This window comes from Cupressus sempervirens, chromosome 1, assembly GCF_028749045.1.
Source record: "Cupressus sempervirens isolate cs-2001-9-10 chromosome 1, ASM2874904v1, whole genome shotgun sequence".
NCBI classification, from domain to species: Eukaryota; Viridiplantae; Streptophyta; class Pinopsida; order Cupressales; family Cupressaceae; genus Cupressus; species Cupressus sempervirens.
Window position 1 is genome coordinate 668,870,484 of NC_143118.1, and position 144,179 is coordinate 669,014,662.

Consider the following 144,179-nt stretch of genomic DNA (forward strand, 5'->3'; position numbering starts at 1 on the left):
ACAAGTGTAGAGTCTTTTCTCAGGATGAGAAAATGGAGAGAGGGTAGGGTGTTATGGGCCCCTACCTGTCAGCACAAACTTTGTATGAGTTTAGCATGTTAAAACAGAAGAATGGAAGTTCTTGGGTTATAGCCCCGATTGGGCATCTATTTTGGTGTTGTGTTTGAATTCTCTTCTGGAAGAATCCACCTTTCCCTAGTTTTGATTCATTGTGAATCTTGTCATGAAAACCTAGTATGAATATGCATGTTTGATTTTGTCTCTTGGTCATGCTTGTTTGACACCTGATCAGATTCTGTTCCCTTCACAATTTTAGAAATGTAATGCAGAAAATGATATGGATCCCTTGATAAGGGACATGAAGGAAATTATTGGATTGTTCAAATTCAGTTATTTTTGGGATTGAAATCCTATGTAAATTGTATTTAAACATTTTGTTTTAGTGGCAATCATGTCGAGTTTTCTTCCTATTTGTTTCTTGGTAGAGCCTTTGAATCAAGTGGTTCCAGCTCTTAGCTTCGAAGTGCTAGGGTTTGTCGGGCAATAATATAGATAGGCTCCAGTGCTAGCTGGCTGAACAACTCCACCTGTAGCCTCAATAACTGTAGCTTGATGCTCAGTCTGGTGGTTATCAACCGCTACAAAAACTCTGTGGGATCTGCCCATGTCTCCAACTGTTGACTCTAAAAAAAACCCTCTTTGTCCACTAGATGAGTGTCCCTGTGGACACTCTCTAGCTATGTGACCCATGCCACCACAAGTGTAGCATGGTCCTCAAGTATAAGATCATGCATCCTGTGATCTAGACTGTTGTGGGCCTCCTAACCTACTAGACCCACTGTATCCACCCTTAGAAGATTGCTGAGTCTACATTGACTGTGACTGTGGGGTATGTACTTTTTGATTCTGCTGTGACTGCCACTGCCTAGCCTTAGAGCCCTAATAACCTTGTGAGGGTTTTTTCTACTACTGCTAAGACTGTTGGCCCTTAGAGGACCCTACTGTATAGTTCTAATTCCCTTTCCAAGGGGGTTTCTACTGGGAGGAGTTTCGGTTCTGAGATCGATCTTGTGACTCCTGCCTACCTCGAGTATCCTCAGCAACTACTGCTGTATCCACTACCTATCTAAAGGTGTTAGGGACGACCATCCCAACTAGGCCCTAAAGTGAGAAATTCAGATCCATGATAAAGTGATGCACCCATAGTTTCTTCTCCTTCATGTATTCCACATAAGGAAGGAGCTCGAGAAACTTGCTCTCGTACTGAGCCACTATAAGACCTCTCTGATAAAGAGAATGAAACTCCTCTATCTATTTTTGCCAAAAATATGCTGACAAGTACCTCTCTCAAAATCTTTCTAGGAATGATTCCCATGTGAGGGTGTCCATCCTCACTCCACCTATGATCTCCTCCTGATGCCACCAATTGGAGGCATCTCCTCTCAACTGATGAATTGCTAGGCGTGCCTTTAGATTACTCCCATAAGGGCATAACCCAAAGCACCACTGTAGGCTCTGTAACCATGCCTCTGCTACTATTTCCTCAGTGGAACCGGTATATAATGGTGGTCCGAGTCGGATCAATTCCCTAATGTCATCTCTTATATGTCTAGGAGGTCTATCAAGTGGGGGTCCTTGCTGGTGTATTAACTCTTCCTCATGCTTACCCTGACCCTCAATCTGTCTTAGTGGCAGACTCCTAGTCCTCTCTCTAATGCCAGGTCTGCCTCCTTCGGGTCCCTTGGCTTCCATTACTGGAATTTGCTAAACTGGTGGAACTATAGGTACTACTCTCTACTAAACTACACCGATCAAAGTCTGAAGTGCATCTATAATGTCACGATTTCATGGAAGGATGCAGCATGGATGCAATCTCAATACCCTTATCTTTTAATGAACTCCAGGAGGAAGTTCATGCCTAGTGGGGGAGGATGTGAGGCCTCGCCCCGACCCTTCGTAGCCTTAGTTGTTACATTATCATTTTGATACTCACGACTCGAGATGTCGAGACATTATCAGATACTTGAACATATCATATTATTTCATGTTGTGTGATGTTATTTTTAGATATTTGATGTCCATCATTTAATGTTTTATGTATATGTATGTTGATGAATTAAGTCAAAGGTAGGATTAACATTTTGGTTTAAGATATTTTAAATGGTTAAGAATTGAATAGGATGAGAGGAACCTTGATTTTGTTATAGATGGATGTTTTAATTTATGTGATTCCTGATACGTATATATACATATGTACATGTGATTTTTGGGACTACTAATGTGTGCAATGAGTGTGCAGATATTTTAGCCGAGAAACCCGATGGAGGAACATAACTAATCCCTATGTGCTCATTGTGAAAACCTTATTTTTTGTAATTCAAGTATTTTATTGTGAGATGTGTGAATGTGTCTTTTTGTGATCAGTGAATGTAAATGTTCGTAACTATGTTCTTTTAGTGTCGCTTGACACTTGTAAATTGTTTGTGATCTTCAGCATGCTTATCAGGGTTAGCTGTGTAACCTTTGGACCTAATATATTATATTATGTGTTGTAGTTGTAGTTACCTTTTGTTATTTATTAATTATTTTATTAGTTAATTTTTAATATAAATTAATTTGTTAGTATATTTTCATAATTTAAATAAGTTTAGATTGTGTTAGGTTAGTTTATTTTAGTAGTTAGTGATGTTAGAATTAAGATTTAGTTTTAAATTTGGGGGAGCTACTATTTTTTAGTAATAAAGTTAGAATGTAGTTAGTTTATTTTAAGTTTTAGTTAATTTATATTAAAGTTAGTTAGTTTTAAGTTTTAAGTTAGTTATTAATATTGTTATTTGTTTAAAGTTTTGTTTTAAAATTTAATATATTTTTAGTGGTATTAGTTTATTAGTATGATTTAGTTAGTTTTTTTATTTATTAAGTTTTAAAGTTGTGTTGGATTAGTATGTGTTAGAGTTAAGTTTTATTTAAATTTTAGTCAATTATTTTGTATGTGTGGGCCTCTTGACCTGCTAGATCCACTGTATCCACCCCTAGAAGACTGCTGAGTCTGTACTGACTGTGGTTGTGGGGTATGTACTTTCTAATTCTACTGTAACTGCCACTACTTGGGCTCGGAGCCCTGGTAACCCTGTGAGAGTTCTTGCTGCTACTGCTGAGACTGTTGGCCCTTAGAGGACCCTGGTGTATAGTTTTGATTCCCTTTCCAAGGGGGTTTCTGTTAGGTAGAGTTTCAATTCTGAGATCAATCCCATGATTCCTGTCTACCCTGAGTATCCTCTGCCACTAGTGCTATCTCCACTACCTATCTAAAGGTGGTAGGGAAGGCCATCCCAATTGGGCCCTAAAGTGAGAAATTCAGACCCATGATAAAACAATGCACCCATAGTTTCTTGTCCTTCATGTATTCCACATAAGGAAGGAGGTCAAGAAACCTGCTCTCATACTGAGCCACTGTAAGACCTCTCTAATAAAGAGAATGAAACTCCTCTATTTGTTTCTATTGGAAATGCTCTAACAAGTACCTCTGTCAAAATCTTTCTAGGAATGATTCCCATATGAGGGTGTCCATCCTCACTCCTCCTATGGTCTCCTCCTGCTGCCACCAAGTGGAGGCATCCCCTCTCAATTGATGAACTGCTAGGCATGCCTTTAGATTACTCCCATAAGGGCATAACCCAAATCACTGTTGTAGGCTTGGTAACCATGCCTCTGCTACTATTCCCTCAGTGGAACCGATATATAATGGTGGCCCGAGTCGAATCAATTCCCTGATATCATCTCCTAGATGTCTAAGAGGTCTGTCAAGTGGGGGTCCTCTCTGGTGTATTGAATCACCTTCATGCTCATCTTGCCCCTCTAACTGTCTCAGTGGGGGAATCCTAGTCCTCTCTCTACCTCCGAGCCTGCCTCCTCCGGGTCCCTCTACTTCCACTACTGGAATCTGCTGACCTCACTGAACTATAGGTACTACCCTCTACTGAACTACACTGATCAATGTCTAAAGTGCATCCAAAATGTCCTGATTCGGGTTAGGCAGTGGTGGAGGTGGTGGTGGAGGTGGAGATGGTGGTGGTGGAGGTGGTCCATCCTTATTGAATTTCATCAATCTTTTAATCTCTATATATTATGATAAATCTTAATCTAATAACGAAAGTTTTAAAATCTTAAGGATGTATTCCTCCACAAGAGTTTTGAAACTTAAGATGAGATGTAGAGAAACTTACTTAAACTGTGATTGCAAACTTATCAAACTTAGAGCATTTTAATTATTACTTAAAAAAAATTTACTGTGTTTTTGCCTCGTAGTTTGGGCATGAAATTTTCATAGTATCATAGACCTCCACCTTCAAACTCTTGATCATACACCAATCATAGAATCAGAGAACCTTACCTCGGCTTAATATCAGGGCTCCCAACTTTACCTCTCATGATCTCATGACAAACTTCCCTCTTCATAGCATCAGGCATATCTTGCATTTAACTCTATGATCTTACAAAATTTAATAGTATTGTAGGTCTTTGAATTTTCATTCTCGATCACATGACACACCTGATGTTATGATGAAATTGTAACATCTCACATCCTTAATTTATGGCTCCCAATCCTACAATTAGACTCCACCTTGTAACATCATAACACCTTCAGTCACCCCTCAAACTTCTATGACATTATGGTAAATCGTTAACCCTTTGTACTGTAGCATTGTGGTCTTTTCATTTTTCACTTACAATCTTACGATCACGACCTTATTCATAACATCATAGCATATCATTTATTACCTTGAGATCTTATGATGAACCATATATTGTAAGATCATAGATAGCCATATACCACACAAAAATAATATAAAATTCCTTTTTGGTCCCACTGATTCTGACTAAGCATCCAACCGATGTAAGCTTTAGGATTTGATTAATCAATGATGTACACTTGTCACTTGTCTCACAATGTACTATTACATTTTCTTGTCTTTTACCACCTTACAATCTTATGACCATAGGTATCCAATAACATCATAGCATCCTAATATTTCCTTCATGATCCTATGATACTCCTTGCTTCATAACATTGTAACACCTCTTTTACATTGTCTTTGATGCCACAATTACCTCCTTTTTCGTAATATTGGAGATAGCCAAAAAGCAAGCCAATAAAACTATCATACGATCATATGATACAAAGGAAATCATAAGATCAGGAAGACCAACTTTCGCATCCATGATACTATGATACAACACTGTATCTTAAGATCAGGACACTAAAAACTCTTCATCATGATACTCTGCCAACCCTCTTGTTGTAACATTGTAGGAGATGATGTGAACCACAAAATGAAATCCTACTCAATTATAAAACCTAGGGTATGGACCTAAGTTCAAATTTTATGAAGATTTTTCAATGTGGGATAAATTTAAAACCCTAGGGCACTAAACTTTACACTTGGGATAATTAATGAAAAATAATTGTATCAGGGAAAAACATGCTAGGGTTTCCTTTGCAAATGAAAACAAAATATAAAACCCTAATAGTTACAACATCAATTTAGTATTTTCACCATAAATTTTGAAAATTAAGCTTAGTGAAAATAGGAGCTATTACTTTTCAAATCCTTTTCATCAATTAATGTCTCCATTAGGAACATCTCTCCCCCAAAGGATACGATCCTTTGGATCTTCTTCCCTCATTGACATCAATAAAGGATATTTCATGTGTTACTCTCCCCCATAAGATATCTCAAAACATTCATATCAAAAGATATTTTTCATGTGTTATTCTTTCCCTTATTGACATCAATGATAAAGGTATTATTATGTCAATTCTCTAAGTAAGATTTGCAGTAAGCTCAAGTGTCCAAAGAAACTATTAAGTACTAGTTACTAAGAGTCCTTAATGAATCATCTAAATCATAGACACTCCCCCATAGAGGAAGCATCAATCATTCAGTCCAAATGAATAAATGATGCTCTATTAACATTGGACTGATGCAATCTCTGCATCAACTACTCAGAAGTAGGTTGAGACATAACCCCAAGCATACCTTTCAAGTACTTAAATGTTTCCTTTACCAAAAGTTTTGTGAATATGTATACTATCTTCTCCTTTGTGCTAACATACTCCAATATGAACTTTTTCTCTGTAAATTTTTCTCTCAAAAAGTAATACTTAATAGATATACACTTTGTCTTTGAATGTAATACTAGATTCTTTGACATATTAATATTACTTTTATTATCACAATGTATGATAACATACTTTGTCAACTCAATCCCAATATCTTTTAATATTTACTTCATCCAAATAATATGATTAAAACTGTTTGATGATACTACATACTCTACTTCTATCATACTTTGTGAAATACAATATTATTTCTTTCTCATCCAAGAAACTAATCTTCCTCCCAAGAATAATTCTATACCGCCAGTGCTCTTTCTATCATCTACACTTCCTTCCCAATCCACATTACTATATGCACATAAAGTAAAACTGTTTGATCTCTCATACCATAATCCATAATTAGGTGCACCCTTCAAATATCTAAAAATTCTCTTTACAGATGCTAAACATGACTCCATAGGATTTTCCTAAAATCTTGCCACAATTTCAACTATATTAGCTATATCTAGTCTAATATGATTCAAATATTATAATCCACCAATCATAGATCTATACTTTTTCTTCTCAATAGTAGGGGATTAATCTTAGCTAGACAATTTATGTTCAGTTACCATAGGTGTTCCAATAGGTTTACAACTTTGTAAACCAAATATTTTCAACAAGTCTTTAAGGCAGTTAGCTTGTAATATAAAAATGTAGGATTTGAGCAAATATACAAATCAAATCCACGAAGCCCAAGAATACCTCCATGTAGAAAACTTGTCCCAAAGAAGAAAAAGGAGAGAAGAGGCAAGGGTTTGATCTAAAAACACAAAAAATTTATATTTAGAAGAAGAATAGATTGAAGAGATAATTATTACAAAGAGATCAATCCTTATAAAAGAAGATCGAAACTCGAAAAGGGTAACTTAATAAGTTACTAAAGGTAACCTAAAGGGGAAAAATATTTAATAATTACTAATTAATTATTAAATAGAGAACACTAAAAAATGCATAAAGTGAAATCTTAAGAAGGGGGAAAAGGTAATTTAATAAATGAAATGAGATTAGCCTTTTTCTCTAACAACACCACCCCCCCCGCTTTAAGATAAGCAACAATGCAGCTATAAACAATGCAAAAAGAAAACTTGGGTCCTAGTAATAAGACCTAATGAGGTACCCAATCACAACAAAATCTCTATGAAATGGAGAAATAGAAAAAACCCAGTGAGAAAAATTCTACTCCAAAAAGAGAGAGCAGGAAATCTAGTGAAGGACTACAGAAGCCTCCAACTAGAGGAATGTTCCAGAAAATAGGAAGAAAGAGTGATCATGAAGAAAACCACTAAAGCATGAAGGAGCCACAAAATCTATCAAAAGGAAACTACTGATTTGTAGAATTTCCTCTGAAATAGAATGAAAAGAAGAGTGTCAATATGGTAGATGATCAATCTCATTGAAATGCATAGGTATCCAGCCACTGCAATCGCCTAGTACATAGGATCAAATACTAAATACATAGCTCACTCCAACAAACCAAGGAAGAATTAGGAACAATAGAAGAACCCCCCCTTAATGAAAATCAGGGTGAGGTGATAGACAACTGAGAAAATGGGCCAAAAATCTCCTACAAACCAAAAAGAACCAAGAACATCGAGAGTGAGGAAGAGGTATAGACACCTATAAAGGCACATGTCACCGACACATCATGGGGCTAATGTTATTGAAGGGACACTCACTTGACAAAGGAAGAGGGCCTAAATGACAACAACTATCCCCCCATGACACTTTATAATATAGTGCGTGTACAATAAGTCACAGTGATGAAAAAGATCTCGAAAAGCAAGGAGTGGCACTTTATCTCAGTGCATTTACATAAAAATTCTTACAAATGATATCAACAATGATTAGGAAGGGCAAAGAATTGATACAACAAAAAGTACAACTCAAAAGAAGAGATCCCATGCCATGAAAATGATCCCCATACCTGAAACACCCAAGATATCCACCATAGAGAAAAAAATCCAAAAACATGATGGAAAGAGCATGGAGCAAAATCTAGAAGAAATTACATCATTTTTGAAAAGTAGATAGAACTAGCTTTCGAAAAATATACCATTTTCAAAAAACAAAGATGGGATGCTCAAGATATGCCTTCCGGAGTGAAAAACTAAACAACCAAATTTGACTGCCAAAAAAGGAAACCAAACTACATCAAAATCAATAAACACCTACATCAATGTCTCTATCTTGGAACCAGCTTTTGGGCACATTTTTTGGATCAAAAAAATATGTTTGTATGCTCAAGTTACAGAGAAAAAATAAATAGGGCCTCTAGAAATGCATAAAAATTATTATAAAAAAATCATAGAAAAAAGTGCCACCAAGGGTGGAGGTGGAGTGAAGGTTGGGCGGTAGAGCCATTGGTGATGGTGGCAGGTGGGTGGCACCACTAGTGGCAGCCACTCGTGGGAGGTGGCAGTGGAGCTGTAGCGGCCACCGAGCTACAACGGTAATTGTCAGCGGTTTACCACAGCCACAAGCAGTTTCGGTGACTGCCAATAGTTTCTATTGATCGTAGTGGCCTAAAACAACCAAAAATTATTATTATTATTTTTTAAAAAAAATTCTACCTCGAATTGCATTTAGAGGTCGTACAAATTTTGCCTCTCGGATCAACATTTTCCAAATTGGACAAACTAGATATATGGAAATGGGGGTTTTGACACCTTCTGAATCCATCCATGAGGTTTGTTTGTTCTCAAACTACTCCAAAAATTAGTGACCCGCTTGTTTTCTCAGGAAATACCTGAAAAACACCAGATCTAATCCATTAAATCCTTCTTCTCCCTTTTTCTCCAAATACTGAACAAGCTAAAATATATCTAGCTATGATACCATGTAGGATTTGAGAAAATATGCAAATCAAATCTATGAAGCCCAAGGATACCTACATGTAGAAAACCTGTCATGGAGAAGAAAAAGACAAGAAGAGGGTTTGATTTGAAAACACAAAAAATGTATATTCAAAAGAAGAATAGATTGAAGAGATAATTATTACAAAGAGATCAATCCTTATAAAAGGAGATCGAAACTCAAAAAGGGTAACCTAATAAGTTACTAAAGGTAACCTAAAGGGGAAAACTATTTAATAATTACTAATTAATTATTAAATAGAGAAAGCTTAAAAATGCATAAAGCGAAATCTTAAGAAGGGAGAAAAGGTAATTTAATAAATGAAATTAAATTAGCCTTTTTCTCTAACAAAAAATACCATCCCTTTTTTTGAAAAATCTGTAATCCTAAGAAATAGTTCATCTCACCAATTATACTCATCTCAAACCATTTCTTCATTTCTTTTGTAAATGCCTTACTTGCTTCATCATTTCCTCCAAAAATTATGTCATCCACAAATACCTCAACAATCAATAAGTTAGTGTCAATCTTTTTCAAATATAAGTTAGACACTTATTGAATCTTGCATATTAGGATCTAGGTGCTTGTTTCAATCCATACAATGCCTTTTTCAATCTGCAAACCATATCTTCTTTTCTATCAAAGGAAAAAATTAGATTTTTGAATGTATACCTATTCTTCTAGTTCACCATTTAGAAAAAGTTGATTTGACATCCATTTGATAAATTGTAAAATTCTTGTTAGCTGCATATGCCAAAAATATTCTTACTTCTTCTATTCTAGCAATAGGTGCAAACATTTCCTCAAAATCAATTCCTTCTTGTTTTGAATAGCCTTTACATACCAATCTTTCTTTATTTCTTAAAACCTCACCTTGTTCATTCATCTTATTTCTGAATACCAATTTAGTTCTAATAACATTCTTATCCTTATGTCTAAGAACCAATTCCCATGTATTGTTCTTCTCAATCTTCTCTAGTTATTCTTTCATAGCTTTAATCTAATAATCATCTTTACTAGCTTCATCAACATTTTTTGGTTCAACACGAGAAATTAAACATAGTTCTTCTTGTGTTGGAAATGGGCTAGCATCCCTCATAGGGTTTGTGACATGTCTTAACTGCCACTTGTGGTTCTATAAGACTATTGGTTGTATCAGGCATTAATAGGTCAATATTTTGGTGCAATGACAACTCTAACCTTTCTAACAATTGATATCAGAGCTTTGTCATAGGTTCAAATCCTACATGCCAAAATGAGTGAAACTGGGAGGGGGATTGTTGGAAGTGGGCCAGTGTCCCTCACAGGGTTCACAACATGGCTTATTAACCACTTCATGTGGTTATATAAGACTATTGGCTATATCGGGCATTGACAAGTTGATCTTTTGGTGTAATGACAACCCTGGCCTTTCTAACATCTTGTACCTTTTTTCTCTTCATAACTCCTCTATCTTTGCTTCCAATGATATGTTCAACAAGGTGATTCTTTATTAGGTTTCTATTAGGTGTCACTACTTTAACTTTGATTTCAGCTCTAGGTTCTTCTCTTTGTACTTCTCTTTGAATTTCATTATCCAAATTAGTGTCAGTCTCATAAAATAGTTCCTATTCAACAACATTTCTCTTAGGCCTTGGATTAGTTTCTTCATTGGAATTGTAATAAAAAATCCTATTACAATCAGTAATCTTTCTTTGGTTGTATTTATTAAATGGGGTAAACCAATGTATCACTTATGTATTCTGTTCTCTTGTCCATGTGTGAGGACAAGTCATTTTTGTAATTCCTTTATTAAAAAAAATAGTTATTCCCCCTTAAGAGGATTATGACACTTGTTATGCACACACTTATGAATGTGGCAATCATTCACATAGGAGTTACTAAATAACTCCTCTTCTCATCTCTATATAAGAGATGCTCCTCTCTCATTCTATACACCACAAACTCAATATGTAGTCTTTGTAATGAGCCAATGATTCCATCTCTCTTTTCCTTTCTCTTTTATTCTTTAGGATTTTGCCTCATTGATATTATTCACAAAGGGGTTTTCTTTGCTTTACCTTGTCAAAATTTTTGTCTTCTCTTGTTGATTCATTGGTGGTTTTTCTCTGCATTTTTCTTATTCCAGTTGGAAATATAAGAGAAGTAACTGCGAGGGGAGGGGTGAATCAATTAACACAAAATTAAATTCAAAATCCCTTATATGTCAATACAAATCAAAATTAAAACTCTATTGAAAGTGAAATATTGTTGTAACTTGTTTAGCACTAAATCACTCAATTAACACTATGAATTACTATTACTCAGAAAACACTGAAGTAATCTCTTCTTAAGATGTTTAATGTGATTAAACTTAATTAATATAGTTGCAGAATCATAAAGAAAATAATATGAACACAAGAGACACTAGGATTTGACATAGAAACCTAATTTGGGAAAACCACCAATTGCAACTACTTACTATTTTTCACTCTTCTGAAGTGAGTCCTATTGGGAGACAACCCTATTAAAGGTTACAAAACACATTGTTAGGTGTGCCCCTATTAAGGATTTAGATCACCCGGTTAGGAGTGGCCTTGTTAGAGGTCTTGAGACACTTCAATCTAGAAATGCCACCTTGTTAGAGGATTTAAAATATAGTTGTTAAGCAACTCTGTTAAGAGATTTGATTCACTACTACAATTGTTAGAGAGTAAAAATGATATGACCTGATTGATGATGCAAACTTATCTTTTTTGATTTTAGATCTCTATTCTAGCTTGAATACTTGATCCTCCTTGATCATATAAAACTTTGCATCTTGGTCAACTCAAGATGCTCTATTATCCTTCCAATTCACTTCCTTCATTCATATTCCTTTATTTCACATATTCTCTTTTCAATCCTCAACTTGACCTTATAAGAATTACTTTGTCAAGTCAGCTTGAATACATTAATAAACATTTAATAATCAACCCTTGAGTCAGCTAGAATTAACAAAATAATACAAAAGACTCAATATTTTGATACAAGAAAATCCTTTGTTAGCCAACCAAACTTGGTCAACACTACCTCAGAAATGATTTTCCTTCAAACTTCCTTTGGTAATCGAGTGAGCTCAATATACACCAATTTCTCGATATATACTTAAAATTTGTGTAACATCAAAGACAACATACAATTAAATGATTGTTTTCAGCAATCTCCCTCTTTGGCATTGATGGCAATACAACATGTCATGATACATAGAAATTTTAGAGCAAAATAGAAGCAAGGATAATATCTTTAGTTTCATTCTGATTCTCATCCATGAGAACTTTCTTTATCAGTGTGAAATCCCTCTGTCATCAATCTCTGATTGTAATGACTACAATATCAAATTCTCCTTCTTTAATATTAACCAAATTCATTCTCCTTATTTGACATCTCTGATATATGACAACAAACTTTTCATATCAGACATAAAATTTCTTTGTTGATGTATGACAACAAACTCTCCCTCTTTGACATCTCATGCCAAAGACAATAATCAATGTAGTTTCCATGTACCTTGATGTACATATTCATATGTAATCTACTCTGACAATATTGCATCAACTTGTTTGATCTTTAGCATTCTTGGTTGATGCATCACTAAAATTTGATTAGTAAGCTTTAGATAGGGGAATCACCCCTAGCTTACGTCTTAGATACAAAAATGCATCCTTAGGTAATGGCTTGGTGAATATGTCTACAATCTATTCTTTTGCATTCACATATTCCAATCTTACTTCCTTGTCTTGCACCAATTCTCTCAAGAAATGATACTTTATTGCAATGTGCTTGGTTTTGGGCATTACAAGATTCTTGGAAATGTTACTTGCACTTGTGTTATCATAGAAGATAACAACTAGGTCCTTGGTCTCCTCCTTCATCTCTGACAATAGTTGCTTGAACTACACAATGTTGAAACAATTGATTGTTATAGCAAAATATTATGCTTCTGCTATAGACTGAGAGATACAATTATGCTTCTTTCTTTTCAAGGACACTAGGCCTTTTTTCAAGAAAAAGTGCTCCTCCACTAGTGCTCTTTCTGTCATCAACACTTCCTACCCAATCTGCATCAGTGAATGCTTTCAATTCAAAATTGCCTCATTTCTTATTACACAAACGATAATATTCATTACCCTTTAGATACCTCATGATTCTTTTGATTGCCATCAAATGATTTTCTTTTGGATTAGCAAAGAATCCTGTCACCATACCAACTGCTAACGCTACATTAGGTCTTGTGTGTACCACATACTAAAGTTTTTCAATCATTGATCTATAAGTAGTCTAATCTACCTCTTTGGAATCATCATCTTTGGAAAGCTTATGTCCAGTATGTTGGATATAATTGTTCAATTGTGTGTTGTCTTTGATGTCACACAAATATCATATTAGTCATCAGTTAGTGTCTACCAAGCTCAGAAGGTTAGTTAGACAAAGGATAGTGTCTAACAAGCTTAGAAGGTCAGCTAGACAAAGGATAGAGTCTACCGAGCTCAGAAGGTCAGCAAAGCAAAGAAGCAGTTCTTATCGAGCTCACTTGATCATCAAAGGTAATTTGGAAGAAGCAGTTCTTACTGAGTTCTCATGAAGGGATTCAATTCTTACTAAGTAAACTCGGTAGCCAAAGGATTTTAAGGATATTGCAATGTTAACCGAGTCAAGAAGGTTAACACAGGAAATTTTTGGAAGCAATATTTATTGAGCAGGGTCAACCAGTAAAGGATTTCATTATTTTATAAAGTAATGTTTATTTGTTCAGAGTAATATTTGTAGCTGACTAATGTATGGTTTATTGGTAAATGTAACATGTGAATGAGTCGACCTGACAATCTGAATGGTATAAGTAAGAGGTCAAGTTGTAAATTCTAAAAAAGGTGTAAGATGGAAGTAAGGAATTAATGACATATGAGGACTGATTATTGTGGAAGCAAATTTTAAGGATGATCAGAGACCATTGAGGAGAAACAAAGCCATATTTGATCAAGAAGGATCTAATGAAGCAAAACAGAGACCTGTAATTAGCAAATTTAGTTGCATCTTATTCAGGTTAATTCATTGTTGCTTTCTAACCATTGTAGCAGTGATTCCAAGTCTCTTAATAGAGTTGGTTTAACAACCATTTTGTAAATCCTCTAACAAGGTAACTGTTCAGTTGAATTGTTCTAAAGACCTCTAGCAAGGCCACTCCTAACAGGGTGATTAAATCCTCTAATAGAGTCACACCTAACAATGTGTATTGTAACCTTTAATAGGCTCCTAACAGGGCTCACTTTAGAAGAGTGAAACATTGGTGACTAGTTACTTGGTGGTTTTTCCCATATTGGGTTTCCATGTTAAATCTAGTGTATCTGGTGTTCATTTTGTTTTCAGTTACATGCATGAATGCTTGAAGATAAGTAATAATTTAATTTACCAAGTCACAACATTTTTTTACTGAGTATCAGCAGTAACTAAATCTTTAAGACATCTAAGGATCTGCAGATTAATTTTTGTTAGTAACTGATTCACCCCCCTCTTAGTAATTCTATCTTTAATCCCAACAATTGGTATAAGAGCTATTGGTGCTTACAGGAAAAGATTTCAAGGATCTAAGCTAAAGATCAGGATTTCTTACAAAAGGGAAATTCCAAGACTTAATCGAGACAACTTCTTAGCATGGAAAGGATTGAAGAGGCTTCATCTGGCTTCTATTGGTGATACAGGGCTAAAGTACCTTGATGAAAAATATGAAGAGCCTTCTGGTACATTATCTGTCAATGATATTGCTGAAAAGAAGACTCACAATAACATGATGATATATATAGAATCTGCTCTGAGTTATGAAGAATTTGATGACATCAAGGATTGCAAAACTGCTTTTGAAATGTGGAACAAGCTAAAAGCGATCTATGGAGGAGATGATAATGTGAGAAGAGCCAAAGAAAAAAGTTTGAGAGGGAAATTTGATCAAATGAAGATGAGAGAGGATGAAAACATTGCAAAGTATGTTGAAAGAGTTAAAGCATGTGTTAGTGCAATCAAAGCATCTGGAGGAGATATCAGTGAGGAGATGGTTATAAGTAAAGTTCTTAGAACTCTACTTCCCATTTATGCGATCAGAGTCTCTGCAATTCAAGAAAGGCGATATGAGGCAAATCATAAAATAATTTAGAGGCCATAGTTGGAAGATTGACTACATTTGAGCTAGACAACTATGACAATTATGTTCTAGCTGCTAAGAATGTTGAATCAACATTTGAAGCCAAGCTTTCACTTAAAGAAAAAGGGAAAAAGATAAAGGTTCCACAATTAGACAGTGATGAAGAATCAGAACAAAGTTCAGACAGTGATCTTGAAGTGGTTGAAACTATACTAGCAAGAAAATATTCAAGAGGCAAAGGGAAATACAAAGGTAAGGTTCCTCTAATCTGTTTCTCTTGTGAAAAAATTGGACATATTACTGCTAGGTGCTCAAATAAGGAAAACAAAGATGAGAAGAAAGGTCACAAGTACAATGGCAAGAAAGACTTCAAATCATTCAAGGATAAAGGTAAGAAAACATATTTTATGGCAAAAGATTCTAATGATTCTGATGATGAAGAAGAAGATGAAATTATCTACATTGATGTGAAAGATGAGTCTGATACTAATGAGGAAATAGCACTCATTTCTCATATGAGTAGAAATGATACATGGATCATAGATAGTGATTGTTCTCATCATATGACCGGTGATAAAACTAAGTTTGAATATTTTGAAGACTATGATGGTGGCTGTGTAAGATTTGGTAACAATGAACCTTGTTGTATAAGGGGAAAAGGAAGAATTTCACTATCCAAGGAACTTGTATGTGATAATGCATATTGGGTAGAAGGACTAAAGCATAATTTTTTGAGTGTGGCACAACTACTCAATAATGGATTCAAAGTAGAATTTATGCATGGAAAACCAAGATTGCTAGATGGCAAAGGAAAGCTGATTGGATCATGCACTCAAACAAAAGGTAACTTATTTTATCTTGAACTTGGTGAATGTTCATGTTTCATTGCTCAAATTGAAGAAAGTTGGTTATGGCATAGGAGGTTGTGTCATGTAAACTTTGACAACTTAATAAAAATCAATAAATTCAAGAAAGTAAGAGGTATTCCTTACATAAAGAAACCTGAGGTTGGTCTATGCAAGAATTGTCAAATTGGTAAAATGGGAAAGACTAGTTTTAAGAGCAAGAACTATTAGACTGAAGAAGTTCTAGAAATTGTGTATATTGATTTGTGTGGACCTATTGGCATTGAAAGTTATACGGGTGAAAAATTTTTCATTCTGTTTGTTGATGATTATTCAAGAATGATGACTGTCATGTACCTAAGAGAGAAATCAAAAGCATTTGAAAAATTTAAATGGTATTTGGCCAGAGTAGAAAAGGAAACAGGCAAAAGACTAAAATGCTTAAGGTCTGACAGAGGTGGTGAATTCGTTTCACATGAGTTCAATAACTTTTGCATTGAAAGGGGAATCAAAAGATAGGTTTCAGCACCTAGAACTCCTAAAAATAATGGAATAGCAGAAAGAAGGAATAGATCTATAATGGATTGTGCAAGAACTTTAATGATTGAGAAAGACATTTCTATCAAATACCGGAAGGAAGCTATCAGCACTATTGTTCATACCTTGAACCAAGTACAGCTAACAAAGGACTCATTCAAAACACCCTATGAGTTGTGGTATGGCTACAAACCCAATGTAAGTTATCTAAAAATATTTGGAAGCAAATGTTACATTTTGAAAGAATCTAGAAAAGGTAAATTTGATGTAAAAAGTGATGAAGGAATATTTTTGGGATACTCTTGCAAAAGCAAAGCATATAGATGTTTGAACTTATCTGCTCACAAAGTCATAGAAAGTGCACATGTGAAAGTTGATGAGTTTGCAGAAAGAACATAAGAAGAAAGCAAAAAGGAACCTGAAGACTACATAAGATTTGTTTACATTGAACCTGTTACAATGCCAAGTATACCTATTAATCAGGAATCCTCAACTCTACACTAATACATTTGGTACCAAATTGCAACGGCAGTGCCGTTGCAATTTTTTCATCATAACCTTGTCGTCATCGTAATTGTGACGATCGCAATTGCGACAACGAAAAGGTTGTGACAGAAAAATTGCAACGGCACTGCTGTTGCAATTTGGTACCAAATGTATTAGTGCTAGAATATTCATTAATCGAGTCACAAGAAGTTCAAATTGAGTTAGTATCTACTGAGCTGCAAGAACTTGAGTTGCAAACAGAAGCTATCGAGTTAGCATCTACCAAGCGTGAGCAACTAGAATCAAAACTAGAAGTTGAGACATAGAAGGATAACAATGCAAGTCATTCAAAAGGCAAGGAGCCCGTATTAGCCAAGTATGTCAGAAAGCATCATGCACCAGATCAGATCATTGGTGATAAATCAAAAGAAACAATGACAAGAAGTAAGTTGAAAGGCACTTGTTTACTTGTTGATTTTGAACATAGAAATGTCAAAGATGCACTAGAAAATGAAAGTTGGATTGAAGCTATGAATGAAGAGATAGAGCAGATAGAGAAAAAAAAGAAGGACTCTTTTACCTAGACCCAAAGACAAGAATGTGATTGGAACAAAGTGAGTATTCAGAAACAAACTAAATGAAGATGGTAAGGTATCAAGGAACAAAACTAGATTGGTATGCAAAGGATATTCACAAGAAGAAGGTGTAGACTATGGAGAAACTTTTTCTCCTGTTGCAAGATTGGAAGGTGTCAGGACCTTACTTGCATATGCTCCATTCAAAGGATACAAAGATTATCAGATGGATGTCAAGTTAACATTTCTCAATGACATATTGGAGGAAGAGGTTTACATTGAGTAGCTTGAAGGTTTTGTTGATCCAGACAAGAAGGACATGGTTTGCAAATTGCATAAAGCATTATATGGTCTAAAACAAGCCCCTAGAGTATGGTATGAAAGATTGCATAACTATCTTATTCAAATTGGTTTTCAAAGAACTAATGACAACAATAGTTTGTACATAAAGGAAGGACCAGACAATAAGATTGTTTTGGCAAAAATATTTGTAGATGATACTATGTTTACAATAAATGATGATCTTTGCAAAAAATTTTCAGAAAAAATGAACAAGGAATTTGAAATGTCAATGTTTGGTGAAATCAAATTCTTTGTTGGCCTTCAAATTCAATAGAATAAGAATGAAATCTACATCACTCAATCTAAATACATCAAAGAGATACTAAAAAAGTTTGGGATGGAAGACTGCAAACCAGGTGGGACTCCTATGTGTACTGGATTAAAACTTACCAAGGATGATGAATCAAAGGAAGTAGATCAGACATTGTATAGATCTATGATTGGAAAGTTGCAATATGTAGTGCACACAAGACTAGACATTGCCCTTGTAGTAAGAATTGTAGCAATATTCTCAGCAAAACCAAAAAAAAATCACATGATGGCAATCAAAAGGATCATGAGATACTTAAAAGAAACTAAAGATTATGGATTATGGTATAAACTTGGAGGAAAACTAGATTTAAAGGTGTTCACTGATATAGATTGGGCAAGAAATATTGATGACAGAAAGAGCACAAGTGGAGGAGCTTTCTTTCTTGAAAAAATGTTGGTTTCTTGGACATGCAAAAAGTAGAATTGTACATCAATGCACAACAGAGGTTGAATATGTTGCAGCAACAGTAAATTGCTCAAACATTGTGTGGTTTAAACAATTATTGGAAGGTATGAAGCAAGAAATCAAAGAACCAGTTGTTACGTTTTGTGATAACAAAAGTGCAATTAACATCTCCAAGAATCCAGTGATGCATTAAAAAACCAAGCATATTGCCATAAAATATCACTTTGTTAGAGAATTGGTGCAAGAAAAGGAAATAAGATTGGAATATGTGCATACAAAGGAACAAATTGTTGACATATTCACAAAGCCTTTACCTAAGGATGCATTCTTGTATCTAAGAGGTAAGTTAAGGGTCATTCCCCTATTTGAATCTCACTAAAATATAGTTTTAGTGATGCATCAACAAGAACAAAATTGAAGATCTATTAGTTGATGCAGCAAACCAATGAAGACATTGCATATGAATCAGTACATCAGGTACAATGCTATTCAACTTTTTTGAGTTGTCTTTGGCATGTGTTGTCAAAGAGGGAGAATATACTGCTGTCATATATTTTTGAAATATTCTTGCAAAATAATAAGAGTTTGTGTAAAAAGGAGAGATTATTATGAATTACAGAGTTTGCTATATTTGAAGAAAGAAAGTAAAGTATTCTATCAGTAAAAGACATGTTTTCAAATTTCATTCTGCTATTACATGTTGTGTTTCCATCAATGCCAAAGAGGGAGATTGTTGGATACAATTGTTTAATTGTGTGTTGTCTTTGATGTCACACAAATATCATATCAGTCATCAGTTAGTGTCTACCGAGCTCAGAAGGTCAGCTAGATAAAGGATAGTGTCTACCGAGCTTAGAAGGTTAGCTAGACAAAGGAAAGAGTCTACTGAGCTCAAAAGGTCAGCAAAGCAAAGAAGCAGTTGTTACCGAGCTCACTCAATCATCAAAAGGTAATTTGGAAGAAGCAGTTCTTACCGAGCTCACTCGGTCATCAAAGGTAATTTGGAAGAAGCAGTTCTTACCGAGCTCTCATGAAGGGATTTAGTTCTTACTGAGTAAACTCGATAGCCAAAGGATTTTAAGGATATTGCAATGTTAACCGAGTCAAGAAGGTTAACACAGGAAATTTTTGGAAGCAATATTTATTGAGCAGGGTCAGCCAGTAAATGATTTCATTGTTTTATGAAGTAACATTTATTTGTTCAGAGTAATATCTATAACTGACTGATGTATGGTTTATTGGTAAATGTATCATGTGAATGAGCCGACCTGACAATTTGAATGGTATAAGTGAGAGGTCAAGTTATGAATTCTAAAAAAAGTGTAAGATGGAAGTGTGAAATTAATGAGATATGAGGACTGATTATTGTGGAAGAAAATTTGAAAGATGATCAGAGACCATTGAGGAGCAACAGAGCGATATTTGATCAAGAAGGATCTAATGAAGCAAAATAGAGACCTTTAATTAGCAAATTCAGTTGCATCTTGTTCAGGTTAATTCATTGTTTCTTTCTAACCATTGTAGCAGTGATTCCAAATCTCTTAACAGATTTGGTTTAACAGCCATTTTGTAAATCCTCTAACAAGGTAATAGTTCAATTGAATTGTTTTAAAGACCTCTAGCAAGGCCACTCCTAACAAGGTGATTAAATCCTCTAACAGGGTCACACCTAACAGTGTGTATTATAACCTTTAACAGGGTTGGCTCCTAACAAGGCTCACTTCAGAAGAGTGAAAAATTAGTGACTAGTTACTTGGTGGTTTTTCCCATATTGGGTTTCCATATTAAATCTGGTGTATCTTGTGTTCACTTTGTTTTTAGTTACATGCATGAATGCTTGAAGATAAGTAATAATTTAATTTACCAAATTACAACATTTGTTTACCGAGTATCAGCAGTAACTAAATCTTTAAGACATCTAAGGGATCTACATATTAAGTTTTGTTAGTAACTAATTCAACCCCCTCTTAGTTACTCTATCTTTAATCCCAACAAAGTAGACATAGGTGTTCCAATTGGTATAGAATCCTCCATTCCAAATTTCTTCAGTATCTCCTTGATGTATTTTGACCCAATAATATAGATACCATCCTTCATCTATTGAATTTGTTATCCAGCAAAGAATTTGATCTCTCTAAATATTGACATTTCAAATTCCTTACTCATTTCATCACAAAAAGATTTATACAAGTCATCATTTATAGTAAATAATGTATCATCCACAAATATTTCTGCCAACACAATCTTCTTATTTGGTCCTTCTTTGATGTATAGGCCGTTGTTATCATTATTTCTTTGAAAACCAATCTTTATGAGATAATTGTGTAACCTTTCATACCATGCTCTGGGGTCTTGTTTAAGACCATACAAAGCTTTTTGTAATCTGCAAACCATGTCCCTTTTTCTAGGATCAAAAAACCTTATGGTTGCTCAATGTAAACTTCCTCTTATAAGATTCCATTGAGTAATGCTGATTTCACATCCATATGATATACTTTGAATCCTTTGTGTGTTTCATATGCAGGGAGTGTTTTAACACCTTCAAGTATAGCAACATGAGCAAAAGTTTCTCTATAATTAGTACCGTCCTCTTGAGCATAACCCTTGCAAGCTAGCCTTTCCTTGTTTCTTGAAACTTCTCCATTTTCATTCAACTTATTTTTGAATACCCATTTTGTGCCAATTACATTCTTATCCTTGGGTCTGGGAACAAGATTCCAAGTTTTGTTCCTTTCTATCTGATCAATTTCTTCATTCATTGCTTCTATCTAGCTTTCATTCTCTGATGCATCTTTGAAAGATCTAGGTTTAGATTTAGTAAGAAAACATGTACCTTTTAATTTGTTCCTTGTTATTGCACCAACTAACTAATCTATAATGATTTACTCAAGTGCATGATGCCTTCTAACATATCCAACAAGTTTGGGCTCCTTATTTTTGAATTCACTAAGATTGCCATGATCTTCTAAATTATGCTCAGGTCTCATTATCTATGACTCGAGTCCATCAGATGACTCAGTTTACACTTGCTAAAACTCAAGTCCTTTTGATTGCGGCTCAGGTCCTTTAGACTATGACTCAGGTTGCACTAGCTACAACTCAGGTTGAGCTAGGGATTTTGGGGACTTGGGTGGTGAAGATTGTTGACTGCCACTTGTTTGATTTTTAGGTAAATTATTAGGCTCCTAGTGAATAAAGGTTTCGTAGTCTTTAGGTTCCTTACTGCTTTGTTCTTCACTCATTTTTGTAAACATATCAATCTTTACATGTGCACTCTCTATAACTTTATGAGTATATAGATTCAAACATTTGTATGCTTTACTCTTATTGGAATATCCCAAGAATATGCCTTCATCACTTTTAACATCAAATTTTCCTTTTCTTGACTCCTTTAGTATATAGCATTTTCTTCAAAATACTTTGAAATAATACACTTTGGGTTTATAGTGATACAATAATTCGAAAGGTGTTTGATTTGAATCCTTCTTCAACTGAACTTAGTTCAAGGTATGAGTTGTAGTGTTGATTGCTTCTTTCCAGCATTTCATAACAATGTTCTTCTCTATCATTAGGGTCCTTGTAGAATCCATGATTGATCTATTCCTTCTTTCAATAATACCATTCTGTTGAGGTGTACTAGGTGCAGATACCTATCTTTTAATTCCTCTTTCATTGTAGAATTCATTGGATTCATTAGAAATGAATTCTTCTCCTCTATTTGATCTTAAACATTTCAACTTCTTTCCTATTTCTTTCTCTACTCTAGCCAGATACCATTTTAAATTTTGAAAAGCTTCTAATTTTTTCTTCAAATACATAATTGTCATCATCCTATAATAATCATAAAAAAAAAAAGGGTACTTATCTCCAGCATAGCTTTGTATGCCAATGGGACCACAAAGGTTTGTATAAACCAACTCCAATACTTCTTCTGAATGATAGTTTTTCTTTTAAAACTTGTCTTTCCCATCTTTCCAATTTGACAGTTCTTGCACATGCCCATATCAGGTTTCTTCAAGCTTGGAATGCCTCTAACCCTTTTGTTCTTGCTTATTTTGACTAGGTTATCAAAGTTTACATGACACAACCTTTTATGCCACAACCAAATTTCTTCTACTTGATCTATGAAACATGAATTGACAGTTAGATTTAGGTAGAATGGATTACCTTTAGTTTTCTTGCTATCCCCAACCAAATTTCCTTTCCCATCTAACAGATTGGCCTTTCCATTTATAAATTCTACCTTGAATCCAATATTATTCAATTGAGCCACACTAAGTAGAGAATGATATAGTCCTTCAACCCAATAAGCATTATCCCATCTAAGATCATTGGTTAGTGCAATACAACCTATACCTTTCACATAACATAGTTCATCATTGTCAAATCTAACACTTCCACCATCATAGTGTACCGAGTTCTCAAATTTAGATTTGTCACCAATCATATGGTGAGAACAACCACTATCAATAATCCATGTATCCTTTTTACTAACATGTGAGATAAGGGCCATCTTATCATTCTCATCATCTAATTCATCTTTAATAGAAATGTACACCATTTCATCTTCTTCACTACTATTAGAATCTTTAAAAATGTGACAAGATTTCTTACCTTTGTCCTTTTAGCTTTTGTGATCCTTCTTGCCTTTGTACTTTTCATTCTTCTTTCTTCTTTGCTTTCTCTGTTTGGACATCTTGCAACAATGTGACCAAATTCTTCACAAGAAAAGTAGATCAAAGTAATTTTCCCTTTGTACGTTCCTTTTCCCTTGGGAAATCTTCTTGCAAGCAATGCTTCAATGACTTCAAGATCACTATCACAACCATCTTCATCTTCACTATCAAACTTCTTTCTTTTAGACTTTTTAGCTTTCTTCTTGAGTGATATCTTGGCTTGGAATGTAGACTCAAGGTTATTGGAGTTAGGAACATAATTATCAAAATTATCTAACTCAAATGCAGTTAACCTTCCTACTAATGCATCCAAGGTTATATCAGTCTTAGGATCACATCTCATTTCTTGAATAATAGACACTTTGATTACATAGATTTGAAGAAGGGTTCTAAGTACCTTGCTTACCACTGTAACATCATCAATTTTCCCACCCGAGGCTCTGATTGCATACACACTAGATTTGATTCTTTCACTATATTGTGCAATGTTATCATCTTCTCTCATCTTCATTTGATCACATTAACCTCTAAGACTTTCTTCCTTGGCTCTCCAAACATTATCATTACTTCCATATATAGCTTTTAGTTTGATCCGCATCTCATAAGTAGTAGCATAATCTTTTACTTCATTAAATTCAACATAGTTGAGAGCTGAAACAATATTAATCATCATAATGTTATGATTCTTCTTTTTTATAATTTCTTCCATAGTCATAATTCTAGTAGGTGCCACATACTTGGTGTTTAGATACTTTAGACCCGAGTCTCCAATTTTTTCCAAATGCAACTTCATAAGTCCCTACCATGCTTGGAAGTTATCTTTGTTTAGCTTAGGGATCTCCCTTCTGTAAGACATCTTTATCTTTAGCTAAGGTTCTTGAAACTTTCTCTGCAAGCACCAAAAGCTCTAATACCAATTGTTGGAAATATAAGAGGAGTAACTAAGACGGGAGGGGTGAATTAGTTATCACAAAAATAAATCCTAGATCCCTTAGATGTCAATACAAATCAAAATCAAAACTCTACTAAAAGTGAATTATTTTTATAACTCAGTTATCACTCAATCACTTAGTTAACACTAAGAATTATTGTTACTTAGAAAACACTAAAGTAATCTCTTCTTTAGATGTTTAGTGTGATTAACTTAAATTAACTTAGTTGCAAAATCATAAAGCAAATAATATAAATACAAGAGACACCAAGATTTAACTTAGAAACCCAGTTTGGCAAAAACCACTAATTGCAACTAGTTACTATTTTTTTCATTCTTATGAAGTGAGTCCTATTAGGAACCAACCCTATTAAAGGTTAAAAAACACACTAATAGGTGTGACCATATTAAAGAATTTATATCACCTTGTTAGGAGTGGCCTTGTTAGAGGTCTTTAAACTCTTCAATCTAGAAATGCTACCTTGTTAGATGATTTACAAAATAACTATTAAGCCAACTCTGTTAAGAGATTTGATTCACTACTACAATTGTTAGAGAGTAACAATGATACAATTTGATTGCTGATGCAAAATTATCTTTGCTGATTTTAGATCTCAATTCTAGCTTGAATACTTGATCCTCCTTGATCATATAAAACTTTGCAACTTGGTCAACTTAGGATACTCTTTTATCCTTCCAATTCGCTTCCTTTATTTCAGATATTCTCTTTTCAATCCTCAACTTGACCTTATACTTATATGAATTACCTTGTCAAGTTGGCTTGAATACATTAATAAACATTTAATAATCAACCCTTGAGTCAACTAGAATTAACAATATAATCCAAAAGATTCAATATGCTGATACAAGACAATCCTTCGTTAGTGACCCAACTCGGTCAACACTAACTTAGAAACAACTTTTCTTCAATCTTCCTTTGGTAACTGAGTGACCTTAGTTAACACTCGCTCTAAACTTGGTTAACACTGAGATGCTCATAATACACTGCAACATCTTTTGACTCCTGAGTGAGATCATTGTTAAAAGTAAAATTCAGTGAATGAAATAATGATCAAATGAGACATCAATCTTACTATTTTTAGATAGTGAAGGAAGAAAGAGTTAATATATGCAAGAAAAATAGAATCAAGGATATTGTGAGAGGAGCAGGCATAAAGGAAACTTTAAAAGTCAGGCTCGAGCTCCACGTTCATATTTGAATTAAGCTCCATGTTGGTGTGATTTTTGTAATATTATAATTACAAAAATGCAGCAGCTCCACGCTCATATGAGATGAGAGTAATAAATGAGAATGCACACAAGGGAGAGGAAATAAAATAATATAGATGAAGAGGAAAGGAAACGAGTTAAGGGAGAGAAAAAGAAGAGAAGATCCAAATGTAGAGGGGAGGGTGCTTGGTATATACTTGACATTTGTGTAACATCAAAGACAACATACAATTAAATGATTGTATCCAACAATTCCATGCTCTCTTTGGATTAGAATTTATGGTAACTATTTTCATATCAATCTCTCTTAGATTTATTTCATTTTATTTTTTTATTAATATTCTTTCATGGTATCGGAGGCTTCCAATCCTTGTTTTGAGTTTGTGTGAAGGTTATGACATTGGAGACTAATTGTTGAGAGGAGAAGAGAAGAATTAGCTTCATTACTTTTTTGGCTGCAAATTTTATAAGTCTATTTTCTTTTGTACTAACCCTCTTTGGAAGGTTCAGTGCCAAAGAGTTCTTATTTTTTCATCTAACTCTCTCTCTCTCTCTCGAAGGCTTGCCGCCGAAGCAAAGAGAAAAATTGCTCTCTTTTTTTTTTCCTTCTAAAAATCATTCTTATCAATGCTCATATATTTCAAAAAAATGTTCTTATTAATACTCATATATTCTAATCTATTTGTTTATGGTGATTATTTCATTTAAAAGGAGAATTTTTTTTCACTATATTCAAACTCAAAAGTATTACAAATATTTCATACATTGTTGTAAGATTACTTTCTAAGAAATAATCTTCTGATTTCTAGAATATCATTTTTGGGATTTGCAATGTAAGATTACTTTCTAAGAAATAATCTTCTGATTTCTACAATATCATTTTTGGGATTTGCATTTTTTTAATCTAGTTGTGTTTATTGATTTCCATGAATCCTATCTCTGCCCTCCTCCCTTCTCTTCTTTTCTCTATCAACATTTTCCCCCTTATACAGTCTCACAAACTATGTGCACCCTCCTCTCTACATTTGGATCTTCTCTTCTTTTCTCTCCCTTAACTCATTTCCTTTCCTCTTCATCTATATTATTTTATTTCCTCTCCCTTGTGTGCATTCTCATTTATTACTCTCATCTCATATGAACGTGGAGCTGCTGCATTTTTGTAATTATAATATTACAAAAATCACACCAACATGGAGCTTGATTCAAATATGAATGTGGAGCTTGAGCCCGACTTTTAAAGTGTCCTTTATGCTTGCTCCTCTCACAATATCCTTGATTCTATTTTTCTTGCATATATTAACTCTGTCTTCCTGCTATCATGGCTATCATGATAATGTTCTTTTGACTGCACGTATATAATTCTTTGCACTGATGCATGTTTTCACTGCACCTGCCTCAATCTTGTTGGCCGTATGATAGTTTTTTTAAGCCTTCCTTTACCACCTACACATATGCTTCTTCCTTGATTACTTCATTGTCAATAACTCTTGTCTTTTCAGTTTCAGTTTAGTCTCTATTCTGGTTACGTCTATCTTCACTATTTAGCCTTGCTGGTTTGATTATCATAGCCATTTTAAAAAAAATATTTTATTTATGTTTTATTTCAATTATTGACTTCTTACATTTTGTTCCTATGATTTCTACTATTATTATTAGAACCTTTTCTAATTAATTTGACAATATCTTTCATTTAAATAGCTTTCTATCAACATTAATAACCAATTTTATCCTCATTGTTATTATTATTATTATCTATTATTGTTTTTAGATTTTTAAAAATCATTCTCTACCAACATTTTTTCACCCCTCAATTTATATTAAATACTCATATTTATCCGCTTGGCACTTTTTATATTGAAGTTTTAGTTGTATTTCTATTTGAAATTTTTGTACGTATGTTTTAATTAAGTTTGATTATATTAAATAAGTAAATTGTATAACTAATTAAGAGGTCTAAAGTTTCTTTAATTTTTAATTATTTCTTAATAAAAGTTATTATTAATTTATGAATAGTAGTTTATCTAATTACAATATTTATTATTTTAATATCTCAGCTTTAAAATTATGTCTATATTAATTCCAAAGTCAATATCACAATCTTTAAATAAAATATTAATGGCCTAAATTTTTAGCCGCATTTAAAGTCTATTAAATGTTCTATTAAAAAAACATTTTCCTTATCATTGAGATTGAAAAATTATTTCAAGAACCTTTTATTGCTATTAAGTTTTTAATAGAATTTGGAATCTATATCCTACTTTTGTTTAAAAAAAAGATTTTTGATATTTAGTATAATTTATATATATATTTCTAATCATGCCGCCAACATAACATAATGTCACTTTGTGCATTTTATAAAGTTGACATATTTCATTTGTCATAGAATATTGTTATTGTACCCTAGACAACTTTTTTCCACTTATTGCAATTTATAATTATTTAAAACCTTACAAAGGAAATCTTAGTCTCACCTTATTTATTTATTTAATATTAAAAAAATCAAGTCAACTCTATTTCTCTTAAATCTATCTTTTGTCCCAAAAGCGGGGTGATCTTTCCATTCATGCTCTTGAGAAGCAAATGTATGTGGAAAATTGGGGTGATATTTTCTAGCTCCTTAGTCCATTTTTACTTATTAAGCATCAAGTCATTATGTTCTATAAATAATTTGACTTTCATGTGTGTTAGATATGTGTTACCATGAATGTTGATGATATTCCTTTAGAGGAGTATCCTAAGCATTGGAGAGTATGTGGTAGTATTGACATGTTGCATTCATGACTATGTTTGTCATTGATGTCAACATAGCAATAATTATGTGAAAATTGGCAGAGTAGCAAACCTAGATCATGGTTGTACGGACATAGTTTTAATGATCAAGTGATGCACGGTCAAGGACATGTTCCACACCGTGTCTTGATGATGAGGTTAAGTGCACATAACATAAGTCAAAGAGATACAAAAGATATATGTGATTTACAACGAGTAGTGCATAAACATAGTACTTGAGAAGTAGTTTTTGATGATTGTATTCCATCTCTTAACAAAGGTATAATTAGGGTACACAAAGTTATACATTGATAGAGGATAACCTAATGATGACATCATCAAGTGTGCAAGTCCTGAAGTCATACGTGCGAGAAGTTTTATAGACTATGAGACGACAGTGTTATATGATTGTTAAATAATTAATTATCTTATTGTGGTCCTATTATAATTAATTGGGAAAGCCTTAAGGCCAACTCAAGGAATTATTTTGAGCACTTGGTATAAAGGAAAGTATTTTCCTTGATTAGAAAGTGTATGTGGAATGTGAAGTGTTCAAGGAAGTGCGAACAAGAGTAGAGTGTTTGGTAAATGTGAGTAAGTGATCCAAGGGATTATTGGATGCGAAGTTTGTGATCTGGTATCAAGATCAAAAGGAGCAGAAGTCTAAGTAACAGGGCAGAGAAAGAGGAAGGAGTAGTATAATTCAATTCTATTATTCTGAAAGGAATAAGAAAGAGATCATTTGGGTAGTGGGTTCATTGGTCTTGCCCTTGAAGTTGTTTGGACAATGGATCCATCTGCCTTCTACAACTCCTAATAGGGTTGGAATCTCCTAACATGGATTCAAAGTCTCCTAAAAGGGATTGATATGTACTAAATGTTTTCATAGACTCCTAACAAGGTCCATCCTCTAACAAGGAATATTTATATTAGTACATCATCTTGTGGGTACCATCCCCACCAGGGTTTTCCCTCTGATCAAGAGCTTTCCTAGTTAACATATCTGGTGTTATTATGCATGAGTATCTTGGTGTGGTTTCTGATTATATTTCTCATATGTTTAATATTTAATAAGGTTGATAACTGTGTTAATAGTTCGATAACTGATTCACCTCCCCTCTTAGTTATATTAATGGACTATATATTCTAACAATTGGTATCAGAGTATCAAGTTCTTGAAGAGAAAGCTTAACAACTTTGGGAGATCAATGGCGAGTCATTTCAGAAAGGATAGTCCTAAGTTTGATGGAGTCAACTATGAAAATTGGAAAGAAAAGATGAAGACTCATCTACTATGTATGGGTCCAGGATATTGGCTTTTGACAAAAGTCAATAAAAATATTGTTGAAGAAACCATGCTTGCAGAATGTAGTGAAGCAGAAAGAGATCTGTTAATGTGCAATATGAGAGCTAGAGAAGCCTTACTATTAGCTCTTCTTGAGAATGAATATAGTCAAGTAAAGTCACTAGATACATCTCATCAAAATTGGAAAGCTTTAGAATCTACTTTTGAAGATGATACACATACAAAATGGATAAGATTGCATAATTGGATATGCTTATTTCAAGATTCTAAAATGATAGAATATGAATATGTAAGAAGATAAGTTGGTTGGATATCTAATATTGTTACAGGAATCAAGTCAGATGGTGGATCCAAGGAAGAAGATGAAGTTGTATGGAAGATCTTGAAGACTTTAACACTGCCATTCAAGCAAGTAGCACATATAATTGAAATTTTGATACCCTGTACTGATAAGTTCACCAAAGGAACTTTTCTTGGATGATTGGAAGCAACATAAGCTAACTTGAGATAGTCTAGAGAATTGACAAGAGTGGGGACAACTTTTAGTGCCTTAAGTGTTCATGCATGTCTATCTAGAAGTGCAAGCACTCGCGTAGGTTTTGATAGCAGTAGTAGAACTAGATCTGATGAAGATAAGAAGATTGAAGAAGGTATAACCCTTCTTGTAAGAAGAGAACTAGATGGTAAGAATATCTTTAAATGTTGGACTTGTAGTGAATTTGGTCATTATACATCTAAATGTCCTGAAAGAGAGAAAACGTATAAAGGAAAGTTTAAGCCTAGAAGACCTAGAAATTGTTTGTATGCAAATGAAGATGAGGAAACTGAGGAAAGAGTTTAGAGTGAAAGAGATGATGCGTCAAAATTTGTAGCCATTAAAGAAGATAATCATGACATAGAAATTACAGAGGAGAAATCTCTAGTTGCTCAAGTTGAAAATAAATCTGATTGAATAATATATAATGGATGTTCGCATCACATGACTAGTGATATGAACAGGTTTTTTAAATTCAAGAATCATGATGGAGGTATTGTTAGAGTTGAAAACAATGTAGCCTGCCACATTACAGGGATAGGATCTATCACTCTTGATAGAAAGACTAACACTGATGAAGTTTACTATGTTGATGGGTTAAAGCATAACTTGTTGAGTGTTGGACAGTTGGTAGATAAAGTTTATTAGTTGCAATTTATAGAAAAGATCCGAACTATCAAATATAAAGATGGTAAGCTGATTGGAATAGGTACAAGATCTAGAGGTAATGTATTTTAATTGAATCCTATTGAGATGGCATGTTTGGTTGCTAAAGTGGATAACAATTGGTTATGGCATAGGAGGTTTTTTCATATAAAATTTGATAACATTGTGAAGGTTAGTTGCACATTTGCAGTTAGAGATTTTCCTAAGATAATGACACCTACTAATGTTGTCTACAAAGAATGTATCATGGCTAAACATAAGAATGTATCATTTTCCAGCAAGAAGCTCACTACTACAGAGAAGTTAGAGATTATTCACATAGATTTGAATGGCCCTACTAGGACAAGAGGACTCTATAGAGAAAGGTATTTCATGGTTTTTGTTGATGATTTCACTATAATGATGTGGGTATCATTTCTTAAAGAGAAATCTAAAGCATTTGAGAAGTTTAAGATATTTAAGAATAGAGTTGAGAATGAATCTGGTGTTAAGATAAAATGTTTAAGATCAGATAGAGGAGGAGACTTTACCTCTAGAGAGTTTAACATATTTTGTGAAGAGAATGGAATTGAGAGATAGTTATCTTCACCCAAGACCCTTGAGCAGAATATAATAGAAAAAAGGAGAAATAGATCAATATTAGAGGCAACAAGAGAAATGATGTTTGAGAATGATGTATCTAAGACATTTTGGAGAGAAGTAGTCAATACTTCAATATACACCATAAACATAGTAAAGATCACAAAATGTATGAATAAGACCCCTTGTGAATTATGGTTTGGTCATACACCTTCGGTAAAGTATTTCAGAATCTTTGGAAGCAAGTGTTACATAAAGAGAGATAATGATGTTGGTAAGTTTGATCCAAGAAGTGATGAAAGTATGTTTCTTGGTTATTCATTGAAAATAAAAGCTTGCAGATGTTTTAATCATAGAACCACGACAATAGTTGAATGTGAAAATGTACAACTTGATGAAAATTTTATAGAAATGGAAAGATGATGGATTACAATTCTGATGAAGACGAATAAAATACTAGAATTGTTAGAGAGAATGAAATAGTTTTCTTTGAGACTATAACAATAATCTACAAAATGGTGAGCAAATAAGAGAACATAGATCTAAACCAAGAGAAGAGATAAGAGTTGAGTCAGCAACTCCTACCTCTAATAGGAACATGATAAAGAATCACCCACCAAAGCAGATAATTGGAAGCAAAAACAAAGGAGTGATGACAAGAAACAAAGTAAATGAGGAATTATGTTTGATTTCTCAAGTTAAATCTAAGAGTGTCGATGATGTATGCAAAGATGATCATTGGATTTAAGTAATGAAGGAAGAATTGGATCAAATTATGAAGAATGACACATGGGAATTAGTTCCAAGACCTAAGGACATGAATGTTATAAGAACCAAATGGGTATTTAGAAACAAGATGAATGAACAAGGCAAAGTTGTAAGAAATAAGGCTAGACTTGTATGTAAAGGATATTCACATCAAAAAAGAATAGGTTATAAGGAAACATGTGCCCCTATAGCCAGAATGGAAGTAGTGAGAATGTTCTTGGCTTATGCATCAAATAAGAAGTTGAAAGTGTATTAGATGGATGTCAAATCAGTTTTTTCTAAATGGAGAACTTGAAGAAGAGTTATAAATCGAGTAGCCTAAAGGATTTTCTTTAACATAAGACAATGATATGGTATGTAGATTGAAGAAAGATCTATATGGTTTAAAGCAAGCACCTAGAACCTAACATGAAAGGTTGGACAAGAATTTGACAAATCTTGGATTTGCTAAAGGTATGACATATAATAACTTGTACTTGAAACAAATTGAGAATGGTTTATTGATAATAGTAATATTTATTGATGACATAATATTTAGAGACAATGATGAATAAAGTGATAGGTTTTTTGAAGAAATAAAGAATGGGTTTTAAATGAGCATGATAGGAGACATGGTGTTATTTATAGGTTTGCAGATTGTGCAAAATAGTGATGGCATTTTCATTTCACAAGCTAAGTATTTGAAAGACTTGTTGAAAATATCTAGCTTGGAAATTTGTAAGCCTATTGGTACACCAATGATAAATAATCACAAGCTATCTAGCAGTGACAAAACACCTATATAGTTGAGCAGAAGAAGTACAAATTATACTATTCTGCCCTTAATTTTGGCAATGCTAATGTAAAACTGAGATGAAATTTTTGTCAAACAGTTCACAGCTCCTTTGTATAAAATTCTAAAAAGTGCTATACTGATCATCAGTTGTTAGAAATAACAAACTATTGAATAGTACAAGGAAACATTACATCAAATAGTTGGGAGAAGTCCATAGATTTGTAACTATCAAGTAACTTAACAACACTGGAAGAGTTTTTATATTGGAACATAACAAGGATACAACATTACAAATATTTTTTCTTCCAGACTTAGGTTCGAATGTGTTCACACTTAATATAATATTCAACAAATTAGAAATAACTGACCATTTCACAAATATTCCAAAATGGACAACTGATTAAACATATAGACCTTTTACTCCATAGTTAGCTGTAAGAATTGTGCAACCAAGTCTACTCCCTCTTTGAATGGTTGGAGTATTACACACCCAATATTGTGTCGACAGTATGTATTTTCCTGAGAGCTATTAGTAACTCGACTGACCTGATTTGAAGCGAACCCACATATTAATCATAACCCAAGTAAAATATGAACCACAACACTCTTGACTGCTAGCACGACTTAGAAAATAACCTTGGCTCAGTACAATATGTCTTTAACCTCGCCCTGCTGGCATCCTTGTCATTGTGAAATGGTCAGAATAATCAACTCGTGCATGAAATGGATAGCACATGAACACTTACAACAATATATATAGTTGACGATATTCCAAACCCATGATTTTTACAATTGGAAATGATTGATATTTCCACCCGCCAAAGGTCAAATGTCCTCAACCAGGCATAATCCAATTGGGTAGAGAAGATACTCCAAAATGTCCAACTGTATCATGCTAACCTGTATGTGACTTTGATAGTAGGAGTCACCATAAAATGATGTCCAAACAACAATACAAAAACTAGCGACTTTTTTGAATTTTCTCTTATTATTTCACCCAGGACAGTTCTTCAAACAGACTGTAGATAGGGATTTTGAATTTAACCAGTGAGCACCACAGTCTGAAAATAATCAAATAACTCTTACCTCCAGAACTTGCTCCACTAAAATCTTTCTTACTTGCCTATTTTTTGCCCAAACTGTATCGTACCAACTAGGAAAGAAGATTAGGGGAACGTCCAACCTTCTTGAAAATTGCAAACTTGAGGGCTTTCATCCTCAAGACTCAACCAACCAAATTTAAGCAACCAAAACTCAATATTTGATTTCATAAATCTCTTATGTAGATCCCAATGCAAACACGTACATATATATCCTTGGAATGAGGGAAAGTACAAAGTACAAGGAATGTGGGATTAAATGACATTTTCATCTTGTAGTCACTTAAAACTATTATAAAGTAAATATACTTTAAAAAAAATATTAAAGTGACTTAGCTCTACTTCATTTCATAAAGTTCTAGAATAAATTAAATTAAATTCCTCATTGTGATTGGAGAGCATCCTGCGCCAAATTGATATTAATCTATTCGGATGTGGAGATAGATTAATTCTATAGCCTAGAACTAAAATTGAGAAGGGGACATGACATTCCTCCCTTCCCAAGATTGATTGCCCTCAAGCAATCTCAATGCTGGGTGCTGCAATATGGACTCGCCTTCCCAAGTGGCATCCTCATAAGGCAAGTCTTTCCACCTGATCAGATATTCCTTGATAGTCTTATTGCGTAGCTTCCTCTCCCTGGTCTCAATCACCTCCTTGGGTACCAACACAAATTTACACACTTCATTAAGTGGAGGTAAAATCTTTGAAGGCACAATCTATTGGCCCACTTCCTTCTTGAGGCATGAGACATGAAAGACGTTGTGGATCTAGCTGTCACCAGGTAACTCCAGCTCATACGTGACCTCCCCTATCCTCCTGGTAATGCAATAAGGTCCATAAAACCTAGGGTTAAGTTTCTCAGTTCTATTTTTCTTCAATGAGCTCTATCTATAAGGTTGTAGGAAAAGAACAACTCTATCTCCAACCTCAAAACTCTACTTTGTGTGATTTCAGTTAGCATACAACTTCTGTTGATTCTGCACCTACTGAATATTATCCTTGAGAGCTCAGAGGATGTCCTATTGCTCCTTAGTCCAATCTCTGGCTAATGGTGCTCTACTATTTGACAAAGCCAAATCAATAAGAGAGAGAGGCTCATAGCTGTAGAGAGCATGGAAAGGAGTCATCTAAATAGACATATGATAGGTGGAGTTATAACAGTATTCCCCCAAATACAGCCACTTAACTCACACTCTCTACTATCCTACAATGTAGTTCCTCAAGTAACCTTCCACCCACTTGTTCACTATCTCGGTCTGGCCATCAATCTGTGGATGATAACTTGTGCTAGGAGTCAAGTTTGTACCAGTCAATCTAAAAATCTCCTACCAAGAGTTACTGAGAAATATACTATATCTATCACTCACAATGGTTTTAGGTAATCCATGGAGTCTAAAAATCTCTCAAAAAAATAATTCAGCTACTTGAGAAGCTAACCAATCTACAGATATCATGAAGAAATGCACGTACTTGGTCAACCTATCCACCACTACAAAGATGCAATCCCTGCCTTGGACACTTGGCAACCCAGTGATGAAATCCATAGAAATGCTCTCCCATCTCTAAGCTAGAATGGGGAGGGGCTGAAGTAATCCTACAGGAAAACCCTATTCAGACTTGTTCTACTGACAAGTCTGACACTCCCTAACATTCTGTAGCACATCATCCTTAAGCCCCTTCTAGGAGAATCTCTCTCTAATTTGCCTATAGGTTTTGATAAAACTAGGGTGCCCTACTATTGGTGCATCATGTATGGTGCGCATAATGTCCTTCTTTAGTTTAGAATTGGGTACTAGGTAAATTTTGTCCTTATAATATATAATATCATTCAGTACCTTGTACTGCTCATCCTGAAGTATGCCATCTAAAATTTGACATGCATGTGCATTTTTAGAATACTCCACTAGTAGCTGTGATCTCCAATCCACTAAAATTTTAGAAGTGATGTAACAATCCAACACTGGGGGTCTACGAGAAAGAGCATCAACAACAATGTTATTTTTCCCCTTGACATATACAATGTCAAAGTCATATGCTTGTATCTTGCTGACCCATTTCTGTTGTCTTTCATTCAATTCCTTTTGTTCTAGGAAGTAAGGTAAGCTATTATGATTGGTTTTAACTATAAATTTACTTCCTACCAAATACTGTCTAAATTTTGCTGAGGCATGCATTATGGCTAACATCTCCTTATCATATGTGGAATATAATACCTCGCTGCCCCGAAGTTTTTTTTCTCTCAAAAGCAATGGGGTGACGGTCCTACATCAAAACAACCCCTATTCCACTTCTCGATGCATCACACTCTAAAACAAAGGGCTTAGAGAAATTAGGAAGTGCTAGCACTGGGCATGAACTCATCACCTATTTCAGCTTATCAAATGCTACCATGGCATCCTCTATCCAAGAAAAAGCCCCTTTCCATGTCAAATCGATGAGGGGTGCAGCTACTTGTGAAAATACCTTGGCAAAATGCCAATAATAGGAACATAGACCAAGAAAACCATGTAACTTTGATACATCCTTCGGTGGTGGCGAATCCAAAATCACCCTGATCTTTTCCTGGTTCACCTTAACTCCCTCAGCTCCAATCACATGACCCAAGTAAAGAATCTTAGTCAACCCAAATTTGCACTTGGATTCCTTGGCAAATCAAAAGTTCTCCTCTAAGATACTAAGAACCTCATCTAGATGCTATAAGTGTTCTTCCCAAGTTCTATTGTAAATCAATATGTCATCAAAGAAGACCAAAACACACTTTCCTAGTTGTTTTTTAAAAATATGATTCATGCAAGATTGGAAGGTGGCCAGTGCATTAGTGAGCCCAAATGGCATCACCAAGAACTTGTACTGTCCATAATGGCATTTGAAGTTTATCTTATGCACATCTTCTTTCTGAACTCATATATGATGGTACCCTGAGCGAAGATCTATTTTGGAGAAGTAAATTGCCCCGTGAAGCTCATCCAACAACTCATCAATGCGAGGAATCAGGTACCTATTCTTGATAGTCCTCTTGTTTAGTGCACAGTAATCTATGCACATCTGAAGGGTGCCATCCTTCTTCTTAACCAGCACTACTAACGATGCAAAGGGACTAGAGCTAGGTCTAATATGCCCCATATCCAAAAGCTCCTTTATCATCTTCTCTATTTCCTCCTTGTAATGCCTAGGATGATGATAAGACATAGTAATAATAGGTTTAGCTCCCTCCTCATGCTTAATAATATGCTTAAATCCTCTATCTAGAGGAATATCCTTGAACACTCTCCTATGCTTATCTATAACTATTTGGATGTCATAGTGATATCGCTATCCTATGCCTTGTGTCTCCTTGGATGAGATGAAGCACTGAGTAGCCCACTCTATATCATCGTGTCTCAAGATAGCCTCCATCCTTTGGGCTGAAATCACCCTGGGACTACTATCAGATATAGCTCTGAGGAGCACCAATCTATCATCCTATAAGAACTCCAACTACATAGTCACATGATCAAATGTATACCTATGGAGACTACTCAACCATTGTCTTCCCAAAATAGCATCTAGTCCATCTAGATTAACCATGTAAAAATCAGACTCTAGAAGATAACCATCAAACTAAATCTGAAGTCTGGCTATCTGTGCACCTCAAAACCTCTCCACTAGCTACCTTAACATCAAACTCAGGTATGGCCACTATCTGTAAACCCCTCCTAGATACCATTTGAGTACTGATAAAATTATGTGAGGCTCCTATATCTAAAAGGAAAATAATGCGCTGGCCTCTAACAACCCCTTTCACCTTAAAATGATGACATGCTGGGTCACTCGAAAGGGTAGCTAAAACTGGAGGTTTCTCAGTAGGGTTTGTTTCTCCTTATCTTTACTGGGCTACCCCTCAACTTCCTTCTCCTCCTCGCTATCTGCATTGTTATCTTCTTCCTATAGCTCTTCTACCTCTTCCTTCTCCTCAAAATGGACCTCAATGTAGTGGATTTTTCCTTTACCCAAGCATCTATGATTAGGAATCCAAGGCTCCCTGCAAGTAAAACATAACTTCTTCCTCCTCAATACATTGTGCATCTCAAAATCCAATTTGGGGGAGTTTTCTTTTTGCTATTTTTTATTCCCCTTAAAAGAAGTGGATCCTTTATAGGATTTCTTAGGAGGCTGTGAAATGAGGTAGGTGTGTCCAAATCATGAGCAATCTTAATGGCATCATCTAATTGTTTGGTTTTAGGACTTTGACCAAACCTCTAAATCTGTCTTGTAATCCTTCTGTGAATAACATCACCTTATGTTGTTCGGAAATATTTGGTACCATCACTGATATCCACTGAAACTCATCTATATAATGATCCAAGGTCCTGCTCTACTATAACTGAGCCAAATCCCTGTAGTAAACCTCAATATATTTCCTATCAAAATGGGTAATAAGCTTTGAGTTGAAAACCTCGTATGAAGTGATGAGTCCGTGATCCTGGGTAACAAGTCCATGGTGCCACCAATCATAGGCTACACCCTTAAGATGCATCATGGAAAATCTAATAGCTTCTATTTCCATCATGGGCTTGAGTGTTAGGTAGGTATCTAATTTATGAATCCATGCCCTAGCTATAGTTTTATTGCTGCCATCAAAAGTGGGAAGTGTTAATTTGTTCATAGCATGTTTGAGATCCCTATTTTGCATCCTAGGCCTCCTATCATGTTGAGGTCTCTCAGCTTCCCTCTTTTGGTTCATATATTGATTAAAAGTCAAATTTTGTTTGATTAGATCCAAAAGTAAATACCACTCATCATATATAGCTATAATATTATCAAGTAACAAGGCTAGAGTTGTAGGTTGAGCCACTTCTTCTTGAACATTATTTTCCACAAAAATAGGCATTAAGGGTCTATCTATATTCGAAGGAGGAGTTCTTGCTATATGGGGTGTTCCTGCTATGCTACCACCACCACTATGGTGGCTAGGCGCTCTCCTATTTATAGGAGCTAACTGCTGCATGGCACTTGTGAGTTGTTGTAATGCTATAACAATGTTATTTTTCCCTTCTCTAATGGCCTACATGGTTTCTATTACTTCCCTGTCTATTGCTTCGTCATTTCGTGCCATTGGAGAAACCAGTGTTTGTTCTTGAACCTATTCAAATCTAGTAGTTTGTTCAACCTGTACTTCTAGCCCTAAACTTATATCCTTGTCTACTGAATAACTATTTTCCACTACAAGATGTTCTAAAGATTCTTTCTTTTCCTACTGGAAATGACGGAAGGTATACTACCTTTTACTCATTCATGAACCTGCAAAAATAATTTTTTCCCACAAGCTGGCAGGGTCTGTAGCTTTGATACGACTATACTATTCTACCCTTAATTTTGGCAATGCTGATGTAAAACTGTGATGAAATTTTTGTCAAATAGTTCATAGTTCCTCTGTATAAAATTCTAAAAAGTGCTATACTGATCACCGATTGTTAGAAATAACAAACTATAGAATAGTGCAAGGAAACATTATGTCAAAAAGTTGGGAGCAGTCCACAGATTTGTAATTATCAAGTAACTTAACAACACTAGAAGCATTTTTATATTGGAACATAACAAGGATACAACATTACAAATATTCTTTCTTCTAGACTTAGGTTTGAATGTGTTCACACTTAGTATAATATTCAACAAATTAAAAATAATTGACCATTTTGCAAATATTCCAAAATGGACAATTGATTAAATGTACATAACTTTTACTCCATAATCAACTGTAAGAATTGTGCAACCAAGTCTGCTCCCTCTTCAAATGGTTGGAGTATTACACACCTAGTATTGTGTTGGTAGTATGTATTTTCTTGAGAGCTGTTACTAACCTGATTGACCTAATTTTGAAGCCAACTTGTGTATTAATCATAACCTAACTAAAATCTGAACCACGACACTCTTGACTGCTAGTGCAACTCAGAAAATGACCTTTTCTTAGTGCAATATGTCTTTAACCTCACCCTGTTGACATCCTTATCATTGTAAAATGGTGGGAATAATCAACTCGTGCATGAAATGGACAACACATGAACACCCACAACAATATATATAGTTGATGATATTCCAAACCCATGATTTTTACAACTGGAAATGACTAATATTTCCACTCGCCAAAGGTTAAATGTCCTCAACCAGGCATAATTCGACTGGGTAGAGAAGATACTCCAAAACGTCCAACTGTATCATGCTAACCTATACATGACTTTGATAGGAGGAGTCACCATAAAATGACATCCAAACAACAATGCAAAAACTAGCGACTTTTTTGAATTTTCTCTTATTATTTCACCCAGGACGGTTCTTCAAATAGACTATAGATAGAGATTTTGAATTTAACCAGTGAGCACCACAGTCTGAAAATAATCAAATAACTATTACCTCTAGAACTTGCTCCACTGAAATCTTTCTTACTTGCCAATTTTTTGCCCAAACTGTATCATACCAACTAGGAAAGAAGATTAGGGGAACATCCAACCTTCTTAAAAATCTCAAACTTTGAGGGTTTTTGTCCTCAAGACTCAACCAACCACATTTAAGCAACCAGAACTCAGTATTTGATTTCATAAATCTCTTATGCAAATCCCAATGCAAACACGTGCATATATAGCCTTGGAATGAGGGAAAGTACAAAGTACAAGGAATGTGGTATTAAATGACATTTTCATCCTATAGTCACTTAAAACTATTATAAAGTAAATATACTTTAAAAAGAATATTAAAGTGACTTAGCTCTACTTCATTTAATAAAGTTATGGAATAAATTAAATTAAATTCCTCATTGTGACTAGAGAGCATCCTGCACCAAATTGATATTAATCTATCCAGATGTCGAGATAGATTAATTTTGTAGCCCAGAACTAAAATTGAGAAGGGGACATGACACAGATCCATGATTTGAGGTTTGCAATATTTCACTTGCATAGACCAGATATAAAAAATGCAGTTGGGATTGTAGCTAGATTTCAAGCTGATACTTATGAGTATCATTATGCAACAGTAAAGAGGATATTTAGATATTTGAAGGGAATATTTGATTATGGGATATGGTACGGTAGACCAACTAATTTCACTCTATGTGCTTGTGCTGATGCAGATTGGGTAGGCAATATCAATGGTAGAAAAAGCACTAGTGGTAGAGCATTCTTTCTTGGAGGAAGATTGGTTTCTTGGCTAAGAAAGAAATAAGATTATATTTCATAGAGCATAGTTGAAGTAGAATATGTAGTAGCAACAAATAATTGTAATCAGGTCATGTGGATTAAGCAAACGCTGAAGGATATTAGAATAGAATTTTCAGAACCTATTATCATATATTATGATAACACAAGTACAATAAGTATGTCTAAGAATCATGTATTACATTCTAAGACTAAGCATATATCTATTAAGTATCATGTTTTGAGAGAGAAGCTTGCAAAGAAAGAGATCAGATTGGAGTAGGTCAGTATGAAAGCTAAGGTTGCAAATATCTTTACAAAGCCCTTACCTAAATATGCATTTGAGTACTTGAGAGGTATGCTTGGGGTTATGCCCCTACTGACTTCTGAGTAGATGATGTAGAGATTGCATCAGTCCAATAGTACAAAGTACTATTCTTTGACTAGACTGAATGCTAATGCTTCCTATATGGGCAAGTATCTGTGATAAGTAGAGTCATTAAGGACTCTTGGTAATTGGTCTTGAATAGTGTCTTTGGACACTTGAGCTGGTTGAAGATTTGGTGCAGATAATTGACATATGATGCATTTGAAATTGATGTCAATGGGGGAGAGAATGCATGAAATACATCTCCTAAGTATGAATGGGGGAGAATAAAAGTGTGCATGGAAATCTCTATCTTATCAGGGAGATTTAGAAATATTCATGTAAGGTGAAGGAATATCGCTATGGAGGAGATATACAATATGAAGAGGTATGATGTACGAGGGAGAAGTTGAGAGTTATTTAGCATGTGAAAAACTAATGCCAATCCTAGAAGATGCAGAACAGAGTAATGTTTTAGAGGATTTCAGTTTGATTGAGGAAGAGGATTTGAAAAGATAAGAATAATAAAGCATTGTTTGGTATTCTTGGAACCTAGATGTTTTTCATCTATGTTTCCATTAATGCTAAAGGGGGAGATTTTTAGCATGAATTCTAATGTTATTCCTTTAGGGGACTATCCTAAGCATTGGAGAGCATGTGGCAGTATTGACATGTTGCATTCATGACTATGTTTGTCATTGATGTCAACATAGTAGTAATTTTGTGAAGACTAAAAGAGTAGCAAACATAGATCATGTTCATACAGACAAAGTTATAATGGTCAGGTGACATTAAGTTAAGGAAATGTTCCACACTATGCCTTGATGATGAGGTTAAGTGTGTGTAACATAAGTCAAAGAGATACAAAAGATATACACGATTTACAGAGAGCAATGTAGAAACATAGTACCTGAGAAGTAATTTCTAATGATTGTATTCTTTCTCTTAACATATGTATAATTAGGGTATGTGGAGTTATACAATGATAGAAGATAGTTTGATGATGATATCAGAAAGTGCACAAGTCTTGAAGTTGCATGTATGAGAAGTTGTAGAGTCTTTGATACAACAGTGCTATATGATTTTGAAATGATTAATTATCTTAATGTGATCTTATTATAATTAATTGGGAAAGCCTTAAGGCTGACTCAAGGAATCATTTTGAGGACTTGGCATTAAGGAAAGTATTTTCCTTGATTGTAAAGTGTATGTAGAATGCAAAGTGTTCAAGGAAGTGCAAACAAGAGCAAAGTATTTGGTAAATGCAAGTAAGTGGTCCAATGGATTATTGGATGCTAAGTTTGTGATTTGGTATCAAGATCAAAAGGAGTAGAAGTCTAAGTGATAGGAAAGAGAAAAAGGAAGGAGCAGTACATTTCAAGTCTATTATTCTACAAGGAATAATAAAGAGATCATTTGGATATTGGGCTCATTGGTCTTTCCCCTAAAGCTATTTGGACGATGGGTCTATCTACCTTCTACAACTCCTAGCAAGGATTCAAAGTCTCCTAATAGGGATTGATATGTACTAAATGTTTTCATAGACTCCCAATAGGGTCCATCCTCTAACAAGGAATATTTATATTAGTATATCATCTTGTGGGTACCATCCCTACTGGGGTTTTCACTCTAATCAAGGGTTTTCCTAGTTAACACATCTAGTGTTATTGTGCATAAGTATCTTGTTGTCATTTTTGATTATATTTCTCATATGGTTAAGATTTAATAAGGCTGATAATTGTGTTAATAATTGGATAACTTATTCACCCCCCCTCTCAGTTATATTGGTGGACTATATATTCTAACAATATGATCATGTTTTCTATGTTTTTTTTGGGCTTTCATACCATGATATTTTAGGTATATTATTTGAGTATATATGGGTGCACACACATATATACTCAATAAATATACAAGCCATTATGACTATTTTTTTTCTTAAAGTTTGTGGATATATTCTTGTATAATACATGTGTTCAAGATTCAGTGCATAAAATCACTTAAGTACCCTTGTTCACCCTCAATAGAGTTTTCACCTGATACTCATACTTTTATTTCCCATTACTCTTTCAAGTATTGCTTCAAGATTATCTATTATCTTACACTATTGCCTCTAATTTTACTATGATCTCTATGAATTTGCATATAGTTTCACTTAATGCTTTTATAACATATATTTATGCCCATGTTGGCACTTTATGGTTTTATACTATTGATTTGTATGAAGTTTATTGTATCTTTTTGTAAGTTTCATAGGCAGCCATTTTTTCTCAAGGTTAACTATGAAGGTCCCCTTAGTTATACTTGACTCATTTCATGAAGGTCCCCTCAGTATAACTTCAACTCATATTTTCCTTATCTGGTCCATGGAGTACCCCTCCATCCTATCATGGTGTGCACTTATTTATATGGAGTTTCCCTCCATTTGGTTCTATTTGGTCTACTTTGAAAAATGATGTTTATATGGAGTTTCCCTCGATTTAGTTCTATTTGTTGCACTTTGAAAAGGATGATATTTATTATTGGCATTAAGGTCAAATATTTTTTCTATTAGTGACTTAACACTTAGTTAGTTAGTTAGATTGCTACCAAGCTCTATAGTTGCTACCAAGCTTATTATACTACTAGTAGTGCTAACAAAGTGTTTCAATTGCTACCGAACCAATCAGTTAGATTGCAATTCATGCTGAGCTTCATAGTGTCCGCTAAACATCTGCGACATAATATATTGTTTTTCAAGATTTACAATTTATACCAAGAATTTGAGGCAAATCATAGTGTTAACCCGAGCTTATTAGTGTCTACCAAGCTTGTAGTGTTAACGAAGTGAATGAAGATAATGTTGACTGAGCCATGCAGTGTCAACTAAGCATTTCAGTATTTACCAAGTTCTTTAGTGTTCACCAAGTCATCTAGTGTTGACTGAGTTCTGGCTACTCTAAGTGATTAGTATGGACTGAACTTCAACATCAATAGAGTGCCAGAGCTTGCTGAGTGTTGACATGTGTTGTCGATTGTCAAAACATCAATCGAGTTGTCTTTAGAACCTAAGTTACAATAGTTAGCCAACTTTGTGAAGATTTTTTGAATTAGGTATTGTAACTGACTCCAGAAATAAATCAAGTGGATTGGTATATATGTAATTCATTGTATCATATCCAAAATAAGTATGTAAACAAGAAGAAGAAGCATGAGTATGAATTAAAGAAGGCTATAAGTAGTATAAGAAAAAATAGAGACTTATCTATCATGGCAAGGTGATCATTGTATTTCAAAAGAATCTCATTCAGCAAATAGAGTTGTAGATCAAAGATCAACAACTAATTCATCCTAATAGGTGTATCAATCAAATCCTCTAACAAGGAGGACTTAATAATCCTATTCTAAATCTCCTAACAGAGTGCATACTTCATTTTATGTTATAAATCCTTTTACAAGGTGGACCTAACATTCCTTATTGCTTCTAATAGGGAAGATCACCAGAAGTGATCAATTGTAAGCTTTAATAGGCTAACTTTATACTGTAGTAATAAAACTTGTATCATCCCCACCCTAGTTTTAATTTCTATTGGCAAGGTTTCTAGATTACCAAATATTGTGATAAGTGTTATGAATGTTTTATTCCTTTTAGTCTTCCATGCATGCATTTAGATCAAATTACACTATGGATGCTTAATTTCTGAATTGAAGTATACATTTTATTAGTTTCTGATTCACCCCCCCTCTCAGTCACCCAATCTATGCTACATTTCCAACAATTGGTATCAAACCTATTGGTTCTCACATTAGAAGTTTAATAGCTTGATAAAAGATTAGAGGAAATGAAAGTATATAGACTGGAGAAAGCTATTGAAAATGAAAAGTTAGATCTGCAATTGGCCATGGAACAATTCAAGAAAATGAAGGAACAACTCTCTTAATCCCTGAAAAGAAGAAAAGACCTTGCATCACAGATGAATGACAATCTCTACATTGAAGAAAGAATGGAAGAAATTTATCAAGACAAAATTTTAGATGAATTTGATGTAGTAATCAAAGATCTAATTGAAAAGAATCTTACTCTTTAGGAAGAAGTCATAAAGCTGAAAAGAGAACAAGAAATTCAATCAGTCAAAATGTGTGAAGACATGGAACAAAAGGACAAAGCCAAAGAAGAGAAAATATTGCTAACTAAAAAGATAGAAGAAAAAGACAATGCAATTCATCAACTATCTCTTCAACAAGTAGATCTAATTGATCAAATCAATGATGCAAATCAAGAACTTATCAAGTTAAGGACAAAGAATGAAAGATTGTAGAATGATCTTAGCATAGAGAAGCAAACAAATGAGAGGATAATAAAATCTTAAGAAAGCATGAATTAGCTAGATAAGAAAACTCAATTTAGATACAAAGGTAAAGAAGGATTAGGATACACAAAAGAAGGTGAATCATCTTAGCAAGGAGCTCAAAAGAACAAAAGGCCTACTTCTAATCACTGTGGAAAGATAAGACATACATCAAACAAGTCTTGGAGCAATGGTAAATCAAAGTTCAATGGAAAGTGTTATAGTTGCAACAAACTAGGAGATAGAGCAAGTGAATGCACAAAGAAACCTAAGTTTGAAGGAAAGTGTTTCAATTGCAAAAAACAAGGGCACAAATCCTTAGAATAGAAAACCAAGAAATGGAACCTAGTAGAACAAATTGTCAAAGCTATATTTGGTTGGGACTACAATACATGGTGCATATTTCACTATTGTGGTGAGTTTGGGAGCATTGGAGAAAATTGCATAAAATATCACACAAGGAAGAGAGACACTGCAAAGAGATGTTTCATATATAAAAAACTTGGACACCTTGCCAAAGAACTATATGAATCAAGGAAGAGTTGAAGATGAAAAGAAAGCAAAGGCTAACAATATTAGAAGTCAAATGAGGCAGCAATGGGTAAAGAAATCTCTTGAGAATGCAAGCCAGATTAATGCAAGTGTTGACATCCAAAACAATGAGTTGGTTAACTCAACCATCTCAAACTAGTTATCTATGGAGATTACTAGAACTATGATTTAGAAGGAGATATCTCACATTAGTTCTAGTCAATAATAAAAGATCCATATCAACATTCTAGATGCATAAGGATCACCAAGTTAAGATGACAACTGAAGTGATGTCTTAGACCTTACTGAGAAAAGTCAAGTCATAAGACCTTACCAAGAAAGGTTGGGTCATAAGAGCTTACCAAGCATGATTGGGTTGCATAAACTTCTTGAGTTTGGATGACTCTATCAAGTTTCAAGTTCAAACCAAGTGTTGATAGTTCATACAAATTTTGAAGTTATTTTTGTTAAATTTCCTACCAATTCAAGAGAACTTACTAAGTCAAAGGTGTCTTCTGAGCAATGAAGAATCAACCGAGTGGAGGAAAACTTGTGATGTAGTGAACCATTGCAAGATGCATTAATGTCACCTTGAAGACAAAATTTTGTTAAAAGGAAGAAATCAAAGGTTATTGTTCCACCATGATTTTTAGAGCAAAAGAGTGACAAGCATTCTAGAGTGCAATCCCATATTCCTCCCAAGGTACTTTTAATTCATGATATTGGAACCCAAGAAATGAACAAAGCATTCAAGAAGTTGTGTGTGGATGGGAGCTTGAAATCTGAGCACATGCATTTGGAGATGAAAGGTTTAACACATATCTTGTATATGAAGAGGGATTTCCAAGGGAAATGGATTAGGTTTATCTTGAGCTAAGTCCACGAAATGCATTTGTGGTTGGATCAACCTATTTAGATCACAAAGAAGATGATACATAGAATTACAGGGTTACCAATGCTGAACAAGGTGAAAATCACCAAAACCCTAGGTTGGGTAGAATTGTCAAAGAAGACTCTTGCTGAGTGGGATGATAGAGGCATGAAGTGAAATGGTGTAATTGACATGGAGATCAAGTTTAGTATCCATGTTATAGCTCACAAGATCTACAACTCAAGTCTATTGAACAACATTCTATGTGAAGCTATTGACCTAGCATTTAAAGTTGTGAAGAATAACTTATCTTTCAACATTGCTGAGCTATAACTCATTCAAATGAGCAAGAACATGGAAAGAATTTGATCATCAAAGAAAAATCCATTTAAGTTTGGATCTTTGTTGATTTTTTTATTCTTTTATGTGAAAAAGTCCTATCCTTCTAAAGGAACTATGGTGTGGAAGAAGGATACACCGGTTTTGTATCAGATTAATGAATTCATAGAAGAAATGGGTGACAATTTTGAAAGTATAATGGATGCATATTTCGAAACTTTTAAGGAGAAAATGAAAAGAAAATATAGAATTCCAAAGAAATTAGTGGAAGATTATGAGCAGGACATCTATTTTCTAGTGGATTGTGACAAAGTGCACATCTAAGCAGTAAGGCCTAGAGTGGCATGGGTTAAGCCTCTTGGATACGAGGTTAACATAGATGACACAAGGGACATGATTGAAGCTCTTGTGAATGAGCCAGTTGACCTCAAGGCACCATATTTTAGTACCTATAAGGGAGCCAAGGCTAAGATTTCATTGGAAATCAAGCTTCCTTAGGCCATGAAGAGAGGAAGGAAATAGATTGAAAATATTCTCAAAGAAACCAAGAAGTCCAAATCTCTCTTGCTAATAGAAGGAAAAGGAGATGACATTGAGGAAGAGGAGGAAGTTGAGAAAGAACATATAGAGGAAGAAGAACCCAAAGAGGAGGAGCCACCTAACAAGAACGGAAAGGTTATCATAACCAGACCTTCAAAGTCCTCCCCTACTGTATTCACTCAAAGATTTGCTAAGTCTAGGAAGAAATTGAAATTGGGTGAAGAAGAAGAAGAAGTAATATTCAAGAGGTCTACCCCTACCTTCTAAGAAAGACTACAAAGATTGCAAAATGGAGGAGGCATGGTAGATTTCAAATTCCTCAAATATGAAACTAGAACCAAGGAGGAAAAAAATCAAATTGAAGAAGCCTTAGTGACTAAAATGGAAAAGTAGAAGTACTCACTAGAGGAAGTAACCAGACAAGTTCTTGATGTCATTGTAAAGGTAATTGCACTACAATGGGAAAATGCAGTGAAAGTTTCCAAGGACATTAGAGAAAAAAACCCTGAGACAACTTATGCTAAGTCTATCTAATAAGGAAGTGAATGAATCATTGAAGAAGAATGAATAAACTATGACCCCAAAGTTCAATGTATTCCTGATCCTATCAAAGGACATTGAATCTATTGTGAAATCCAACACAACTACATGGAAGAACATCTATGGGCTGCACAAACCTAGTGAGGAGGTTGTGTAGATAGATGATGTAGAAAAAGATGACGAGGAAATAAATGATGATGAAATTGACAATATGGATGAAGAATTCAATGATGTAGAGTATGAAGAGGATTAGACAGCTAATAGAGACCTCCCTAAAATTTAGATTATCAAAGACTCAGGCATTGAAAAGATAGCAATAGAAGTAATGACCTCCCTCCCACTCTCTCTAAGAAAAGCCTCAGTGTCACCTATCTCAGAGAAGGCCACTACCAAGTTAGTTAAGGTAAGCACTGCTTCACCAAGCATCCAACTAACTATTGGAGCAATGCTACCAATTGCAATGATGAGTGAAGTTTTTGTCACTTCATCTAATGAGAAGCAGGCTCAAATCATCCTAGTATTGGGCATAACAATATCACAATTAGCATTAGTAAGTTTCCTATTATAACTATTATTGATACTATTTCTACTATTGTTACTTCTCCTATTATTTCTACTATGGCTAGTGTAATGATAGTTGAGACTAAGTCTCAACCAAGCACTAAAGTTGTGAAGAAAGATAAGGAAATTATTCCTTCATCTATTCATAAAAGAAAGGGTAAAGAGGTAGAAGCATCTACTAATGAAATTGATCTAGAGGAGGACATTGTAATCAGATTGGGATATTTCCAATCTAACTCTTGATCAAATGGACACCCTTGGTGACCTTTGGAAGAAGAGGGGAAAATAGTAAAAGCTAAAAGAAGAAAGGAAAAAGAAAAATCAAGTGCTTGAAGACATCAAAAGCATATTTGTTGATGCATTGAATATTGAGGTTGATGAGAAATAACCAATTTTGGATCAACTTGTTGACATTTTTCATAGGTACAATGAGGAAATGGATGATCAAAATATACTTCTACAAAGGGCAGAAAGAAAATTTGAAAATAAAGTTTTGGAGAACGTAGCACAAAAGATTGTTATTGACTAAGTAGAATTATCTACCATTCTTGTTGCATTTGAAATTTTTGTCAATAATGTTTTTGCTTTGTTTATAAATTTAAGTGATACATCTAACTTCACTAAGGAGGTAAAGAAGAAATTGTTTAAGATATATGTTGATATGAAGGCAAGTGCACATCAATTGTCCCTTGATCCTAGCTACAGTTCTACACATTTTGTAAAAATCAAATATCTGACGGATCTCCAGGCAGAATTGTTGAGGGAAGAAGTAAGGATAAGGGCCACACTAGCAGAAATACAAAGCATGATACTTCCCAACATGGATACAATGCAAAAACATATTGCACATGCAAAAACATTGATCCATGACAACAATTTCTCTATAGTTGATCACATGATGGAGCTATCAACAGAGGTGCAAATAGCTTTGCACATGTCAAAAGTTCTACAATAGAACTGGGAAAAGACAATGTCCATAATTTTGAAGGTACATAGTGATTTTATTTCACATTTTGGTGTTACCTTATAGTGATGCATTTTTGGGATTTGTGTCAAAAAGGGGGAGAATAATATTACCATACACAAGGGGAATGTATATATACAAGAAGGAAATATATGTATAGTATGAAAGATGTATATGCAAAGCATAAACTATGTTAAGAATAAAAAAATTGAAAAATAAAAATAAATAGAGTCAAATATTACTAAGAGCCATCAATAGACAACAACCAAAACTGAGTTTCAGACCCAGATATGTTGATTGGGGGGGGGGGGTGGTGGGGTTTGACTTATATTTTGAGTATTCAGTATTTTGGTATGATAAGTGTTTTTGTCACTAATGCCAAAGGGGGAGATTGTTGACATTAAGGTCAAGTCTTTTGTCTATTAGTGACTTAAAACTTAGTCAGTTGGTTACATTGCTACCGAGCTCTATAGTTGCTATGGAACTTATTATATTGCTAGCAATGCTAACAAAGTGTTTTAGTTGCTACCAAGCCAATCGGTCAGATTATAGTTCATGCTGAGCTTCACAGTGTCTATCGAGCATCTAAGACAAAATATAGTGTTTGTCAAGGTTTATGATGTCTATCAAGTATTTGAGGCAAAGCATAGTGTAAACCAAGCTCTATAGTGCTAACTTGAGCTTATCAATGTCTACCAAGATTGTAATGTTAATGAAATGAATGAAGTTAGTGTTGACCAAGCCATGCAGTGTCAACTAAGCATTTGAGTATCTACCGAGTTCTTCAGTATTCACCAAGTCATCCAGTGTTGACTAAGTTCCTACTACTCCAAGTGATCAGTATGTACTGAGCTTCAACATCAATCGAGTGCTAGAGCTTGCCAAGTGTTGACACATGTTGCCAAGTGTCAAAACATCAACCAAGTTGTCTTTAGAACCTGAGTTACAACAACTAGCCAACTTTGTGAAAATTGTTTGAATTAGATATTGCAGCCAACTCTAGAAGGAAATCAAGTGGATTGGTATATATGTAATGCATTGTATCATATCCAACATAAGTATGTGAACAAGAAGAAGAACCATGCGTGTGAATTAAAGAAGGCTACAAATAGTATAAGGAAAGACAGAGACTTATCTATCACAACAAGGTAATCATTGTATTTCAAAGGAATCTCATTTAAAAAATGGAGTTGTAGATCAAAGATCTACCACTGATTCATCCTAACAGGTGCATCAGTCAAATCCTCTAATAAGGTTGACTTAACAATCTTATTCTAAATCTCCTAACAAAGTGCATACTTCATTATATGTTGTAAATACTTTCACAAGGTGGACATAATAGTTCTTATTGCTCCTAATAGGGTAGATCACCAAAAATTATCAATTGAAAGCTATAATAGGCTAACTTTATAGTATAGTAATAAAGCTTGTCGGTATCATCCCCACCCCAATTTTACTTTCTATTTGGAAGTTTTTTGGGTTACCAAATATCGTGCAAAGTGTTATGAATGTTTTATTTCTTTCAATCTTTCATGCATGCAATTAGATCAGATTACATTGTGGACAATTAATTGGTGAATTAAAGTATATGTTTTATTGGTTCCTAATTCACCCCCCCTCTCAAGCACCAAGTCTATACTGCATTTCCAACAATTTTTATGGAGTTTCCCTCCATTTGGTTTAATTTGTTTCATTTTTTAAGATGGTATTTATATGGAGTTTCACTCCATTTTTTCCTCATGAAGAGGATGTTATTTATGGAGTTTCCCTCTATTTTTAGTTGATTTGACCCATCATAAAGGCAATTGGTTGTTACTATTTCTGGTAAACATGCTGCAAAATAAAGATCTTGAGTTGATCTGGTGCTTGAGTCACATGCTTATTGAGTTATCTTTGTCTCTCATCATATTTATTTAATAACTATACTAAGTGGATAGTGTTCCACATACTTCATTTCTTATATTGTGAGTCATGTAGATTATGGATTGATCACCCATTAACGTGTAGTGGGATGATTCATTAGTGGACTGTCTATATCTATGTGATTGATGCAATGTTGATGCTGGTGACATTAGTTGACCTTGTCTGTGGTCATTTTTATATTAGTATATTACCTTCATGGGAGCATTAATAAAAACTTTTCATATCTAACATTTTTTAAAATTTTGAGCATATGATTTTTCTTGTATCTAGTTTACTCCATTGCTTTGTGGTGATAAGTTACATTTACATTTATCACTCTATCCTAGTTTTCTCTATGAGAATTTTCTTATACTTATAACATTTCAAAAGGATTGAAAATTTGAATATAAGATGAAATTCTCCTTATGGATAGTTGCTTCGTTTCTTGTTTCTATTTTCAAGTAATCCATCAAGGAACATACAATACATTATTATTTGTTGTACATATCCTATGCACCACAAATATACTTAATGATTCTCTTGGCTCTCTAAAGGCATACCTATGTTGACAAGATACCTCTTCCAGAATTGAAGACATTTGAAAGATTAAGTTGTACTTTTTGTAAATTGGGTTTGATACCCCTTGTTGTAATATCCCCAAATAAAAATTAATTGCAGTGGGAGTGTGTGTGTGTTAGAATTAGTAATATTTCCTTGGTTGTATTTATTAAATGGGATAGACTAAGGCATCCCTTATTTATTTTTTCCTCTTGTACATGTGTAAGGACAAGTCATTTTTGTAATTTCTTTATTGAGGAAAATAGTTTAAGAATCCTTAAGAGGATTATGACACTTGTTATATACACACTTATGAATGTGGAAATTATTCACATGGGAGTTACTAAATAAATCCTCTTCTCAACTCTATATAAGAGTTACCCCTCTCTCATTCTATATACCACATACTCATTATGTAGTTTTTTGTAATGAGCCCATGGCTCCATCTCTCTTTTCCTCTATCTTTAATTCTTTAGTATTTTTCCTCATTCATATTATTCATAAGGAGTTTTCTTTGATCTCCCCTTTCAAAATATTTGTCTCCTCTTGTTGATTCATTGATGGTTGTTCCTTTGGATTTTTCTTATTCCATGCTCTCTTTGAATTAGAGTTTATGGTAACTATTTTTATATCAGGATCTCTTGGATTTATTTCATTTCATTTTGTTATTAATCTCCTTTAATCTCCTTTCCTAAATTCTAAACTTTTCATAAACTCTCACATTTGTGCTCTCAATAATGGTCTTAGTTCTCTGATGTGTGTGTGTGTGTGTATATATATATACACATTATTTTTCAATGAATATCCAAGAAACATACCTTCATCAATTTTTGAATCAAACTATCAAATATCATCTTCTCTCTTTATGTAACATTTAGTTCTAAAGATTCTAAAATACTTTACAAAGGTTATATATCCAAACCAAAGTTCATAAGGTGTCTTATCAGTGCCTTGTCTAATTTGTACTATATTGATAGTGTATACCATTGTACTTATTATTTCTCTCCAAAATATCTTACATACATTTTCTCATACATCATTGTTCTTGCTACCTATCATTGCTATGTTTCTTCTTTCTACTATCACATTCTATTAAGGTATTTTAGGGGCTGATAGTTGTCTCTTTATACCATTATCTTCACAAAAATTGTTAAACTTATTTGAAGTTAACTCACCTCCTCTATCAGATCTCAAACATCTAATCCTTAAACCATATTCATTCTCAACTCTACTCTTAAATATCTTGAATTTCTCAAAACCTTCTAGATTTTCTATAAGAAACTCTACCCACATTATTCTAGTGAAATCATCAACAAGAATCATAAAGTAACTTTCACCATAGAATGCTCTTGTCTTTGTAGGATCACTCAAGTCTATGTGCAGATTCTCCAACTTACAGATGTAGTAAATTTCTTTCTTGGAAATGAGCTTTTCTTCTATTTTCCCATCATAGATTCCTTACTTACCAAGTTAGTAGGTTTCACAATCTTAGGCAAACTCTAACTGCAAGTGTAGTACCAACCTTCACAATGTTATCAAAGTTTACATGAAAAAATCTCTTATGCCACAACCAAATATCATCCACCTTAGCACCTAAGCATGTTATCTTAGTAGGATTCAACTGAAATACATTACCTCTTGTCCTTGTACTAGTACCAATCAATGTTCCATGTTTATCTTTGATAATGCAAGTCTTCTCTGTAAACTGAAAATGATATCCCTTGATCACTAGCTATCCAACACTCAAAAGATTATGTTTCAAACCATCAACAAAATAAAAATCATTAGTGTTAGTCTTTCCATCAAGTGTAATAGATCCTTTCCATTTTATATGATAGGTTGCATTATTTTCAACTCTAACAATTCCTCCATCATGGCTATTGAATTAGAGAAACTTATTCATATCTCTAGTCATGTGATGGGAAAAACCACTATCAATAATACAATAAAATTTATTCTTTTCAACTTGATTTACAAATTCTTTTTCTTCTCTAACTTCTTCCTTTTCAAGGCTTTCTTCCTTAATAGCAGCAAATCCTATCTCATCATTCTCATCATCACTTTCACTCAAGAATTCTTCTAGTCTAAGATGAAATTCCTCTTCATTTTGAAAAAGAAAATCCTTAGGCATTCTTGATTTAGAGGACTTCTTAAACTTCTTTACTCTCTTAGGGAGTTTAGAAGAATAATGACCAAGTTCATTACAAGTCCAACACTTAAAATATTTTGTAGGTTCTCTCTTCATAAGTAGGGCAAGTTCTTCCTCAATATTCTTATCTTCTTCAACTTTTTTTCAAATGCTACTAGTATAATCTCTCCTTGTACTTGTCTCCTTGCCAACACTTTATGTGCTAAAAGGAGTTTCAACTCTAGCTTGTAGGTTGAACACTTTATGCACTGAAAGTAGTTTCAACCCTAGAAAATTTTCCACATTTTCTCATCCACATTTATTTTGATTATAGTCTCCTAAGAAGAGTCTCTCTTATAAAATTAGTTGATAGGGGAATAACTTGTTCAATCATTTGTGTTGTCTATTTGTATGCATGTGTCAAAGTCTTTAATATATTCCATATAACTTCATCTTCAAATTTATTTCCTCCAAAATTCTTAATTCCTACAATGATTTTTGTTATTCTACCAAAATAACTTCTTACACATTCATCTTCCATTATTTTAGCATTTGGATATAAGAATATATAATTATATAATCTAACCTTCTGAGTATGATTATCACCTTCAAATTTGCAAACCTTTCCAAATTTCATGAGTAAGTCTTAAAGATTTTACCTAAGTAAATTTAGTTTTAGGAAGAGCTAATAATAATGCTTCTCTAGAAATCATATTGCATGAATACATCTTTCTTAGTTTCATCACAACGTTCAAGCTTGTATTCTTCAATCACATCCTCCTAATTTCTTGTAATCAACCAATACCTCGGACACACGTATAGCAAATGTGTTTTCATCTTTTCTTTCCCACTGTCATAATTAAATCCATCAAACTTTACAATTTCTCTCCTAAATTGTACCATAGATATCCTTAATTTGTTAAGATTTTCCTTCTAGGGATCGATGGTTTGATACCAATTGTTAGAAAGTAAAGTCCACCACTATAACTAGGGGGGGGGGATCAGTTATGTAATTAAAAAAAATCTCAATATGCTTATTAATTATGAGTCATGTAAACAACAAACACAACAACTGTAGAAAGATAAACATACAATAACACCACATGTATTAACTAGGGAAACCCTTGATTAGAGGGAAACCCCAGTGGGGATGGTAGCCACAAGATGATGTACTAATATAAATTTTCTTTGTGAAAGTATGGACTCTATTAGGAGTCAATGAAATAAACTCAATACATATGAATCTTTGCTAGGAGATTCCAACCCTATTAGGAGTTGAAAGGAAGAAAGAAGGACCCACTGTCCAAACAACTTTAGTAGTATGTACAATAACCATTTTCCAAGAGCAACTTCTATACCAAATACATTTCCTTGTAAGCTCACTATGCCTCAACTGCACCAACCACTTCTCTCATCCAAAAGATGTCTACATGTAAGTTTACACAATACATCAAATAGATATGACCACATATCACACACTACCTCAAGGAAATAATTTTTCCTTTATACCAAGTCCTAAAATAAATTATTGAGTCAACCTTGAGGATTTCTCAATTTACAATAATAATATAAGACCAACTTAGGATATTACATTTACACATTACATCTTTTCACAGTTACAAATAATTTGTCGGTTCATAGTCTCCATAACTCTTCACTCTTTGATCATTTGAATATGTGTTATTAAACACAACATCTTCAACATGTGTTCATCCTCTTTATGAGTCCTCTCAAACCAATCCTATCTCCATTAGGAGATACAATCCAAACAACAATATCTACTTTCTAGAAACATTATTTGAACAATGCTTTTACCAAATTCATCACAACTATGTTTAGTCTTAATATTTCCATGTGCACTCTTAACTATACCATTTAGACATACTATAGAACATTATATCAAGTTAGCATGAGATGATCTTCAATCATTGAACTACTTAAAGAAAAACTCTGTCTATTGCTCTTCCAATCATCATAGAATAACCAATATGTTGACATCAAAGATAGACTCTATCATTATTGCAACACAAAATGTCTAAATAATGTCTCAAACATCTATAGGATACTTCCTCATAGGAATACCACCATGATTCATGATAACAAGAGGACACATGATTATCCCTTCAATGGTATTGTAATGCCCTACAAAGGAACCCAAGAGAAATAAACATATTAAGTCACTATGCTTGTTGAATATTTTTTTAAGTTTATGCAACATCAAGATAAATTTAGAAGTAATATATTAAATACATATCACATACACATAAAGAAATACAACCACACTTACATTTCTCAAGGGTTACTTAACATTGAATCACATACATGTAAATTTTATTAAATCAATGTTGAATGTAATAAAAAATTCCATGTGCATAAAATAAATAACATATACTTGATCTTGTAAAAGAATATGTAAACTACACATGATGCCACAAGACATATCCTAAATTCATAACATCCACTGCACATGTCACAAGTTATATAACAATAATCCAAATACTACATAATAGAATACATCATCTTGCAGGATCTCAAGATACAAAATATGTAAATATATAAACACATCCACTAAGGAAAAGAGCAAGTCTCTAAAAGATATGAGTAGGAATAATAGATATGCAATAATGGTACATCTAATATCAATGAAAGTCTATCGATATTTCAATGGAAAAAGAATCACTACCACACAACCTCATGGAACTTAATGTTATAATTATTTAGAATAACTAGTTGGGGGGGGGGGGGTGTGTGAATCAGTTATTGCCAGGTCCAGATGTACCAATTAAACTTTTGAATACTTCAATCAACTTAGATCTATTCTTTAATCCTCTCAGTCTCCATAGCAATCCATCAATAACATAAACTTACAATCCATTGTCCTAACCTACTCGTAGAATGTAAAAAAATTATAATATAATAAAAAATCATAAACATCATTCACACAAGTATAACACTAGGACTTGATGTGGAAACTCAATTTGGGAAAAACCACTAGTAACATGTCACCAATGTTTTAATCTTCTGAAGTAAGCTCTTTTAGGAGCCAACCCTATTAAAGGTTATAAAACACACTGTTAAATGACCTTGTTAAATGATTCAATCACCCTATTAGGAGTGGCCTTGGTAGAGGGCTTAAGAAAATTCCATTAGAATGCCACCTTGATTAAAGGATTTTCTTATGACTATTAGGTCAACTTTGATTAAAGGATTTCAATACTGATACAATGGTTAGAAAGTAATAATAGGTTGATCTGATAAATACAACTCACTTTGTAAATACAGATCATAGTGTAGCTCATTTTCTAATTCATTGATTGAACTCCTTTCATGTCCTCCATCACTATCTCTGATCTCCTGGAAAATATTTCAAGAAATCACTCTTCACCTTAGATCTTCTCCTTCTTTACAACCTTCTACTCAAGTTAGCTAGTCAAAAAAATTAGCAATTGCTAACCTCTCTTGGTTAATCCCTATGCCTCCTTAAATAAGTAGCTTTAATATTTTTCCACTTAAACATCACTGTTGATCTTAGGGCTAGGTCAAATTCATTGAATCCTTCCATCATTTCATTTCCTCCTTCTCCTTCTAGATACTACTTAAAAATTCTGTTAAAATCCATGTCTAGAAATGCCAAAACATGGGTTCTCAAACATTAAATACTCCAGATCATCAATACTTATCCTTTACGAGCTTTGACCAATCCAAAAATTTAACTATGTCAGCTAGGAATCTTAGTTCCTTCACAAAATAACAAATGCTAACACTCGGTCAAAATTATGTTCCTCGGCCTTAGTCATTACTAGATAAATTGGTCCTCACTAAGCTTTCTTGCTCAACTTACATTATCTTCACTCGGTCTAACAATTCTAATACTTGATCTTTACTAATGCTCAGTGACACTATATTTTCTTGGCTTCTACTATTCACTTGGTCAACACTAGTACAACTTAAATTATACTATAAGTTCCTTAATCTTTTGTTCTATAACTTGGTTTAGCCTATACATTTGGTCCTTCATTGATCATCTCTTCTAGGCTTCAACTCAACTATCTTCTCCACTTAGTGTTATGATTGAACAACACATTATCTTGTCAAGGCCCAACTGATCAAGTACCCATTATAATTCCACATAACTTTAGCTTTCCACTAGGTCTAGTCATTTTCTCTTCTTCTCAAATCCTCTTCATCAATCATCTTGATATGACACTCTGCTTAGGTAGAAATTGTCTCACCAATAAGGTTTGAAATCAATAGAAACATAACAATTTTTCCTCTTATGGTTTCCAGCAATCTCCCTCTAACATTAATGAAAATACTTCACCTCAAGTTATTGTGCAATCCATAACACTTGACTTGCTTCAATTGAGTTTCATTTCGATTCTCATCTATGAAGCTCTATATGAAAAACCTCATGATATTCCTCTTTGTATATACACTTCCTCTTTCTAATTACTTCATAGGTAACTATTTAATATCTCCATCTTTAACTACTATCTTGGTAACTACATACAAAATCTCTGCCTCTTTGACAACAATGCCAAAGACACTTCAAAATCTTCAATTGACTTTGTCTCATACATATTCAACATGTAGATATGTCTTTGTCACTTCTCCAAACTAGATTATCCTTTTGTCATCTTTCCTATGAATGATTTAACATCTTTTTCTTATCTCTTCACAATTTTAGGCAAGTCCTAAAGTGTGACCTTTTACATTAATGTGTAAGATATTCTAATTAAAACATTTGATACAAAGCTCCATCTTAGCTTAGGTAGCATCAGTTAGGGGAATCACCCACTATTTACCTCTTATATTTTCATGTGCATCCTTAGGTAAAGCTTTTGTGAATATATTAGCTATCTACTCCTTAGTATTCACATTCTCCAATCTCACTTCTTTATCTTGTAGCAACTCTCTCAAGTTATGATACTTGATAGCAATATGTTTAGTCTTGGTGTGCATCACAAGATTCTTAGATATGTTTATAGTGTTTGTGTTATCGTAGAATATAATAACATGTTTAGTGATCTCTTCCTTCATTCCTTTCAAAAATTGCTCGACCCACACTATGTTAGAACAATCAATTGTTGCAGCTACATATCCTTCTATTGTAGATTGAGAGATGCAATTTTGTTTCTTGCTTGTCCATGAAATTAGTCTCTTTTCTAGAAATAAAGCTCCACTACTTTTACTCTTTATATCATCAACATTTCTAGCCCAACCTACATCAGTACATACTCTTAGTTCAAACTTGCCACTCTTTTTGTAATTATAATCATTTGTTCCTTTTAGATATCTTAGTATTATTTTCATACCATCATGTGATTCTCTTTAGGATTTACAAAAAATCTAGTAATAATCCCAATTGCTAGTGCTAATATCTAGTCTTCTATGAACAACGTATTGCAACTTTGCAATCATTGATCTATACAAGGTTTGATTCACACCATTAGAATCATCATTCTTTAAATGCTTATGTCCAATAGCCATGGGTATTCCAACTGGTCTTGAGTCTTCCATACCAATTTTTTTAGTATCTCCTTGATATACTTTAATTGTGTAATGTAGATACCTTTCTTGATTTGATATACTTGCAAGCCAACAAAGAATTTGATCTTTCCAAACATAAACATCTCAAACTCTTGTCTTATTTCATCTACACACAATTTCCACAATGCATCTTTTCCTCCAATATATGATATAATCCACAAATATGTTAGCTAGTAGTATCCCTTTTTCAATTCTAGTCTCCAAGTATAGATTTCCATTATTATTTGTCCTTGCAAACCCAATCTTCACCAAAAATGTATGAAACCTTTCATACCATGATCTAGGGGCTTTTTTCAATCCATATATTTCTTTTTGTAGCTTACATACCATATCACTCTTGTGTATGTCAAAAAATCCTTTAGGTTGTTCAACATAGATTTCTTCTTCTAGAATTCCATTCATAAATGTAGACTTGACATCCATTTGGTACACTTTGAACCCTTTGTAAGAAAAATATGCAAGTACAGTTCTCACTTCTAATCTTGCAATAGGGGAAAATGTCTCCCCATAGTCAATACCTTCTTCTTGAGTGTATCCCTTATAAACTAGTCTTGATTTGTTTCTTGTGACTTCCCCTTCCCCTTTTAGCTAGTTTCTAAATACCCACTTTGTACCAATAACATTCTTATCCTTTGGTATAGATACTAGTGATTAGGTTTTGTTTTTCTCTATCTTCTCAATCTCTTCATTCATTTCTTGAATCCAATGTTCATTATCCAAAGCATCTTTTACTATTTTAGGCTCAAATTCACATAGTTGGAATATTTGGTTCCTCAACTTGTTCATTCTTGTAACTCTATAATCTTTTTCTCCAATGATGTGATTAGGTGCATATTGTCCACTCAGATATTTTTCTAGTGTAGGCTCAAGTCTTCTTACTTCTTTAGGTTCATCTTGTATAGTAACTTTAGGTAGCACTTCATGTATCTTAGTTTGATCTTTTTGTTGATGCTGGACATGCTCTTCCTGACACTTGACAATCACTTGATGCTCGACATACTGTTGTTGTAGCTCAACATTCACTGGTTGTTGCTGCTCAACAACTTTCTTCTCAATTTTAGGTAAAGTGTTGGGATCTCCTCCTTCAATGTATTTGAAGTTTCTATAATCTTTTTAGGTTCCTTCTTACATTGGACTTCATTCTTTTTTGCTTATTCATCAACTTTCACATTTGCACTTTTCATAACTTTTTCAGTGTTAAAATTTAAACACTTATATGCTTTTCTCTTAGTGAAATATCTAATAATATGCCTTCATTACTCTTTGCATCAATTTTTCCATGTATTTTATCTTTTAGTTTATAACATTTTCTTCTAAAAACTTTAAAATATTTTTGATGAAAGGATAGGATATATTCAAGCTAAAAACTTAAAATTAAACATACAAGAAGTCCTACCTAGAGTTACACACAAAAGAAATATAAATATCACATGAAACAAGATCCATATAAGGCTAGGCAATTGGCAACCATATTGAGGTTATAATTAAATAAAGTCTTTGAACATGCTAGACTATGAGCCCTTATGATATTTAACCATATATAATGAATTTATGAAGTTAGATTCCAAAATTGCATCCTATTTTGCTTCTCAATATATCCTATTATGATCTACTTCCACTTCTATCTCTAACCAATCTTCTTATATAGCTAGCCAAGCCACAAGTTAGCTAGTCAAGAATTTTATTACATTATAGGTCCAACCTAGGAAAAGTAAACCAAAAAATGACACTAAATGAAACATAAGGCAATGCACACTCAAAGGAAGATCCACACGTGTCCTAGGAGCTGAATCCTAACTTTGAAACATGCCATGTTAACATAAGAAACCACACTAAAGAAACAATACACCACACTAGAAGGAAAACACAAGAAACATGGACCACAAAGAATAGCTCAGAACTCAAGGAATACAAATGATCAAGGCTTGTGTTCTTAGGAGAAGGATCAAGGGTAGGTCCTCATAATCATGTTAACTACACATAACATGAAACCAACAAAAAATGATGACTACTTTACAAACACTTGACTAGTACATAAAATAAGATATTTTTTGGTTGATGCAAGATTTCTCAAAGACCCAAGATGCTCCTACATCATGCACTTGGTGTTACAAAAGAACAAATGTCCACATCAAGCATTGCACATATTCTAACCTAAATCATAAAGATCCATCTCAATTTGTGTAATCCATTAACTATCTTCAACTAGTTTATTTTTCCATTGAACTAGGTATTCCATACAGTCCTTTCCTCTAGTACTCTTACCTACTCTACTATTCAGAACCTTTTCAATACCTTCTTTCTACTTTCTAGGACAATCTGGGTTATTGTCATTCTCATCTTTAGATTCATAGTAGTCAAAGATATATAAAATGTTGAATATAGGTTATATAGCCATATCTTCTAGTAGTTCTACTTCATAGGCATTTCCACTATCAAACTTCTTCAAAATCTTACAAGCTCAAAAGTTCTTCATTTTTAGCTTACTGTATGTACCAACTAGAAATCTATTTTTCTTCAATTGAATCATACCTCATCACCAACTTCAAAATATTTGTGTCTCTTCCTTTTATCTACTCTATGTTTATACTTTGATTACTATGTTCAAGTTTCTTTTAACTACCTCATGTAAAGTTTTTATGGAAATTACAAAGTCCTTAATTTTAGCACTCCTTGTCTAAGTAGGAAATTCTCTCAACTCTGTGGTTTCTTTAGGATGAAATCCAGTAACAATCTTAAAGGGTGTCTTCCTAGTGCTCCTATTCATAGAATTGTTGTATGCAAACTCTACTTGTGCCAAAACTAAATCCCAATTATCAGACTTATCTCCAACTAAACATCTCAGTAAGTTACCCAAACTTTTGTTCACTACTTCTGTGTCCATCTGTCTGAGGGTGAAATGTAGAACTAAATTCAACTCTATATTCATCTTTTTCCAAAGTGTACTCCAAAAATAACTAGTAAACTTAATGTCTCTATCTAAAATGATAGTTTCAGGAAAACCATGTAATCTTACTATTTCCTTAAAAAATAACTCAGGTACATGCAATGCATCAAAGCTCTTATTACAAGGTATGCAATGAGCCATCTTTGAAAATTTGTCAACCACTACCAAAATAGAATCATTACGTCTCTAAGTTCGAGGCAATCTAAGAACAAAATCCATGCTCACATCTTCCCAAGGTCTATTAGGTATAGGTAAAGGTGAATAAAATCCCATAGTCTGACTAGTTCCTTTTGCTACTTGAAAAATTCTGCAATCTCTAACCATTCACTACACATCCCTATAAATTTATGGCCAAAAGTATCACTCAAAAATCAATTTAATAGTATTATCAATCCCAAAATGTCCAACAATTCCACCACTATGTTTCTCTTTTATTAGGTTCTCTCTCATAGATCCTCTAGGTATGCATAACTGAATTCTCTTGAATGAAATAATCAGTCCACTTGTTGTTCATTGTCTGTTCCTTACAAAATTTCCAAGGTTATGGAAAATCTAGAATAGTCTCATACAAACACTTCAAGTCATAAAAACCAAGTACCTCAACTCTTATCTCTATCAACAAATTTCTTCTTTAGCTTAATGCATCAACAACTTGGTTTAACTATCCACTCTTCAATGAAAAGGAAAAAATCTTCAAGAACTCAACCCACTTCATATGTCTCTAATTCAACTTATTTTGACTTCCCCAATATTGTAAAGCTTTATGGTTAGTGTACAATACAAAATCATTAGGTATTAGATAATGTCTCCACTTCTTCAAAGCTTGAACACTAGCATAGAATTCTTGATCATAAACTAAATATTTTTTCTTAGAATAATTTAATTTCTCAGTAAAGAAAGCTAAAAGTCTTCCTTGCTGTCTAAAAATAGATCCAATTACACTTCTACTAGCATCACATTCAACTTGGAAAACTTTACAAAAATCAGACAAAGCAAGTATAGGCAATTTTGTAATCTTTTGTTTCAATCTTTCAAAACTCTTTTGTGCTCCATGTGTCCATTTCAAATCCCTTTTATCTCCTCTTACAGTCTCATTCATATCATTACAAATAGAATTGAAATTGTTAGGATTTAACCACAGACAAAAATAACAATTACATGCAAATATAAACAATATCAGAAAATAATAAATCACAAAAAAAAAAATACAAGACACCAAGATTTAACGTGGTTCACCCAATCCCTAGGCTATGTCCACCAAATAAAATATCCAATATTATTACAATCCAATGATTACAACTTGATTACAATCAGTAATCCCTTATAACTCAATACCACTATAAGAACCAATTTTTGCATCACCAAATATGAAACAATCCCTAACCCTAAGCCCTTTTATACAAGTATTTTTACAACTTTAGGGTTATAATTAATAATTACATGTTGGCCAAGAATCCTAATAATTACATGTCTACCCTCGAACCCTTGGAAAATCATGGCCTAATGACCTTGATTGTATTAAGGGCTGCCACCCCCAAACCCCCACTTGGCGCCTGGCCCAGCCTCGAACCCTACTGAGGAATTATGGAGTATGTACAATACATCCCTAATTAGTCATCATAATCTAACAATCTCCCACTTGGGTATTAATCATGCTCCACACTAAACAACAATCTCCCACTTGGAGATTGATCCTGTAGCTATGCCGCTACTCCATGAGGCACCCACTGGATCAAACCACCCTGGACTCTGTTGTTCTTTTATTCCTGTTCAGTCTAAAAGACCAACTAAAGTTGAAGAGGAGTTCAAATTCTCCCTTATTACTACCTTTGTAAACATATCTACTATATTTTCATCTATATGTATCTTTTCCAGCTTTAACTATCCATCATCCAAAACTAACCGAATGAAATGGTAGCACAAGTAAATGTGTTTTGTCTTTGAATGCAGAGCTGAATTCTTTGTAAGATGAATGGCACTCTGACTATATATAAACAAATAATTATCTGTTTAAGGCTATCCCAATTCTTCCAAGAAGAACTAAAGCAATATCATCTTCTTGGCTACCTCTGTAGCAGCATAATACTCTACCTCTGTAGTGGATAAAGCATTAACCTTCTATAACCTAGAAAACTAGCTCATGGCTGCCCCACCAATAGTAAATACATAGCCTATAGTACTCTGCTTGGTATCAATATCTCCTACCAAATCTGAGTCAACATATTCCTATAAATTAGTAGTAGAGCCTCCAAAGTGTAAACACTTATTGGATGTACCTCTTAGATATCTAAGAATCCATTTGACTGCATTCCAATGCTTAATTCTTGGATGACTCATATACTTGCTATCGACTTCCACTGTATGTGCAATATATGGCCTTGTACATACCATAACATACATCAAGCTTCCTACAACTGAAGCATAGGGTACCTTGGATATCTTATCCTCCTCTTCTTGTGTCTTGAGACACATCTCCTTAGTTAACTTCAAATGACCAAGTAAAGGTGTATTGATAGCTTTAGCATTCTCCATAGAGAAATGTTGCAAAACCTTCTCAACATTGATCTGGGGGATGTTTTCATCAAAATTTGAAATATCCTCAAAACTCCAAGAATCGACATCAGATTGAAGTCCTTAGAATTCTAGACCCAATGCAACTTGAATGAGCGAAAAAGGAGTCTGTATGCTCAAGTTACAGCCAGTCAAAGTTGGGTCAAACCTTGGACTAGAGGCTATAAAAAGGCAAAAATTTGAAACTCTCTAGAATCAGTCAAAGTTGGTGTCAAATTGAAGGCTTCATCGAGCGCTTTTTGACAATGTTCATTTCTTCAAAATTAGAGCCTAGATGTAAAAGTTATGCCTAGTCAAAGTCGTGGTTAAACATGCATATCAAGGGTTGACCAAAAAGGCATGAAATTTTAACCATCTCCAAATTAGTTGAAAATGGCATCAAGTCAAAGGTCTCATCACCATAATTCCAACGATGTTTGTTTCATCAAAAACAGAGCCTAGATGCAAAAGTTATGATCAGTCAAAGATGCCCAAGAAAAGGGTTGACTAGTGATGCAACATGTCTGTACAGTGATGTCAGCATGGTGATGTGGCAAGCACACAATCAGCACAATATGGTGGCATAAATAGTAAGCTTTGACCTATCATTTTGTGACATGTTTCATTACGAGGGCAAGTGAATTAGTGCCACCTGGCACCTATGTGGCAGAAGGGACTGAATTTGTTTTAGAAAAAAATTGTTATGGGTTTCGAAGCTCTAACCTCTACCTCCTAAATTAGGTTGTTTTCATTGTGCCAAATCTGGTGGTCACAACTAATTGTTAGCAAACTTTCTATTTAAGTCAAAAAAATGTTGCCATCCTTGCTAAAAGGCCGTTGATGGGGTTTGAATCCCTGACTAGCTGCCTCCCAAAATGGTATTTCACTGTTGCGCCATGTGCATGTTTCAAGATATTATTCATGAAATTTTTATTTAATATGTAACTCCTTAACTTCCCACCTTTAAAATAAGGGTTTTTTGTTAATTTGCTATATTTTAACCCCCAAATTGTTATGTAAGCCAAAATTATTAAATGGAAAGGGGGTTATTTCAGATATGTATTTGTTAACAAGGCCTATGTTTAAATTATTTTTGTTATAGCCTATTTTAGGCTAAATTTTTGAATAAAAAGAGGGGGATTTTTTCTTGTGAGCCCATTCTAGAGAGGCCATTCTAGAGAGGCCATTCTGGAGAGAAGACATTCCGGACAATCCAGGGAGGATTCCAGAGCATCCCAAAGAATTCTAAAGGAGATTTTTAGAGAGCATTTGAGAAAGCCATTCCATGATGTAATGATGTACTGTGTCTATAGTTAACCCTTTTTCAAGTAAAGTCTTCCTTGCTCTTCAGTAACCAGTTTTGCACCTTGGGAGCTTGGTACAAGATGGTTCGAGATGGGATATGTGTAATGACTTTGTGGATGGACTATAGCACGTTGTAATCAACTTTTAGAGCATCAATTATACATCGGTCACTCAGTTGAGTTAGACCCGAAGATGTAGTCTGCTTAGTTGGATGAACTTTGAAATAAAATTAGTTCTCTCTCTCTCTCTCTCTCTCTCTCTCTCTCTCTCTCTCTCTCTCTCTCTCTCTTCTTCATGTGCTTATATGTGCTATTTGTTTCACTTAACTATCATTTAAGTTCTTTATTCTACATTGAACTAAATTGAAGTGGTTAAGTAACTTGACATAGAGCTTAGTGTTTTAACGCACTACACTGGCACATTGGGTTTCAAAATACTTAGTTTCTTTATATTTACCTTTCATCTAGTTCATGTCATTCTTAATGTTTAATGTATTTTTAGTTAAACATTAGACCCTTTATACATTTTCACTAGTATATAATTTCCTAGATTGTAATCAAATCAAACATAATCAGCCTAACATAGTGTCAATTTCTTGTTCTTCCTATCTCTACAAATATTCATACCAAGGATTTGTTTTGTTGCCCCCAAATCCTTCATAGCAAATGCATGTGCTAACTGGCATTTCAGACCCTTAATGTGATTCATGTTAGACCCAGCTACAAGCATATCATCAATGTATAAACATAAAATAATGTAGTTGTCATCATCCAACCTCTTAAAATAAACACAATGATTTGAATGAAACCTATTGTATCCATGCTCATGCATAAACTTGTAAAATTTTAGATACCATTACTGAGCTGCTTGCTTCAAGCCATATAAACTTTTCTTCAATCTGCATACTAAGTTCTCCTTAACTTTGACCTCAAATCCCTGTGGCTGAGCCATATATATCTCTTCATCTAAATCACTATGAAGGAAGGCTATCTTAACATCAAGATGCTCCAAATACAAATTTTTAGTAGCCACAATACTTAAAATAGTACAGATAGAAGTCATTTTAAAAACAAAAGAGAATATCTCATCAAAATCAATACCTTTTTTTTTTTTGTGCAAATTCTTTTACAACTAACCTAGATTTAAATATTTTCTTACCTCCATCCTCTTCTTTCAACATGTAAACCCATTTATTCTATAAATCCCTTTTACCTGCAGGAAACTTGCATAAATTCCATGTCTTATTTTTTAGCAAAAAGTCCATTTTGTCTTTCATTGTAGACTCCCACTAAATCTTAGTATCCACTTGTACAATTTTATCATAACATTTAGGTTAACTAGCATCAATAAGTAAAATATAATACAAGGAAGGAGAAAACCTTTCTGGAGGTCTAATTAGCCAAGTGTTGATTGTCTAACATTCACTGGTGTGTGTGGTATTTGTTGTTACAATTTTTTCACATCATGAGGAATGGATGAAACATCATCTTTTGGAATATCATCCAGCACTACATAATCATCTTCTTTCTTCTCATGTTGTTGCAACAGATCTTTGTACAACACTTTCTCATTGAATATGACATCCTTGCTTCTTACAATTTTATGAATTTCAAAATTCCAAAGCCTATAACCAAATTTATCAATGCCATATCCAACAAATACACATTTCTTTGACTTAGCTTCCAGATTGGTTCTATTTTCAGAATCTATATGAGCAATTGCTTCACAATTGAAGGTTTTGAGAAAAGAATAACTCACCTTCTTACCAATCCATGCTTCCTCTGGAATACCATAACCCAAAGGAGTAGAGGGACCTCTATTAATCAAATATACAACTATATTGATAGCCTCCACCCACATGTTTAAGGGCAACCCTACATGCAACCTCATGCTCCTTGCACACTCTATTATAGTCCTATTCATGCCTTCAACCACTCCATTTTCCTGTGGAGTCCTTGGAACAATTTTTTATCTATGAATACCATTAGTGGAGCAATAATCTTCAAATTCATGACTGCAATAATCACCACCATTATTAGATCAGAGACATTTTAATTTCTTACCAATCTCATTTTCAACCAAGCATTCCCATTTCTTTAAAGTTTGAAATACATTATATTTATATCTAAGAAAATAAACCCATACTTTTCTAGTTGCATCATCAATACATGTAATATAATAATGAGAGCCACCAAGGGAAGATACCTAAGTTGGTCCCCAAACATCTGTATGCACAAGCTCTAATTTCTCCCTTTTATTTTCCTTCTCAGTCTTCACAAAACTCACTCTCTTTTGTTTTCCATGCACAAAACTTTTACAGAAATCCATATTAACACATTTTAGACATGGTAACACTTTCTTTTGAATGAAGTACTTTCATACCTTTCTCACTCATGTGCCCAAGTCTATTGTGCCACAACATTGTATTAGAATCTACAACAACTATTTGTTCTCCCTACTCAACTACAACAACTGTTCCTAAACATTCATTTTTCTCCAAAATAATTAAAATAGAAGGAACAATATGACCAGTACAAAGATATAAGGTGCCTACTTTCACACCTTTTGCTACTACAAGGGAACCTTTTGAAACCTTCCAATTTTTATCATTAGAAGTAACTACACAACCCTCGTCACCGAGTTTCCCTGCTGAAATTAAATTCCTACTCAACCTTGGAACATATCTTACCTCATTGAGTAGCCAATGATTCCCATTTTGCAACTTAATCTTAACTTTTCCCTTTGCAACAATCTAATAGGGTTCATTATCCCCCAAATAAACAAGCCCAAAATCCCCTTGCACATAATCAATGAAATAACCTCTATGAGGTGTAGCATGAAATGAAGCACTAGAATCTAAAACCCATGAATCATCAACACTTTCTAAAGATAGAAGCAAAGCATCCTCTTCGGATTTGTTACCACATTTGCCTCCTTGTCTACATCTTGCTTTTCCCCTTCATTTTTTTTTTCATGTCCAAAAAACTTTATTTTTATGCCTTGGTTTCCCATAGTATTAGAATTCATTTGGTCCTCTTGATTAAGACCTCTTCCCTTTTGACTTTCCTCTTGATTTCCCACGATTTCTAAAATTACTTCCTCTCTCAAACATTCTACCTCAACTTTGTGCATTCAAAGTGCTTCTTGATGTAGATCCACATAAGGATTTCCTATGAATTTCCTCACTCAAAATAAAATTGATCACATCATCATATTTTAGAGTATTAGATCCATAAATGGAATTAATCATAGCCATTACCGAGCCATTCCAACTTTCAAGCAAAGAACACAAAATTAAGAAAGCCCTAATTTCTTTATCAAAATTAATACCCACAGAAGATAACTAATTAGTAACAATATTAAACTCATTTAATTATTCACAACAGATCCACCTTCTGTCATTTTCATATTAAATAAACACTTCATGAGAAATACCTTATTTGAAATGTAGGGCCTTTCATATAATTTTGCTAGGGTTTCCATCAACTCTTCCATCGTCTTCACTTTTGTAATATTAAATGCCACTGATGGTGCTAAGCATAATTGAATGCTTCCACGTTCCTTTTTGTTTAAAAGATCTCATTCATCATTTGTCATAGATCCCCAATTCTTGGTTTTTCCTTCCAATGGCTTCCATTAATCCTTCCAATAAAGATAGTCTTCCATTTACATCTTATATAATTGAAAGTTCTACCCATTAAATTTGTCAACCCTTAGCTTACCCTCATTTTCCATCACTCCCACTCAACCGTGAGACTTTCTTGCAGAGGATAATTGAAAAATAAACCAACTTTGATACCACCTATTAGGATTTAACCATAGACAAAAATAATGATTACATACAAATATAAACAATATCAAAAAATAAAAGATCACATAGAAAAGAACACAAGGTACAAATATTTAACATGGTTCACCCAATCCCTGGGCTACATCCACCAAAAAAAAAATCCAATATTATTATGATCTAGTTATTACAACATGATTACAATCTGTAATCCCTTATAGATCAATACCACCACAAGAACCAATTTTTGTATCACCCACAATGAAACAATCCCCAACCCTAAGCCCTTTTATACATGTGTTTTTAATCCTTTAGGGTTATAATTAATAATTACATGTTGATCCAAAACCTCAAATCCTACTGAAGAATTATGGAGTATGTACAATACTCCCCTGATCAGTCACCACAATCTAATAGGAATTCCTGATAAACTTACGATAAAAACTTTCCAATCTATGATATGATCTTACCTCTCCAACATTCTCAAGTTTAGGCCATATTAGGTAAAAACCATAGACATAAACAACGATTACATGAAAATATAAACAATATAGAAAATAATAGGTCACACAGAAGACTACATAAGACACTAAGATTTAATGTGGTTCACCCAATCCCTGGGTTGTGTCCACCAAACAACAAGTCCAATATTATTACAATCCAATGATTACAATCTGATTACAATCCATAATCTCTTATAGCTCAATACCACTATAAGAAGTAATTTTCACATCACACATAATGGAAAACCCCTAACTCTAAGCTCTTTTATACAAGTATTTTTTACCACTTTAGGGTTAAAATTAGTTACAATATGTCAGCCATAAAATGCCAATAAAATAGCCCCAATTTTTTTTCTCGGGGGCTTTGCCCTCGAACCCCTAATAGTCATGGCCTAATGGCCTCAGCTGTATTGGGGGCTACCACCCCCCAACCCTCACTTAGGGCCCATCCCTGAACCTCATCGAGGAATTATGAGGTATGAACAATACTTTCCTGATCAATCACCACAATCTAACAATCTTCCACTTGGGGGACTGATCATGCTCCACACTAAACAACAATCTCCCACTTGGAGACTGATCCTATAACTATGGCGCTACTCCATGAGGCTCCCACTAGATTAAACCACCTTGGAATTTTTTGTTCTTTTATTCCTATTTAATCTAGAAAACCAACCGAAGCTAAAAAGGAGTTCAACTTCTCCCTTGTCACTACCTTTGTAAACATATCCATTGGATTGTCATCTGTATGTCCCACTGAGGAATTATGGAGTATGTATAGTACTTCCCTGATAGGGTAAACTTTAAGAAACCCCCCTCCAGATAAAGATATAAATTATTAGTGAATCTTTCATTATTTTGAAAAACTAAATTATTTTTATCAGTGAATCTCTCAATTTTTAAAATTTTAAATATTATTTACATTGGTGATTATTTTAGAATCATAATTTTTGAGTAGAAAATATTGGCGAATCTAAATAATAATAGGAAGTTCGCTAATCATCATGGAATATTACAAATCAAAATTGAACATGTTTTATCTCATAGAAATTATGAGGATAATTACATTATATTTTAAATCAATAGTGAAAACTAAATATTGGTAATATATCCCTAAAGTAACTAATAATTATGATAATTATTGGTAAATTAATTTTAATTTCTTCAATAATATATAATATTTAGGTGAATCGAATCTAATCATGTATCGAATATTGTGGCGAATCTTTGAGTTTAATTTTTTTAATAAAATAAATTATTGAGCAATTTCAAATATTTTAGAACTAAATTTAATAAAAATGTGGTGATTTAGGTTTCATTACATCTTAAATAATTAGCCAAATTACTAGCAAAAAATTTCTAAAATTTGTAAAATTACAAATATTCACCACTAAAAAATACCCTATTCCTTGATCGGTCACCACAATCTAACAGGTCAATCAAGAATTACATTTCCTTTTCAGGGTCCATCTTCAAACCATAAGTTGAAATTACAAAACCAAGGCACACAAATTTCCTCTTTCATAAATGAACATTTCTTCAAAATAATAAACAACTTTTCCTCTTTCAATCTCTACAATACTTGTCTGATGTGCTCAAGGTGCTCTTTCTTACTTTTACTAAATATTATAATGTCATCAAGGTATACAATAACAAACTTTCCCAAGAAAAGTTTCAAAAATTCATTCACTAGCCTCATGAAAATACTAGGTGCATTAGTTAGACCAAAGGACATAACCAACTATTCATAAAAATCTTCATTAGTCTTAAAAGTAGTCTTCCATTCATCTCCTTCTCTGATTCTAATATGGTGATATCAAATTTTCAAATCAATCTTTGTAAAATACTTTTCTCTACTCAAACTATCCATTATGTTATCCATCCTAGGCAAAGGAAATTTGTATTTCACTATTATCTTATTTATAGCTCTAAAACCAGTGCACATTCTCCATTCTCCATTTTTCTTAATTTCCAATACCGCAAATACAACACGTAGACTCAAAATTTCTCTAATCAACCCTTTCTCCAAAAATTCTTGTACTTGTCTATTCACCTCAAGATTCTCATTAGGTGTTAACCTATGTGGTGCTTTAGTAGGCAAAATAGCTCTAGGTATCAAATCTATACAATGACTTATACTCCTCATAGGAGGAAAACCATCAGGTACATTATAAAAAATGGTATCACGAAATTATGTTAGAAAAGTTTCAATATTAGGTGCATGTTCTAATTCATCTTGTTTCTCAATTTTCCTTAGAATCAAAGCATAGAAAACATTATGTTATTTCATCTCTCTTGCAAACTTATTACCCTCAACTAAACATACTCTTACTGTAGTACAATGAATTTCACTCAAATTTTCCAACAAAGACAACAATAATTTTTTTGTTACATTCACTTAGATAGTATATTGATTCAATCTACCATCATACAAAGCTTGTATATCATACTGCCAAGGTCTACCCAAAATAATATGACAACAATCCATAGGCATAATATCACACAAGACTTCATCATGCTAATTCCCAATTTTAAATTTGATAAGACATTGCTCACTTACAAGTATTTTATACTCCTTCTAGATCCAAGAAACATGGTAAGGCTTAGGGTATCTCAACATTTGCAACTGTAATTTTTTAACCAACTCTTTAGATTCCAAGTTATCAAAACTTTCACTATCAATGATTGTCTTGCAATATTTTCCAAAAATCTTACATTTGGTCTTGAATATACTTCTTAGAATAGGTTCTTCATTAGCTTTGTCATTCCACAAGACTCTTCTTACCATCAAGTTAACACCCTTCTCAGGTTCATTAGATGTTTCATCGACTTCTTTACAAGCCAAAGTATTTATGCTATTACCTCTAGTTTTCTTTCCAGAGTTAGTACATTTAAAAGCTCTATGATCTTCTTCTCCACATTTGTAACAAGTACCCTTAAACCAAGATCTTTCTTCCCTTCTTCCATTATTGTTATTTCTAGAGTAACCAGTATAGTTTTCTCTAGAGTACTTACTTCTTTTACCAGTAGGTTCATCCTTCCATCCTTTATCTTGCACTATATTGTCAAATCTACTACCTTCTCCATAGGTTTTGCCTTTGCTTCTCTGAAATCTACCACCTCTTTCTCTCTATCTTTGATCATGTTTCTTTGTCAATATTTCTTCAGCCTTTAAAGAAAATTGATATGCTTCCTCTACACTATCCATCTTAACATAGATGATCTCATCTTGAATTGATATTCTCAAGCCATTAAGGTATCTAGCCACCTTTTCAAATTCATCATCCACATGTCCAAATCTGATATCTAATTTGTAGAAATCCTCAGTATATTCCTTCACACTCATGTATTTTTATCTCAAATTTTGCATCTTCCTCAAAAAACTAGCTTGGTATTTTGTAGGGAGAAACTTCTTTTTCATCTTTCCAATCATTTTCATCCACATCTTGATCTTTTCCTTTCCTCTTCTATGTCTATCAGTTTGCAAATGATCCAACCGAAGAGATACATGACCTTTGAAATCTATAACTACTATCTTAACCTTTTTTATTATTAGGATTACCTTAATACTCAAAATACTTTTCCATTTTAGAGAACCAATCCAATACCACATTAGTCTCAAGTTTTCCATCATAACACAAGAAAATTGAACAACAGGTCTAGCATTTTCTCTGGACAAAACTCTTAGAAGTCTTTCTTCATATTGTTCAACTTTAGATTTAGGATTAGGATTAGGTGTTGCCTCCTCATCATCACTAACATCTTCAAGATGTACCCCTCTTCTCTAGGTTGTCTCTATAGCTTCAAGTCCTTCTTAAAGTTACACCTAGAAGAAATATAAATATCACATCAAAAAACATAAATAATATCCATATAAGTCTAGGCAATTGGAAACCACATTGATGTAATAATTAAAAGAAGTCCTTCAACATGCTTGGTTGTGAGGCCTTCCGACTTTTGACCATATACAATGAATTTATGAAGTTAGAATCCAAACTTGCATCCTATCTTACTTCTTAATATATGATATTGTGCTTTGCTTCCACTCCCATCTATAACCAAGCTTCTTATATAGCTAGCTAAGCCACAAGTTGGATAGTCAATCATTTAATTACATTATAGGTCCAACCTAGGAAGAGTAAACCAAAAATTGACACTAAATGAAACAAAGAGAAAAGTTCAAAGTTTGTATTTATCACATTACTAGGATTCTTTAATCTTGGTAATCCTCTTACTAATGCTTTCCAAATTTCCAAATTTCACATTACATAATCTCTTATGTCATAATCATATATCATCAAATTGTGCAAACAAGTATGTATCATCAGATAGGTCTAGATAGAACAAGTTACCTCTTGTTTGGTCTCCACTTCTCCAAAATAATTATAGATCTTAGTCTTCTTGTGCTGAAATTCAACTTTTTGGCCTAATATGTTCAACTATGCCACACTCAAAAAATTATAGTTAAGTCCTTCAACCCAATAAGAACTATCATATATGATCTTATCACTCAATCTTATTGATCCTTTATCTTTCATAAGACATGGTTTATCATTACCAAACAAAAAACTACCTCCTTTATAATGTTCTAAGGTTTCAAACTTACTTTTATCACCAGTCATATGATGTGAGAAACCACTATCAATTATCCATCTATCACCTACACTCACATATGAAATTTGTGTAGTTTTCTCATCTTCATCAGAATCAAGTTTCATAGCAACATAAATAACTTCTTCATTATAACTATCAGAGTCAGCTTTCATTGAAACATAAACAACTTCTTCATTATGACTATTAGAATCATCATCAGTCTCTTCTTCATTAATGTAGCAAGATTTCTTAACTTTTCCTTTGTAGTCTTTGTATCCTTTGTAGTCTTTTCCATCTTTTCTTCCTTTGAAATTGTTGTCTTTCCTTTCATCTGTGTCATTCATTTCAAGACATCTTGCAACAATATGACCAAATTTATTGCATAAAAAACATATTATAAGAGGTTTACCTTTTAATTTTCCTTTGCCTCTTAGTAACCTTCTAGCCATTAATGCTTCAAGATCCTCAAGATGATCATCAAAAAATTCACTCTCATCATCCTCATACTTTCCTTTCTTTTTCTTAGACTTATGTAAAACCAATTGTGACTTGAAATTAGATTCAATATCAAGGGTAGTGAGATTATCAAAAATTGGCAATTCAAAAGTAGTAGTTTGCCAACTAGACTATCTAAGGTTAAATCATTACTAGGAGTACACCTCAATTCTTATATTGCAAAAACTCTAATAGCATAAACATGAAGTAAGGTTCTTAGTACCTTGCTGATCACAGTCTCATTACTAATATTTCTTTTAGATTTGTTGATAGAATTTACAACTTCTTTGATTCTTCCAACATATTGAGCAATGTTCTCACCTTCTACCACCTTCATGTCATCAAACTTTCCTCTCAAGCTTTGTGATTTGGCTCTTAGTACATTCTTATCTGCTCCATGGTGTTGGTAATTTGGCTAAGGTTATAATTTGATGTTGTCATTTATGGCAACATGATGTCAGTATGAATAGAGAAGATCATGAAAAGGAAGTCAAGGCAGTTATACTTAAGAAATTATCTAGGTGTTAGATAATTATCCAACAAAGAAAGAATAGTTTTATTCTGTATAGATAAAAAATTTAATTTGTGGCATGTGTGCAGTTAAGAATTGGTAGTAAAAAGTTTCATGATGACATGGCTAAGTGTGTGTGACAATACAGACAATACGACAATAGTTATGATTAATTTACCAAACATGTAGTATACAAGAAAGAATAGAGCATGATAGATAAATAAATATTTTAGGATAAAGAATTTTTTTTTCACAAAATAATCATTTAACCAATTAGGGATGACATCTTAGATGTTAACCCTAAGTTATCATGAATTAGGTTTGTGTTTTTCCAAGCATGTGAAAGCTTGAAGGCCAATTCAGCAAGTTTTGTAAAATATAATGGTATAAAGGAAAGATTATATTATTCAAGGTAGTGAGTAAGTGATATATGATATGTGAAGTAATAGGAAGACTATACAATGCAAACTCTAATGTATGATCAAAAGATTGTGAAGTATGGTAGACAACAGTAAGAGGTTTTTGTATATAAGGAACTGTATTCTATAATTGCATGTTTGGGTAGTGGGCTCACCTTGTGTATATATTGTAATTGTAATACTAACTCCTAATAGGATTGAGGCTTTTAATAGGGCCTAGCCCTCTAACAAGGAATGAGACACTATATGTACTTCATAGATTCCTAACTATGTCAACATCCTTGACATGATACATTTGTTTAGTGGATCATTTTGTGGGTACCATCCCCAACATCATTTTCCCTTGGCTAGGGTTTCCCTAATTTAAAAAATATGGTGTTATGAGTTCTCTTTGTGTATGATTATTATAATTGTTCAACATTGTTAGTTTACTTTCATATGTATGTTATTAAATAATTAACAATATTGAGTTGTGGGTAAAAGTTTATAGAATACTGATTCACCCCCCTCTTAGTATTACCTATTTCTAACAATTGGTATCAAAGCCCAGTCAATCTAAAGAGATTTAACAACTTGGGTAAGATCCCTATAAATATGGAATAGTTAAAAAGAAATCTTGAAAAAGCCCTTGAGCAGATTGATCTTTTTATTGAAGAAAGAGATAACTTGGAAGAAAGGTACGAAGATGCAAAATATTACATTGAGAAATTGAAAGATAAGATTAATCATCTCAAATCTAGAAAATAACCTTTAGAGTAGACAAAAGCTAGTGATGAGGTGGTAACCTTAAAGAAAGAAAATGAGATTGTGAAACATGAGTTGAAGATTGTTGAACTAAAGCTTAGTCTAAAGAAAGATGATAGCAAGATTAAATCAGATCTAAAATCTGAGAATGCAGATCTAAGATCCCATCTTAAAAAAGTGAGATCTAAACTTGATTCTATTAAAATAGAGCATGCAGAACTTGAGAAGTACAATACTATTGTGAAAGGAGAATTAACCCAGGATAAACAATAGTTAGAGAAGCTATATTCTAGTTGTGAGAAAATTGATGAGAAACTATATTATCAAAGACTTTCCTATGATAAGATTGGTCTTGGATTTTTTATTAGAGAGAAATTAATAAAGAAATATGAAGCTAGAAAGGAACTAGATCTAGTTGCTGAGACCACTGAACCTAAGAAGAATGATTAGAATGAGACTGAACTAAGTCAACATAAATAAGTACCTAAAAAGTTGAGCAAGTAAGTTAACCTGAGAAATGTGATGAACCTAAGCAAACAAAGCAAGTTGAACCACCTAAAGAGGTAAGGTATAAATTCAAAGGTAGATGATTTATATGTAAAGAAGTTGGTCATATGAAGAGAGATTGTACATGTATGTCTTTCAAACCTATTACTAATTTCTACTGTTATAATTGTCATGGTTTTGGTCATAAAGTAGTTGATTGTAGGAAACCTAAGCTTGATAGTAATAATAGAAATAATAGATGTTTAGAGATATCAACCCTAAAAGTAACAAAAGAAGGAAATCCTCAAGTAGATCTAATGAAGGAGAAAGAGCTAATGGAACAAGGAGTAACATTGTGTGTTACAAGTGTAACAATTTTGGACACATTGCTAGGAATTGCAGAGCACTAGTTAATCAGAATAAACCTAATCAAAGAAGGAGTACACCTGTATGTTAGTTATGAAACAAGTTTGGTCACATTGCAATATTTTGCATAATTAATATGAGAAACATCAATAGGAACCCAAATTTCAGAAAAAAAAAACAACAAAAATGTTGGACGGAATGATAGCAACAAAAACAACCAAAAAGATGAGCTCAAAGAACATGTTGAGGAATTCAAAGAGGTATTTGTAAAGGCAAAAGATCCATCAAGTTCACATGTGGTATTAGAAGAACATTATTTTAATGCAAATGATGAAAGATTTAAAGTGAACAATTGTATGTGATTCATCCTATTTGAATTAAGCATTTATCTACTAAAGATAGAGATCAAGTTAAGAGTTGTCAAGTTAGAAGAAGGAAGAGCAGAACATGTAGAATCTCTAGTTAAGAGTGCATGTCATTTGGAGACCGCATGAACACGTACAAATGAACACAAGTTTACTAGCTAACAGAGAACATTTTTTTATAGATTGAGTAGTTTCACAATCAATGTGAAGTTTGATTTGAAAGGATTTAAGGGATATGAACAATATTTCATGTACCATTCAATCATGAGAAAAGTTAAGGAGCATTTGAGACAAAACTGAAAAGAAATTAAAGGCAAATTGAAGTGTTTTCAAGTGTGAAGTAAAAGAAGCCCTAATTTCATGAAAACCATGTATTCTTTGAGTTTATCAGTTGAATTTTTGAAGTATTTAAATCAAGATAAAATTGAGAACCCTACTATCCATGATATTAGTGAGAGACCTAGGTATAAATTTAAGAAACACCCATTTGTATCACTAGAAGATGATCCATTGGGAGAATTTTTGCAAGTTTTTCCAAATGTGTTACATGTAGAAGATGTAAAGGCATACATTGATTGCAAAATTGAGACCTTTGGTGACAATGGCATTCATAGAGACTTGAATGTGGTATGCAAGAATAATCTATCCTTGAAGCAAGGTTTCTAACACCTAGAAGGGCTAAACATTATTAGACATATGTTTCATATGGAATTTGATAATCATGAGTGGACCATAATCATCTTGAGATGAATTCATGAGGGAATGTTCTAGGTAGGAGAAATTGTTGTTATGATAGATAATGATATGATTCACATAATTACTAGATTAAGAAATGAAGGGAACAATCCAGTGAGTGAAAAGAATGTGAAGAAAATGGTTGAAACTAACTTGAAGATTAAATCTGATGGGAGAAACATGTGAATTGACTTGATAAAGGAGGATGATGTGAGAGTCATCAGCAAAATTATATGATATAAGATGAATTACAGTTCAAGGATAAATTATGTACCTACTAGATTCATCCATGCAACATATTTGATGACAATAAAGAAAGAGAAAATTAGTATGTGTAAAATTGTGAAGAAACAATTGCTTGATAATCTTGAGAAGTAAAGGGGGTCAAATAATGTAGTGTTTAGATTCAAATCACTAATAAGTCATCTAGTGTTTCAAGTTATCAAAAAGTTTCCATGTATGTCAAATCATGAATGGAATGGGAAAAAATGCACAATGAACTTGATTAATCACCATTATAGAAGACTATTAGAGGAAATAATTACTAAGGACATAACAAAAATGATGAAGAATTCCTAGTTAGAAATGAAATTGAGATTCAAAATTCCTCCCTCACTGGTAGATAAGTACAAAGATGACATATGTTTCATGGTTGAAACTAATGTCACCTGTATAGAAGTAGTAGAACCTAGATTTAAGTTCATAGAACCTATGGGCTATGAAATGAGTGAAGAACTAATAGAAAGTTATGAAAAGATCATCCTTGAATCTAATAGGGACACAAATTGTCTGAGATGGGGAACCTATGATGAGAAATTCAAAGAAGTTCACAATGAACTATACAACAAAGAAATTAAGAAGAATGTAGAAAAAAGATTAAAGCAATCTTAAAAGAGACTCGTATGACTAGAAGAGAATTTGAGGAAGCAAAGGGAATTGCCTTGGAAATGAAGGAAAGTGGACAAACTTAAGTTGTTATGGTTACACCTTTAGAACTTGTAGGAGAAACATTAGGAGTTATAATTGGTGGACCATCCTCACAGATCTCGAGTGCACCTTATACAATAGTTGCACAAGTGCAACCCACTATTGTGCAAAACATATAGAAAAGGAAAGATGAAGAAGAGGTAACAATAGTTGAAGAGAAGTTTGTTACAAGGAAGTCTGAATGAATCTCTAAAGTCAAGACAAAACCTACTGAGTCTCCATCCAAGAAAAGAGTGAAACAATAATCTAGTGGATCAGGAAAGAGGATATAGTCACTAAGAATGATTGAGTCAAAATTAGATGAAGAAGAAGAAGAAACAAAGAACCCATAGAGAAAATTGTTATAGAGGCAAGAACAACATTTGGAAAGAAGCCATGGAAACCCAAGGTAGAGAATCTCAATGTTCATATAATTGACAATGATAAATTTCTTCAATTGAATGAGTACTATAGAGCTTGTACGTTAACATGGATAGATTAAAACTAGAAAATCTAGTAGTTAGAAAGATGATTTTGAGAAATAAAAGATTTGAGGATATTCAAAAGAGTATCCTACAAGATCTGTACAATAGACTTTTTAATAGGAAAATAAGATTTATTGATGAACATAGAGGAATTAGGGAAAACCAAGTTAGAAAGCTTTGCAAAGTTGATGATGAGATATGAGAATAATAATGAAGGGTATTAAGTCCTTGCTATGGAATAAGAGGATAACCATTCTTTTAATGAGAGGTAACTATGAGGTAGTAAAAAAAGAGAATTGGGAAGCCATTGTTAAATACATGATTTTTGTACGTGGTTTTATTAAGAAGATCGTAAAGAAAGGGGGAGAAATCCCTATTACTATTGAACAGAGTCTACCAACACTAGTTACAGAGAAAGAAAAAGACACCAAGATGGTAGAGCCATCTTAAAAAATCACATATGTTACTAAAACCATGCAAGTGGATAGTACTCAAATAATAGTTGATGAGAAAGAAGATCCTTTAAAGGATTTTGGATTGAACATTATTGACAATTTGGTTAGCTACACCAATTCTAATGTGATTAAGAAGATAATAGGCATAAAGAGGAAGAGGAAAAGATAAGAAGAGAGGAGGAGGACAAAAAGAAGAAATAACATGAGGAGAAAAAGGAGGAAAAAGAAAAGAAAAAGAAAGAGGAAGGCAGAAGAAGAGAAAAAGAGAAAAGAAGAAGAAGAAGAAGAGAAAAATAGAAAGGAAGAAGGCGAAGAGAAGAAGAAAAAGGAAAAAGAAGAGAAAAAGAGAAAATAATAAGAAGAAGAGAAATAGAGAAAGGAAGAAGAGGAAGAGAAGAAGAAGGCAGAGGAAGAGAGAGAGACAAAAGAAGAAGAAGAAGAAAAGAAGAATAAGGTAGAATAAGAAAAGGAGGAAAGAAAGAAGAAAGAGGAAAAGGACAAGAAGAAACATGAAGAAGATGCAAAAAAGATAAGTGTACCTAGCTCTTGTAGGACACCTATTTCATTAATAGCATTGACAGGGATAGATGATGATGATTAGATTGAACTAATTTCATCTCTCAACAAGATTATAGAGAAGAATAGGAAAGTGAAAAGTATTCAAGCCACTTTGATTGTTAGAACATCACAAATGTTCATTACAGTTTGTTAGAACATCAAAATTGATTTGGGAAATCTTGATGTATGTATCAAAGAACTAAGAAGACATGAACATGAAGGAAATATAATGTATGCTAAGTGCACATTGGCATTTAGGTTCACTAAAGATAAAGATGAAGAGCTGAAGAAGAAAAATGAAGAACTTGCAGCACTAGTAAGTCATCTTCAATAGCCAAATCAGAGAATTGAAGATTTTGAGACCCAAATCAAGAATATTTATCAAGAGATAAGAATAATTGAGATAGATAAAGAAAGGATTGCAAAGAAATTTTCACTTTTAAGATAAAATCAATCTCTAAAAATTGGAACATTAGAGCAACATATAGAAGAATGTATTATGACCAAGAAATCATTTTAAAAGTTTGTCTATTTAGACTTAAATGTAGTTAATATTGCATCTTATGGACTTTATGCCCTTCTCAACATATATGAAGGTGTCAAAGATTCATGGAAGAAAAAATTTGAAAGTCTAAATACTAGCTTTAGTGATTGTATGACATGACTATTAGCCTAATAAAGAGGCATTTATGAATTTTTTTTGACTTATAAATAAAGTTTGACATCTTTTCCATTGATGGAAAAGGGGGAGAGAAAAGTATAAAAAAATGTATAGATGTAGAATAAATATATGTAAGTCAAAGGGGGGGCGGTGGGGGGGCGGGTTGAATCAGTTATCCAAGATACAGATGTACAAATAATTTTTTTCACAACTTAGTGAACCCATATCCATAAAATATATTCATTAGATTATACAATCACTTAAACTTTGTAGGTTACTCTCAAATCAACTTTGTAGAAATGTAAGCATGAAACATAACAAATTCAATAACACATTTGTTACAATGATTTTACGTGGAAAACCAATTTGGAAAAACCCACAAATAACATGCTACTAATTGTCACTCTTCTAAAGTGATGCCCTGATAAAGGCTAACCCTGTTAAAGGTTACAATGCACACTATTAAATGTGAGCTGGTTAGAGGATTTCAGTCACTTTATTAGGAGTGAGCCTTGTTAGAGGACTTTAGATCATTCACTTGGAATGTCACCTGGTTAAAGGATTTAGAAATGATTGTTAGGTCAACCTTAATCCAAAGGATTTACCCTAGACTGATACAATGATTAAGGCTTGATCTGATAACAACTTACAACTTGACTTTGTAGATCACAAACCTCTATTTTAGTCCTCCATTTTTCTTATCTTTCACACACTCCATCTTTGATAGCTTGTCTACCCTTCAAGCATCCACACCCTTAAGCCTTCTTACTTTGCTTTCCAATAGTAGTCTCTTCTCTTTGGTTATTGAATGAAGTAATACCTTAGATTCCTTGTCTTCCTTAGGTTCTGGCACATGAAAACCTTTGTTTCTAACTAGCTATCTATATAAATAGAAATTTTAGATCTTTTTTCATTCATCCTCTATTTTCCATTTTAGGGTTAGGTAGGATTAGGTAGGATTCAATGAATCTACCCATCTTTTCATTTTTTTTTCTTTTAAAAACTTCTCCTTCAATCCCTTTTGAATTTGTCTCAAAATAGTTCATTTTGAATCATGTGCCACCATATCATCAAGCTTGTCTTCCACACGGTTCACACAATCCAAGAGATCAAACTTGTTGGCTCAAATTCACCAAATTCATAATCTTTCTCATAATGATAACACTTGACATTAACTTGCTTCTAATGCTCGACATATATTGCATTGCTTGACATCTACTATCAAATCACTCAGCATGAACTAAAGTTTACTGGTGCTCAACATCAAGTAAACTTTACTCGACTTACACTGCATCACTCAACATACACTAAAATTTGAATTTCTTCGGCTCCAACTAATTTTTTGCTCAACTTACACTAACTTTTCTCATCACCTACTATGCAAATAGTTAAGCTTGGTAGACACAATTTATTTTACTTGTTCTTCTAAACTTAGTCAGTGTATCCATCCTTTGCAACCTTGAGTAGATAATCAATGCACTATAGTATCACTATCTTAACTGATCTTTGTACTTCTTTTCCATATCACAACTCAACCTTTCCTCTAGGTGCTATTATTATTTCATTTGATCAAATCCTCTTCATTAATCAAAAAAATGATAGTACTCAAACCATCTAAGCAATTGCATTACAAGAAAGTAGCAGGTTTGACATCAATGAAAAAACAATGATTGAAACACATTCTCATAATTGTATCAATCTATTTTCAATAATCTCCCTCTTTGGCATTGATGTCAAACCGAACTCAATCAGTACAACAATAATACTACTAAGAAGAAAATAATTCCTTGTATTGAAGTCTCTCCCTATATCAACAACTTTCATCTTCTCTATAGGGTTACAAAATTATGTTTTGATAAATATATAATCAACTCATCCTTATGACTCCCTCTTGACCACTTCTTATATCTCCCTTACTCCCTCTAAGTAGATATTCCATGTTTCTTCTATCTATATCTTCTATCTCCCTATATCTAATCTCTCTCTTTGACAACAATGATAAAGACTTTGTCATATTAATATGTAGATATGAACATTTTTCAATTTCTCCCTCTGTCATCTTACTTGTGACTAATTTGTAGCTCTAACTCTTTGATTACTTTAGGCAGCTCCTAAAGTAAGATCCATTGCATCAATGTGTAACATATGTCAATCATCTTGTTTGATGCAGGGCACTTCTCATACTTCTCAAATAGCCTTGGATAAGGGTATCACCCCTAATTTACCTCTTAGATACTCATGAGCATCCTTAGGTAATTCTTTTGTGAAGATATCAACAATTTTCTCTTTTGTGTTAACATATTCCATCTTCACCTCTTTATCCTGAACCAACTCTCTCAAGTAATGATACTTGATTGCAATGTGTTTAGTCTTTGTATGCATCACATGATTCTTTGATATATTTATTGGTTACATTATGGTCAATTTTGTTTATTAGTGACTCAAACTTAGTCAAGTGGTTAGCAACTACCAAGCTTATCTTACATTTTACAGTATTAACTGATTAATTTATGTTCTATTGAGTTCTATAGTTGCTACAGAGTTCCAGCATTAGTATTTAGTTTGCACTGAGCAATATATATCAAGTTGACGTGTATCAGTGCAAACCATGGTCTCCAATATTTACCGAGTTTGCAACATCAATAATATGAATCTAGTGTTGATCAAGCTAGGAAGTATCAACCAAGTGATTTAGTTTATACTGAGCTCACAATGTTAGTGTTGACTGAGTCTTGCAACATCAACTGAATGATTCAATTTATATGTCAAGTTTCACAATATTCTTTGACTCACCAATGCTAACCAACTTCAAACTACTTGGAATTGATTAGTATGAGCCAAGCTTATATTTCTACCAAGAGCATGATGATGTTGAGTGTTGACAATGGTTACCAAGTATTAGAACCTCACCGAGTTTTTCTTTAAAGCCCAAGTACCAATAGTTGGGCCGACTTTATGTATTTTGGTGAAACTTGTATTGTTGCTAACTTTGACGAATTGTGATTTGGATTGGTATATATGTAATGTACTATATCACATCCAAATAAGAATAGAGAAGAATATATGATGCAAATATAATAAGAGCAGAACTGCAAAGTAAGAAGGCTACAAGCGATATAAGAAGCAAAAAATATTTATCTATCAGAACAAGATGATCATTAAACTTCAAAGGAATCTCAACTAGAAAATTAGAGTTGCAGATCAGAGATCAACCACTAGTTCATCCTAATAGGTGGAACAGTTAGATCCTTTCATAAGGTATACTTAACAGTCTTTTGCAAATCTCTTTACTGAGTGCATACTTCATTGTATGTTTTGTAAATCCTTTAGCAAGGTGGACCTAGCAATCCTTATTGCTCCTAATAGGGTAGATCATTAGAAGTGATCAATTGTAAGTCTTAACTGGCCAACTTTATACTATAGTACTAAAGCTTGTGGGTATCATCCTCACCCTAGTTTTACTTTCTATTTGGAAGGTTTCTAGGTCACCATATCTTGTGTCTAAGTGTTATGAATGTTTTAATGCTTTCCATTTTTCATGCATGCAATTAGATTAGAATATATATGAAGGATTAATTGGTGAATTAAGAACAAGTTTTATTAGTTCTCAATTCACCCCTCCCCTCTTAGTAACCTAGCCTATCCTATATTTCCAACAATTGGTATCAGAGCATTGTGGTTCCCAAAGAAGAAGTTTAACAACTTGAGCAAAGATTAGAAGCAATGGAGACCTATTCAAGCTAGATAAGGCTATTGACAATGAAAATATGGATTTGAAATTGGTTATTTGGAAACTTAAGAAAACAAAGGAGCAAATCTCTCAATCTTTGAAAAGAAGAAAAGATCTTGTAGTACAAATAAATGAAAAAATCTACACTATAGAAATAATTGAAGATATCTATCCAGAAATAAATTCAAATGAAGCTAATGAGGCACTTAGAAACCTGTTAGAAAAGAATTGTAATCTTCAAGAAGAAGTTAGAAAACTAAAAAGAGAACAAGAAATTTAGGCAATAAGATTGTGTGAAGTCATGGAAGAAAAAGACAAAGCCAAAGAAGAGATAGAAGGAAAGAACAATGAAATTCAACATCTATCCCTTTAACAGGAAGACTTTATTGATAAGCTTACTTATACAAATGAAGAAATCATGAATGTAAGATTAGAAAATGAAATATTACAAAATGATGTAAACATTGAAAAGAAAACCAATGAGAGGATGATGAAATCTCAAGCAGACATGAATCAGTTGAATGAGCAAAATCAATACAAACATAAAGGCAACAAAGGAATAGGATACACAGAAGAAGGTGAATCATCCAAGCAATGAGCTTAAAAGAATAAAAGGCCTACTTGCAATAACTATGGTAAGTTAGGTCATACATCAAACAAATGTTGGAGTAATGGTAAAGCAAAATTCAATGGAAAGTGTTACATTTGCAATAAGCATGGTCATAGAGCTAATGAATGCAAAGAGAAACCAAATTTGAAGGCAAATGTCACAAATGCAAGAAGCATGGGCACAAATCTTCTGAATCCAAAACCAAGATATTGAACCCAGTAGACTAGATTGTGAAAGCTATATTTGGTTGGGACTACAACACATGATGTAGATGCCACTACTATGGAGAATTTGGGCACATTGGAGAAAATTGTGTGAAACATTACATGAGGTCAAGAGACACCACCAGAAGATATTTTATTTTTACAAAATATGGACATCTTGCCAAGAACTGTATGAACACTGGAAGGATTGAAGATGAAAGAAAGCCAAGGATGACAACATCAGAAAGTAGATAAGGTAGCAATGGATTTTGAAATCTTCTGAGAATACAAGTCTGAGTCATGAAGCACATGTCACCCAAGAATAGGGTGACTCAAGCATTTCTACTTGATCTTCCACAAGGATGACTAGAACTAAGACTCTAAAGCAGACATCTTACATCAGTTCCAGCTAGCTAGAAGGAAAGATCCATATCAACATTCAAGATGAAAAGGAATCATCGAGTGTCTAAGGAAAATGTGGACCTTACTAAGCTAGGTCAGGTTGTAAGTCCCTATCGAGCAAGGTCAAGATACACTAAAATATTGTTTGAACACCAAATTATAGATGACTTTTTTGAGTACTAAGGTCAAACTAAGTGGAAGATAGACTATCACTGAAAAATTGATTGTACCAAGCATTTATGGCAATTAGAAAATGGAAATGTGTTAAAAGGAAAAGAATTGAATTCATTTATCACCATGAATTTTCAAAGAGCTATTTGCTAAGAGAAATTTTTGTGCTTCCAAGTGATCTATGTGTTTTTTGTTGAAGTTTTTCATGTTTGCATAAACCCTACTGACCATGGCATCCTCCAATAGAAAAAACAAGAAAGGATCTAAGATGTTGGTTCGAGGAGTTGATTGGAAGGCACCAGACTTCAAGTTGAGTTTGAAAATTGCAGAAGCACTTGATCCAACCGAAGCTTAGTTGCAAATTCCACCAAAGGTATTACTTGTCAATGATATTCATTCACATTTTTGTTGTTCGATACAAGATATTGGAACCCTAGAGATAGATGAGACTCTAGAAAAGGTATGTGTGAATGGTGTGTTGAAACCCAAGCATGAACATTTGGAGACAAAGGGTTTAACACACATTCTGCATATGCCTCGAGACTTTTAGATAAAATGGATAAGGTTTATCCTTAGCTATGTACACAATTGGTAGCTATGGTTGGAGCATCCTATTCAAATAACAAAGAAAATGATTCATCGAATCACAAGGCTCCCAATGTTAAACAAGGAAAAGACTACCAAAACCCTAAGTTGGGTAGAACTAGAAAGAAAACTCTTACTGAGTGATATGGAAGAGGTATGAAGATCAACAATGTAGCTGACATGTAGCTGAAATTTTGAATTCATGTGATAACAGATAATATTTATAGCTTCAGTCATCTCAACAATGTGTCATGTTAAGTAGTTGATCTAGCTCTCAAGATGGTGAAGAACAACATGTCCTCCAACCTTGTCAAGCTAATGTTGATTCAATTCAACTAAAAATGGAGATCATTAGGACTTCAAAGAATAACCCATCTAAGTTTGGTTAACTCTTGAATTATTTATTCTTCTTTGTGCAAAAATTTTTCCCTTCAAAAAGTTTAGTCATATGGAGAAAATATGTCCTAGTACTACATCATACTAATGAATATATAGCACAGATGGGTGAGAACTTTGTCAGTATCAAGGATAATTATTTTGATTAATTCAGGGAAAAGATGAATAATAGATACAGAATTCCTAAGAAACCTTTAGAAGATTACAAGCATAATGTTTGTTTCATGGTAGACTATGACAAAGTGTACATTCAAGTACTCAAACCTAGAGTGGTGTGGGTTAAGCCTCTAAGCTATGAGGTTAGCATTGATGACACCAAGGATATCATTGAGGCAATGCTAAATGAACCTATGGATCCCAAGGCCACATATTTTGGCACTTTTGATGAAGCAAAATCTAGAATAGAACTTTAAATTAAGCTTCCTCAAGCAGTCAACAAAGGAAAGAAGAGGATAGCAAAACTGAGGGAAGCAAGTTCTACTCTCCTATTGATAGAAGGAAAAGGAGATAATATGGAAGAAAATGATGCAGAAGATGAGGCAAAAGAAACCAAATCTAAAGAAGAAGAGCTAATCAAGAAGAAGGGTAAGGTTATTTTTGTCACAAAAGTTTACACCCTTGTCCAAAGTTTTTACCTAATGACAACCTTGTGAAACATGGAAACAACCTCCAAATTGTGGGACTTGAACTGTGAGGTTGAGTCTCTAGAGAAGGTTGGCTTTAGGATGCACCTAACTACTCTTGGAGAGGAAAAGGGAGACAAAATGCATGAAAGAAAATCTACCTACTCTAACCTAAGGGTTGATGCACCAAAATAGAGTGTTTAGACCAATCTCTATCCATACATGCACTTTTGAACCATCATGACACCAAAAGATATACACATCCAGACTTGTTTTAATCTAACAATCACATGCAAATTAGAAAACCTAAATAAATGACACAAGGAAGATGAGATTCACTTATATATCATTCATAGGTCAAAGAGATACATTCATGCAAAATTGTAGATATTCACAATACACTAATGAGAGGCAAATAAGTCTTGCACAATACATCAATGGCTGAAGGAGATAAGGTAGAATTCCATATAGTTCAAAGGAAAAGGGGATTTACAATAGCTTGCCAAAGCAATGCCAAAGAAATAAAGAGAATCCGACTTTAACAAAATTTACAAAATTGCCTTTATAGCTCAAGCATAACTAAAATATTTTCTATCCTGAGCCAAAGTACAACTACCACCATTAAGATTACAAAAAAAAATCATACAGATCAAGAAGATCTGATCTTGGTACACATCTAGATGCAATGAAATCCAATATTTTTCCAAAAATAAAGCCCCGAGAAGACAAAAATGATGTCATTTAATCATTCTGTCCAAGTAGATGGATAAAACTAGGTGGTGGAGAGATGTCCTTCATTTTTTCTAGCCCTACAATAACTCGAGAGTGTTTGGAAATGATCAAGAAGATTAGATCGCACAGAAAAACCATATTCCCATAGTTGGTTTGACAAATTAGCAAAACTCAATAGGTAAACTGAGTTCTGCAACTAGGATAAGCCACGTGGACCAATAGTCTTTTATATTTTTTCCACTCCATAAATTATTCATGGGTTTGTGATGCAGGAGCATCCAGAGGTATAAGGGCAATCCTGTGTCACCCAAAAAATGTACTTAGACTTATTTTTTGTTTCATGTGTTTTCATTTTTGGATACCCATTTGGGTCAAATAAAGGTTCCAACTCTCACAATTCCACTATCAGTGTTCTAGGATAGAGTATTTGAACACCTTGAGATACGTGTAAATGCCAAAAAAAATAGGAGTATGTAATTGAGCCATCATTTTGGTGAACTAGGAGGTGTAAATTGGCCAGATGAATGTAATTGCAATTTAGAGCATTCCAAAAAAAGAATCAGGTCAAAAGGCCCCACGGTTTGAAAGTTATCATAGTTTTTCAATTTTTGGAGACCTCCTAAGAATGCTTAAAAGTTAGGTTAGGGGCATTAAATGACCTCAAAAATGGCAAAAAAATGGGGGATGAGAAAAGCTGGTCCATAGGGCTATAGAGTGCTTCGAGAGATTTTTGAAAATGTAAACGGTTCGTCAATCCGAGCTACAGTTCAAAAGTTATGCCTCCCAAAAGTTCGGTTACCATTTTTGAATTCTTCTAGATTTGCACCAACTTCTAACATGGCTTCTGGAGCCTTCTACTTGGTCGGTGGATGCCTACTAGCACTTTCTAGAATGTACTCCTAGTCCTTAACCCTCTGGGGTCTATTTAAGGACATTTTTGGCATTGTAAAAGGCAGTTTGGAGTGGAATTTGAGAGGAGGTACCAAAAGGAGAAATTATCTCCAGTTTTGTGCTATTGTAAGCCCTTACAACATGTTTTGAAGTCTATTTTATTTGTACTAAATGTACTAGCTTATTTTCACAGTTAATACAATTTTCCTTTTCCTGTTGTGTCCATTTTGTGCTTGAGTTGTGTCCCCATCAAGTGGTATCAGAGCTGGTTTTTCTAAGTGTATAGACAGAGCATCTACTATGAGGCAATTTGCACTAGGACTGTGTGGTTGTGAGTTTGATTTAAGAAGATGCCTCCATGAAGAGAGTGTGGTGGAAGGGCCAGAGCTGTTAATCTTGAGGAGGTTAGAGCCCTCCAAAGGTAGGTACAGGCATTATAGGAGGAGCTCCGTAGAGGAACAAATGTTGTCGCAGGTGGTGACAGTGAGGATGACAATGAAGAAGAAGAAATTGGACCAAAAGGAGAATTTGATGGGGAAGTTCTAAATTAGGCAAAGGAAAGGCTTTTTAGGGCCATTACTAAATTTGGGAAAAGACCTACAATTGATGTGGGTGTATTTTCAAGAAATCTGAAACCAGATGAGTTGATTGACTGGATCAATGAACTGGAAGAATACTTTGAGTATGAGGATATCAGGGACCCAGATAGGGTTAAGTTTGCAAAGGCCAAAGTGAAAGGCCATTCCAAAATCTAGTGGAAAGAGGTTCAATTGGAAAGAAATAGGAGAGGAAAGGAGAAGATCACAAGGTGGGATCGCATGGTGGACAAATTGAAGAAGCAGTTCATTCCTGTGGACTATGAGCTTGATTTGTTTAAGAAGATGCATGGGCTAAAGAAAGCAGGAAGATCAGTCCAAGAATATACAAAGGAGTTTTATCAACTTTTGATTAGAGTAGGGCATCTAGAAGAAAATAAGGAGAAGGTTGCTCATTATATCAGTGGGTTACGACCTAGCATCCAGGAGGAATTAAGTCTGGTAAGAATGACCAGTGTTGAAGAGGCATACCAGTTTGCCCTACAAGTTGAAGAGAAGCTGAATAAGAGGTTTGAAGGGAGATAAAGAGGGCATGGTCAAGGAGGAAGGGGAAGCGGTAGGTCATCTGGAGGCTGAAATGAAACCCAAAAGAAAAATGAAGATGTGGGTACTAGCAGGAACCAGAGGAATCAGGGTTTCAATTGCTCCCGTGATCAAGACTTTGGAAATCAGAGAGGAAGAGGTAGAGGACATGTAAAAGGAAGAGGAGGATTTCGTGGTACCTATTCCCATTGCAATGAAGAAGGTCATCATGCCTTTGAATGCCCTCAACGACAAGGAAGGATAGATAGGAGAGCTGAGGGTCAAGCTAGGGTTGCTCATGTGGATGAGGATACACAATCATCACATTCAAAGGATGCAGAGAGAGGAGAGACCTTGGTAAATGAAAGGGTCCTACTAAGTGGTGAGATTGAACTAGGACAAAGGAGGAGTTTGTTCCGTACCAAGTGCAAATGTGAGGAAAAATGTTGTGATGTGATCATTGATGGTGGTAGCACTGACAACTTGGTGTCAGAGGAGATGGTCTCTAAGCTAAAGATCAAGAAGGAGAAACATCCCCAGCCCTATCGGATTGCTTGGGTGAAAGATGATCATAAGGTCCTAGTAAGTGAACAATGTCTAGTGAAATTCAAAATTGGGAGTTACCATGATGAAGTTCTCTATGATGTTATTCCAATGGATGTTTGCCATCTATTGTTGGGTAGACCATGGTAGTTTGATAGACATGCAGTACATGATGGTCATGCAAACACATACTCTCTAACAAAGGATGGAGTTTGCCACAAACTAAAGCCCATGAAAAAGGAAGGTGAAAAGGTATATAGAAGTGCTAGGATTTGTATTGTTGATGGAAGAAAGTTTTTAGATGGAATGAAACATCAACGTATGTGCTATGCTTTGATTCCTAGGAAAGATAAAGAAGGTAGTAGTGAAATACCACTTGAAGTTTAAAATTTACTAGGTGAGTTTGGAGAAATTATCTCTGATAATGTTCCAGAAGGATTGCCACTAGTAAGGCAAATCAGTCATCAGATAGATTTAATCCCAAGAGCTAGTTTGCCTAATAAGGCTGCTCACAGGATGACTCCTACTGAAACTAAGGAGCTAAATAGACAGGTTCAGGAACTATTGAGGAAGGGCTTGATTCGGGAGAGCCTAAGTCCATGTGCAGTACCTATAGTATTGGCACCAAAGAAGGATGGAGAGTAGAGGATGTGTATAGACTCTCGAGCTATAAATAGGATAACCATCAAATATCAATTTCCTTTGCCAAGAATGGATGATTTTATGGACTGCTTGAGTGGAGCTCAATACTTCACAAAGATAGATCTCAAGAATGGTTATCACCAGATACAGATTTGAGAAGGAGATGAGTGGAAAATGGCCTTCAAGACCAAGGAGGTTCTTTATGAGTGGTTAGTCATGTGCTTTGGATTGACGAACGCCCCAAGCACCTTCATGTGGCTTATGAATGAGGTACTTAAGAAGTTCTTGGGAAAATTTGTTATTGTCTATTTGGATGATATTTTAATTTTCAGCAAGACTTTGGAAGAACATTTATTGCATATTCGTAGTGTCCTTGAAAGGTTAAGGGAAGAGAAACTGTTAATTAATTTGAAGAAGTGTATCTTTGCAAAAAGGGAGTTAGTCTATTTGGGGTTTGTTATATCACCTGAAGGTCTTAAAATGGATCCAGAGAAGTTAAAAGCCATCTTGGAATGGCCTACTCCAAGGTCTGCTACTGAGGTAAGATCATTTCATGGTCTGGTTAGTTTTTACAAGAATTTTATTAAGAATTTTAGTGGCATATGTGCACCCCTAACTAACATAATAAGAGGGGATAGAAAAGAGTTCAAATGGACTACAACAGCTGCGAGAAGTTTTGAAATGCTAAAGAAGAAGGTGATAGAACAACCCGTGTTGGCACTTCTAGATTTTAGAAAGGTATTCCAGGTGGATTGTGATGCTAGTGGTAGATCTATTGGGGCTGTATTAAGCCAAGAAGGTAAGCCTATTGCATAATTTAGTGAAAAATTGAATGATGCAAAGAAGTATTTTGTTTATGATCAAGAGTTCTATGCAATAGTTCAGGCCTTAAAGAAATGGAGGCATTATTTATTGCCAAAGGAATTTTTTTTGTATACTGATCATCAGGCATTACATTACCTAAATAGCCAAGGTAAATTGAATTAGAGGCATATGAAGTGGGTAGAGTTCTTGCAAAGCTATATATTTGTGTTGAAACATAGAAGTGGAAAATCTAACAGGGTTGCAGATGCACTAAGCAGGAGACAGTTGTTGCTTACAGTAATGCAGGTTGAAGCAGTTAGGTCTGATGAACTCAAGAATCTATACCCTGAAAATCCTAATTTTTCTGAAGCATGAAAAGCTTGTAAAGGCCTGTTGTTGTAGATAGAACTAAATGGTTAGACTATCTGATTCAGGATGGTATGTTATTCAAGGGCAGCTAATTGTGCATTCCAAGGAGTTCCATGAGGGAAAATCTGATTAAAGAGAAACATAGTGGAGGGATGGCAAGACATTTTGGTCGAGATAAGACCATTGCCATTCTTAGAGAACATTATTTTTGGCCTTAGATTTCACAAGATGTGAAGAAGTTTGTACAGAGTTGCCAAGTTTGTCAAGTTGCCAAGGGATTTAGTCACAATACTAGACTATATCAACCATTGTCTGTTCCATCAAAGCCATTGGAGGACATAAGTATGGATTTTGTTCTTGGATTGTTGAGGACACCAAGGGGTAATGACTTAGTATTTGTGGTGGTTGATAGGTTCTCCAAAATGGCACATTTTATTCCATGCCAAAAAACTCATGATGTTGTCCATATTGCAAACTTGTTTTTTAGAGAGGTGGTAAGACTACATGGTCTTCCAAGGAGTATAGTTTCTGATAGAGACACTAAATTTGTGGGGTATTTATGGAGAACATTGTGGAAAAATTTGAGAACAGACTTAAAATTCAGTTCCACACATCACCCACAGATTGACGGCCAAACAAAAGTGGTAAACAAAAGTCTGGGCAATTTGCTGAGATGTTTAGTTGGGGATAAGCCCAAGGGGTGGGTTTTGATTCTACCACAAGCTGAGTTTGCTTACAATAACTCTATAAATAGGAGTACAGGTAGATCACCATTCCAAATTGTATATGGAAGTAGCCCAAGGACTGCACCAGAATTGAGGAAGATAGAGCAAGGGGAGAGGACAAGTGTTGAAGCTGAAGAATTTTTCGAACATATCAAGCGTCTACATGATGAGGTTCAAGCACACATTACCAAGATGAATCGAGAGTATAAAGCTAGGGATAATCAAAGGAGAAGACATAAATAATTCCAAGTAGGAGATCTAGTCATGGTACACTTACAAAAAGAAAGATTTCCAACTGGTACTTACAACAAGCTGAAAATGAAGAAATTTGGTCCCTGCAAAATTCTGAAGAAACATGACTCAGGAAATGCGTATGAGGTGGAGTTGCCAGATGGTATTTACATTTCTCCTATTTTCAACATTGCAGACTTAACAGAGTATCATGATGATGGTGTAGATGAGGAACTAATGTTAGAGCCATGTCCAATTCCTGCTTCTAAAAAGGAGGAGATAGAAGACATTCTAGATCATCGTGTGGGTAGGAGTACTAGAAATAGGCAGTATGAAGAGTATTTGGTGAAGTGGAAAGGATGGCCGATAGAGGACTCAACTTGGATTTCAGCAGCTGAGGTTTCCCATTTGGGATTTCCTCTACCATTCATAAAGTGACATAGTCACTTTTCAATCTACCCTAGGTGTCTGATGCAGGAGCATCCAGAGGTATAAGGGCAATCCTGTGTCACCCAAAAAAATGTACTTAGACTTAGTTTCTGTTTGATGTGTTCTCATTTCTGGATACCCATTTGGGTCAAATAAAGGTTCCAACTCTCACAGTTCCACTATTAGTGTTCTAGGATAGAGTATTTGAACACCTTGGGATACGTGTAAATGCTAAAATAAAAGAAGTATGTAATTGAGCCATAATTTTGGTGAACTAGGAGGTGTAAATTGGCCAAATGAATGTAATTACAAATTAGAGCATTCTAGAAAAAGAATCAGGTCAAAAGGCCCCACGGTTTGAAAGTTATCGCAGTTTTTCGATTTGTGGAGACCTCTTAAGAATGCTTCAAAGTCAGGTTAGGGGCATTAAATGACCTTGAAAAGGGATTAAAAATGGGGGATGATTGAAGCTAGTCCATAGGGCTATAGAGCGCTTTGAGAGCTTTCTAAAAATGTAAACAGTTCGTCAATCAGAGCTATGGTTCAAAAGTTATGCCTCCCGAAAGTTTGGTTACCGTTTTTGAATTCTTCTAGATTTGCACCAACTTCTAACACGGCTTCTGGAGCCTTCTAATTGGTCGGTGGATGCCTACTAGCACTTTCTAGAATGTACTTCTAGTCCTTAACCCTCCGGGGTCTATTTAAGGACATTTTTGGCATTGTAAAAGGCAGTTCAGAGTGGAATTTGAGAGGAGGTATCAAAATGAGAAATTATCTCTAGTTTTGTGCTATTGTAAGCCCTTAGGGCATGTTTTGAAGTCTATTTTATCTGTACTAAATGTACTAGCTTATTTTTACAGTTAATACAATTTTCCTTTTCTTGTTCTGTCTATTTTGTGCTTGGGTTGTGTCCCCGTCAGTTTGATCATTTAATCAACATGATTGCACCACCTTTTAAAACCCTAATCGTGATTGCCTTATGAAATTGCCAGCTTAACCGTCGTTGCAAACTTCTACTCTCCACTCGAGTCTGCAAGGACACATGTCCAATCCTTGCTATGTCACTATAACTAAAGTTCAATCATTTTTCCATAGTGACATAATGAGAGACATTGATCTACCACCATTTGATAGCCTTGAAGGTACACCCAACTTGTCAATGCACCAACCAATAGAAACATAGCCTTTTGCCAACCTGTCTGACACTGATCCACCACACTACAACCCAAAAAAGGAAAGGACCCACCTACCATATGGCAAGTGCTCTCTATGTTTCTATAAATAAAATACTTGCAACTTTCCATAATGACATAGCAAGGACCATTCATCTCCCTCCATCTGATGGAGAAATCAGAAACTATGAACATGTGACTCACCAAACTAACCATGTTAGAGACTCGATCAATGAAATGCCCACCATACAATAGCTCAATCTAACTCATCACTGACATGTCAACACAATCAAAAGACAACCCATCAAAGAAACTTGGACCCACACATACAGATGTTGCAATGTTGCTTTGTCGCATGAAATAAAGAACAAGCACTTCTACAAAGTGATAAAGCGATGGTTGTGGATCATGAAAATATCTGACAGTGGGTGAAATTTATGGGGCCAAGAAATAAACTTAGGAATATATGGAAATATGATAAGGTTTTTATTTCATTTATTTTTGTATTTCCATTGGCATTATTTTATATTTAAACATTGGAGGTGACCGCTGGTGGGCTTGGGCATTGAAATTCAAATATTTGGCAGCGAGACAAATATGGTTAACATTTCTAGCAACTCAGAGGGGATGCAAATCTACTATGCATAAGGCTAGTGGCCTAAAGAATCTGTTGGGATATAGAGTCATAGAAAATGTAGATCCTATGTAATATAAAACCCTAACCCTATCTCTGCAACAACAAAACAAGAAAATCTACAATTGAAACTAGGAACCAAAACCCTCTGCAACCTCTATAACTTTAAAACTTCAAAATTTTGGCTATCTCAGAGAGAGAAAATTTGTGCTCATGCACTTCTTTGGAAAATAGGAAAAAAAATAATAAAACTACTCTAACTATATACAAGATTTTACATATATGCAAGCTTAAACAAACCCATTGACTGGTTTGTTGAAGTAGCTCCCCTTCCTCACAAGTTGATTCTTTCTTCCATGCATAAGGATAGCTGAAAATAACATCAAGTGTGACAAACACACTTCTGCATGAAATATCTTCCTCCCAATGCTATAAATAATGAAGCTTTTTAACAATGGGGTGTTGCCTTGTGGAGCAAAACATATATGCCCCTCTTTGTAGAATTCAACCTCATGCTCAAGTGTAAGCATGACCGGGGGCAACTTGTTGATTTGTTGTAGAGCTAGATGCCTGATGGGGCATCCTCTTTATGGTGTAGGGCCAAAGGAATCATCCCAAACCACTTGACTATGCCCTACAATGGTAGTCTCCAACTGGGTTGGGAGTGGCTCCACCTCCTATGAAGAAGAAATCTCCACGTTGTCTTCATGATACTCATGAGCCACCTCCTTGGGAGCTACTAGTTTGGTGTGACTTTCCACCTGTTGCTGCTATAACTCATGATCATTTGATGAAGGAGAAAACTATTACATGTCCAAGGATGAAAAAAACAACTCTAGCTCATTCGAAAAAGTCTTCTCACCAGAATTCTCCTGCTCTACTATAGTAAAATGTATAGGTTGAAGGACAACTTCATTCATGTCAACATGTTCCTCCTCAAGGACAGAGCTATCCTTGAGGTTCTCTTTCCATCTTCCATATCATGGAGGATTGTCTGCTAGAACAAATGGTTCTCTTCTTTCTCAACTCATAGTAGATCCTCATTTTTTGGTAAAGGCTCAAAAGCCATGATCAGTTCCTCAAAGGAAGGAACAACTTTTCCTTCTTTTTCTTCCTCAACAAAAGAGGGAAGCTCTTCAAATAAGAGGATTGAATCCTCTTCCTTCTTCTCAATAGCTACCTCCTTGCTCTCATTAGCAAGCTGCAACTCCTCCCCTAGTAGTTTTGTGGATTTGGATTCACTCTCCCAAAACTCCTTATTTGGGCCATCAGGAGTCCATATGACCGGTCCACCCTTGAAGAGTGAAATAATGATGGGTGTCAAAGGCTCATGACCAAGCCAATTTTCTCTTATAAGGAGTGGAGGGGCTATGGTAGTAGGTTCTTGTGATGGAGGGGGCTTCTTGAAGCTACAGATGACATGTTTTGGAGAAGGGGATGCCTCTTCTTCCTTGGCTTGAAAATGAGCTGACTGGAGCCTCATTTTCTTCTCTCTTGTTGCACCAACTTGCCTTGCAAGATTCTCCTCAAAATTTCTCTATCTCTCCCTCTCTTCTTCTTTTTCTTGTTGGAGATAGGCCTGGTAGACCATCTCCTCCTACTATCTCTCTAGATCTTGTTATCTTGCAATCTCATCAAGCCGTCTATCAAGGTCTAGCACTTGCTCATGGCTTTCATCCATTTTCTTATCCTAGGCCAACAATTAATCATCTCATTTATGAAACTTTGCCTCCACACTCTTTTGGAATTCCAACAACATATCCTTAAGCTCTTTAAATGGGGATGTTGGGACTAATGGAATAAAGGTAGAGAAAAAGTAATAATTTTGAGCAGAAGGACTATAAACAACTTGGGGCTAAGATTGAAACTAACAATATGAGGGCTAAGGAATGGCATTATCATGACATAGGGGGAATAGTAGTTATTTCTATAAAATGGATTCATGATTGGAGCTTCATAAAAAGCTACAAATTCATAGAAAAAATGAAAATAACCAAGATCAAGGATGATCTTTACATACCAACACTGTATTTGTGTGAAACTAGAAGATGTACACTAGAGTTGCCATGGTGTTTAATTGAATGCCTCCAATGGATGATTTCACTAAGAATAACACCCAATTTCTCAATGGATTTAGATCAACTAGCTAACCATTGGACTTATGTAGTTGAAATGATTAGTCTTGATGGGCATTTCAAAAACTTTTGTCACAAAAGTTTACACCCTTTTCCAAAGTTTTTATCTAAGGACAACCTTGTGAAACATGGAAACAACCTCCAAGTTGTAGGACTTGAACTATGAGGTTGAGTCTATAGAGAAGGTCGGCTTCCTTTGCTATCAGGATGCACCTAACTACTCTTGGAGAGGAAAGAGAGAAGGAATGCATGAAAGAAAATCTACCTACTCTAACCTAAGGGGTGATGCACCAAAATAGAGTGTTCAAACCAATCTCTACCCATACATGCACTTTTGAACCATCATGACACCAAAAGATATACACATCCAGACTTTTTTTAATCAAAAAATCACAAGTAGATCTAAAAACCCAAATAAATGACACAAGGAAGATGAGATTCACTTATATATCATTCATAGGTCAAAGAAATACAATCATGCAAAATTGCTGATATCCACAATACACTAATGAGAGGCAAATAGGTCTTGCACAATACATCAATGGCTAAAGGAGATAAGGCAAAATGACATATAGTTCAAAGTCAAAGGGGATCTATAGTAGCATGCCATAGCAATGCCATAGAAACAAAGAGGGTCTGACTTTAACAAAATTTACAAAAACTATCTTTATAGCTTAGGCATAGCTAAGATATTTTCTACCCTGAGGAAAAGCACAACTACCACCATTAAGATTATAGAGAAAAATCATACAAATCAAGGAGATATGATCTTGGTACACATCCAGATGCAATGAAATCCAATATTTTGCCAAAAAAGGCCCTAAGAAGATAGAAATGATGCCATCTAATCATTCTAACCAAGTAGATGGATAAAACTAGGCTGTGGAGAGATGTCCTTCATTTTTTCTAGCATTACAATAACTCAGGAGTGGTTGGAAATGATAAGATCGAATCACATAGGAAAACCATATTCCCATAGTTGGCTCAACAAATCAACAAAAGTCAATAGGTCAACTAAGTTCTACAACTAGGATAAGGCATGTGGACCAATAGTTTTTTATCTTTCCACCACCTCACAAAGTCTTCATGGGTTTGACCATTTAATCAACATAAATGTGTCACCTTTTAAAACCATGACCGTGACTGCCTTATGAAACCACCAAATTAATCGTTGTTGGAAATTGCTACTCTCCACCTAGGACTGCAAGGACACATGTCCAATCCTTGCTATGTCACTATAACATCATTTTCCCATAGCAATATAACAAGAGATGTTGATCTACCACCATCTAACTGCACTGAAGGTACACCCAACCTATCAGTGCACCAACCAATAGAAACAAGGCCTTTTGCCAACCTATCTGACACTAATCCACCACACTGCAACCCACAAAAGGAAAGGACCCACTGCCACATGGCAAGTGCTCTTTATGTTGCTATAACTAAAATACTTGCAGCTTTCCATAATGACATAGTGAGGATTGTTTATCTCCCTCCATTTGATGGAGAAAGAAAAATCTAAGAACATGCAACCCACCAAACTAACCATGTCAGAGACTTAGCCAATGAAATTCCCACTGTACGCCATCTTAGTATGACTCATCACCAACATGTTAGCACAATCAAAAGATGACCCATCAAAGAAACTTGGACCCACACATACACATGGTGTGATTTATCTTTGTAACATGAAATAAAGAATGAGCACTTCTACAAAGTGAAAAAGTGATGGTCATGGATCACGAAAAGATCTGATGGTGGGTGACAGTTGCAGGATCGAGAAATAAACTTAGGAATATATGGAAATATATAATACTGTTTTTATTTTATTTATTTTTGTATTTCCATTGGCATTATTTAATATTTAATCATTGGGGGTGATGTTGGGTGGGCTTGGGCATTTTAATTCAAAGATTTTGCAGGGAGGAAAATATGTTTAACAATTATCATAACCAGACCTACCAAGTCATCTATAGCAGTATTCATAAGAAGAGCATCTAGATCTAGAAAGAAATTGAAATTAGGTGAAGAAGATGATGAGGATATTATTTTCAAAAGACCTCCACCTACATTCCAAGAGAAATTAAAAGAGATTAATGTAGAAGCTGGCATAGAAAAATTCAAATCTCTTAGATATGAGACCAAGAATGCAAATGAAAAGAAGCAAGTTGAAGACATGATTATGGCCCAATTAGGTAAATGGAAATACTCACCTGATCAACTTGTACAAAAATTTCTCAATGAGCTCATGGAAAGAATCAAGCCTAGATGGGAAAATGCTAAAAAATTGTAAAAGATATATTTGAACAGACTCTGAGGCAACTCACACTAAGTCTTAGTGATAAAGAGGTAAAAGAATCCATGAAGAAAAATGAGGAAAAACTCACTCTAAAATTCAACACTCATGATATTAGTTAATGACATTGAACATGTGGGGAAGATAGCTACCACTACATGGAAGAATATCTACAATCTTCATTAATAGAGTAATTTTGTTGTTCATGTTAGTGATAAAGATGATGAAGATGACAAAGAAGAAAATGACAATAATGATGAAGAAGATATATAAATAGATGATGTATATCTAGATGATGAGGAGCAAGAACAAGAAGCTACCAAGGAGAATCTCCCTGAGATTTAGAGCATTGAGGAAACTAACGTAGAGAAGATTACAACAACATTTATGGCCTTATTTCCTCACTCTCTTAGCAAAAATTTAATGCCATCAAGCTCAAATAAAGATTCTATCAAGTTGGTTGTGACAACCACTACAACTCCATGCACCCAACCAATCTTTGCACCTATTAAGCTGAGTAATATATTGACTGAAGTGATCAACATTTCATCTATCGAGCAGCTAATGCTTCATCCATCATTAGATTTGGCTTCACAACAACTAGGTATTTCTTCTATCAGTACAATATCTACTTATGTTTCTAGCCCTTCTATTTCTACCATCGTTACAATTCCTAGGATGAAAATAGTAAGTACAAAGATAGCTAAGATCAAGTCTCAACCGAGTACTAAAGTTTCAAGCAAGAGCAAAGCTATAGAAGAAGACATTAATCTTGATGAGGATATAGTTATCCCAAATTGGGATATCTCTACTCTAAATCTTGATCAAATGAACATCATAAGTGAGCTATTGTAGAAGAAACCTAAGTAGTAGAAGCTTAGAGAAGAGAAAAGCAGAGAAAATCAAGTGCTTGAAGATGTGAAGAACATACTTGTAGATGCATTAAGTATCGAGGTTGATAGTACAAAACCTATTTTGGTTTAGTTAGCAGAAGTTGTTTAGATATTCAATGAATATCTAAATGGACAAGAGAAGTTGCTAGAGAGAGCAGAGAAGAAATTTGAAAACAAATTATTGGAGCAAGTTGCATAGAAAATTGCAATATATCAAGTAGACTTGTCTAGTATTCTCAAATAATTAGAAACCTCTACAAATAATGTTACTTCATTATTTAGTAAGTTATGTGATAGATCTATCTTCACTCAAGAAATTAAAGATAAACTATCTAAGATTGATGAAAACTTGAAGGCAAGTGCACACCAGTTGTCACTTGACCCGAGCTAGAGTTATGCTGACTACTCAAAGATCAGATTTCTAACTAATATGCAAGAAAAATTATTAAGGGAAGAAGCTAGGATTAGGGCCACACTTGTGAAGGCATGATTCTTTCGAATATGGATGCATTGCAAAAACACATTGCACATGCCAAAACTCTCATCCATGATAATAAATTCTACATAACTGATCAAATGATGGAGTTATCAGTAGAAGTACAAACTGCATTACATGCAAGCAAGGTGTTATAGGGAAATTGGGACAAGACAATGTAATTAACTTTGAAGGTACACTCTAACTTCTTGTCACATTTTGGAATTACCATGTAGCATACACCTTTGGCATTTATGTCCAAAGGGGGAGAAGATGAGAAGATGAGATAAGATAAAAAAGGGAGAGAAGATGTAATATAAAGACATGATATATATAGTAAGTAAAATGTATGTATATGTATGGGGGAGAAACATAATATTATACATAAACATGTATGGAGAATTAGAAAACATTCTGTACAAAAGAAATTTTGAAAAATCTCAAAAATAGAGTATGTTACCAAGTTGAAGACACAAGATGGAGACTAAAGATTGTTTTGAACTTGAAATTTTGAGAATTTAGTTTTTGATTGATAAATGTTTTTGTCACTAATGAAAAAGGGGGAGATTTTTGACATCATGGCCATGTTTGTTTATTAGTGACTCACACTTAGTCAAATGGTTAGTAGCTACCGATCTTATCTTGCAATTTATAGTGTTAACTGAGTAATTTAGGTTCTACCAAGTTCTACTATTGCTACCATGTTCCAAAATTAGTATTCAAATTGCATGAAGTATTATATACTGAGTTGATATGTATCAATGCAAACTATGGTCTCCAGTGTCTACCAAGTTTGCAACATTAGTAATGTGAATCTAGTGTTGAATGAGTCAGGAAGTGTCAACCAAGTGATTCAATTTATACCAAGCTCGTAGTGTTAGTGTTGACTGAGTGTTGGCCTACAGTCGATCATCTGATACTACTTGGCTCAAAAATTGGCCAAAAGATGTATGTTCCATCAACTGATAATGAGGTGGGGTCGCAACAATGCTATCTTCGATCGCAACTTTTATAGTTCTCCCTTAACAGACCCTATCCATCAATGACTCCCTCTGCATTGCAACCCATATCCCTTGATAGATCCATTAGGCAGGGCTGCCTTCTGGCCTTCCCAAAGGCCTCTCCCTCCCCTCCGGTGCCACCTTGCTAAATTTTGCTAAAGAAACAATTCAATTTATATGTCAATTTTCATAGTATCTGTCGAGTCACTAGTGTTGACCAAATTCATACTACTTGGAAGTCATTAGTATGAATTGAGCTTCTACATCTACTAAGAGCATGATGATGTTGAGTTTTGACAATGGTTGTCGAGTATGAGAACCTCACCGAGTTTGTCTTCAAAACCCAAGTACTAGCAGTTGGGTCGACTTTGTGTATTTTGGTGAAATTTGTATTATAGCTAACTTTGATGAGTTATGATTTGGATCGATATATATGTAATGTATTGTATCAAATCTAAATAAGAATAGAGAAGAATATATGATGCCAATATAACAAGAGAAAAAGTGCAAAGTAAGAAGGCTACAAGTAGCATAAGTAGTAGCAAAGATTTATCTATCACAGCAAGGTGATCATTACACTTTAAAGGAATCTCAACCAAGAAATTGGAGTTGTAGATCAAAGATCAACCACTAGTTCATCCTAACAAGTGGAACAGTTAAATTCTTTCACAAGATAGACTTAAAAGTATTTTGCAAATCTCTTGATTAAGTGCATACTTCATTGTATGTTTTGTAAATTCTTTAGCAAGGTGGACTTAGCAGTCCTTATTGCTCCTAATAGGGAAGATCATCTAAAGTGATCAATTGTAAGCCTCAACCAACCAAAATTATACTACAGTACTAAAACTTATGGGTATCATCTCCACCCCAGTTTTACTTTCTATTTGAAAGGTTGTTGGGTCACCATATCTTGTGTCAAAGTATTATGAATGTTTTAATGCTTTCATTTTTTCATGCATGCAACAAGATCAAAATATATATGAAGGATTAATTGGTAAATTAAGTTTTATTGGTTCTTGATTTACCCTCCCCTATCCTATACCTCCAACAATAACACTTGTATTGTCACAATAAAGTATCATAGGTTCAGTGATTTCCTCCTTGATACCTTTGAGTAGCTATTTGATCCATATAATGTTTGTACAATTTATTGCAGCAACAACATATTCAACTTTAATAGCAGATTGAGATATGTAGTTTTATTTCTTGCTAGTCCATATAACTAGCCTTTTTCCTAAGAAAAATGCTCCTCCACTAGTGCTCTTTCTGTCATTAATATTTCTAGCCCAATCATCATTAGTGTAGGCTCTTAATTCAAATTTCTCATTTTTCTTATAGTATAGACCATAGTCTTGTGTGCCTTTCAGATATCTCATTATTCTTTTAACAACCATCAAATGATTCTCTTTGGGATTAGCAAAGAATCTTGCAACTATCCCAATAGATAATGCAATATCAAGTCTGTTGTGTACTACATATTGTAATTTGCCAATCATAGACCTGTACAATGTTTGATTTACCTCAGTTGAATCATCATTCTTTGAAAATTTATGTCTTGACACCATAGGTATGCTTACTGGCTTGGAATCCTCCAATCACAAAGTTTTTAATATCTCCTTGAAATATTTTGACTAAGTGATATATATACCATATTTTATCTGATGTACTTATAAACCCATAAAGAACTTGATCTCTCCAAACATAGACATTTCAAATGCTTTCTTCATTTCATTTGCAAAAGCCATACATAAAGTATCTTGACCTCTAAATATGATATCATCAATAAAAAATTTAGATAGTAAAATACCTTTTCCTTTCTTTGTCTTCAAGTACAAATTGATGTTATCATCAATCCTCTCAAATCCAATCTTCACAAGATAATTATGAAGCCTTTCATACAATGCTCTTGGTGCTTTCTTCAAACTATATAAAGATTTGTGTAGTCTACATACCATGTTTTTGTTTTTAGCATCAACAAATCCTTCTATTTTTTCTATATAAACCTCCTCTTCCAATATACCATTCAGAAATGTAGATTTAACATCCATTTGATAAACTTTAAAACCTTTGTATTTAGTGTTGGGTGATGCGACGCGCTCCCCTGCCCACAGGTGGTTAATTATGTGGTGTTCCATGTTCACTAACAGTCATGGCTTTTGGTGCAACGGTAAATGGGCTCAACAATTGGTATCAGAGCCTGGTTTTGGCTTGGTCATGGGGTCAGTGGGTTAGGTAGCACATGGTTTTAGCACATGTTTTATGTAATACCACTTAGTGGTTTTGCGGGACTTGCTACTATATAAGCAGCCACAAGGGTAGTTGTTGTAAAGAGTAAGAGTGATAAGGAGAAGACAAAAGGCTAGAGTCGAGCAGGACAAGGCTTGACAGGTTAGCCAAGGGAGCATTTGTGAAGGTTGAAAGCATGGCATGGGATGTGTGGATTCATGCTTGTTCACATAGTTTGCTCAGTTGTGGCTATGGCCATGAAGGCTTCCATGGTTGTATTGCAATGGTATTTTTGCTGAATAATACATGGTGATGGATGCTTTTGGAGGCTGGGTTTTTCCCTCAATGAGGGTTTCCCAGGGTATATCTTGTGTCACAATTTTGTGGGTATGTTATCTATTCTCTTGCATGTGGATTTTAATTCTGTGTTTATTTCAGATCTATTATGGGTTATGTGGAAACGGTTATATTCTTTATTGCCATGTTTCCTTACAAGTGGTATTAGAGCCTGGTTTTGGCTTGGTCATGGGTTCAAATCTCCCCGGTGCCTTCCCGACCTGCATAAGCACCTAGTATGCGCGTCGAGGGGGAGATTATTGGGTGATGCAACGCGCTCCCCTGCCCACAGGTGGTTAATTATGTGGTGTTCCATGTTCACTAACAGTCATGGCTTTTGGTGCAACGGTAAATGGGCCCAACATTTAGAGTAAGCAAGAAAAGTTCTTACTCCTTCCAATCTTGCAACAGGGGCAAATGTTTCTCCATAGTCTATCCCTTCTTGTGCATATTCTTTACAAACTAATCTTGCCTTGTTCCTCATAACTTCACCATTTTCATCTAACTTATTTTTGTACACCCACTTGGTGCCAATCACATTTTTATCTTCCAGTCTAGGAACTAGAGTCCATATTTTATTTTTCTCAATTTGTTCAATCTCTTCTCCCATGGCTTTACTCCAGTCCACATCTTCTAAGACACCTTTCACTATTTTAGCTTCATATATGCTAACAAAACATGTATCATTTCTCAACTAGTTCCTTGGCATTGGTCTTGCATCTTTATCTTCATTGATTTGTGTTGTAGGGTGATGTCTCTTGACATACTTTGACAATCTTGGTTCTACTCTATTTTTTAGATTTGGTCTCTCAACTTTTGAATCACTATGTACATCTCTTTCATGTATACTAATCCTAGAATTAGAATGTGACTCAACTTCATTCTATAATTCAACATTTGAATGTAGCTCGATTCCTAAATGCAACTCAACATTCATAGTATGTGACTCAACAGTCACTAAAACTTGTTGTTGATTTGCAACTTGATTTACAACATATCAATCAGTAGGCATACCTTCATAAAAATATACAAAATGATTTATATTCTTCTAGTTCCTTCATAGGTCCAGCCTTATATACTTCTATATATTCATCAAATTTCACATTTGGACTTTTCATAACTTTGTTAGTGTTAGTATTTAAACACTTATAAGATTTGCTTCTTATGGAATAGCCAAGGCATATACCTTCTTCAATTTTTGCATCTTGTTTACCATTCTTGAAATCCTTGAGAATATAACACTTTCTTTTCCAAATACCTTAAAATATTTTACATTGGGTGAGTATCCATACCATACTTCAAAAGGTGTTGAATGAGTACCTTTCTTGACTTGCACACGGTTCAAGGTATAGACAACTATACTTATAGCTTCTCTCCAATATTTCAAAGCAACATTCTTCTTGATCATGAGTATGCTAGCACAATCCATTACAGATATGTTCCTATTTCAGCAATTTCATTTTGTGGAGGGGTCCTAGGGGTAGATGTCTGTCTTTTGATTCCTCTGTCATTACAAAACATCTCAAACTAATTTGATGTATATTATCCTCCTCTGTCCAATCTCAAGCATTTCAAACTTTTACATGTTTCCTTTTCACCTTTTGCTAAGTACTACTTAAACATTTGGAAAGCATCATACTTTTGTTTTAGAAACATAATTGTCATCATTCAAGAATAATCATCAACAAATAGCATAATGTACTTATCTCCTTTGTAGCTTTGTAGCTTTGCACCTCAATTGTTCCACACAATTCAATATGAACAATCTCTAATATTCCTTTAGAGGTATGAGTCTAATATTCAACAAATTATAGTTGAGTCCTTCAACATAATAAAGATTTTCACATAAAATATTTTTTGTGAGTTTGATAGAACCCTTTCCTTTTATCAGATAGGGTGCATCATTACTAAGCCTTAAACTATTTCCATCATAGCAATTCAAGGTAATAAACTCACTTTTATCTCCAATCATGTGATGTGAACACCCACTATCAATGATCCATCTATAATTCTTGTTCACACAAGACACCAATGCAGCTGCCTCATCCTCATCAAAATCATCCTTTATTGCAACATACACCAATTCATCATCATGATCATCAGATCCATCTTTAATTTCCTCTTCACCAATGTAACAAGACTTATTTCCTTTGTATTTGTAATCTTTGTTTTCTTCATCTCTTCTACTTTTGTACTTGTCTCTACCTTTGTAATTTTTCTTCTTTGGACATCTAGTAGCAATATGACCAAACTCATTGCAATTGAAACATATGTTGGGTAACTTACCTTTAAATTTTCCTTTACCTCTATGAAATATCCTCGTTATTAGTGCTTCAAGTTGTTCTACATCTTCCTCATCTATATCATTGTCACTAGAAACATATTTTACCTTTTTCTTCTTCTTCTTCTCAGTAGGTTCCTGTAATGATAGCTTGGCTTTGAAAGTATATTCAACATTGTCAAATTTGAAATTATCAAAATTATATTACTCAAAATTAGTGAGCCCACCTACCAAACCTTCAAGAGCTAGATTAGAACCTAGTATGCATCTCAGTTCTTATATTGCATAAAATCTAATAACATAAATGGGCAGCAGTGTTCTCAAAACTTTTCTTAGTATAGTCTCATCATCCATCTTACTAGTAGCTCCTCTTCTTGCATTAACAACATCTCTTATACTAGAGCAATATTGAGCAATATTCTCACCTTCTTGCATTCTCATATGATCAAACTTACCTCTAAGACTTTCAGATTTGGCTCTTAGAACATTTATGTCTCCTCTATAAATAAGGTGAAGAGCATCCCACATTTTCTTTGCACAGTCAAAACCCTTGATATCATTGAACTTATCATAACTTAGGGCAGACACAATCTCCAACATTGCCTAGTTGTGTTCTTTGTTCTTTTTCAAATCTTTAGCAGTTAGGGCTCCAATAGGATTGACATGCTTTGTGATGATGGTAGATTGTACATGATCTCCAAGACCTCTTAGGTGTAGCTTCATTAGACATTTCCATACAGGAAAGTTATCTCTATTAAGCTTGGGTACCTCTCTTTTTGACATCTTGATCTTTTGCTTCTAATGTCTTTAAACTAGTCCTCTTAGGCAGATGGCTCTAATACCAATTGTTGGAATTCCTTAGAATAATAGAGAGGGGGTGGGTTGAATTAGTTATCAAAGGTCTAGATGTACAAATAAAACTTTTCACATCTTAGTGAACCCATATCCATAAAACATATTCATTATGCATGCATCCATTAGATCATATAGTCACTTAAACTTTGTAGGTTATTGTCAAACCAACTTTGCAGAAATGTAAGCATGAAATAATTCAATAACACATTTGACACAATGATTTTATGTGGAATCCCAATTTTGTAAAAAAACACCTGTAACATGCTACTAATTCTCACTCTTCTAAAGTGATGCCCTATGAAAGGCCGACCCTATTAAAGGTTATAATGCACACTATTAAATGTGATCTGGTTAGAGGATTTCAATCACCCTATTAGGAGTGAACCTTGTTAGAGGAATTTAGATCATTCACTTGGAATGTCACCCAATTAAAGGATTTACAAATGACTGTTAGGTCAACCTTAATCCAAAGGATTTACCCTAGATTTATACAATGATTATAAATTAATAGTAAGGCTTGATCTGATAACAACTTACAACTTCACTTTGTAGATTATGGATCTCTATTTCAGTCCTCCATTATGCTTGGCTTTCACACACTTCATCTCTAATAGCTTGTCCACCCTTCAAGAATCTATACCCTTAAGCCTTCTTTCTTTGCTTGCCAATAGAAGTCTCTTCTCTTTGGTCACTGAATGAAGCAATACCTTAGACTCCCTATCTTCCTTAGGTTCTCACACATGACAATCGTTGCTTCTAACTAGCCATCTCTATAAATAGAAAATTTAGATTTTTTTGTTCATCCTCTATCACCCATTTTAGGGTTAGGTAGGATTCAATGAATCTACCCATCTTTTCAATTTATTCCCTTCTAGAAACTTCTCCTTCAATACTCTTTAAATCTGTCTCAAAATGATTCATCTTGAATTTTGTGCCATTGGCTCATCAAGCTTATCTTCCACATGGTTCACACAATCCAAGAAATCAAACTTGTCAGATAAGATTCATCAAATTCATGATCTTGTTCATAATGCTAGCACTCGACATTAACTTTTTTTGATGCTCGACACATATTGTGTTGCTCAGCATCCACTATCAAATCACTCAACATGAAATAAAGTTTACTGGTGCTCAACATCAGCTAAAATTTACTTGGCTTACACTGCATCACTCGACATACACTAAAATTTGACTTTTCTTAGCTCTAACTAATTTTCTACTTAGCTTACACTAACTTTGCTCAACACCTAATGTGTAGTTTTTAAAGCTTGGTAGACACAATTAGTTTTACTGGTTCTTCTAAACTTAATCAATGTATCCATCCTTTGCAACCTTAAGTAGATAATCAATGCACTATAATATCACTATCTTAACTGATCTTTGTACTCCTTTCTAATATCATAACTCAACCTTTCCTCTAGGTGCTATTGTTATCTCATTTGATCAAATCCTCTTCACCAATCAAACAAATGATAATACTCAAATCATCTAAGAAATTAGTTTACCAACAAGTACAAAGTTTGACATTAGTGACAAAACAATAATTGAAACACATTCTCATACTTGTATCAATCTGTTTTCAACATGATTCACAGTCTTGAAGTTTTGAAATTTTTGTCAAGGCCAATTTTGTAAAACAGTTTTTGAAGTGATAAGTTTCTTTTTGGACTTACCAATTTTTGTCATGTTTCCATCAATGACAAAGGGGTAGATTGTTGGAAATTTGGATAAGGTAATAATATGATGTTTCCATTAATGACAACATGATGTCAGTATGAACAAAGTAAATCATGAAAAGGAAGTCAAGGAAGTTATACTTAAGAAATTATCAAGTAGAGTAAGAACAATTTTATTATGTACAGATGATAGATTAATATTTGGAAAATGCATAGTTAAGGATATGTAGTACAAAGTGTCATGTTGATGTGGCTAAGTACACGTGACAATACAACAATAATTATGATCAATTTATTAGACAAGCAACATACATGAAAGAAAAAAGCATGATAAAGAAATAAGGATTACAAGTTAAAGAATTTTTTTTTTTTCATGAAATAATTATTTAATTGGTTAGGAATGACATCCTATATGTTAACCCTAAGTTAGCATGAATTAGTTTTGTGTTTTTCCAAGCGTGTGAAAGCTTGGAGGCCGATTGGACAAGTTATGTAAAATGTAATGGTATAAAGGAAAGATTGTATTATGTGAAGTAGTGATTAAGTGATATATGATATGTAAACTAAATGATGCAAAATATGATGTATGATCAAAAGATTGTCAAGTACAATAGACAACAATAAGAGGTTTTTGTATCTATCTCATCTTGTATATAAGGAATTGTATTGTATAATTTCATGTTTGGGCAATGGGTTCATCTTGCATACATTATGTAATTGTAATACCAACTCCTAACGGGGTTGAGGCTTTTAACAGGGCCTAGTCCTCTAACAAGGACTGAGACACTATGTGTACTTCATAGACTCCTAATAGGGTCAATATCCTTAACGTGATACTTTTGTTTAGTGGGTCATTTAGTGGGTACCATATCCACTAAGGTTTTCCCTTGGCCAGGGTTTCCCTAGTTAACAAAATATGGTGTTATGATTTCTCTTTGTGTATGGTTATTATTACTACTCAATATTGCTAGTTTACTTTCATATGCATGTTATAAAGTAATTAACAATATTTAGTTGTGCGCAAAAGGTTGTAGAATACTAATTTACACCCCCCCCTCACCTTAGTATTACCTATTTCTAACAAATGGATCTTTGCCAACTTTTCCCACATCTTCTTTGTAGTGTTGCAATACTTTATATCATTAGATTTTGAGTAGCTTAGGGCAGATGCAATCTCCAACATTGCATGATTATTTTCTTGTTTCTCCTGTATCTGCTAGGTTATTATAGGTGATGGTACTATTATGTATTCATTATCCAAGAAGAATACTATTGAATCTCCAATTCCATCCATGTGCAGCTTCATCAAACTTATCCATGCAGGGAAGTTCTCCTTGTTCAACTTGGGTACCTCCTTTCTATACATCTTGATGTCTAGCTTTAAGTCCATTCAAAAATTTCTTCACAAGAAACGCAAGCTCTAATACCAATTATTAGAATGATTTAAAATAACTAAGAATGGAAGGGTGAATAAGTTATCCTCGAGTCCATATTTACTAATTAAACTTTTGAGTACTTCAATCAACTTAGATATATTCTTTAATCCACTTGTCCTATATAATAATTTATTAGTAAGATAAACCTGTAGTCCACTGTCTCAATAATAACCTACTTTCAAAATGTAAGATATTGAACAATAAAACATCTAAAACATCATTCACATAAGTATAACACCAGGATTTAATGTGGAAACCCAAATTGAGAAAAACCATCAATAAGATGTCACCTATTTTTCACTCTTCTGAAGTGAGCTCTATTAGGAGCCAATATTGTTAAAGGTTACAATCTACATTGTTAGATGTGAGCTTGTTAAAGGATTTAATCACTTTATTAGCAGTGGCCCTGTTAGAGGACTAAAGAACATTCCATTAGAATGTCACTTTCATTAAAAGATTTATAGATAATTATTAGTTCAACATTTATTAAAGGATTTTAACTGATACAATGGGTTAGAAAGTAACAACAGGTTAATCAAATAAATACAACTCACTTTGCAAATACAAATCACAAAGTAGCTCATCTATTAATTCATTGACTGAACTCCATTTATGTCTCCATCATTGTCTTTGATCTACTTGGAAAATCCTTCAAGAAGTCACACTTCACCTCAACTTTTCTCCTTCTTCATAGCTTCCTACTCAAGTTCTCCAATCAACAAAATTAGCAACTGCTAACCTCTCTAGGTTAATCCTTATGCCTTCTTAAATAGGTAGATTTAATCTTTTGCTTCTTAAATGTCATCATTGATCTTAGGTTAGGTCAAATTCATCAAACCCTTCCATTATTTTTTTGCCTCCTTCTCCCTCTAGATACTACTAAAACATTCTTTTAGAATCCATGCCTAGAAACACTAAAACATGGTTTCTATGAAGTTGTGGCTGAAAGTGATTTGGAGGTAGAAGGTGTTGGTCTATCTACTATGAATTTTTCAAGGAAAGAGGTTGTGGGCTAGTTTAGTTAATCAATGGTCTATTCTTTGTTATCTTCGTGCCCTATTTTTTCATACTATGGGTTATTGAACTATGTTAGTTGTCTTAAGTCTGTATAGTCCTTTTGGTTTCAGTTTTTTTCAAGTGGTGATGGTAGACAATGTCTTGGAAGATTTTCTAGTATGTGGCTTCTTTTATTTGTGCGTTTTTGTTGGAAATCTATGAAACAATAGCTTCATCAATGTACTAATTTTTTTAAATCGATACAAACATATAATTATTGAAAAAAATTAATATTTATAATACAATAGTTATGTGCAACTCTTAATTAATTATTATTAATTAAATAATTATGTATAAATCATCATTTTTTTCTAACTTCTATATTTAGAATTTTTTTTAAATGTATATATTTTAAGTTAAATACACATATTTAATTTCTAATTAAATATCATTGTATTTTAATATTCCTTTTTTTCAATAATTATAATATTATTATTAATTAATTAATCTTAATTAACCTCATGGCTGATTTAATATGACATATCATGATTAGACACATGCCATATAACCAACAAGAAAACCAAAAAAATCTAAACTATAAAAGCACACATAAAAGTAAGTTCATGAATTTATGTCACCTTAATAGATTCAAATGGGTAGTTAGTCATATACTTTTCCTTTGTCTCAAGATAAAATAGGCTTGGGTTGGGATTTGGACCTGAACATTATCTCCCCTCTCTTACCATTGATATATTGTGATGGGGCACATTCATCCTGAAAATTTAGGAAAGTCAATGTCCATTATGTGCAATCCTGCATAAAAGATGAGCATGTACAAATATACATCCACTTATAGAAGACAATAAAAAAAGAGTGGTACATCGTGTAAATCTTGACTCCTAGGTAGGGATAGATTTAGCGGCAAATATTTTACAATTGGTATAGTGGGATTTTGTGAATAAATTCAACATATGGAGTAGGCAATATCGCTCAAACTTTATAAAAATTGGATTTATTTTTTACACACAAAAAAGTCAAAACATTCTCCTACATTTTTTGAAAGGAAAATTTTGGATGAATTGAATTCTCACATGGTTTTAAAAGTTTGATTTAGAGTAGGGACAAAATTTACCTATCATTTTTTAGACCTGTGCCACAAACCAATACGACTTTGTTAGGTCTATTATTCATGGAAATATATTATATGGACAACAATTTCCTCAAAAATGATATAAGACATATTTTTATTATGCATACTTTACCAAATATTTGTATATGCTATAAGATTACCATTTAATTTTCCAAAAAAGATTGGTATAAATGCATTCCTAGATCAATGTTAGTTTGCACAATTCAAATAAGTTAGTTCTCTCAATTCTTATAAATATTAAATTCTCAAATGTTCAAGAGCATTCATAAGTAACGACTCTAATTGACACAAAGGTGAGTAATTCAGACCTCTATCTGACTACAATTTTGAGTTCATCCTTATTTAGTGGGTACAAGTTAATGGTCAATGGTCACTTGGAAGACCTCATACATGGGCATTAGACATGATCATTGATGACATCTATATTTTATATTATATGTCATACAACCAATGAGTTGTATTTAAATAAATATATATAATCGTCTATTGCCACTTCTCCAACGAGTTAATTTTTTTTAGCAACCTATATTATTTTGGATATGTCAAACATGAATAAGGGTAAAAGCCCTACATGTGGAGAAAGCCAAGAAAGACCAAAAAAATGAAAAACCCTATCATCATATTTTAGTGGTGGAAAATTTTGTGGCAAAATCAGGAAGCTACATCATTGCAAGTACATTTACAAGATTCTTAACCACTGCCACATATTAAAGAAGTTGGTAAACCTAATATCTCTTGTCATAATATACTTGAAGAAGATTTTCTTATAAATATCCAAAGAAGATAGAATGGTATGATGATGATGATGATGAACAACCAAGGAAGGGACAAATGAAATAAAAATTAAAAAATGATATGAAATTTTAAAAAAAATCAGAAGTGGGATCTATTGATTATGAATTTTTAAATAGAATGGACCTCAAAGCATCTATTCGTTAAACTTGTGGAAAATTCAATTAAAGGCAAGCCTCTAATAAAATGAAGATGTAAGATATGTGCAAGGAAAAATAAAAAGGAAAGAGATTGCAACTAAAAAATGACACCATAGAGAAGCATATGAGTAGATTTGCGGTATGTGCAAGATCATGGTGTGCCAAAAAGTGGCGATGCAAAAAAAGTAGAGTTTGGAAACGTCTAAAAGTGTTTCAAAATCCACTCTAACATTTTTCCACCCATCTTGATACCAAGGCTAAAAAGTTTGGGCCAAGCCTTTTCGGGTATCTGATCAGTTATTGGGTACCCGATATCATATCAAGTATCTGATAAGAAATTGGATACTCGAAACCTATGACAATTTTTTTAAAAAAAATCTAGAGTAATTTTTGCATTGCATTTTTGGGTTTGTTTGGCTGTGCTCCAATTCGAGTATCGAATTTCGGAATGAGTATTAGATACAGGTAATTTTTTTGTATTTATTTATGATTTCAATGAATATTAATATAAATTAGTTATTTTAAATAGAATCTATTAAAAATTAGCTTTTTTAATAGAAATTGTTGAAATTTAGGTTTTTTTATAAATAGAAATTAAATATTTTGCAAATTAATAGGTATGGCTAACCCAAACGATGATATTGATCCAGGAAACAATGTTCCTCATAACCCTCCACCAAACAATCCAATGCCCCCTCAAAACCATCCACCAAATGATCCCTTGCCCCCTCAAAACCCTCCTCAAATTGAAGATTTTATATTTGAAAATCTCCACAAACTAAGGGTTTCGAAAACCAAATATAACAATATACATACATTTTCTCCCATGTTATCCATGTTAAACACCATAGTGGATATTATTGAAACACTTACCAATGAACAAAATGCATGCCATGTTTAATGATGGGTTGGACTATGATGAGGTTGTGGCCCTAAGTATAACTAAAGATGATATAGTTAGCCTTTTTGTGGACCCAAAAACTAGTAAACCAGTAGAACACACAAAGCCCAAATTATTAATTACATGGTGTACAAATGAGGGTATGCATACAAACTTTTGGGATCATTGGTGGATGGTTTTTGACAACCCTTCACACAACAATTTAGAGGTGCCATTCTATTTCATTAATAATTTGTATGCCAAATTTATGCTACACCTCAAGGTAAACTATTGGAGCATGAGGCCCAACATGGGTGTAGGAGGAGGAGCTCCTCATAATAGACCCTTTGTGTAGCAGATGAAAGCTAACACTACTGTCCCCCTACTGATGTCTCCCTTCCTCCTCCAGTGCAACATCCTAATATAATTGTAGAGGCTAGCTCAGAGATAATTAGAGTCATCCATAGGTTGAGTAGCCTATTGATATCCTAGGCTAGGTTAGTGTTGCCTCCTTATGTTGATGATGCATGTGCAAGTTCATCATTAATGAGCTCATCACATGTTTGTGTGCTCCATACTTTCATAACGTGCAAGAATATTTTTTTGGGTCCCATAGGTAATCTTTTGGAGTATCAATTTATATTTGAGGAGGAGGATACACTAGACATGTGTATAAAGGCTACACACCCTGACATGAGAGAAGAGGGGCATGTAGAGGCATGGGATCCTTCTGTGTCAACATGTGTATACATTTTTTTTATGGCATATTTGATTTAAAGTTAATCTTTATAATAGAGTAATTTTAACCTATACTAACTTATACATGTATGTGATCTCCATTCATATTTAGTTAATGAGTAAGGAGGAGCTTAGACATGTTGATAATGTCATGCTCTTGGCCATTTCATTTGGCTTGATGACATCTTTGGTACATTATGTTGTGTTCTCATTATTTTTCTATTTGATATTGGAGCATATATGGTTTCTAATCTTTCTTTTGTCTTGTAGGTATCACCTATCAGTGGGGGGTAGAGTGTGGGGGGTGAGGCATAATCCATTGACAAGGGAAAGGTAATTAGGTACTTTAAAAGTGATTAAATATCGATGCATTCTTGTAAAATGTCTATGGTAATGAAATTTAATTACATTCTTTATTGTACATGGTGTGGCTACTGGTGATGAGTCTAAGCAAATTTGGTATCACAGACCCTCTGGCATTTCCATTTGCAGTAAGAGCCCCATCATATGTATAAGTATCATTTATTTGCTATTTTCCTTATTTTCATAAACAAATTCAAAAGTGATTCCTGTGATATTAACAACTAGTCTTTTATGTCTCATAGAAAACACCTAGTGCATATGAGGCTAGACGTCAGAGTTTTGTATCTTTGCTCACACAACCATCATATCTAGAGGAGGAGTCAATAGAGATAAGTTATAGTTTGAATTCTTGATTATATGTTATGAATTTAGTATGCTATGAATTTTAATATTATATTTTAAGTTGTAGATTCATCTGACAAACATACTTGAACGTATACATGCCACAATCAATGAGGTTCAAGCATTGTCGAGGCCATATGAGAGGACTCCTGACTAGTGCAAGAGGTCAATGAGAGAGGTATTTATGATGAAATTTTAATAAAAGAAATCTTCATTAAAAAAAGGATCATTATGTATCTAAGTAATTCAATGTTAGATACATAGAATCATATTAATTTAGTAGTCTAACTTTGGGTTTTTCTTTTTTATTTATGTACGAGGCATCTGATCCACCTAGTGCAGCAAAGAGGCTACATTTTGATCATCCACCAGCAACATAGGATAGTATTGTTATCATAGTATGTGTCATGAGACATTTTGAGATGGCATATGCTACATTGTATACAAAAAGATTGATATTATACACATTCCAATGACATGATCAACCACATTTTGTATATGGGTCTATGTATTTCGATATATATTTGCATAATTTGTCTATGGATACATGAACTTTGATATATATTTGTGTAATTTGTCTATGGATATATGTATTTAGATATATATTTTTGTCATTTATGTGCACAATGATATACATATTAATTTAGTCTAGTATTGTTCAATTTATCGTGGATCATGTGGATTGTTCATGTTTATGAAATATTATTCATTTTTTTATCATGTTTTTTATATTTGATTCAAATGCAATAATTTGTGAAGAACATTTTAACAACCTTTATTATCAATTTTTGATGCAATGTTTAATTTGAAATGATCTCTACAATCATCAAAGATGTCACTATGGTTCACCTGCCCAAATGCACATAAAGCACCTTGGAGACTCTTTGGTATGGGGTGATCACAACTGATGGAGGCTCTCCATGGCTAGAACAAGGCTATCACTAGGGTTCACTTTCCCATCTAGATCTAATAGCATTGATAATTCAATGCCAAGATCATCGATTTCAAAGTTACGTAGTGATGCACCTATGAACTGAGGCACACTACAAGTTTTGACATCGAGCGAGATCATTGCATTGAATCCAAATAGAATGTGATATCTTGGAAATGAGATTGTAGGCCTTGACATGATCATCCTATAAAATTTAACATTTCACCAATAGCCCCCATGAGTATTGAGTTACAACCCTAAGAAGATCGGCCTCAAAACATACTTAGAGCACCTTGGAGACTCTTTGGTACGAGATGGCCACGAACATTGGAGGCTCACCATAGTTGGAAAAAGGGTGTCATTAGGGTTCACCTGCCCATCTAGAACTAATGGCACTGATGATTCGATGCCAAGATCAATAGTTTCAAAGTTACGTAGTGATGCACCTATGAATTGAAGCACACTGCGAGTTTTGACATTGAGCGAGATTGTTGTGTTGAATCCAAATGGAATGTGATCTCTTAGAAATGAGATAGATTATTGTAGGCATCAACGTGACTATCCTATAACATTCAACATTCACTGATAGACCCCACGAGCTTTGAGTTATGACCCTCGAAAGATCAACCTCAAAACACATTTAGAGCACCTTAGAGACTCTTTGGTACTTTAGATCGTTGTGCTAAATCCAAATGGAATGTGATATCTTGGAAATGAGATAAGTTATTGTAGGCTTTGGTATGACCATCTTGTAGCATTCAACATTTCACCAATAGCCCCCACGAGCTTTGAGTTATGACCCTCGAAAGGTCGACCTTGAAACACACTTAGAGCACCTCCGAGACTCTTCAATGTGGGGTGGTTGTGAATGTTAGAGGCTCTCCATGGCCAAAAAATGGTACAAATAGGGTTCACCCACCCATCTAGAGCTAATGACACTGATTATTTCATGCCAAGATTAGTGGTTTCAAAGTTATGTAATGATGCACCTATTAACTGAGGCACACTACAAATTTTGGCATCGAGTAAGATCGTTGTTCTGAATCCAAACAGAATGTGATCTCTCAGAAATGAGATAGGTTATTATAGGCCTCAACATGACTATCCTATAGCATTTAACATTTCACTAATAGCCCCTACGAGCTCTGAGTTACAACCCATAGAAGATTGACCTCAAAACACACTAAGAGCACCTTGGAGACTCTTCAGTACAGGGTGGCCGCAAATAATGGAGGCTCTCCATAGCTAGAAAATGGGTGTCACTAGGGTTATTATTAAGTAAAATAAAAACATTATTTTTTACCTCCCTCAAGTTTTTAGCATTTGGCATAGTGCAAGCTTGGTGTTAGTATGTATTAAAATAATCATTTTTAGGTCCCTCCAAATAAATTACATTAAGTAAAAACATATTTGTTTTTTACATTAAATCAACAAGTTTACATTTACAATATCTTAAGTGTTTCATCATTATTACATCAATACACAACTATAAAAAAATTTAGTGTCAAAAATAAAATAGATTTTTCTTCGTTCTGCTCCTTATTTAGATTTTTATCTTCATGCATGGCTACTCTTCATGATGTACCCACATTCCAATATCATAAAAAATATTAGTAAATAATCATATAAAATCATCATGCATGGCTACTCTTCATGATGTACCTACATTCAATATCATAAAAAAATTAGTAAATAATCATATAAAATCAGATAATCATCAGTTCACTGAATCATTATGAACAAAATAATATAAGAAGTAAATATACCTAGTCGAGTTTTCTTGTAGGGTCCTCTCCTTGTTTTAGGGTCTCTAATCGGGCTTCATGATCAACATTAGTAATAGTAAAAAGTTATTTTACTTTTGGTCTTCCTTGATGCTTCAACAACTTCACATTTGTTGCTAAATAAGATGTGAATATATGAGAATTTTTTTGTGCTTTTGATAGTCTTCAAATGCAAAAATTCCATTCATTCTAAGTATGTATGTTCACAACCATGTTCCCACAACAACAACTAAACTAGTAGGATATGTGAATCCATCATCATTTGTGATCAGCTATGCAAGCTTTTGTTTACTTCTTACACAACGTGCTAACCAATAATTTGATTTCTCATTATTCGCCTATGGTGCAACCAATGCGAAGACATGTCCTGCCTAAAGAAGATATGATAGATGGTTATGTTGGAAATATTCAAGATATGACAAGTTACTGAGAGGGGAGGGGTGAATCAGTAACTTCTAAAATTTCAAAACTGTATACTGATATATTCACCATTCATCCAAGTAACCTACTGTAAGCATGAAACAAAATCATTTGCAACACTTGAACACACAGATTTGGTGACCCAGAAACCTTCCAAATAGAAAGTAAAACTGGGGTGGGGATGAAACCCACAAGCTTTGTTACTGCAGTATGAAGTTGGCCGGTTAAGGCTTATAATGACCACTTCTGGTGATCTGCCCTGTTAGGAGCACAAAGGATTGCTAGATCCACCTTGTTAGAGGATTTCCAAACATACAATAAAGTATGCACTCTGTTAGGAGATTTACAAAAGACTGTTAAGTCTACCTTGTTAAAGGATTTACAAAAACTAATTCACCTGTTAGAATGAAACAGTGGATCTGATTACAACTGATTGCTAATAAGATCCGCTATGCTCTGATTCACCTTGATGTGATAGATAAAACTTTTTTGCTCCAAAATTCGACCTTGTTGAATACCTTCACAACTCAGCACACATACTTTCGCACACATGTATTTCTTTCACACTTTCGCAGTTTCATTAATTACAATTTCTATTGCCATTGCAATTGCTTTTCATCTCATTTCTTACTTCCTTACATCTGAATGATACAATACATTACATATATATACCATCCAAATAAACAATGCATGCAAGGTCAGCCAAAACAACAAGTGCAAATCTCTATAAAAAGTCGACCCAAGGTAAAAACTCGGTGTCCTTCTGATACTCGGCGTCCACTGCGTTACTCGACATCGTCATGCACTCGGTAGAAGTGAAGGCACGGTTCATACTAAACACTTTGAGTAGTTCTAAACTCGGTAACCACTGGAGACTCGATAGAAGAGATGTCACTCGGTGAATACTTCTATCTGAACTGTAGCTCGGTGATCAAAGGAAACACTTGATAGAACCTTGTGACTCGGTGATAGTTAGTTTCCTTGATATCCGTCTGAGCTCGGTAAAAATTAATTTCCTTGATAACCTCAGGAGCTCAGTTATCATGAAGTTCTCGGTTACATCTTAGTACATCTTCACTCGATCAAAACTGATTCCTTTCTTTACCTTGAACACTCGGTAAACACTGGCTGCTTTGTTCACCTTGATCACTCCGTAAACACTGACTTCTTTGTTCACCTTGATTACTCGGTAAACACTGACTTCTTTGTTCACCTTGATTACTCAATAAACACTGAGAACTAGATAAAGCTTGGCTTCCGGTGAGAGCTCGGTAAGCATTCAGAATCCAATAAGTGTTGTAACTAATGACAAAAAATGTATCATAATGCCAACAATCTCCCCCTTTGGCATTAGTGACAAAAACACTTATGAGACAAAGTTTATCTGACATGTTGATGACTGATTCTGAATATACATAGCTTCGTTATATACAACTCCCCCATAGAATAGCTTTGTTATATACAACTCCCCCATAGAATGTACATACATTATTTACATGAGCTGTATATCTCTTCCTTTGTACAATTTTTCTGAAAACACTTATTCACCCCCTTTGTACAATTTTTTTGAAAACACTTATTCACCCATAGTATACATATCCAACAATAATCTCCCCCTTTTTGAAAATAATGCCAAAGAATAAAAGAATATATATACTTATATAGAAACACCAAAATGAGAGATGAACTCTGAATGTACTTGGAGAATAAGCTAGAGAGTCTTATCTCAATTCTCTTGCAAAATTTTGCAGGTGAAAAGAGCTACTTGAACTTTAGCCGAAAGTTCAATCACATGGTCTGCAATGGAGAAGTTATTATCATGGATTAATGTCTTTGAATGTGCAATGTGCTTCTGCATTGAATCCATGATGGGAAGGATCATGTTTTGGATATCTATCAATGTAGATCAGATCCTTGCCTCTTCCCTCAATAGCTCTGCCTACTTCTCTGACAAAAAATTGATTCTGAGGTGATGAGATGAGCTTGAACTGGGGTCAAGCTTCAAGTTCTGTGCGCTCACCTTCAGATCTTCATCAATTTTATTTAGTTTCTCTCTTATTCCTTTAGTGTACTCGGTAACATCACAAAGCTTAGCAAAAAGAGATGTTACATTATTAAAAGAATTTTCCATATCTGCCAAAACTGAGGTTAATGCAACCTGATTTATTACAATGTTCTGGGCAATGTGCCCCAATACCTTATTATCAAATTTCTTTTCTGCACGCTCAATTAGCTTTTCTTTTCTGGAGGCATCTTCATTGAATTTATTAACTGCCTCTTCCAATTGAATCAAAATGTGTTGAGAAGTATCAACATCAACACCAATAGCCTCAGTAATTATGTTCCGGGCTTCCTCAATTATCCTATATTCCTTATCCCTTTTCGATCTTAACTGCATCTGAGTAGCCTTTTTCTCAATAAGTTGACTAGCATACCTCATTTCTTCAATGGTAGCATTATCAAAGTCAATCTTTGGAATTACTATCTCTGTGTCCAAGTCAATGTCTTCAGGAATTTCCTTTCCAGTGATCATAAGTCTTAATGGTTGCTTTTGTTTGACTTCTGAGATGACTGGTTTGACCTTTGGAATAGACACAACAGTAAAGATAGAAGGACTAGCAATAAAAACTAGGATGCTTGAGGTTTGAGTGCCAATAGGAGTATGTACAGGGTCAAAAATTTGAGTGCTGGCCAAAAATGGTGATACACTCGGTAATATAGTATCTAAGCTCACTGTGCCTAAAGTAGATGGCGACAAAATTGTAGAACAAATTGGAGTAGTCAAAATTAGAGAACTTACAGCAATACCAACTGATGATGATGGAGTCGAGGAGGCCAACTCGGTAGATGAAAAGAGGTGCAGCTCGGTAGACAAAGAGGGATGCAGCTCGGTAGATGAAGTGGTAGTCACCTCCAATGATGATACCTGGAGCTGAGATATGGCAGGTGTAGATGGTAAATCTGGTGTAGATGAACCTGCTGAAGCTGACTCCAACCTTGATGATGTCATAGGTTTAGCTGCGGAGTGAGGAAGGGATGCAATAACTGCTGCTGCAATTTTTACCGTATCATCCTCCTTATCTTCCTCTTCAGCTTCTTCCTCTTTGTCTTCTTCCTCTTTCTCTTCCATTATTGCATGCAACTCTCCTGGTGTAACTGTGATGGATGGAGTGCTATCTGATTCATCACTACTGCTGCTGCTGTCATCATCCTTTATTTCTACTGGGTCTACACTGGGCTTATGTAGATGATAGATGTTTTTCCACATGTTTGTAGCATCATTTACAACATGCTCTATATGTTTGATCAAAATCAAACAAGTGTGGAATCTGATCATCATTTTACCTTCATAGGTTTTCAATTCAGATTTTACCTCTGCTCCAGTGAGACTAGGCCAAAGATTCTTCAGGGATTGCTCATATATATCTTTTACCGTCTTGGTGGCTAACTCCCATCTTGGCTGTACTCTCTCCAGTAGTTCTTTAGAGATATGAGGAGCAATCTGGTCCGGGGAGTATTTCCATTTTCCCATTTTGTTAAGTACCAGTTCCTCAATTTGCATTTTCTCTGCATCAGTCCTTGTCTCAAATCTCAATGCCTTGAAATTTGCGATGCCAGCTCCTTCTTCCAATGATTTGAGCCTTTGCTCGAATGTAGGTGTAGGTTTGACCAATATAGGTTCCTGAATACCTTTTCTCATCCTCCGAGTGAATACTACAGTAGGCTGCTTCTTGGGCTTGGTAATGATTACCTTGCCTTTCTTCTTTTCCGGTTGCTCTTTTTCTGATTCTTTTTCTCCTTCTTCTTCTTCTTCACTTTCTTTATCTTCACCTTTTCCCTCGGTGAGCACAAGAGGACTCATTTCAGTTTTCAGTTTGGCCACTTTCCTCTTACCTTTGCTGATGGCCTGTGGAATTTTGATTTCCAATTCAATTCTGGCCTTTGCTTCATCATAAGTACCAAAAATTCATTGCCTTGGGTCTACTGGCTCATTTAACAGTGCTTCAATGATATCCCTTGTTTCATCAATATTTAACTCATATGGAAGAGGTTTCACCCATGCAACTCGGGGTCTAACTACCTGTATGTACACTTTGTCACAGTCAACCATGAAACAGACATCATCCTTATACTCTTCAACAAGTTTTGGAGGTATTCTGAATCTTTTGTTCATCCTTTCCTTGAAATCTTCAAAATAATTATCCATTACTTTGTCAAAATTCATACCCATTTCTACTATGAATTCATTTATTTGATACAAAATTGGAGTATCTTTCTTCCATACAACTGCACCCTTAGATGGAAAGAATTTCTGTACATAGAAAAATAAACAAACTAGCAAAGAACCAAATTTACAAGGGTTTGTCTTTGCAGTCCTTATGCTTTCCATGTTTTTATTGAATTGTTTTAATAGCACATCAGCTAGGTCAAACTCCATATTTTTCTTTACAATTTTATATGCCAAATCTACAACCTCGCAAGGTACACTATTCAGCCTGCTGGAACTATACAGTTTGTATGCAATAACATAAATACCAAATTTTAGTTCTATATCTGAAACATTGTTGAGCTTTAAACCTCTGCCATCCCATTCAGCTTGGGTTTTCCTTTGTAACTCATCCCGTCCTAGGGTTTTGGTGGTTTTGGCTTTGTTGAGCATCGGGAGACCCGTGATTTTGTGAATCATCTTCTTGGTTATCAAAACTGGTTGTTCCAACCACAACTGACCATTATGCACTCGGCTCAAGATATACCTCACCCATTTCACTTGGAAACTTCTTGGCAGATGCGGGATATGGGTTAAGCCTTTGGTTTCCAAATGTTTGAACTCAGGTTTTAGGGTTCCATCCACGCATAACTTGACTAGGGTTCTATCCATATCTAGTGTCCCTATTTCTTGCACAGTACACTTGAAATGAGTATGAATATCATTGATTAGAAGTACCTTTGGAGGGATCTATGATTGAGCTCCATGCGGGTCGAGTGATTCAGCGATGGCAGGAACAAGCTTGAACGTAGGTGCCTTCCATTCCATTCCCTTCACAAGCATTTCGGATCCTTTCTTCGCCTTGCTGCTGCTGGTGCTTGCGGAAGCCATTGCTGCTCGGTGAGTGAAAAGATTTTGTAAGAATACTTCGCTGGAAAATCTCTTCAACTCACTTGAACTCGCTTGAAAGCCCTCTTTTTGTAAATCTCAAATTCACGGTGAAAAATGAGGTTGAAATCTACCCTTTTGATGAAAAATTTGCCATTAATGTTCAGTACGGAGGTAGCTGCGATCGACAGACTGTCATCCACTAGCTCGGCTTAAACTTCGCAACTCGGTGACAAAAAGAAAATAGGTTAAACCGCCCTTAACTCGGTAAGAGAAGAACCAACCATGCTCGGTAAGTGCAACTTGGTAAAAGAGGCCTTATTGCACCCGACTGAGCTCGGTAAGGTCATGTACTGACCATGATCCTGATGTATCTGAAATACTGATTTGATCATATTTTCATTCTAGGACTGCTTAGGATATTGCTTTGTAGATACAGTCCTGGTCTTATCCTGATGAGTCTTAATTGGAAATGGGAGAGTCACTCACTTCTTGAGTGACCATTCCATTACTTGAATTATCTGGCTCGGTAGACTTTGGAATCCATTGCTGCTTCATTTGCTTCCGAATATTGTCTACTTTGATTTTCTTCTCATCCTCAACTTTCTTTATGTTCATGCAGTTTTTAGATATATGACCAAGTTCTGTAAATGTATAACATCTTACAGTGGTATCCCTTTTTCTTAGGTGATGCCTTGCACAGTTTATGCCAATATGACCATATTCTCCACAATAATGACATCTGCACCAAGTGTTGTAGTCCCAACCAAATATTGCTTTGACAAGTTGTTCAGCTAGATTAAATGATTTGGATTTGCATTGTGATGCCTTATGACCTTGCTTTTGGTATTTGTGACATTTACCTTCAAATTTCGGTTTCTTTTTGCATTCATTGGCTTTGTGTCCATGCTGATTGCAATTGTAGCACTTTCCATTAAATTTGCCTTTTCCATTGCTCCAACATCCGTTAGATGTATGACCTAACTTACCACAGTGGCTGCAAGTAGGTTTTTGATTCTTTTGAGTACCCTGTTTGGAGGATTCACCTTCTTCCTTGTATCCAAGGCCTGCTTTACCATTTTGTTTATGAAAGTTTTCTTCATTTTGCAGATTCAATTGATCCATGTCCTTTTGAGATTTTACCATTCTCTCATTGACTTGTTTTTCAGAGATTAGATCACTTTGTAAGCTTGCATTGATTTGTCTTTCAGTAATTAAGTCATTTCTCAAATTCTCATTCTCAGATCTCAGATTCATAATTTCTTCATTTGCATTAGATAATTGAGTTACAAGATTTTCAAGCTGAGAGGATTGATTATTCCTTACCTCTAAGTCTTTGGCTACCTTGTTCCTTTGCTCCAAGATTTGGCATAGCCTGATGGACTGGATTCCTTGTTCCCTTTTGAGCTTTCTTACTTCTTCCTGCAGAGATCCATTCTTTTCTAAAAGTTCTTTGATTGCTTTGTCAGCTTCATCTGAACTATTTGATGGTGAGAGATCTTCAATCTTTTCTTCAACATACTGATGGTCATTCATTTTCTTTGCAAGTTCTTTTCTTCTTTTCAAGGATTGTGAAAGATGCTCTTTTGCTTCATTGAGTTGAGCCATGGCCATTTTCAGATCTAGCTTTTCATTCTCAATAGTTTTGTCAAGTCTGAATATCTCCATTGTCTTTGATCTTTGCTCAAGCTGTGAAACTTTTATCTTGAGAACCTTAATGCTCTGATACCAATTGTTGGAAATATTCAAGATATGACAAGTTACTGAGAGGGGAGGGGTGAATCAGTAACTTCTAAAATTTCAAAACTGTATACTGATATATTCACCATTAATCCAAGTAACCTACTGTAAGCATGAAACAAAATCATTTGCAACACTTGAACACACAGATTTGGTGACCCAGAAACCTTCCAAATAGAAAGTAAAACTGGGGTGGGGATGAAACCCACAAGCTTCGTTACTGCAGTATGAAGTTGGCCGGTTAAGGCTTATAATGACCACTTCTGGTGATCTGCCTTGTTAGGAGCACAAAGGATTGCTAGATCCACCTTGTTAGAGGATTTCCAAACATACAATAAAGTATGCACTCTGTTAGGAGATTTACAAAAGACTGTTAAGTCTACCTTGTTAAAGGATTTACAAAAATTGATTCACCTGTTAGAATGAAACAGTGGATCTGATTACAACTAATTGCTGATAAGATCCGCTATGCTCTGATTCACCTTGATGTGATAGATAAAACTTTTCTGCTCCAAAATTCGACCTTGCTGAATACCTTCACAACTCAGCACACATACTTTCGCACACATGTATTTCTTTCACACTTTTGCAGTTTCATTAATTACAATTTCTATTGCCATTGCAATTGCTTTTCATCTCATTTCTTACTTCCTTACATCTGAATGATACAATACATTACATATATATACCATCCAAATAAACAATGCATGCAAGGTCGGCCAAAACAACAAGTGCAAATCTCTATACAAAGTCAGCCCAAGGTAAAAACTCGGGTTCACTGAACTGACTCGGTGTCCTTCTGATACTCGACGTCCACTGCGTTACTCGGCATCGTCATGCACTCGGTAGAAGTGAAGGCACGGTTCATACTAAACACTTCGAGTAGTTCTGAACTCGGTAACCACTGGAGACTTAGTAGAAGAGATGTCACTCGGTGAATACTTATATCTGAACTGTAGCTTGGTGATCAAAGGAAACACTTGATAGAACCTTGTGACTCGGTGATAGTTAGTTTCCTTGATATCTGTCTGAGCTCGGTAAAAATTAATTTCCTTGATAACCTCAGGAGCTCGGTTATCACAAAGTTCTCGGTTACATCTTAGTACATCTTCACTCGATCAAAATTGATTCCTTTCTTTACCTTGAACACTCGGTAAACACTGGCTGCTTTGTTCACCTTGATCACTCGGTAAACACTGACTTCTTTGTTCACCTTGATTACTCGGTAAACACTGACTTCTTTGTTCACCTTGATTACTCGGTAAACACTGAGAACTAGATAAAGCTTGGCTTTCGGTGAGAGCTCGGTAAGCATTTAGAATCCAATAAGTGTTGTAACTAATGACGAAAAATGTATCATAATGCCAACAGGTTATGCATAAGTGAACTTTCCATGTCATCATTTCTAATAGAGGGTATGATAGAAAATAGAGTAAGATAATGTGGAGCCCATGTGTCCACCCACTCACTCAACTCATAGTGATCTCAATCATGCTGAAAACAACTAGGACAAAATAAAGCTAGGTGTCATGTCCAAATGGCCCATGTATTAGAATTAGAGCTCTAGAATGAATGCATTTTTCATGAGTTTCTAACAGTATCACAATCTAATCTATCACCTATGGACCCTTCCTCAACCAACCAAACGAACCTATGTACTATTGAATCTAGAGTCCCCCCTATGATAATGTTGAACTATACCAATCAACAATGCTACGAGCATCAAGAAGATCTACTCTTGAAATATTCAATTGCTTCTTAACTATAGCTCTCTTCACACATGCCCCTACTCCATCATGTTCCCCTTTACCATGGCCAAACTCAAAAAAACTCCAAATATGAGGCACCCCCTCTCTATGTGCATCCTACACAACCAATAAAACATGTGAGCATTCTTGAATTTACCTGTTCAATTATTTGAACAAATGATATATCTATCCATAGCAATGTCATGCTCCTATAAGAAATCAACAAGCTTGTGAGAGTGAGATCTATCATCACTAATGTAAAAATTGTACTCTCTAATAATCTTTTGATTATCGTCTGCACTAGTAGAGGCATGTCTATATGTTATGTGGACAAAAATAGCAATCTAAATGGAATTCTAATACTGAGATTGTGTCTCATTTTGGGGCTACAATGTGTAGTTCTCTACAAAGTCAAAAACTGATATAATAGTGCCAATGGGAAAAGTATCCTTACACATTCTAAATTGTTGATCCAACCCCTAAGACCTGTGACTATGCCTTTCATACTTGTAGAAAATATTTGTCTTGAAATCTAAAATAAAACTAGCCACACTGATTTCTTTTGCAACCAATTCACATCTAGAGCCCTCACCTCCTCTCTTAAATGTGTATTTCACTGTTTCATATATCATTTTTTTACTATTGTCCTCCCAAGATCTTGTCCACACCCCTCATGGAAACGTGTGTCAAACTTCGATAAACCACCACATTCTAAACACTTCTCATTTAAGAAAGCATTTCTATAAAAGAAGAAACCATCAACTCTATGGCATAAAAATTGATCTAGCAAGTCTCTTCATGATTTTGGAAGCCCACTAGCACCATAATTCTCCAACATTTTGTTACTATGAAAATTACAACAAATGGAGCGTAATAGTTCATGGTGCATAGAAAAATCCTCATAATATTTGCAACAACATGTATTTTGAATTTTAAGTGGCACATAATAAAATGGCTTCAAAGATTCAAAATCCCTTTGTGATATATGCAATCTTGGATGAATCTCTCTAAATTCTTTGAACAACATAGTTTGACTTACCTCCAAATAATGTTTAAGATGTGGTTTATGGTCTCTAATGCCAATTCTCAACTTCAACACATCTTTAGCATTGGGTGACACTCTTGAACTAGAGTGCCAAAACTGTGTAATTTCTTACTTCACATCATCAGATAGCTTCTTATCAAAATGTAGAAGTCTCCACAAAAAGCTTATGTTTCATTTTGAAGAGGATCATCAATTCTCTCTCATCTAATAAGTGCTCTTCTCAAAGTAGTATGATTTAGGTTCAATTCAATATAAGTTTGTCTCATATATCTATCCCTTCTCAAATGATGACTTACCAAAGAGGTTGTAATAACCCTTCAAGCAGCTCTCTTATCCTTCTCCTTGCCATTTTTTCCAATGCTATTGAGAGAACTAAAAAGATTCTTTACAATAATGACATTTCTTTCCAATTTTTTATTGACATGAATATTCAATTTGGAAAGCATAGGTCTCATGTTTTGCATCTTTAATAAGTGCATAAAATTTTGACTTTGCTCCACCACAGTCTTGTTGCCAAAAAACATCTTATATAGTCTTAAAACCCATAACCAAATGGTTCTTTGTGATTTTTTTCTTCCAAATTGGTAATAACTATTTCATCAATTTCAATTATCCATTTTTGGTGTTCTAGGACCTTCATGTCGATTATAATTAGGAGATATGTAACTTTCCTGTGAATTTTCATTTTTGACATGGTCAATCATGGAATTTACATTATGAACTGGTAAATTTTCATTCTCCAAATTTTTAATCCTAGCATTATCATTATCATTATCAATTGGTACATTTTCATTCCCCAACTATACATATTCATTATCCGACTCTATGATTTCACCTTTGATTAATACATCATCAACTTGATTCACATTTAACATACATTATCTCTTCCTTCAATGATTTACCTTGTCACTTTCCCTATATGCCACAATGTCTTCATTCAATACCTTCCTTTGGCATTTAGCCTTTTGAAGACTACTACTCCCCATTCAAACAACAATATCGAACACCTAATCATACATTATAGAAACTTATTTGATTGTATGGGCCCTAAGAAGTCAATTTTCTCCAAACCCATAAAAATGGCCCTAAAAAAACCTAATTGTCGGGTTTGCAGTGACAAAATATTTTGGAAAAAGTATGCAAGTATTTTGAGTACCTAATCTAATATTATTGAGTATCCGATTCAAGATTGGATACCCAAAATGGTCGTCCAAATTTTGGAGGGAAGTCAAAATTTGGCAAGTGTGGGCAATGTGAACAAAAATTGTATATTATTATATATTAGTATTTTATTAAATATAATATAGTAATATATATGAATATTATTATTAAATCTAATATATTAATATATAGTTATTATTATGATTATTATAATTAATATATAGTCATAGATTATTATTGTTATTATATTTAATAGTCATATATTATAATTATTATATAAATATAGTAATGTATTATTATTATTATTATATTATTATAATATAGTTATGGGGTCGTAGGATAAGGTAATCCATCTATAATTGAAAAAGTTACCATTAAAAATATAGAGCAATGAATGATCTTGTTTAGAACAAAAATATTATTTATTAAGCCCATAAGGGTTATGTACGATGAGACGTCCACCAAATATCTCAAATTTTCTAGTGCTTCTCTTATGCAAAGAAATAAAGGCAAAAAATTATGTTTAAATTTTCTAATGGATTGAACGGGTCAAAAGGGTTCATAGGATAACCTATTACCCCTTTCGACGCATTTCATGACAACATATGTCCCTAGGGGGACCCCTAGAGACCTATTTGGTTTGTTCGAATGGGTCAAAAGGGGTCATAGGATTGTTGGAAATACAATATGGGAAGTAAAATCTAAGAGGGAGGGGGTGAATCAGTCCTTCAAAACTTAACCATAAATTCATTTACCACACATCCATCTCACAATTTGCATGTAAACTGAAATACCAAATTAAGCCTATACATCCATAGCATTAAAACAAATAAACATTCACACATATAACACAAGATATAATTACCTAGAAACCCTCCAATGAGAAGGTAGAACTAGGGTGGGAATGACACCAACAAATATTTACTACCGTAGTTGTAAAGTGTATCCAATGAAGGTTACAATGTTTAATCATGAGACATGATCTACCTTGTGAAAGATCTGCCTTATTAAAGGCTTACAAGATTTTTAGATCTTACCCTGTTAAAGGATTTCAACACCCTTTTAAAAGTGTTCCTAGTTAAAAGACTTCAACTTATAATGGAGTAAGAACCCTATTAAAGGATTTATAATAGTCTGTTAAGACTACTTTGTTAAGAGATTTAACTAATTCACCTATTAGAATGTCTCAGTAATGATCCTATAGTTAGCACTCTACTACTAGATAATAGATCACCTCTTTGCATGTATCATTGGTCCTTCTTTGATTAGATGTATCATTTTTGTCCTCTAACTCCTTTCCTTTGTTCTCCTCTAACTTATTCTACAATGTATCTCAATTCACAACTCCTTAGCCACCATGAATGCTCTATTTGTGCATGCAAACCTCTCTTTGCACTCATTCCACTTGTTACAAAATTTAGGGTTTTTCCTCCTAAAAAATACCTTGGTGACTTAGGGTTAGGTATGAATCAACAATTGTAATTCATCCATCTAGCCACTCAAATCATCCCTTTAACTAATTGGTTTCATGCATTGCATGGGGATTCACAATTAAGATTCGTTCTTATCATCTAGGATTGCAAAACAATCTTTAAGTTGGATCCAAAATGGTTTACATAATAGTTTGTGCCATTATAAACAACTATGTCAAAAACTATTTTACTTGGCATCTGAAGTCCCTAATGCTTGACATCAACTACAACTTCAATGTTGTCACTTGACATCTGAATTAGTTAGCACATACTGACTACTTGGCTCTTGAGTGACTCGGCACTAACTGTTTACTTTGCACTTACTAAGTATCACTCAGCATACACTATCTGACATGTTATGCTTAACATCTATTACTTGTTTAGAATGAACTAAGTTCTAACTTGTAAATGACTTAAGTGTATAGATACTCTTATGTCAAAACAAATCTAAGATCAACAATTTCCCCCTTTGACATGAGTCGCAAAAACACTTGGTCATGCATGAATGATCTTAACTTATGAGCATGACTCTGATACACAATATCTTTGTTCGGCATATGTACAAAATTTCAAAATTTCCCAAGTTTTGCATACCTCAAAATCTTATAATTCCCCTTGAGTTGATTGTGCTATTCTAAATCTGAACCAATACTCCTGCTGAGTAAATATACATATGTTGAACTGTGGTGTGCTTTGTTTGTGTCTTTGACTCATTTTTTCCTTTTTTTCTTTTTTCTTTTTCCAAAACTTATGTCTCCCCCTTACTTATTTCTCCCCCTTTTTGACACTTATGTCAAAGGGTTATACACATATAGTGTGTTTGTCCAAAAAAAAATTATGGACCTTAAGTATTATATTTAGAGCTACATCCCAGTCATCACATGCTACTTCCAATGATTTTATTTGGATAGATAACTTGACAACAAGGTGAACTAATCCTTCATGTGTAGAAATATGGGGATCTTTCTTCATCACTATTTCTACAAAGGCTAGTTCTTTGAGTAGTATCTCCATGTGTGGAGTCAACATGGACTGGATATTGATCAATGTAGCTTGAATGTTTGCATCTTGGGCATGTAGGGCTACCAACTGACCTTGGGAGTTCATCCGATTCCTAAAGTGCTTTTGACTTTGAGCTAGATAATTGAGTAGGGTAGTACCTGTTAGCTTCATATCTCCTTTGAGAGTGTCAATATGTCACTACACTTCTTGTGTGAACAGATTTGTATCACACAACTTGGTGTAAAGAGAGAAAATATTCTCTAATACTTTCTTTACACTGTCAATCTTGGTTGCTAATTCAACCTGACTAAGTGCAATGGCACTTCATATCTTTCATTGACTTTTCCTTGAAATTTCCTCTCAGACCATTCAATTAGTTTAACATTTGAATCCAATTCTATTTCATTACTATTCTCCACTATATTTGCCAACTACTCCATGATAGGCTTGTCTTCTTTAGGTGCAAGCAGGCTGATGCATCAAGAAAAATGTCCTTGATATCTTGCAATGCTTGCTTCTGCCTATGCTCCCTTTTGAGTTGTTCTTGGTGCTTTTCCTTGCAAGAGCATCCTAAAGTATGCTCATATGTTTAGTAGTGATTGTTGCAAGATCAAAATTTGGAAACACAACCACCTCATCCAAGTTGACATCACCAAATGATGTAACTCCATCTACCTTAGATGTGTTAGGACTAGGACTTGATGACTGTAGTAGTGTAGCTTCTACACTCGGCCTATGAAGAGCTTGACTTGGAGGAGTACCAGTTTCTAAAAGTAACTAGTGCTCATATTGCTAATTAGTCCTTAGGCTTGGTAGTCAATATTAACTCTTCAGTCATATCCTTTTCTTGCTTGTCAATCATAGTTGCACCTTGAGTTTGTGTTGTAGGTTCTTGACCTGTTTGAACTAGTGTCCCATCTTTATCTTCTACAACAACTTCCTATACTTATACATTTTGTACCATTGTGTTGATATTTTCCTTTGGTACACTACAATGGGAATTGTAAGGTGTACCATAGTAAATTGAGGGGTCTTAGATATGTCTTGTGTTTCCTACTCTGCAAATGTCTTCTCTGCCTTCTCAATTTCATCTACGCTCACCAATATAGGATGACTACATAGTTGTGCCTTGGTGGTGGTGTCTAGCAATATCTTTTTCATGTCTTCCTCTATTAGGGGATTGATGCTCTAAGCCACAATATCAGAAACATCCTTGATCTTTACTTTATATGTGTCTACATCTGTCACATGTTATGGACTAACACTTGGCATCTATATACCAGGTATACTCTATCATTTCACAAATTACTGAATGCCCTATATTTAGGAGCAAATGTCCTTGTATACTTCTTAATGGCCTTTGATATTGTGGCCTTATCCAATTCTGGCATCACACTTGCTAGTGTAGTCTCTCTGATTTTCCTTTCTGTATTGAGACTAAACTACCATTTTTGCTCAACTCTATCATATAGACTCTTGGGTATAGAGTTGGAAAGCTTAATTGGAGTCTTCTTGAATGTTTCTATCATGGAATATATCGACTCATCCACTTGGTTCATCTCAATCTTTACAAGTTTGTCAAACTCAACATGTGTGAATCCAGATAAGTCAATATTATTCTTTATATTCTCACACAGTTTGTCCAAATCAGAAGAAGGACTATGACTTACCACTTTGAATTGGTTGTTGTCATAAAATTCTATCCTCTCCTCATCTGATTTGGCTAGAGAAAATTATTTTATCCTTTCTCTCTTCTCAGACTCATCTTATTGTGTAGTTATCCTAGTTGGATTTCCTTTTGACTTTTCCACTTCTTGAACCTTCTTAGTAGTAGCTCTTGTGTTGGACCTGGTAGTAGGAACTGCAGGCTTAGGTTGTTTAGTTTTTACAACCTTCTTGGGTTTGCTAACTGCTAGAGCTTTAGCTTTTCTTTTCTTCTTCTCTTTAGCTACAGGTGCTTTATTGTCTTCTTCTCCCTCGACGCCTTCTTCAATTTATGCTTCCTCTCCACCTTGGTCTTCTCCTTGACCTTAAGTAATGGCTAGTGGTTCTTGGGCTGGTATATATTCACCTTCTTCATCATCATCATCTTCATTTTCATCTTCTTCTACATCTTCTTCTACCCCTTCACCAAATTTTTCTTTGTGCTTCTTAACAATTTTGTCCATCTTCCTTATTACAAAGTTTGTCTTCAAGTCCATAGTTATCTTTGACTTGGCTATATCATAGTTCCCAAAGGTTGTAGCCTCCTTATTTTTTTTCTCTTCTAAAAAAGTAGTAATTGTTGCAAATGCCTCATCCACATTTATCTCATAACCTAGAGGCTTTATCTATCTCATTCTTGGAATTGCATCCTAAACATATGTGAAGTCAGTATCAACTAGAAAGAAAACATCATTGAAATGCTTCTCAACTAGTGACATCAGTATCCTCATTCTTTGTTTCATTAACTTCTTAAAGTCTTCAAAGTAGCTAGTCATTATAGACTCAAAATTTTCTCCAAGTTGCTCAAGGTATTCACCTATCTGCACTGCAATAGATCTATTTATCTTCCATGCAACTTTATCAAAAGAAGGAAATGTGTTCTGCACATAGAAAAATATACAAATAAGTATTGAACCAAACTTGCACTATGCATTCTTAGTTTTCCTTATGGTTCCCAAGTTTTTTGATAACTATTGTAACTGTAACTCAACAAGGTCATAAGAATGATCCTTCTTGACTATCTTGTAACCTACATCAACAACAATACAAGCTACACTATTCAACCTATTGGATTGAAACAATTTGTGTCCAATTATCCTTACTACAAAAGAAATTAGGAGATATGTGATGGTTTCAATTATCATTCCTCTCTTATTCCACACTGCCCCTATTTTTTTCTCAATAATCTCTTTTGCATCACTTCTCATGGTCTTAAGTTTGTCTAGGGTTGGATACCCTGTTACCCTCTACACAATCCCCTTGGTAATCTTGATAGTTCCATCCTCTAACCACATAGAGTTGTCATGACTCCTACTTAAAACAATATTTATCCACTCTATCTTGAAAATGTTGGGGAAATCTAGGGCACAAGTTAACCCTTTTCTTTCTACAATCTTACATTCCTCCTTTAGTATTTCATTTTTACATAGTTTTCCTTATAGTTCTCTAATCTCCATGTCACCTATGCTACCCACCTTACATGTGTAACAAGATCGGGTAAAAGCATAGATCTGTGTCACTATTTAGGATACCAAAACCTATTTTGGTCAAATCTCATTTCTCTATCAAAACTCAATTTTTTTCAAAAACTAAAAATACCCTTTTCTAGATATCAAATTAAATATCATCATTATATAAATTTTTGAGTGTTTTGATTAGTTATAATATGTTATATTTTCAAAATATTATAAGTCAATATTTTAACATTTCAAAAGATGCTCCCTCAAAAATGGAAAAAATAAAATGTAAATCATATCAAAAAAATTTTAAATTATATTGATCTCTAGAGGAGAGAGTCCTCTTTATGAATATGTTATTTTTTCCAAGAAGGTGTAGATTTGATAGGGAAGTTTTGACGGGAGAAAAAAACTATTAGATTCTAACAAGGTCGAGCTTGAGTGCTTACAACAAAGGGAATATACATAAAAAATAATTATTTATTTTTTTGTTCCCCAAGTATACATGCCATCTATAGGATATTTTTAACTCAGAACAAAAAAAGATGATTTTAATATACTTGTTTGACATGAACTACACCCTATATTTTTTATAGTTTAAAAAGGGACTTCAAAATAAAAGAAAATGAATAAATTCAAACTCAAAAAAATTATAAAAATTATAGGCATAAAATTCAACCAATTCTACACGTTTCATCAGTTTACATCATCTTCAAATTCTAAACATAGATACCATTATTTTTGTCATTAATGTTGAATTGTCACATTTTGATATCCTATTTCTTTATAAAAGGTGACACAGGTTTGTACTTTTACCCCATCTTACATCTTGAATAATTAAAACTTGTGGTGGTATCATCTATAGCAAACCATATGGGTCTTGCTTTTATGCAATGTTAGGAATTGCTCTAAAGTTTGGTTGTCTAGTCTCATTATTGATTAATTGAACATTTAAAACTTCCTTTCCCTCTTTAAACTTAGTAGTAGAAGAACTATATGCCATATCAATTACCTAGGGTTTACAAGAATTCAAATAGTGTAGCTCGACACATGATAAATACCTTCACAAATCTATTGAATGGTGTTGAATAGTGGTTGTATCCAATTTGCAAATGCTTGGAAAAATCTCTTCAATTTTCCTTAAGCTCTTTGTGCTCTCTCCAAATTTGAATGATTTCAATTGAATCAAAAATTGACCATATAGCCCTTAAAAATTCCCAATTAATGCTCAGTGCTTACACGGTTATAAGCCCAGCTTCAATAGTGATCCCAACCCACTTGGCTTCCATGTAATTTCCTTCAAGCTCGACAATCACTATGAGCTCGGCCAAAACTATCACCTACGATAGCTCAACATCAACTCGATTTCACTCGATAGCTTAAGTGAAACTTTTCATGCTTGGAAGCAACATGAAAACTGACAAAACTTAAATATTTCTTCCAGGTTCTAAATGACACTTTGCATATTTCTTCATGCATATATAATTTTATTAGAACTAAATCCTTGGAACTAATGTATGGTATATCATTTAAATATCGGTCCCACACATACCTCTTGATTTCTTAATTGGGGATGGTGTGATCACCTAAACCATTGGGTGAAGTGATCCCATCTAAACTTGATGTATTGTAATCTTCCTTCTTCTTCCATGTTTTGTTCATCTACAATTTGACTTCTTCAACATGTGCCTTTTCTTTTCCTTTGTTGAACTCATTGCTTGGTGCCTTTGACTTTTTTGTACAATGTTTTCTTATGTGACCAGTATTTAAGCAACTAAAACATGTAGTATGACTTAACCATCTACTGTAATCACTTTTAAAATGTGTTCTTATGCAGCTCTCAAAAATATGTCCATAGTCTTGACAATAGTGACAACTATATCTAGTATTATAATCCCAATTATAAGATTTTTCATTGTGCTTTACCTTTGTCTTCGTGTTCGATGACCACTTGAGCTTGGATCTACACTCATATGCTCTATGTCCACACTTTTGACAATTATAGTAGTATCCTTTAAATCTTTGTGGGCTCATGGTCTTGGTTCTACATTCATGTGTCTAATGTCCTTTCTTGTTGCACTTGTGGAACTGACCCATGAACTTCTGCTTAGGATTCTGATTTGCAATGTTGCTCCTACAAAATTAGCAGTATGTCCTAATTTTCTACAATTATGACAATTAGGTTTGTAGTTTTTACCATTTTTTCTCCTTTGTTCACCACTTTTGGATGATTCTCCTTCTTTAGTGCTAATGTAACCCAATCCAGTAGTATCACTGTTGGATCTAGGAGATCCCATCAATTGCTCAAAATACTTGATGGCTTCACTAGGTTTGTTGAAACTTTCAGCAAACTCCTTTTCCCTTCTTAGATCATTTCTTAGTTGTTCATTTTTCAAATTTAGTGTTGTTATATTAGTGTCTTTACCATTCAATTCATGATTGGAAATCATCATTTGGTTCAATTTTTCTAGTTGCATGCGAGAAATCCTATTCACCTCTGATGTCTTTTCTTCTCATCTTTTGGTTAGTATCTTTTTGTCATCTTCAATCATTACTTTGTCCTCTTCAACTTTCTTTTTCTACTTGGTCACCTCACATAGCAATACTTATTGGACTTCTTGTTCTATCTTAAGATTTCTGACCTCTTTAGTTAAGGCTCTATTCTTTTCCATTAGATCTACAACTACTATATCAAATTCACTTGTGTTTCCATCTGCAAACAATTCAATAGTGTCAATCTCTTGGTATTGTGTGTCATTATATTCAATAGCTATCTCTTTCATTCTATTCAATGATTGCTTCAACTCATCTCTTGCTTCATTCAACTTATGTAGGGCAAGTTGTATTTTAATATTCTAGTTCTTAATAGTCTTTCCCAACTTGTAGACTTCCATCTTCAAGATCTTTCCTCAAAGTTGCAAAGATTTCCTTTTCAAAGAACTAGGATGTGATACCAATTGTTGGAAATATAATATGGGAAGTAAACTCTAAGTAGGGGGGAGGGGGAGTGAATTAGTCCTTTAAAACTTTAACCATAAATTCATTCACCACACATCCATCTCACAATTTGCATGTAAACTGAAATACCAAATTAAGCATATACATCCATAGCATGAAAATAAATAAACATTCACACATATGACACAAGATATGATTACCTATAAACCCTTCAATGAGAAGGTAAAACTATGGTGGGGATGACATCGATAAATCTTTACTACTAAAATTGTAAAGTGTATCCAATGAAGGTTACAATGTTTAATCATGAGACATGATCTACCATGTGAAAGGTCTACCCTGTTAAGGGCTTATAAGATTTTTAGATCTTACATTGTTAAAGGATTTCAACACCTTGTTAAAAGTGTGCCTAGTTAAAGGACTTCAACTTACAATGAAGTAAGCACCCTGTTAAAGGATTTACAACAACATGTTAAGACTACTCTATTAAGACATTCAATTGATTCACCTATTAGAATGTCTTAGCAATGATCTCATGGTTAGCACTATGCTACTAGATAATAGATCACCTCTTTGCATGTATGCTTGATCCTTCTTTAATCAGGTGTATCACTTCTATCCTCTAACTCCTTTCCTATGTTCTCCTCTAACTAATTCTACAATGTATCTGAATTCACAACTCCTTAGCCACCATGAATGCTCTATTTGCACATGCAAACTTCTCTTTGAGCTCATTCCACTTGCTAAAAAATTTAGGGTTTTTCCTCCTTAAGAAGACCTTGGTGACTTAGGGTTAAGTATGAATCAACGATTTTAATTCATCCATCTAGCCACTCAAATAATCCCTTTAACTAATTGGTTGGATGTATTGCATACGGATTCACAATTAAGATTCATTCTTATCATCTAGGATCACAAAACAATCCTTAAGTCAGCTCTGGTTTACATAGTAGTTTGTGCCATTACAAACAACTATGTCAAAAACCATTTTGCTCAGCATTTGAAGTCCTTGATGCTCGACATCAACTACAACTTTAATGATGTCACTCAACATCTAAATTACTCGACACTTGAGTAACTCAGCACTAACTGTTTACTTGACACTTATTGAGTAACTCACTCCGCATGCACTATCTGACATGTTATGCTCAACATGCATTACTTGTTCTAAGTTCTAACTTGTAAATGACTTAAGTGCATAGGCACTCATATGTGAAAATCAATCTAAGATCAATAATAATCTATGACCCCTTTTGAAGCATTTCATGACAACATATGTCCCTCGGGGTCCTAGGACCCCTATGAATCTATTTAGTTTGTTCAAATGGGTTGATAACCTACGACCCCTTTTGATGCATTTCATTACAACATATGTCCCTAGGGGTCCTAGGACCCCTAGGGACCTATTTGGTTTATTTGAATGGGTCGAAAGGGGTGATAGGATAACCTATGACCCCTTTCAACCCATTTCATGACAACATATGTCCCTAGGGGTAGGACCCCTAGGGACCTATTTGGTTTGTTTGAATGGGTCAAAAGGGGTCATAAGATAACCTATGACCCCTTTTGATGCATTTGACTATATTATGTTTAATAATAATAATAATCATATATTAATATATATAATAATAATAATAATATAATCATATAATAATAATAATCATATATAATAATAATAGTCAATAATAATAATGATTATTGATTGCCCATACTTCCCAAATTTTGCTTTCCCTCCAAAATTTGGGCAATCAATTATTGAAAAAAAAATTGGCTACCAATTTTCGGGTACCCGATTAGGCTTGGTATTTACCAAACTTCTTTGGTCAACTCAAAAAATGTGTTTGAGATAGATTTCACTAACATTCAGACTTCAAGTAGCCATCTGACAATATTTGTTTCATTGAAATTCAATGAAATGAAAATAATTTTTTGATAACACTCTTAATATTCCATCAGTATAATTGCTATCAAATTCTGAGTTCGATAAGTATTCATTAGTTAATTTTTAATGAAGATGTATGTAAACTACTGATTGAAAAATAACCATAATTTTCAAACGGTATAAGATTTTTTAAATCCAAAATTTGTGTCACATTCTATGCTTTTCCTAGTATAAGTGAAAAAAAAAAATTAAAATTATAAAGTTTTCAATTAGTTAAGGTGGTCAGACACACGTTTTTTATTTTGGAAAAATTTGAGTAGAAAATTCATATTTAATTATTTATATGGAATAAAAATACTCAAAAATATGTGTCACATATGGGCATGAGTCTACTTTTTATATCTATGATTATATTAAAAAAAATTATTATTTAGTTTTGATTAAGGTGGTCAAACATACACCTACTTTT